Source organism: Salmo salar, chromosome ssa27, assembly GCF_905237065.1.
Source record: "Salmo salar chromosome ssa27, Ssal_v3.1, whole genome shotgun sequence".
Lineage (NCBI taxonomy): Eukaryota > Metazoa > Chordata > Actinopteri > Salmoniformes > Salmonidae > Salmo > Salmo salar.
The window spans coordinates 32,863,283-33,007,461 of NC_059468.1; the positions used below are offsets into that span (position 1 = coordinate 32,863,283).

Below are 144,179 nucleotides of genomic sequence, written 5' to 3' on the forward strand. Positions count from 1 at the left end.
ATCTTATCATTGTGAACTTTTGATGCCTCAAAAGCTGTGCTTGCAAGCTCTCTGAGTTGTAAGATAGGCAAGCCAACGTGGGCGGCAGGGCCCAAGTAGGTAATGAAGGTGGGATACATGTTCGACAGAAACATTTGTTTGAATGGTAACAGCTCTTCCATTCCTGTTTCTGTGAGTAGGCCAAAGTAAGCTGAATGAAGCCTATGATAGAAAGCTTGTGGGTGTTCCTTCCGAGCTTGTTTGACGGTGTTAGCCAGTGAGCTATCGTGTTTGCGAGTCGCAGAACCACTGAATTCTAATTTCAAAGCTGTGGCAAGTTTAGCGTAGTCATTTAGCACGTGTTGCTGTTGTAGACGAATGAACCTCGTCACATGTCTATTCGACGTTCGCTTCAACAGGTAAACCCTGTCAGAACCCGTAGCGTTCGGGTAGCCATCCAACGCGTCCTCTATGTCAGCTAGGAACGTCTCAGTATCGTTTGGCTGACCTGGAACGGGGTCAAAGGTGGGGAAATTCTTGACGAGTTTGTCAAGGTATTCCGCGCCAAGCGGGCGGAGAGGGTTGGCTTCATCCTGTGGAGAGGTTGGGGCCGAAAGGCCAAGAGAGGAAGCCAAGCCTTGTTATTGTTGGCCAAGAGGCGTCATATTACTCAGTGCCGAAGGGCCAAGAGGAGAAGACTGAGGGACACATGAGGGAGGCAAGGTCTGAAACCTATTGTCTTCACTCCTGTGAGTACAGGGCTCCGGTTGCTTGGATGGGTAGTCGCGCTGTAGAGTGTGACCATTCTGGATTTCCTCCAGATGGTACCTAAGGGTGGAATTCTGCTGCATTGCAGAGTCCACTTGAGCGCTTAGAGTACCGATTTTGGACACGTGAGTGTCACACCTGCTCCTTTCGGTCTCAAACTTATCTGTCATGGTTTGCAGATAGAGGTCTTGAGTACGGAGCGAGAGATTCAGTGATGAAATTTCCTCTGCTTGCTTAGAAATCAATATTTCCATCCTCATCACCTGAGTTCTCTCATCATTCATTTGGTCAGCGACTTCAATAAGTTCTGCTGATTTATCATCCAACTTTGTCATTGTGTTCATTAAATGATCGTCTTTGGTCTGCAGCGCTTTGAGGAGAACCGTGTTATTTTGAGTAACATTCAACAAAACAGCATGCATGTTGTCAAGTTGAGCGCTCCTGTTTGTAGATAACTCTTCAGATTTATCTAGTTTGGCGTGGACATCATCGTATTTAGTTTTGGCTAAATCGTGTTGTTCCTGTAGCATATATTTACATTTACATTTACATTTAAGTCATTTAGCAGACGCTCTTATCCAGAGCGACTTACAAATTGGTGCATTCACCTTATGATATCCAGTGGAACAACCACTTTACAATAGTGCATCTAAATCTTTTAAGGGGGAGGGGGGGGTTAGAAGGATTACTTTATCCTATCCTAGGTATTCATATGATTTTGTTCCTGTAGAAAACGATTTTGTTGAAGAGCTTGTGCTTGTTCATCGTCATACGGATTTGCAATTACATTTAATTGTTTAGTTTTTGAACGCAGTTCCATAGCTAGCAGAATTTTTCCCTTGTCTGCATTGGTCATTGGTTTCCCGGTTCTCTCCACCTGTCCCTTTATGTCTACCGTTACCTGCTCGTGCTTCAGCTGTGCACTGCGGTATTGGACAGATGGCAATCTCGGATGGCAAGACATCAGAGCTAGACTGGAGAGAATCTTTACGAGGCCTGCGCCCGATGGTTGATTTTGGAAAACATTGTTGTCTGCTTTTCCACTAATGGCATAATTAGGGTTGTTATCGCTGCTGAGGTCAGAGATCAATCCATTTACGGGTGGAGGTTCACTAATTAGCGGGCGAGTGGGGACCACCCCCTCTGATAGCTTGCACATTATTAGAACATTTGAAAGGAAAAAATGTTTTTCCTAATTTTCCAAAATTTGGTTTTGGAATGTGGGGAGCTGCAAAGACGATTTTAATCTATTTATAGACGTTAATGAACCATCAGTACTGTACAGTACTGTGGAAGTTGGACGTGAATGAATTTGCAAAAGCAAATTGAATTAATCAATGCCAATGATTAGTCCTACCTGGGTAGGCTATCTGGGTATTAAACTTGAATTACCTGAGAGGTTGCTTCATCCAGGTTAATATGCAAAGTTTAAGTTGTCTCATTTAATTGGAAGAACCTAGAAAGGTATGTTCGACAATTTAACTTATTAAATTGAATGAGACGATAATCCATACAATCTCCATTGATTGGATATCATAAGTGTAAACCGTAGGTCAAATGTTGGGACCCTTCACCACTAGGATACGCTCCTCCCTGGGGCTGAAGCCACATGGGATTCACTCCCGTGAGTAATGGGTTTTACTGAATGTGCTTTGCTAAAGCAGATTTTACTGATTAATCTATTTATGATAAATCAATCAATCTGGGAATTAACTTTCAATTAACCTGAGAGCATTGCTTCATCTAAGTTAAGTTTGGAAAAAGTTAATCATGTCTCATTATAGACGCCCAATCAATTTTGGATATTATTTAAAAGATCCACTTGAAAAGGTAAATCTGGCAATTTCACTTGTTAGTTAAATTGAATGAGACGTCATATCCAGTCAATTGCGATTGTCTGGATATTTTACCGTGATCCACGTTTGGATTTCCCCTAGAGATGTACTGGCAATTCTTCACCACCAGGGTATAGAATGCTGGAATTAAACGTAAGTACAAAGGTCGGGACTTCCGTCGCGCTAGCGGAGGAATTTTAAACGTGGTACGGAGAGGGTAAAATGTTCCCTCTGTTAGCTTGCAGTAATGCTAAGCTCTTCCTAACTTTGTTCAGGAGTATCACTTCCAAGCACCAAAATAGGGTCCTTTCACTATGGAAAGGGTGGGTTTTCTAGTGATGTCTCACATTAACCCCATTCAGCATATTCTGCTAGCGTTTATGTTGACCGGAGCGACACGGTACTTAAATACAGATACGCATACGGTCTGCCCACACTGTCTTAGTGCAGTAGGCAAATTATTCGGCTCGGCCACCTGACAGTTAACTTCTAATTTCTAACCTTACTCTAGGAGTTAATATTGACCGACAGAAATAGTACCGTTTGGCCTAACGGACTAAATCTGGAATTTATCCCTCACTGCTATCGACATAAGACCGGAGCCACTCTAAATAGCTTCTCCCAATGGAAAATACACAATCACTTTGTTTAGATAGCAGGCTATTTGTACAATTCTGTTCGCACAATTGATATATAGAATTTCACAGCAAAGTCCAATTCTATCTTAGATTCCTCGCACGGGGGCTCCATAAATGTATTATCAAAATGGCCCAACGTGCGTTTTAGTTTTAGAGTCCTCACACGGGGGCACCATAAATGTCGTGTCTTTGGGGTACCATTAAACTGAAGACATGTTTTATCAATTAACTCCCTGTAATTATTATCACGCGATCAAACTGATTAATCGTTTAATTGTAATTAACTAGGAGATCGGGGCACCAAGGAAAATATTCAGATTACAAAGTTATAATTTTCCTAATATAACTTTCCTATATTATAACATTATATATTATATTCTATTATAGTATAGGCCGATTATCTTCTGGTTAAAATGGTGTATTTTACCTCGCGTCCAGTCTCATTCCAAACGTCGTAAATTGTTGTATCTGCACGAACCCAGTCTTTACTAAAATCATCCATACATCAATTGTCTTAAAATCATTTATTTACTAAACTAAGTAATTCACATAAAGTATACAAACAGTAATTAACATCACAAAGAATTGGTAGAGTAATGTGCCCTAGTGGCTAACAGGCATGGCTGGTGTCTTGTAGAACAACGGGTCATAAAATGTTCAGCTGAGGAGGTACAGTTCATTAATAGTAACAATTGACATGCTAATCCTTTGCACATGAACGCTCACTCATTTGAGAACAATTGCAATCAATATATATTTACGCTCAGTGTGTCGTCGGGATCCTTGTTGGAGCGTCGTTCTGTTGGAGAGTTCTCTCTCTCTCTCTCTCTCTCTCTCTCTCGGTTAGAATGGATATTTCAAAGCGACATTCATTAATGTCGTCATAGAATGGATGTTTCGTTGGTCTTCGCGTTCAATGATATAATTTACTTAGCTGCAGACTAATAATTAATATCAAAGACTTGTTCTTATTCTGTCGGTATCAATAGTCTAAAAGTTAACCACGTGGTATAGTTCACTTTCAGGAGAGTACTTGGATGGTCAAACCTATTGGCCAACTCGCAATGGAGTGGAGGCCGGGTCTATTAGACTAGTAAGTCAGGGGGGGGTTTTATAGTGAACATAGAACAGCTTTGTCAAATGACGCCTGGTCCTGTCTGTGTCCCTGGGGGCGTGCTGATGACTGAGTTAAGCTTGGTACAGAAATACAATTCTATCACATTAACATCAGTACATAGCATCTCAATGTATTACAAATAGCTTTATCCTTATTAATACATTCTATACAATCATGTGGATGCAAGTCTCATCGCTGAGGCTATTATATAAACCGTTTTATGGTAATATGGCTATATTGTCTCTTCTGAGTATCACAAAATTGTACCAAGCGGACCAGTTCGTAGCTGGATTCTTCACCAATCTTTCATACCTTCTCCAGAACACAAATGTCGCTTGGCTCCCCAATTCTGTGAGTTGGAAGAATTTCCTGTGTCTCTCTATGGGCCATGTGGCAAGAGATTCTCCTCTTAGAGTTTTTACAACCCTTTCACACAGGGCCTGGGTGGGGGAAGGTAGGTTGGGGGATGGTGTAAGGGGGGAGGGGGTCAACTGTCCTCCCTGTACTCAAAGAGGCCAACGTCATGACACTTACAACGTCATGCTAATTACATTAATACACGTTATCTCATGGAATGTTTGGAATTCACAGCTTGGCCTAACCCAACCAGATTAATTACAGGTTTTTCTTTAGTATTTAGGGACAATTATCGAAATAAGACGTTTGATCATACTACAAAATAAATGGAGGCTATAATATCTTAACAGCCTAATTGAATGACAACAGGTCGTTACGCACTTGGGCCGGGTGTATAGGCCTTATTGTAATTTTGTTTTATTTTGCACATGATTATCACACGCAGACATTCTGTATCACTGAGGTCAGTATCCTCATAAGAAATTTGAGTTCATAAATTCAATCAGACAAAATGTCCCCATTGCGCTGGGAAATGTCTGTTGCAACTGTACATTTTCAGAGGCAAGTACTGATTACTAAACAACATGGAAACTCATTCTCACATGACGTGCCTAGTGAAAGACATTACAGCTGTGAATCATTGTGAATAAGATTACCAACTTTGCACATCTATTATAGGGAAAAATGTATCCATTGCTTTTATCAGAATTGCTCAAGTTCAGCACATTTGGTTGGAAATCATTGATGGACAGCAATATTCAAACCATGCATCTGATTTTCAAGCAGATTTCAGTCAGAACTGAGAGTGGACTGCCCAGGAACACTCAAAACCTCTTGGAACACTATCCATAACATGATGCTGCCACCACAATACTTGAAAATATAGTGTTTCACTCTGTGTTGTGTTGTATTGGATTTGAACCAAGCCTGTAGTTTTTAATAAAAAATATATCAGTCTTCTGAATACCTAACCCTAGGATAGAGAACCCAGCAGGACAAGTACACAAATGTGAATGCCAAAGACATACCAGAATGGCTTTCCAATAGGTGTTGAGTGATCCCGAATGTTCCAGTCTCAGGCCTACCCAAATTAGACTAAATGTGGGGTGGGCAGACTATAAACGACCCCATACACTATATTTTCATATTTGAATATGTGAATTACACTGTTATACATTCTAATATTTTTTGGGGTGGGGGGTGGTATTAAATCTCTATAGCTATGTATGTATCACCAGGGTAAGAAAAAAAGCATTGGGATACAAAATGTTTGATAGACTTTATATATCTTGGACAGGCTTAGGAAAAGTGCATACAAAACGTAAGAACCAAGTACTTAACCTTATTTTTCGCCTAAAATGACATACTCAAATCTAACTGCCTGTAGCTCAGGCCCTGAAGCAAGGATATGCATTTTCTTGGTACCATTTGAAAGGAAACACTTTGAAGTTTATGGAAACCTGAAAGGAATGTAGTAGAATATAACACAATAGATCTGGTAAAAGATAATACAAAGAAAGAAAAAATGTTCTTTTGTATTTTTTTGGTACCATCATCTTTGAAATGCAAGAGAAAGGCCATAATGTATTATTCCAGTCCAGGTGCAATTTAGATTTTGGCCGCTAGATGGCATCAGTGTCCGTGCAAAGTTTTAGACTGATCCAATGAACCATTGCATTTCTGTTCAAAATGTTGTATCAAGACTGCCCAAATGTACCTAATTTGTTTATTAATAACTTTTCAAAATTGTGCGCTCTCCTCAAACAATAGCATGGTATTCATTCACTGTAATAGCTACAGCAAATTGGACAGTGCAGTTAGATTAACACGAATTTAAGCTTTCTGCCAATATCAGATATGTCTATGTCCTGGGAATATTTCTTGTTCTCTTGTTACTTACAACCTCATACTAATTGCATTAGCCTACGTTAGCTCAACCGTCCCGTGGAAGGGACATTGATCCTGAAGAAGTCTACCAATGCGTATAATGGGAAACAAATCAACCATACTAAACGCATTAACTAGTTCTGGACAATATCAGCTATTAACATTTTGAGTTTTTAGTTAACAGGCTTGCACATTTGTCATATAATAATGTATTTATTTAATAATGAAAATTATAGTCTAACACTGATAAACTAAAAATAAGAAGATCCTAAAGAGAAGGACAAACTGGACATGTACCCCTCAGAGCCCTGTCCTGTTGAACACCTTCTCCCTGGTATTATTCCAGCAGGATATATATTGAGAGGTTTGGGACTGCATCATTCTAGATCCACAGTTCCACTGAGGAAGGTTCTGATATCAGTGCTCCGTGTGTGAAGTAGAACTCAACGAACAAGATGGAGAACATGACACAGGACATCATAGGAACTCACCTACCTTTCCAGGCTCCATCCAAGTGTTCAGCATCGGTAGAACCAACGTTAGGGCAAGAAGAAGCACACTACCTATCTGGGACTGATTGCTTATGTCATTCAGGACTCTCAAGACAAGATGCTGACATTTAGTCAGGTAAAACCAATATATTTTTGCAACCACTGTATAATTTCAGTGTTGATGTAAAAATGAATATTGGTGGGTATTGATGAGTGCTAATATGGTATGTTATCATTTCCAGTTGATGGACAAGTTGGGAACATTCCTTGTAGGAGACAGAAAAGGCATCAAGAGCAACATCAGGGTCTGCTTATCATCCAACGACTGTTTTGTCAAGGTACTGTATGTCCACAACAATTATTAGGCCTATATCAGACATTATTTCTAGTCTCTTTCATTAAATCACCCTGAGGTCAACAGACATTACAAATGTTTATCTATTTCAGGTTCTAGTCAGTCCATAAATGCCACACTCAAAGAATAACTTCTGGAAAGTAGACGAGAGTCGAATTAAAGCAAACATTTTGCGACGCCACTTCAAGGGCATTACTGGACAAGTTCCGCAAGTTGTCCACCATTCTCCATCGAATCCATCCTGAACAGAGACATTACTTCTCTTTTGTGTCCAAAGCCCACCCCGTTGTCGTTTGTGTCCAACGTGCCACCGGATCAACTGCCATTGCGTGTGGAGAGAGGCCTTGGAACCAAGAAGAGGATGAGCTGGGACTCTCCACCGGTGGAGATACACCTTTTTCTATGTAAAGGTGTCGGTTTCCCCAGCTACGCCACAGGGGGAGCCACAGTCCATGGACTCATTGGTGATGATGGTGGAAGACCCATCAAGACGATGCGCATGTGTGCTCAGCCCTCCTACCTGATCTACTCCAGACCCAGCATCGCTCCTCGTTTTGCCGATCCTCCACGTATCTGTTATGTGAAGTACCCTGTGCCTACCTACATATGCTTATGATGATCACCATTTTAGATTGTAAAAAGTACCTTTCACTTTTAGATTGTAAAAAGTACCTTTCACTTATTATTCTGCACTTTTAACATGTTAATATGTTTTCAATAAGGTTTACATAAATAATAATATAGCCTAGGCCTACGGTTTTATAAGAACACAAGAAGTATTTATAAATCAAATCAATTATTATTCACATTCACATATTTAGCAGATGTTATTGCCAGTGTAGCGAAATACTTGTAATATGTATTCATCCTCTCAAAATGTGTTTATTTTCTTCCATTCTAGAAAAATAACTGGAAATGTTTATCAAATGGATGATTTCATTTGGTTCATCTGCTAATTTCCACAAAGTAAAAAAATAAAATATAAAGAAGTGGTGCAAAGGTCCTACCCACATTCTAACCATTTTCACCTCACTCATCTCTGCCATTGTCCCAGGTAATTTGTTCTTTAGCTACAACAAGGGCTTCTTTGGCATTTGCATCCACTAAATATGTATTAGAGATTCACAGGATTATAACATTGAAATGTTGTGAAGTGCTGCCTCACCCTGGCTGGACACTCATTCATACTTGAATCCCATAGTAGAAGGTCTTATAAATGCTTGGTTTCCTGCCTGGATAGTTTAGACAATCCTGAACCATATAGTTTTCTCCGGTTTGACTTTTCTATTGGGTGTGACACTAGATATAAATGTAGGAAAGGACAGGAGGTGAACTAATCAGCCAAAATGAACCTAAATTCTAGACCTATACTGAGATGTTTTATAGGCTGATTGAAAGGCCAACTCTGCAGTGACATCCAGTCTATAACTCATTAACATTATTTATTGATTCATTTTTCAAGACTATGAAGATTGTGTTTTGGAAAGCTCTAGGAAATATTCTACATAGTTTTGTCACGTCCAGACCAGTAAAAGGGGTTGTTTGTTATTGTAGTATGGTTAGGGCGTGGCAGGGGGTGTTTTTTTTGTGTGTTTCGGGGTTTTTGGTGTATGTTCTATATTTTCTATTTCTATGTGTTTATCTGGGTTTTCTATTTCTATGTTGGGGTTTTGGAACAACCTCCAATTAGAGGAAGCTGGTTGTCATTGCCTCTAATTGGAGGCCATATTTAAGTGGGTTAATTTTCTCTTGTGTTTGTGGGTGGTTGTTTCCGTGTATAGTCTGAGCACATTACAGGACTGGTTTTCGTCGTTTGTGTTGTATGAGTATTTTTCCTTTCTTTAATAAATAAGAAGATGAGCAATTTAACCGCTGCATATTGGTCCGATGATTTCTCCTCCTCAGACGACGAAGTTTATGACAGAACCACCCACCAAAGTAGGACCAAGCAGTGGAGGAAGGAGCAGCAGGAAAGTTATTTGGAGTCGTGGACATGGGAGGAGGTATTAGATGGGAAAGGACCAAGGCACCAGGCTGGGGAGTACAAGTGCCCAAAGGAGGAGCTGGAGGCAGCAAAGGCTGAGCGACGGAGGTACGAGGCACTATATCCTCCATTTCAGGAGGTGAGGAGGCAGCTCCCAAAAACATTTTGGGGGGGGGCACACGGGGCGTTGGAGTAAGTCAGGCAATAGGCCTGAACCAACTCCTCACGCTTATTATAGGGAGCGTTTGGCGGTGAGAGCACCGTGCTATGTGGAAGTGCGCACGGTCTCGCCCATCCGCACGCACAGTCCGGGACGAGCGATACCAGCCCCCCGCAAGTGCCGTGCTAGAGTGGGCATCCAGCCAGGGAGAGGTATGCCTGCTCAATACATCTGGCCACCAGTGCGTCTCCTAGGCCCAGGCTACCCTGCGCCTGCTTTACACACGGCAGCCATCATGCATCAGCACAGCGCAGTTCGCCCTGTGCCAGCACTCCGCCCGTACCGGGCTACAGTAACAATCCAGCCAGGACAGGTTGTGCAGGCTGTGCACTCCCGACCTCCAGTGCGTAGTCAAGGCCCAGTGTATCCAGTTCCTGCTCCTCGCACTAGCCCTGTGGTGCGTTACTGTTCTGGCGCCTCCAAAGCCAGCCCCACGCACCAGGCCTTTAGTGCGCCTGCCCAGTCCAGTACGTCCTGCTCCTCGCACTAGCCCTGTGGTGCGTTACTGTTCTGGCGCCTCCAAAGCCAGCCCCACGCATCAGGCCTTCAGTGCGCAGTCCCCGTCCAGAGCTTCCGGCGACAGTTCCCCGTCCAGAGCTTCCGGCGACAGTTCCCCATTCAGAGCTTCCGGCGACAGTTCCCCGTCCAGAGCTTCCGGCGACAGTTCCCCGTCCAGAGCTTCCGGCGACAGTTCCCCGTCCGGAGCCTGCCGAGACGTCCCACAGTCCGGAGCCTGCCGAGACGTCCCACAGTCCGGAGCCTGCCGAGACGGCCCACAGTCCGGAGCCTGCCCACAGTCCGGAGCCTGCCGAGACGGCCCACAGTCCGGAGCCTGCCGAGACGGCCCTCAGCCCGGAGCCTGCCGAGACGGCCCTCAGCCCGAGGTCTCCAGCGACGCGCCTCAGCCCGAGGTCTCCAGCGACGTGCCTCAGCCCAGAGCCTTTAGCAGTGGTCTACAGCCATGAGCCTTCAAGGGGGGTGGGCAGGTTAGGATGGGGACTAAAGCCAGAGCCTGAACCACCTCCGTAGTTGGAGGATTGGGGAGGGGGGGGGTGTAGCACGGGAGCCGTCGGTGACAGTAGCCACCCTCCCTTCCCTCCCTTTAGTTTGGGGTTATTTATTTGTGAGGTTTTGTGTTTCGGTGCGTCTGGGGTCTGCACCTTTGGGGGGGGGGGTACTGTCACATCCTGACCAGTAAAAGGGGTTGTTTGTTATTGTAGTGTGGTCAGGGCGTGGCAGAGGGTGTTTGTTTTGTGTGTTTCGGGGGTTTTGGTGTATGTTCTATATTTTCTATTTCTATGTGTTTTCTATTTCTATGTTTGGGTTTTGGAACGACCTCCAATTAGAGGCAGCTGGTTGTCTCTAATTTGCCTTCGGAAAATATTCAGATCCCTTGACTTTCCACATTTTGTTAGATTACAGCCTTGTTATAAACTTTATTAAATAGTTTTTCCCCTCATCAAGCTACACACAATATCCCATAATGACAAAGAAAAAACAGGTTAGGATATTTTTGCAAACTTAGTCAAAATAAAACTTAAATATTACATTTGCATAAGTATTCAGACCCTTACTCAGTACTTTGTTGAAGCACCTTTGGCAGTGATTACAGCCTCAAGTCGTCTTGGGTATGACGCTACAAGCTTGGCACACCTGTATTTGGGGAGTTTCTCCCATTTCTCTCTGCAGATCCCCTCAAGCTTTGACAGGTTGGATGGGGATCATTGCTGCACAGCCATTTTCAGGTCTCTCCAGAGATGTTCGATCAGGTTCAAGTCTGGGCTCTGGCTGGGCAACTCAAGGACATTCAGAGTCTTCTCCCGAAGCCATTCGTGCATTGTCTTGGCTGTGTGCTTAGGGTCATTGTCCTGTTGGAAGGTGAACCTTCGCCCCAGTCTGAGGTCCTGAGCGCTCTGGAGCAGGTTTTGATCAAGGATCTCTCTGTTCTTTGCTCCGTTCATCTTTGTCTCGATCCTGACTAGTCTCCTAGTCCCTACCGCTGAAAAACATCCCCACAGCATGATGCTGCCACCACCATGCTTCACCATAGGGATGGTGCCATGTTTCTTCCAGACGTGACGCTTGGCATTCAGGCGAAAGAGTTTAATCTTGGTTTCATCAGACCAGAGAATCTTGTTTCTCATGGTCTGAGTCTTTAGTTGCCTTTTGGCAAACTCCAAGCGGGCTGTCATGTGCCTTTAACTGGCTTCCGTTTGGTCACTCTACCATAAAGGCCTGATTGATGGAATACTGCAGAGATGAAAAGGTCTGAATACTTATGTAAATACGGTATTTCTGTTTTTTAACATATTTGCTAACGTTTTAAAAAAAAATGGTTTTCACTTTGTCATTATGGGGCATTGTGTGTAGATTGCTGAGGATTTGTATTTATTTAATACATTTTAGAATAAGGCTGTAACGTAACAAAATGTGGAAAAAGTCAATTGGTCTGAATACTTTCTGAAGGCACTGTATAGAGCAGCTGTTGCTTTGTGAGGTATGTCTACCTGAAAATACATTATCTTAGTGGTTGATAGGTGGTATTCAGTAGTCATAAAAGTATGCCTTATTTACTTTGAAGAACTACAAAATAGTGAATTTGTCAGACAGCATAGGCAGCAGCTCTATAGAGATGAGTTGATGACGTGGAATTACATTTTTTAAAAGTAATCAAATAATAACCACATCTCGCCCATGGCCCTCAAAAATAGGGCCGGCCCTACCCATTTGTCCCGACATCACGCTTTCAGAGTCCTGCCTGATGCACGTAGCCGGTGGGAGGAACTTCAGTGCACATGAACACACTTCTCCGTCCGCCTTGGTATTGCTAACCAATACCGGTAGTTTCAGCCCAGATTTGATCGGCAGGAAAACGACTGGTAAGTAGACTACTAATCATAAACCTTCAGCAGTACGCTAATAACTTGTTTAGACACTACTGTGAATAAAGAGTCTAATGCAGGTCAAACTGGTGCATTTACCTCGAAATATAACGGTATGATAACAATTTCATGCAGCCATGCACTAAAGACATCGCCATGCGATATGCACAGGGTGTGTCTTCCTGCTGCTTGGACAGGCAGGGTAGCCTGGCAACAGCTGTAGCCCAGTAAGTTATTGTTGGCAAGCAAGTCTGAAATGATAAAGATAAATAAGATGGCTACTGAACTTGAGATTGTATAGCCTACTCGCACGAGCTCTAAATCACGACTATTCGAATGCGGCTGATGCCGGACAACACCGGCGGTCTAGTTCTGCCATCTCGTTTGTCGAAGTAACTATAGCAGCAGTGCTATAATGTAACATTGGGAAGGGTAGTGGAATGAACGGCTAGCTACTTTATAACCATGTATAGTCTGTGTTTGATTAGGCTATGTATGGACATTGATTGTTACAATGTCAGTCAAGGCAAAAGCAGGGCAGTTGTTGCAGGTTATTCAGCAACAAGACTAGTAGATCCTAACCAGCGGTGGCCCGTCCATTAAGGGGGGGGGGTGATTATTTTTCACCAAACACTTATGATTGCTAAAATATATATGTAATTCATGGATTAATGCTTTAAATGCTCAGTAAAGTGTGGTAACTGTGTACATTTTCCTGTTTCACATTTTTATTGTTCAAAACAAGCTGTTCTAGAATTTTTTTTTTTTATTTATTTCACCTTTATTTAACCAGGTAGGCTAGTTGAGAAGAAGTTTTCATTTATAACTGCGACCTGGCCAAGATAAAGCAAAGCAGTGCGACACAACAACAACAAACACAGAGTTGCACATGGAATAAACAAACGTACAGTCAATAACACAATAGAAGAAGTCTATATACAATGTGTGCAAATGAGGTAGGATAAGGGAGGTACGGCAATAAATAGGCCATAGTGGCAAAATAATTACAATATAGCAATTAAACACTGGAGTGATAGATGTGCAGAAGATGAGTGTGCAAGTAGAGCTACTGGGGTGCAAAGAAGCAAAATTAATAACAGTATGGGGATGAGGTAGTTGGATGGGCTATTTACAGATGAGCAATGTACAGGTGCAGTGATCTGTGAGCTGCTCTGACAGCTGGTGCTTAAAGCTAGTGAGGGAGATATGAGTCTCCAGCTTTGGTGACAACGCCGAAGTCAAGGATCGGTAGGATAGTCAGTTTTACGAGGGTATGTTTGACAGCATGTTTGAGGGATGCTTTGTTGCGAAATAGGAAGCTGATTCTAGATTTAATTTTGGATTGGAGATACTTAATGTGAGTCTGGAAGGAGAGTTTACAGTCTAACCAGACACCCAGGTATTTGTAGTTGTCCACATATTCTAAGTCAGAACCATCCAGAGTAGTGATGCTGGACGGCGGGCAGGTGTGGGCAGGGATCGGTTGAAAAGCATGCATTTAGTTTTACTTGCATTTAAGGGCAGTTGGAGGCCACGGAAGGAGAGTTGTATGGCATTGAAGCTCGTCTGGAGGTTAGTTAACACAGTGTCCAAAGAAGGGCCAGAAGTATACAGAATGGTGTCGTCTGCGTAGAGGTGGATCAGAGAATCACCAGCAGCAAGAGTGACATCATTGATGTAAACAGAGAAAAGAGTCGGTCCGAGATTGTCTAGCCCAGCTAATTTGTAGGGGTCCAGATTTTGCAGTTCTTTCAGAACATCAGCTATTTGGGTGAAGGAGAAATGGGGGAGGCTTGGGCAAGTTGCTGTGGGGGGCGCAGGGCTGTTGACCGGGGTAGGGGTAGCCAGGTGGAAAGCATGGCCAGCCGTAGAAAAATGCTTATTGAAATTCTCAATTATCGCGGATTTATCTGGTGACAGTGTTTCCTAGCCTCAGTGCAGTGGGCAGCTGGGAGGAGGTGCTCTTATTCTCCATGGACTTTACAGTGTCCCAGAACTTTTTGGAGTTTGTGCTACAGGATGCACATTTCTGTTAGGAAAGCAAATGCTAGCCTTTTCAAACTGCCTGTGTATATTGGTTCCAAACTTCCCTGAAAAGTTGAATATCGCGGGGGCTATTCGATGCTAATGCAGTATGCCACAGGATGTTTTTGTGCTGGTCAAGGGCAGTCAGGTCTGGAGTAGAGGTCGACCGATTATGATTTTTCAACACCGATACCGATTATTGGAGGACCCAAAAAGTCGCTACCGATTTAATCGGCCAATTTAAATAAATAAAATAAAATAAACTGTATTTGTAATAATGACAATTACAACAATACTGAATTAACTCTTATTTTAACTTAATATAATACATCAATAAAATCAATTTAGCCTCAAATAAATAATGAAACCTGTTCAATTTGGTTTAAATAATGCAAAAACAAAGTGTTGGAGAAGAAAGTAATGTTAGCTAGCTATCCCCAGTTAGATAAAGCTTTGTGACATTATGTTAGCTAGCGATCCCCAGTTAGATAAAGCTTTGTGACATTATGTTAGCTAGCGATCCCCAGTTAGATAAAGCTTTGTGACATTATGTTAGCTAGCGATCCCCAGTTAGATAAAGCTTTGTGACATTATGTTAGCTAGCGATCCCCAGTTAGATAAAGCTTTGTGACATTATGTTAGCTAGCTATCCCCAGTTAGATAATGTGTTTTCAATTATTGCGTCTTTGTGCTTCTTGGTTCTCCCTGGTGCACTCGTTCTAATTAGTATAATCTAATCTGTTCAAAACAGTGGCAACGTGCAGTAGTGGTCATTCGTTTTTTTGACATGCAAAAGTGAAATATGTGTATTTATGCTGTTCAAATGCACAGAACTTTATACAGTGCCTTCAGAAAGTATTCATACCCTTTGAATTATTTCCCATTTACAGCCTGAATTTCCCCCCCCCCCCAAAAAAAAAATCCCCCATCTACATACAATATCCCATAATGACAAAGTGAAAACATGATATTAGAAATCTTTGCTAATTTATTGAAAATTAAAAACAGAAATATCTCATTTAAATAAGTATTCACACCCCTGAGTCAATACATGTTAGAATCACATTTGGTAGCGATTACATATGTGAGCCTTCCTGAGTAAGTCTTTATGAGCTTTGCACAGCTGGATTGTACAATATTTGCACATTACTCTTTTAAAAATTCTTTAGCTCTGTCAAGTTGGTTGTTGAATGATGCTAGACAGCCATTTTCAAGTCTTGCCATAGATTTCCAAGCCAATTTAAGTCAAAACAGTTACTAAGCCACTCAGGAACATTCAATGTTGTCTTGGTAAACAACTCCAGTGTATATTTGGCCTTGTTTTAGGTTATTGTCTGCTGAAAGGTGAATTTGTCTCCCAGTGTTTGTTGGAAATCAGACTGAACCAGGTTTTCCTCTAGGATTTTGCCTATGCTTAGCTCCATTCCGTTTCTTTTTATCCTTGCCGATGACAGGCATACCCATAACATGATGCAGCCACCACCATGCTTGAAAATATGAAGAGTTGTACTCAGTGATGTGTTGTGTTGGATTTGACCCAAATATAACACTTTGTGTTCAGGACATAACATTCATTTCTTTGCCACGTTTTTTGCAGTTTTACTTTAGTGCCTTATTGCAAACAGGATGAATGTTTTTGGAATATTTACTAGTCTGTACAGGCTTTCTTCTTTTCACTCTGTCATTTAGGTTAGTATTGTGGAGTAACTACAATGTTGTTGATCCATCCTCAGTTTTCTCCTATCACAGCCATTAAACTATGTAACTGTTTTAAAGTCACCATTGGCCTCGAAGTGAAATTCCTGAGTGGTTTCCTTCCTCTCCGTCAATTGAGTTAGGAAGGACGCCTGTATCTTAGTAGTGACTTGGTGTATTGATACACCATCCAAAGTGTAATTAATAACTTCACCATGCTCAAAGGGATATTCAATGTCTGCCTTTTTTTACCCATCTACCACCTACCTATCTGCCTTCTTTGTGAGGCATTAGAAAACCTCCCTGGTCTTTGTGGTTGAATATGTGTTTTGAAATTCAATGCTTGACTGCGGGACCTTACAATTATCTGTATGTGTGGGGTGCAGAGATGGGGTAGTCATTTTAAAATCATGTCAAACACTATTATTACACACAGAGTGAGTTAGACTTTATTTAGACTTGCCATATCAAAGGGGTTAAATACTTATTGACTCAAGACATTTCAGCTATTCATTTGTAATGAATTTGTAAAAAATTCTAAAAACATAATTCCACTTTGACATTATGGGGAATTGTGTGTAGGCCACTACCATAAAATTTGAATTTAATTAATACATTTTAAATTCAGGCTCTAACACTTCCAAATGTGGAAAAAGTCAAGGGGTGTGAATACTTTCTGAAAGCACTGTATATCTTCTCAAAGAAACTAACAGTAGTTCGATAACTTGGCCTCATATTTCTGTCTTACTGCTTTGTTGACAACTCCAACCACCTAGCGCCCCAGGTATTCAGCCAATCAGCAACCCAGATAGCAAAACATTTCCTCTCGCTTGCTATTTGCCACTTTCCCTATGCCCAAAGCTATAACTTTATACCGCCAGCGGGCAAATGGATTTGCCATTCAAGACGTGATTTGCATATTTGGCGTTTAGCCTCCACTCAGAGAACAGCTATAAGCCCTAGACAAGCCATCTAGCCATGAGTTTATTTTAAAGAAAATAGCAAGGAATTTCTCTAATCTCAAATTCGGCTAACCACAGCCAGCCAGAGGATGCAAGCTGTTTTTGTTGTTTCTATAAATACCTTACATTTGTTGTGATTTTAATTTGATTTATTTGCCAGTCTAAAAACACAATACAACCACATGTAGACATTATGCATTTACAATCATTGAGGATGACACAAAAAAGTGATACCCCAATTTTTTGGATGTTTAAGTAGAATAATGATGTGTTGATTATGCCCCGATATAGCCTGCAATTTTGCCACTGGTAGAAACAAATCAAACTTTATTTGTCACGTGCGCCGAATACAACAAGTGTAGACCTTACTGTGAAATACTTACTTATAAGCCCTGAACCAACAGTGCAGTTCAAGAAGGGTTAAGAAAATATTTACCAAAGTAAAAAAATAATAAAAAGTAACACAATAAAATAGAAATAACGAGGCTATATTGACTCGGTACTGAGTCAATGTGCGGGGGTACAGGTTAGTCGAGGTAATTTGTACATGTAGGTAGGGGTGAAGTGACTATGCAAAGATAATAACAGAGTATCAGCAGTGTATAAAACAAATGGAGGGGGGGTCAATTTAAATTGTCCAGTGGCCATTTGATTAATTGTTCAGCAGTCTTATGGCTTGGGGGTAGAAGCTGTTAAGGAGCCTTTTGGTCCTAGACTTGGCACTCTGGTACCGCTTTCCGTGCAGTAGCAGAGAAAACAGTCTATGGACTGGAGTCTCTGACAATTTTTGGACCTTTCCTCTGACGCAGCCTATTCTATAGGTCCTGGATGGCAGAAAGCTTGGCCCGTAGTGCGTACTGGGCCTGTTAGGATGCTCTCAATGGTGTAGCTGTAGAACCTTTTGAGGATCTGGGGACCCATGCCAAATCTTTTCAGCCTCCTGATGGGGAAAAGGTGTTGTCGTGCCCTCTTCACGACTGTCTTGGTATGTTTGGACCATTTTATAGTTTGTTGGTGATCTGGACACCAAGGAACGTGAAACTTTCGAACTGCTCCACTACAGCCCTGTCGATGTTAATGGGGGACTGTTCGGCCCGCCCTTTTCCTGTAGTCCACGATCAGCTCCTTTGTCTTGCTCACATTGAGGGAGAGGTTGTTGTCCTGGCACCACACTGTCAGGTCTCTGACCTCCTCCCTTTAGGCTGTCTCATCATTGTCGGTGCTCAGGCCTACCACTGTTGTGTCGCCAGAAAACTTAATGATGGTATTGGAGTCGCATTTGGCCATGCAGTCATGGGTCAACAGGGAGTACAGGAGGGGACTAAGCACGCACCCCTGAGGGGCCCCAGTGTTGAAGATCAGCGTGGCAGACGTGTTGTTGCCTACCCTTACCACCTGGGGGCAGCCCATCAGGAAGTACAGTGATTGAGATTGTGTGTGATTGAGATTGCATCATCTGTTGGGGCGGTATGCAAATTGGAGTGGGTCTAGGGTTTCCGGCCTGATGGTGTTGATGTGAGCCATGACCAGCCTTTTAAAACAGTTCATGGCTAACGACGTGAGGGCTACAGGGCGGTAATCATTTAGGCAGGTTACCTTTGCTTCCTTGGGCACAGGGACTATGGTGGTCTGTTTGAAACGTGTAGGTATCACAGACTCGGTCAGGGAGATGTTGAAAATGTCAGTGAAGACACTTGCCAGTTGGTCCGCGCATAATATAGGCTACTGTACAGTATACTTGAGGCAATACTAAAGCTTCCTTTCTAAATGCCACTGTAACAGAGTTGTTCCGTCCCTCTCCTCACCCCAACCTGGGCTCGAACTATCGCTCCACAAAAGCGGCGGCCCTTGCAGAGCAAGGGAAACAACTACTTCAAGGTTTCAGCGCGAGTGACATCACCAATTGAATTGCTACTAGCGCACACTGATAACTAGCTAGCCATTTCACACGTAACCAAGTGTTGAGCGCTACCTACAGTAGGTGGTGGCACTGGTTAAACACCACAGAAGAAGCATCAACAGGAAGTTATCGTTGCTCCCATCCTCCATCGTGTTTTCAAACCTGTCTTTGATGCTTGACAGCTAACTTATAGGGCTACAGATGACAATTGTCATAGCAATGCCACTAGATGAAGATGCTCTTCTGAATGTAGTAGTGTGTGGCAGGGTTCCCCCTTGGTGCACATTTTGGTTTTTGCCATAGCACTACACCGGTGATTCAAATGACCAACTCGTCATTGACATATTAGTAATTTTAGAAGACACTCATTTTCATATTTGTTTATATTGGTCTCCCGTGGGAGTTGAACCCACAACCCTGGCGTTGTAAGTGTCATGCTCTACCAACTGAGCCACACGCTTTGATTATTTGAATTAGCTGTGTAGTGCTAGGCCAAAAACCAAAACGTGCACCCAGAGGGGGTGCCCCAGAACTGAGTTTGTGAAACCCTGGTGTATGGAATGATTGTTAATTCTGTTAGTCTAAAGCAATAATGTGATATTAAATTGTGACCAACATCATTGTGTTTACTTGATAGCTACCTACACAAATAGCTAGCTAGAACAAAGTGTTAATAAGATAAAAATTCATTATAAAGATTTAAAAGCAATACAAATAAGTACACGTCTCTGAGGTGACAACACTTCTAAAGGTTTCTACTGTAATGATCCAAAATGCATCAGTGCATCAGCTTATGGAAAAGGAGGAGTGTGATTTCTCAATACACAGTCGGATGATTCAAGAGCCTGGCTGTGTCCTTGTCAGTGGCCATATTAGCATGTAAATCTTGGTGGGGCAACCCCCCCCCCCACACACAACACTAAACAATACATTAATTGCACTATAAGGGCCTACATAAAGCTGTCCCAACAGCAGAGCTTTCTTTACCGCACCATGGAGTGAATCCTTACCACAGCTACACCTGGCTATCAGTGAAGCCTTGTCTGGCAGCGAAACAATTCATTCAGCCTCGTTTACTGCCTTTTAAAAAACATAGCTGATGTGGCTGACCACATCTCCCTGGCATGTTACATAATTTATGCAGCACCATATAATACATTTTTGGACTCACCTTGTTGTGCGCGGCGGTCCTTCATTGGCAAATTTTGTCATCAAAGAAAAAAAGATTTACAATTCCGAGTTGGACGACCATTCAAAACTTATTTTCACAGTCTGACTTCCAAGTTGCAATGCTTGCGGTTAGCCACTGTCACCGATTCCTTCCAAACAACTCATTATTGAAGTTGCGATTTCTAACTTGTGTAATGTTTATGGCCGATGAGCACCGATACCTTTTATCTATATTTTCTGTTCATTATTTCTCTTCATATGACAAGGATTAAAAATAATTTGCCAGCAGACTTGATTCACGAGGATGACTGCTAGCTAAGATTGTTAGAGTAAGATGTTGACATGATCAGTCCAATCAAAGCTACTGTACATATCATGTGATTTGATGTCATTTCTGTGGCCAATGACCTTGAACCTTCTTGGAAGGGCACTTGTAATATAACTCTATGGTAGGACCCAAAGGGCTGAAATTTTGGGTGTCTACCATTACTAAAGGACTGAAGCTAGGCAATTGTGCAAGGTCCCCATGAGTGACAGAATACTGAGCCAATCACGGCTCAATGCTCCTATTTTTTGCTGGCCTGCCCCACCACATAAAGCACTGATCTAGGCTGAAACACCTGCATTTTGGAGCTGCCTTACTCAAGAAAACAAAAAAGAGACTATGTTTGTATGCGGCTTTATTAACTCCATTATAAATATATTTTTTTACATTGTTTGAGAACTGATATGTGACACGTATTAATGCCAAAATAACATTGTAGCCCCCCCCCAAACCCCAAAAAAAAGTAGGGCCTCTAACAGGCTCTGCCACACCTGCCCTGAATGACGGGCCGCCACTGGTCCTTGTGCTCTTAGATAGTTAACACTTGGAGACTGGAGAGAGTAAGAAAATTATATTTGGATATGGAAATGTGATCTCTACAAATATAGACGAATGCATATTTTGACATTCCAGTGAGAACAACTTGACTACTATAATATATACTACACTTCCACCACGAGAGGGACCTCATGAGTCTCACAAGGAACTATACCAAGTGCTTTGATCCTATCTGTAGAGCCAATGAGAATTCAGCTGCTTCTCGCCCCCTGCACCGCCACCCTATCCACCCCGCAGCCCCACATCGCTCTCCTCTGAAAAGGTCCCTAAATAAATACTTCCACATGACCCTCTGTCCCAATGCCAGAGGAAGGAGCGGTGGTTTTGTGTGGGTGATGTTGTTGGAGATTCCTCCAGCCGTCTGCTGGTGGTTGTGTTCGAGGTCTTGGCTTGACCAGGTGCCTGCTGCTGCAGTTGTAGTTTAGGCCTAGGGTCATATTCAGTTGGCACAAAACAGTATAGAATAGTGAGACACAGTATAGAATAGTGAGACACAGTATAGAATAGTGAGACGCAGTATAGAATAGAGACACCTTTCCAAAACACTGGTTTTCATTTTCTCTTATGCCCTAATGAACACAGCCCTGTATTTTAGCCTGGTTGTGGAGTTGCTGCTCTACATTCAGCTCCTTGAGGAAATATAGGGACTCCCAGTCCACACACAACCAGGAGGCTGCATATAGAATCCAAAGATGAAGATAGGCTCTTCTTCTGAATATCAAACTGTCAAATGAATCCACTGTTTTTACAGCAGTCCTGGATTTAATGGACTTTGGATTTAAAAATAAAACAGCCCTAGAGCTGTTTGTTAGTTTGTGTTTTTCTATAGTGAAGGGCATTCTATCGTGTAGGGCAGAGCCTTCAATTTAAATAAAAGGCTTGTGTGACAGACCACAATCTTTTGCAACCACATTTTTTTTTATGTGCCATGCGGTTGCTCACATACTTTTATGGTCACACAATGTGCCACCTGTGGAAAATGAGAATCATAACAACTATTTACATGGCCCCAGTTGCGTTTGCATCCAAATAATCTTTCTGTGTCAATTCAACATGAATGGTTGCACGCACATGGGATGACGTTTGACGTAAGCAGTGAGCAAAATTAACCACAACATTTCAAATAGATGGGAAGTGGGATTTCCAAGAGAAAGCGAAGACCCATGGGAACTTTGGGGCAGAGATTTTCATGCTCCAGAGTTTATAATATTATCAGCATCCCCAGACCAAGAGAATGGGGGGTTTGTTGAGTTTGTGTGGTGGTTGCTTCACTGTTGGTCATCAAAGATGAAATTGTATCAAATCAAATGAATAATTTCCGATTTACCGCCCATAATATCTGACTTTTTAAATTGAAATTATACAACAGTCTCATACTTCTCCCTGGAAATGCTGCTTACATGATCTAGATATGAATATGAATCATTATATGAATCATTCAAGGGTGTTCATTTCAAGGAGGTAGCTACTGAATGAAAACAAAAGCGTCTTCTTTTCTGTGCAGCTGTTGTCTTTTATCTAAAAGTGAGCCATGCTGCTGCTGTAAAGATCAAGGTGAAGTGATACAGGCAGGACTCCCTTTCACACCAGTATTTTTGTTGTCCTGCCTCTAATTCATTTGTATTTTATCCAAGAAAAACTAATGCTACTGTTATGAACCAGTTTGGCCTCACTGCTTTGCTTTCTGACCAGAGCCTTCCACGGTAGCCTGGGGCCATCATCTGCTTGTGCTGTCTTGCCAACTCCTCCTATAGTCATTGTCACGCCAAACATCTGGGACCAGCTTATGCCACAGTGGACCCTGAAGGGGAGTCCGTTGTGCCCACAATGTCAGAAGTGGTGCCAGTGGTGCTGGCATTGGGTCAATACCTTTCTCTTTAGGAAAGACGTGGCATAGCAAAATAAGATGTTGAATCTGTTTAGAAAGTCCCCCCTCTTTCTTCCTTGTGGACTCGATCCCTATCGGTCTCCACAGAAAGAGAAGTAAATAAACATTTTTCCTTCACTGGCTTTGAACCGTCGGCCAGATCTGATTAGCATCCGAAAGCACTTGACCCCGGGAACGTTTGAGGTCACGTGATACGGTGTTGATAAGAGGTGATTAGCCACACGCAGAGCTGAGTGGAGAAGGAAGCCATTGGACTGGAGGACTAGTGATGGGGGTGGAAAGTCCATACAGTTACATATTGCAATATTATGTTGGACATTATTATATCGATACTTTGACTCCAAGTATCGATCTGTAAATGTTTTATTGTTGTTTATTATATTTATTTATTTTGCTAGGTAGCGTTAGCTAGCGCTAGTCGGCTGTACCTGCGCCAAAACTCTGGTATTTTTCATCCTAAAACATCTTTTTAAATATTGAACCAAGCATGTTTTTTTTAGCACTTGTACTTCCATGACTGATCAAAGCAATTTTTCTCATGTTCCCTCTGTAGCAGACATATAGCAATATGTTTGGAACATCAAATCTCAATAAAATAACAGTATCTAATCGCAATACATATATAATAGTGAGAATCACAATACATATCATATCGACACCTAAGTATCATGATAATATCTTATCGTGAGGTCCCTGGCAATTCCCAGCCCTATGGAGGACTTGAGGCAAAACGTTGCACCTTTTTGTGTTGTTAACTCTGTAGGGCGGCAGGTAGCCTAGTGGTTATGAGCGTTGGGCCAGTAATCAAAGGGTTACTGTTCCAAATCTCAGAGCTGACTAGGTGGAAAATCTGTTGACGTGCCAATGAGCAAGGCACTTAACCCTAGTTGCTCTAGATAAGAGCATCTTCTAAAATGTAAAACAATTTTGTATTGGAGGTGAGCCCTGGGGTAGGGAAAAACGTATGCGACCCTAGAGTCGATCTTCTACCCTGGTTTTAATGTAGCCTATGTTACTGTTAGCCCTACAGGGACTCTTGACCAGGTTGGACAACACTCTTATGTCCCATGATGTCTCTGAGTATCATCATGAGGTGTCGCTCTATGGTTTCCCTGGAAACGTGTCCCTCGGGACTTGTTGCCGTCCAACCAAGAACGATTTCGGTCAGACCTCCATTCCCTGAAACTGTAATTGACTCGCCCCTCCACCAGGCGGGAAAGAGTTGATGATGATAACAAATAAACCAGTTGAGAGATCAAATCCAAACACGACCTTTGACACTAAGTGTTAGGTGAATTTCAAAAAGGGGAGGGCACTCAAAGATTTTGGTTATCATAAAGGAAAAGCTTTCAAAAAGGTGAATTTTCAAATGTGTCCAAAGCAAACACATCAAGTAGCCCAACTTTTTCCTATTTATTTATTTATTTATTTATTTATTTATTATTATTTATTTTTTTTCAGAGCATTGGTGTCCAAGTAACGTTTGTTGTCCCCAGCGTAGTTAATGGTACCCTCCATGTTGTCCCCAGCGGAGTTAATGGTATCCTCCGTGTTGTCCCCAGCAGAGTTAATGGTATCCTCCGTGTTGTCCCCAGCAGAGTTAATGGTACCCTCCGTGTTGTCCCCAGCAGAGTTAATGGTACCCTCCGTGCATAACAAGGCCTAACAGGACACTAGGGAGGATGTCCTTTAGGGCTGCGTGGTGCTGGTGTGTGTATATGGCAGGCTGTTAGGGTGATGATGATGATGATGATGATGAAGCAATGTCTTAACTAGGCTCTCATTAGGTGGCCTGATTTATAAAACTACATTTCTGTGTATGATCATTTAGTAAAATATTGGTTTATATAATGTCTACATCCATTAAAATAGTTTGTATTGGTCACAAATAAACATGTTTCATTTATAAATTACATATTCAATGCAAAATCTATGTAAATTACATATTTTCATATCATGTTCAGGATGTATTTCGTCGTCCCTGGTGCATCTTGCTCCTTACCATCAACGGCTGAGGATGGGTGGCTGGCATCACTATTGAACCACCACTGTGTTGGCTGCATGTTTATTGGAAGTATGTGAACCTTTTGATCTGATCTTCAGGTCACAACAGTAGACACAGTCTGCTTAAACTAATAACACAAACAATGATACATTTTCATGTCTTTATTGAACACACCATGTAAACATTCACAGTGCAGGGTGGAAAATGTATGTGAACCCTTGGATTTAATAACTGGTTGACCCTCCTTTGGCAGCAATAACCTCAACCAAACGTTGTCTGTAGTTGGGGATCAGACCTGTACAACGGTCAGGAGGAATTTTGGACCATTCCTCTTTACAAAACTGTTTCAGTTCAGCAATATTCTTGGAATGTCTGGTGTGAACTGCTCTCTTGAGGTCATGCCACAGCATCTCAATCGGGTTGAGGTCAGGACTCTGACTGGGCCACTCCAGAAGGCGTATTTTCTTCTGTTGAAGCCATTCTGTTGTTGATTTACTTCTGTGTTTTGAGTTGTTGTCCTATTACATCACCCAACTTCTGTTGAGCTTCAATTGGTGGACAGGTAGCCTAACATTCTCCTGCAAAATGTCTTGATAAACATGGGAATTCATTTTTTTATCGATGATAGCAAGCTATCCAGGCCCTGAGGCAGCAAAGCAGCCCCAAACCATGATGCTCCCTCCACGATTATTTACAGTTGGGATGAGGTTTTGATGTTGGTGTGCTGTGCCTTTTTTTCTCCACGCATAGTGTTGTGTGTTCCTTCCAAACAACTCAACTGTAGTTTCATCTGTCCACAGAATATTTTACCAGGAGCGCTGTGGAACATCCAGGTGCACTTTTGCAAACTTCAGACATGCAACAATGTATTTTTTGGACAGCAGTGGCTTCTTCTGTGGTGTCCTCCCATGAACACCATTCTTGTTTAGTGTTTTATGTATCGTAGACTCGTCAACAGAGATGTTAGCATGTTAGCTGACACTCTAGGATTCTTCTTAACCTCATTGAGCATTCTGTGCCATCTTTGCAGGACGGTCACTCCTAGGGAGAGTAGCAACAGTGCTGAACTTTCTCCATTTATAGACAATTTGTTTTACCGTGTACTGATGAACATCAAAGCTTTTAGAGCTATACTTTTGTAACCTTTTCCAGCTTTATGCAAGCCAGCAATTTTTAATCTTAGGTCTTCTGAGATCTCTTTTGTTCAAGGCAATGCTTCTTGTGAATAGCAAACTCAAATTTTGTGAGTGTTTTTTATAGGGCAAGGCAGCTCTAACCAACATCTCCAATCTTGTCTCATTGATTGGACTCCAGGTTAGCGGACTCCTGACTCCAATTAGCTTTTGGAGAACTCATTAGCCTAGGGGTTCACATACTTTTTCCAACTTACACTGTGAATGTTTAAATGATGTTTTCAATATAGACAAGAAAAATACAATTTGTGTGTTATTAGTTTAAGCACACTGTGTCTATTGTTGTGACTTAGATAATGATCAGATCAAATTTGATGGCCAATTTATGCATAAATCCAGGTAATTCCAAAGAGTTCAAACGTTTTATTTTTTAATTATCTCTCCTACCTCCCAAAGTGTGCACTGTTTCACTTCCATTTGCTGATTTGAAAAGAAATGACTGGTAGATAAAACATGGTAGAAACTCCCCCTAGACTATCCCATGCCTCCACCAAGACAATGCTTTAGATTTGTTGAAATAAGTGAATAAGTCAGTGCAACACTTCAGGCGGAAGAAGATATTATTGGAAGATAACTTAATGCTCGGAGGAAAGGATGTGGAAGTTGAAAAGTCTGGATGTAGATTACAAGCTGTTACCATAGTGGAACGTTCCATGGTGAGCTCAGCCTTTCCTTCTGTCTTCTCTCCAGGATTCAGTCACTTTGGCCAGATGGCTGTCATCCCTTGTATCACATTCAGACCTGGGTTCAAAGTCTAATTCTATGTGAAATCTTTTTAAATACTTTGAGTGGTAATGAACATGAGTTTGGAGGGTTAAAACTGTTAAATATTAAGGCATTAAACCTCTCTCTAAAAGCCTCCTTTGTACCAAAATTGTATCAAAATCCAAACTGGTTTTCCAGTATTGTACTAAGAGAGGCCCATCCTATGTTTAAGAATGGGCTCTTTGCCTTTTTGAAGATTAAAACCATACATTTACGGTGGATTGACAATGGATCACTGTTTAAAGTATCCTCCTTTTTAAATGAAGTCATACAGAGTTGGCTACAATTTAAATGTCATCTTCCAGAAAAAGCAGATCTAATATTACTGCAAATAATATGTACTGATAGAGGAAAAAAATACATATTGGAAAAAATGTACAAGAAGGGTAAAATATTTATGAAGGACATTTTAAACAACAATGGTAAAATGATGTCACACAAGCAACTAACAGTGTATGGAGGTGTGTGGGGGTGTGTGGAGGTGGGTGTGTGTGGAGGTGTATGGGGGTGTGTGGAGGTGTATGGGGGTGTGTGGAGGTGTGTGGGGGTGTATGGAGGTGTATGGGGGTGTATGGAGGTGTATGCTCAATACAAAATTGTAACGAACTCATCGCGGCTCTGCTACAAAATTGGAAGAAAGAGATAATTACTTAGACTAATTATTTAATTTATTTATTGTCTGCCACCCATACAAAATCATAAAAGGCTTAAAGTGATTAGTATAAATCAAAACATTTCTCAATTGTACTTAAAGTCAAAAGGTTTGTCAGCCATGCCATATATAATTTAAGTCAGTATGGAACAGGTCTTTAATGTCTCAATACTTTGGCATCAGGTCTATAAACTGACATATAAAACAACAACTGACACATCAATCCATTTGTTTCAATTTATGCTATTATATAAAATACTTGCAACAAAAAGAATGCTCTATATATGGGGCATTGAAAAGTCAGCCTTGTGCAGACTCTGCCACGAGGAAACAGAATCATTAGAACATCTTTTCTGGTACTGTCCATCGGTGGCTCGCTTTTAGAGTCAGGTCCAGGAACTGTTGTTATGCCATAATATCAGGGTTCAGATGACCCTGCAAACTGTATTGTTAGGGGATCTGAAAAACCAACCAGTCAATGGAACTATCATTATACTCTTGGATAAATTATTTATTTTTAGGGCAATATCGGTTGAAATGTTACAAATAAGGAGGTTCAGGATCCTCATAAGACATCATAGTAAAATGTATTGCAAAAGGAAATAGCAAAATGGCATTATACTGGGAAAGATGGGTTTATCTGTGTACATCAGACCGTTGGAGTTCAGATCAGAATGAATGGTGGATTGGCCACTGTGGGTGAAAATCCAGCACTTGCACAAAGAGGAAATAAATCTTTGTGTAAATATTTAACTACACGTACCGTACATGTGAGCGAAAATAGCTGTAAGTAGCAGTAGAAGTATTGTTGTCTGTTAGTTTACTCCAATCAGAGGAGGGGTGGTAGGGTTTGAAACACACCATCTGGCTAGTGCCAGACAGCCCAATGTTTTAGCCCATCACCAAAGTTCTGTTACAGTAAGATGTCAGATTTTGGGGGTTAAAAGTTGTGCAGTGAAACGTGGGGGTTTGTGTGGCACAGAGGATGTGTTGTGCTAGAGTGAGATCTCAGATTGGAGATTTAAACAGCTCTGGTAGGATTCCCCTAGGAGTTGGCCTCTCCCCTTCTCCCTCGCCCTCCAAGCGTTGTAGGTCACTAATTCAACTCTCAGACTTTGGGGCACAATGAAGTAGACTGCGCACACACACATGTATAGACGCATACATACACTCAAGATAGTTTCCAGGAAAATGAATACATTCCTAAACTCACTTTGAGGAATGAGAGTTGGCCTTAAACCTTAAACCAATTTTGAGGAAGCAGAATAAATGCAGATTTGAGGTGACTCTCCCCTCCAACAAGGCAGTATTGGGGTGAGGCTGTGGGGAGAGACTGGAGAGTATGTCTGAGTATGTTTCTCTGAAGTTCAAACAGAGAGGGGGCTGAGGAGGGGGTAGTTTCCCCGCTGCCTGGTCCTGGTCTTCTCCCCTCTCTCATGATGTGTATCCCAAATGGCAGCCATAGTGTTTTCTCTGCAGATTGGGGCTCCAGTGGCTCCAGCTGTGACTCTCTGAGACCGGAAGCTCTGTGACATTAGCCTAGCTTTGTGTGTGTCATTTGAAATCTTCCAGCTGCAGATGCAGGGAATGGGAATATCCCCTTGAAAACACAGCAGGAATGTGAGCCGCTTCCTTCGGTTTCTGAAGCAAAGCTATAGTGTAGCCCAAAGCCGGTGCAAGTGGGAGGTATTGGTGAGGTTGAGTTATCCTCATGTCCACTGAGAGGAATAGGACTATTTTAATTCTCAGTAATGATGTTTGGTAATTGTAAACATTCAAAGTATGTCCAGTCCTTTGGTAATGTAAATATTTATAGTTATTCATACCAAATTAAAGCATTCTAACTTCTATCCATGTTTATTTTCAAATAAACATTAATTCCCATCTGATGGCCTTTCTGTGATGGTGTGTGACAAGGCTATCCCTCTGTGTTGGTGTGTGACAAGGCTATCCCTCTGTGTTGGTGTGTGACAAGGCTATCCCTCTGTGTTGGTGTGTGACAAGGCTATCCCTCTGTGTTGGTGTGTGACAAGGCTACCCCTCTGTGTTGGTGTGTGACAGGGCTACCCCTCTGTGATGGTGTGTGACAGGGCTATCCCTCTGTGATGGTGTGTGACAGGGCTATCCCTCTGTGATGGTGTGTGACAGGGCTATCCCTCTGTGATGGTGTGTGACAGGGCTATCCCTCTGTGATGGTGTGTGACAGGGCTATCCCTCTGTGATGGTGTGTGACAGGGCTATCCCTCTGTGATGGTGTGTGACAGGGCTATCCCTCTGTGATGGTGTGTGACAGGGCTATCCCTCTGTGATGGTGTGTGACAAGGCTATCCCTCTGTGATGGTGTGTGACAAGGCTATCCCTCTGTGATGGTGTGTGACAAGGCTATCCCTCTGTGATGGTGTGTGACAGGGCTATCCCTCTGTGATGGTGCGTGACAAGGCTATCCCTTGGTACAATTCCAGGGAAGCCTGAGCAGCTCTGTGTAGGGAGACTTAGGCCTAGTAGTCCTGTTGTGAGTTCAGCTCCTCCTATCGACCAGTATTTCTGTAGCTCTCAGGGGATGCTGGCCATGATGACTCGGGACGCACTGTTGACCCCTTACTGACAGCACGAGGGGGGCGAGGGAAGGGTCTGAAAGTGGACTGAGCGGGAACTCAGGGGGGTCTCTCTGCGGTGTGTCTGTGAGTGTTGCTGATGTTTCCCCTAGGACAGGCAGAGGGGCTTCCTGTGGTGTGGTTATCCTTCCCTAGACCTCCCTAACCCCTCCACCCACCAAAACCACGATGGGACAATCACGACCTACTGATTACTGTGGGAATTCCGAATCTGAGAGCAACAAGGAAAAACATTCATTAAATAGAAAAAAGCTTTTGATTTTATAATACAGATTGATAAAAATCTCTCATTGTCAAATCCCCGGCCTTCTCCTTCTAGCCTACATAACTCCTCTCCATCTCTCTTTCACTTTCTTTCCTCTCTCCCATCACTCTTTCTCTCTCGACCCCCTCTTACTCCCTCTTCCTGTATTTCTATTCTCCTTCCTCCATCCTCCTTGCCTTCACCCTTTGCTCCGTACCCCTTCCTCTTTCTCTCTCTCTCTCTCTCTCTCTCTCTCTCTCTAGGGGAAGCGGTGCTCTGCTGTTGTCTGGTATATAGTTTGTATGCCTGCCAGTAGCTGTGGACCTGTTCTTCTGCACCAATGGCCTTGACTTTGAAGTCAGGTGAGCACGAGGTTAAAAACAATCTTGATTCAAAACAATGACTGGAATCGGCATCAGATTTGGCTGTCAAAAACAAACAAAAAAAGGATGTGCTAGGTAGGCTTGAGTGGTATACCTTAAATACTGGGTATTTGGAAAAAGCTACAGAAAGGTTTTTCAATACTGTCAATACAAAAAAATAATGATTTATTTGAAGTTTTTCAATAAATTTGAATATTTGTAACTACTTTCTATGTTAGTACCTGCAGTCAACTTGTGTAATACATTAGGAGATGAAGCAGATTGTGTTCTTCATTTCACCTGTCACATTATTTTACATTATGAAGCTTACCGTAGTTCCCCAGAACAGTTGAGCCAGTCACTTGTTTGTTTGTAAATAGCATGATGGCGGGAGCTGGTCAGTCTATAGCGTTGTATATCTATCAGTGAGTCTCTGTTGAGCTGTGCACATGAGGTGATGAAGTTACACTTGTATGCAATTCACTACTAAATGTTCGCCATCAGATATCGTATAAGAGCTCTGGATGGGTTGTCTGTACAGCTGCCATTTTCCCCTCTGCTTCATACTAGTGTTTTTTTTTCTTCTCCCCTCTGCTCCGTGTACACATGCTGCTCTTCCTTCAGAAAAGCATGCATCACAACTTTGTTCATTTGCACACAAAAAAATGGTTCACTTTTGCTTGAAGATGTCCACACTCACTGAAAATGACATTTGGTAGCTACTAGCTATGCTTGTATAACTCGAGCTGGATTTGCCTGTCTTTGCAATTTAGTTTATGTTCGTTTTCACTTGTTAGCATTTAGCTAACAGTGTCTATGTGATTTCGCTATTAGTTTATGCATTTTTCTTTTAGCGTTCCCCCAACCATCTTCTAATTTTAGTGTGATTTGATTTCCCCTGGTACCTCTGCTGCTGCGAGCGTTGTCGTGTCAGAGATCTGTTTGCCGTTCTGCTCGCACATGGAGAGCCAGTTCCGTAATAGCTGACTGAATTGACATTCAGAGAGGGAGAGGGAAAGAAAGCAAGGGAGAGGGAAACAAGAGAGAGAGAGTGGTGGGAGTGGGGAGGGAAGGATAGAGGGTGAGAGAAAGATGTCTGTCAGTGAATCATGTTTTTTTGTGTTCAGTCACGACTCCGCCTGACTGACCTGTTTTTCCTCAGACTCTATGTAACGTAGTGATACACACAGAGAATGAATCACACACACACACACACACACACACACACACCACACACTGAATAAGTCAATGCCACTTAGATGCACAAAGCCCCTCTGTTTAACACACACCCAGTCATTGTGAGGTGTTTTGTCTGAAAACGCCCTCCTGGCCTGGGGACGAAGGCCAACTTGCCAAGGAGAGCTTTTAATATGGTCCTGTGGCGTGTCTGAGGCACTTGGCTATAAACAGAAATTAGCCACTAGGCTATAGCTGTTAAGCCAGTGTTTTTAGCCTCATAAAAATATGAAGACTTAGCCTGGTGTAATGTCAGGTACATCCTAACTGGGTCAGTTAATCACCTTAGGATGTTTTGGTTTTGGGTGGAAGGAGTAGATTAACCTTGATTGTGCTATAAGATTGAATTGTCACCTTATCTGCTAGGTTGCAGGGTCAGGAGTGAACATTTTTAAGATTTAAGGAGAAATTATATTTTAAGTGGATCCCTGCTGGTTTCTAAAAACTCACTCCGGTCTGCAGAAGCTACTAACACCCTCACAGCAGTGATGTGTTCCGAATATCTCTCCTTTCTCCGCTAAGTGTGCACTTGTTCACTTCCGTTAATGAATTTAAAAGGAAACTCCCGCTAGCCCCATGTAAACACCAATCCAATTAGTTTAATAGTGCGGGGATTAGTGAATGAGTGCAGACTTCAGGAGGTAGGAGAGATGATTTGGGTGCAACCACTGTCTGCCTCACAACAGGTTACAGACAATCTCCATAATGGGCCTATGAAGGCAACACTATTCAGATCAGTATTTATGGCCTCCCTATCCCCATCATTATTCTGGTCATTTAATCAGCAACGATGACTAATGTGTTTCACTGTGGGTTGCTTGCCATCTTGGCCTACTCAGTTTACTATGGAGGACATGTTGTGTTCATCTGTTTAGGACATGGACATACCATGGCTGGTCTTTTGCGCCAGTTCTGTATGTTGTTGATCGATGGCGGGCGTCTCTTTTGTTGCCCTCGTGATGACAGTCAGTGGAGGACCAGCCTCAGTTGGGAAAGGTTACATCCAAAGGTCAAGGGTCAAGTTATGTAAATGTCAGATGAGGGAATTCAGGAGCCATGTTGAGGGGATGAAAGCCAAAACCATTTTCGCCTGACCCCCGAGCCCCGACTGGTAAAAACGACTAAAAATACTAACCCTCACCATGTGACAGGTTACATAAGGCATTTAGGTGGCCTAGTTCAGTTCAGGGCCATGTTCAGCAGGGCACACCATAGTGAAACATTTTGCAATAGAATCTGTGTTGATTCATAATGGATAAGTTCAGGTAGTCCTAGTCTAAGTCCAGTTTCAAAATGTTCTCTCCCAACTGAACACGACCCAGCCATATTGTATATTTCAGATCTTCTGTCATTGCTCGAGACAGGTGGGTGCTCACCCCAAAAATGAGTGCGACTTAGAAATCTAACGTCACTTTGAATGAAACTCACCTGTTTCGTATCAGTGAGAGAAGATAGGAAACAAGACAATATGGTGGCGTACACATTGTTGGTTTACCTCATGGAGTAAAAATGTATTACATTTAATAGCAGAGCATTTTGTAAATTCTTCCGTTCCACCTGCAATTGGAGATGAGAAGACCCTTGTCACTTCCCAGTTGAGAGGAAGTAACGTTATCGTCGTGTTCATTTTAGTCGAAAGATTCCTTCCGAGGTGTTACTCTAGCTAAGCTGTAACGAGTAAGGGAGCATTACATATCCCGTTACAATTCTGTAGCTAGTCCTGAACATGTTAGGTATTTGATGAAAATTAGGATTTGACACTACTAATTTAATTTAACCCTCCATATGAGTCTCCATTTCCATGCCAACAATATTCATTTCCTAATTTCCAAGTTTAGCTTATGCCATCTTAATTTTCACTTTTTCAAAAGGCAGTGGTCAGTGGATTGCTTCATGGTGCGCATCTTTGATTTCAAAACAAGTGCACACCCCCTCCCCTCCCCACTCTCCCCTCCCCACTCTCCCATGCTATCTCATACTGTGCAGCCCTCAGCTTTCTGTACCCGCAGGCCTAAATGCATCAGAAAGCAGCTGCCAGGTTTATTTTTAGTTCAGTTTCAGTCGAGAGAGCATCAGGTCCCTGTTCTTCAAAATCGCCTCACTGAAGTGTCAAAACAACCCTGTTGAACATGGAGGTTACACACACACACACACACACACTGGCACCCAAACCACTTACAATCAGTACAAATGTCACCCCACCGCATGATGCTACACTCACTTGTCCTTACACCTCTGATATCGTGTGTCTCCACAACGATAAAACCGTCACACTTTGAAGAGGTCACTCTCATAATAAGAAACGGCAGCATTTTAAGGAGGACACCATGTTGGCACGGTCATATGACTTGGCATTTCAAAATAGCAAATCGACCTATCGGACCAACCACGTGCCAAGTCTGAGTGTCCTCCAAATTTAGAAAACAGATTCTGAGCTGAGGCCTCCAGGCAGGCCTCTCTGTGGCCATCAACCCCGTCAAGGTGCAGAAATATAGATCTCCAGATTCCATAGGGACACGTTGCAGCAATGTGACATGGGTGCACGAGCACTAGGGATGCATCTGTACTTGCAACCCCCAATGCTGATCCGTGGTGGGGGTTTGGGGTTGAAAGGTTTGCAGTTGACCCAGCCAACCAGCCTTGGATGCTGCTAACAGGGGCCTCCTCCTCCTTCTCATCCTCCTCCTCTTCCACCACCTCCTCTTCATCCTCCTCCTCCACCAATCCCCCATCTCCTTGCCGTTAATTAAACTTTACTGCAACGCTGCTCGCTCCTCTCCTCTCCCTGTTTTGAGGTTTATTTAAGTGCTGTCATACCCGGGTCCCAGATACAAACAGCTGCTCTTAAAATGGTCACTGTAAATATTTATTCATGTTACCCTTGTGGGAAACAGCTGGGTAATTGTCTTGAAGGAAGTGTAGACTGCCAGTCCGTTTTATTAAGGGCGTAGGAGCTCAATGGAGGATAATGCATGTGTGAGTAGGTGTCTCTACAATAGTAATAGAATGAAAAAGAACTCATTCTAGTTCTGTGGGTTTAACACCCCTAGATACTAAAAGCTGGAATCCTTAATAGTGAAACACCCCCCTCCCTCGGACATCATTGCACATGCGATAGAACAGCAGAATATATACTGCAATTTGTTTACCACGTTGGACGAAGCTCCTCACATCCGCTTCGTCAACATAAACAGTAACAACGGCCTTGTGGCGGACAGTGGCACTATTTCCTCTACCGCAGATTCCATCTATTCATTTAGCCAGTCAGTCCACCTGTTGTGTGTGTGTGTGCACCCATCGCCCTTGTACCTTCTAAGGATGTTTACTGGTCTCTCTCTCTCTCTCCTGTTGATTGCATGTGACCCTTGAGTCTAACCGGCACAAACACACATCACAGGAACACACAATTAAGCTCCATCATAGTTCCCGCTGTACTGCACTGACTTCTGGGAACTGGGCCCTACTCGGGGACCTCAGCCTGTAATTGTGTGCTTCTGTTTGTTTAATTTTGCCTGTTCTGCTCATCTACCCACCTAGAATCCCAGTTTGTCACTTCACTTTAAGATTATAGGGCTGGGGCTTCACTGTTTTCTCAAGCATCAAGCGTGATTGTCAGGGTGGTATAGAATAGGTTTGCTGTTTACTTGTGGTTCAGCTGCCTGGGCATGCAAGACGGGTAGAGGCCAGGCCGTAGAACTGTATGGCTAATGTTTAGACGGGTATCTCAGGGGAAAAAAAGAGAACTGCTGGACAGACGAGGCATCGAAAATCACAGATGTGAAAGTTAGATCACTTTACTCTCATTGTTTATTTGGAGTGCAAATGACCAGCCAAACATGTAATGGATTTTTTTGGTGGAGGACCTGACCTCTTTATTGGCTGTTTTACTGCTCTTTTTAAGGGCTCAGGGTGTTTTCCCCTGGGTCCTCATGAAATGTCGGGTCAGCATCTTTCGTCAAGCAACCCAATTCCTTATTTTGCTTAATCTAACATGGGCTGTCATATCTCCCTTCTTCAAATTTACTTTACTGGATGTTTATTCATTTATTGGGTCCAAAGAGGCACTTGTAATGTTTAAAATGTGACCTCTTTCAATAATATCTCATTCACAAAATGTCTGGAATTGATGTGACATTGTCACAGATATTAACCATGCTTGGGAATGTAGAGTCATTCTCCATTCAGAACTTCACTCTCTTATAGGGTTGCAAAGGGTAGTAAACTTTCTGGTAAATTTCCGGTATTTTGCTGTAAATTTTCCATGGGAAGTTAAGCCCTGGAATTTGGTGAATTTTTCTTAAATTCATCAAAGAAAGTTAGCTTATAACAGTGAACCTTTTTTGTTGGATACACATAAGGCAATTATAGGTCTTGTGGCATATTGTGGTTAAACTATCCCCAATTCAATGGAATTGCAACCCTCTGCATGCACAGTGCATTCTTCCATCACATGTACAGCTGATTCTCAAGATCTTTCACACTAATGAGATGCTATTGATCCCAGGACTACATGCTTTCTGGTAAGTTTTGATTACAATACTGGGTGGGGTGAATATATGTTATATGACAAACATGATTTTTTTGTTAACTAGTAAATAGTAGCTTACGGCAAAGTGTGTTTAAATCATTTCTAACATGTTAACAATTTCTGCTAGTTAGTTTTTGCTACCATGTGGGTTTTAGCTTGCTTGAGCCTGCTAACTGAGGAGTGTTAATTCACCTGTTTCCATACATGTTTCGTTTTAAAACATTTATCTTACAAATTAGTTGTTTAATCTAACTGCTTAACAATTTAGCTGTACATGGAATTGTATTTGGGGCTTTTTTACTCATTTTTTTCTAATCTTTATAGGAAAATGCCAAGGGCACTATGTGGAGACATTTCACTGCAGCTAATGTAGAAGGAAACGCTGTGTACATTTACAAATACTGTGCCAAGTCATATATGAAGAATGCAACAAAGATGCAGAATCATCTGGCCAAGTGCATAAAGTTCCCTCAGCGCTCACAACAAGCAACCTCTGACAAAAGTCCCTCTACTTCTATTTGAGGTGAAAATGATGAATCAGACACCGTATCGATAGCAACAGCTCATGGTCCTCCTGGAATCAGAAGTTATTTTGACTGAATGGAGGAACGTCATCAGAGAAATGCTGATGAATGTCTTGCTCGAGCTGTGTATTGGAAGAGATTTCTGAATGTTCTTCACCCAGCATACACCCCTCCAACCAGACATGCTTTATCTACTCATTTGCTGGATGCAGAGTTCAAGTGAAGGTCAAGCAAATCATAGAGAAAGCAGACTGTATTGCAATCATCTCTGATGGGTGGTCTAATATTTGTGGGCAAGGAATAATTAACAACATCATCTCCACCCCTCAACCAGTATTTTACAAGAGCACAGACACAAGGGACAACAGACACACCGTTCTCTACATTGCAGATGAGCTGAAGGCAGTCATCAATGACGGAGGACCACAGAAGGTATTTGCACTGGTGACAGACAATGCTGCGAACATAAAGTCTGCTTGGTCTAAAGTGGAGGAGTCCTACCCTCACATCACACCCATTGGCTGTGCTGCTCATGCATTGAATCTGCTCCTCAAGGACATCATGGCACTGAAAACAATGGATACACTCTACAAGAGAGCCAAGGAAATGGTTATGGATGTGAAGGGTCATCAAATTATAGTAGCAATCTACCTCACTAAGCAAAGTGAGAAGAATAAGAGCACCACATTGAAGCTGCCCAGCAACACCCGTTGGGGTGGTGTTGTCATCATGTTTGACAGTCTCCTGGAGGGGCAGGAGTCTCTTCAAGAAATGGCCATATCACAGTCTGTCGATATGGACAACCCCATCAAGAGGATCCTCCTGGATTATGTATTTTGGGAGAGAGTGGTAAGCAGCCTAAAACACCTGAAACCTATAGCAGTAGCCATTGCATGAATTGAGGGAGACAATGCCATCCTGTCTGATGTTTAGACTGCTTGCAGATGTAAGAGAAGAAATCCGTACTGCCCTGCCCACTTAGTTGTTGCTCCAAGCAGAGGAAACTGCAGTTCTGAAATGCATCAAAAAGCGTGAAGACTTCTGCCATCTCCAAGATGGCGTAGCAGTCGGACGTCTGTTTTGTCTTGTCCCATCCCATGTATATATTGTTTTCTTTGTATATATACAAAATATATACATTTTCAATCTCAATTTCAATCTACGGACTGAACATACTCTCCTGCAACCCGCCTCGCCCAATGTGGTACGGATCTGCTATTTTTTTACACTTTAGAACCAGAACCCCCATCAGCAGCTAACTAGCTACTAGCTAGTAGTCAGTTAGCCACTGCTAGCGGTCATCACTGTTAACTCGGACATCAGCCAGCCTCAGCCCGGTCAATTCCTACCAGTCTGCACAGCGCGATATCAACCCAGAGCATATCGGACTGCTTTTTCTCTACCACATCTCCGGATTCCTACCACAAGCTCTGAACCTTTACACCAGATCATCGCAGCTAGCTAGCTGCTATCAGAGTGGCTACTCCTGGCTAACGTCTCTGTCCCAAAGCAAGCGCCAGTTAGCCTGGAGCTAGCCTCGAGCTAGGCCCATCTCCCGGCTAGCCGAAGAGGTCCATCAGCCAATTCTTGGGTTACAATACCTATTTTGCCAATTGGCCTGGACCCCTTTACTGCCGACACAGAGCCCCGCCGATCAATCACGACTGGTCTGCCGACGTAACCGTCCGAGTGGGTTTCAACAGGCTCTTCCATTCCGACGTCCCCCGGAGGCCCATCTGCTAGCCCCAGCCCGCTAGCTGTCTGAATCGCCGTGTCTCCAGCTCGCCTAGCTACTCACAGGACCCTATGATCACTCGGCTACACATGCCTCTCCCTAATGTCAATATGCCTTGTCTATTGCTGTTTTTGTTAGTGATTTATTGTCTTATTTCACTGTAGAGCCTCCAGCCTTGCTCAATATGCCATTGCTAGCCCTTTTGTTCCACCCCCCACACATGCAGTGACCTCACCTGGCTTAAATGGTGCCTCTAGAGACAAAACCTCTCATCGTCACTCAATGCCTAGGTTTACCACCACTGTACTCGCATCCATCCATACCCTTGTCTGTACATTATGCCTTGAATCTATTCTTCAGTGCCCAGAAATCTGCTACTTTTACTCTGTTCCGAACGCACTAGACGACCAGTTCTTATAGCCTTTAGCCGTACCCTTATCCTAGTCCTCCTCTGTTCCTCTGCTGATGTAGAGGTTAACCCAGGCCCTGCAGCCCACAGCACCACTCCCATTCCCCAGGCGCTCTCATTTGTTAACTTCTGTAACCGTAAAAGCCTTGATTTCATGCATGTTAATATTAGAAGCCTCCTCCCTAAGTTTGGTTTATTCACTGCTTTAGCACACTCCGCCAACCTAGATGTCCTAGCCGTGTCTGAATCCTGGCTTAGGAAGGCCACCAAAAATCCTGAAATTTCCATCCCTAACTATAACATTTTCTGACAAAATAGAACTGCCAAAGGGGGCAGAGTTAGCCTGCAGAGGTCTGTCATGCTATCCAAGTCTGTGCCCAAACAATTCGAGCTTCTACTTTTAAAAATCCACCTTTCCAGAAACAAGTCTCTCACCGTTGTCACTTGTTATAGACCCCCTTCAGCCCCCAGCTGTGCCCTGGACACCATATGTGAATTGATTGCCCCCCCATCTATCTTCAGAGTTCGTACTGTTATATGACCTAAACTGGGACATGCTTAACACCCCGGCCGTCCTACAATCTAAGATAGATGCCCTCAATCTCACACAAATTATCAAGGAACCTACCAGGTACAACCCTAAATCTGTAACCATGGGCACCCTCTTAGATATCATCCTGACCAACTTGCCCTCTAAATACACATCTGCTGTCTTCAACCAGGATCTCAGCAATCACTGCCTCATTGCCTGCGTGCGTAATGGGTCCGCGGTCAAACGACCACCCCTCATCACTGTCAACCACTCCCTAAAACACTTCAGCGAGCAGGCTTTTCTAATCAACCTGGCCCGGGTATCCTGGAAAGATATTGACCTCATCCCGTCAGTAGAGGATATTGACCTCATCCCGTCAGTAGAGGATGCCTGGTTGCTCTTTAACCTCTATGGGCTAGGTGGGACGCTTGCGATATTCAAATACCTTAGAAATGCTATTACTTCAATTTCTCAAACATATGACTATTTTACACCATTTTAAAGACAAGACTCTCGTTAATCTAACTACACTGTCCGATTTCAAAAAGGCTTTACAACGAAAGCAAAACATTAGATTATGTCAGCAGAGTACCCAGCCAGAAATAATCAGACACCCATTTTTCAAGCTAGCATATAATGTCACATAAACCCAAACCACAGCTAAATGTAGCACTAACCTTTGATCTTCATCAGATGACAACCCTAGGACATTATGTTATACAATACATGCATGTTTTGTTCAATCAAGTTCATATTTATATCAAAAACCAGCTTTTTACATTAGCATGTGACTAGCATGTGACTAGCATTCCCACCCGAACACTGCCGGTGAATTTACTAAATTACTCACGATAAACGTTCACAAAAAGCATAACAATTATTTTAAGAATTATAGATACAGAACTCCTCTATGCACTCGATATGTCCGATTTTAAAATAGCTTTTCGGTGAAAGCACATTTTGCAATATTCTCAGTAGATAGCCCGGCATCACAGGGCTAGCTATTTAGACACCCAGCAAGTTTAGCACTCACCAAAGTCAGATTTACTATAAGAAAAATGTTATTACCTTTGCTGTCTTCGTCAGAATGCACTCCCAGGACTTCTACTTCAATAACAAATGTTGGTTTGGTTCAAAATAATCCATTGTTATATCCAAATAGCGGCGTTTTGTTCGTGCGTTCAAGACACTATCCAAAAGGGTAAATAAGGGTGACGAGCATGGCGCAATTCGTGACAAAAGATTTCTAAATATTCCATTACCGTACTTCGAAGCATGTCAACCGCTGTTTAAAATCAATTTTTATGCATTTTTTCTCATAAAAAAGCGATAATATTCCGACCGGGAATCTGCGTTTAGGTAAACAGACGAAAGAAAATAAAGCATGGGGTCGACTCGGGCACGCGCCTAAGCCCATAGTACTCTGATCGGCCACTTGCCAAACGCGATAAAGTGTTTCAGCCGGAGGCTGCCTCGATATCGTTCAGCTTTTTCCCGGGCTCTGAGAGCCTATGGGAGCCGTAGGAAGTGTCACGTTATAGCAAAGATCCTCAGTCTTCAATAAAAAGAGCCAAGATGAAACACAACTTGTCAGACAGGCCACTTCCTGGATGGAATCTTCTCAGGTTTTGGCCTGCCATATGAGTTCTGTTATACACAGACACCATTCAAACAGTTTTAGAAACTTTAGGGTGTTTTCTATCCAAAGCCAATAATTATATGCATATTCTAGTTACTGGGCAGGAGTAGTAACCAGATTAAATCGGGTACGTTTTTTTAATCCGGCCGTGTCAATACTGCCCCCTAGCCCTAACAGGTTAAAAGTGCTTTCCTCACCATTTTAAATGAGCATGCACCATTCAAAATTGTAGAACTAAGAGATATAGCCCTTGGTTTACCCCAGTCTTGACTGCCCTTGACCAGCACAAACATATCCTGTGGCGTTCTGCATTATTTTTATTTTATTTTTATTTCACCTTTATTTAACCAGGTAAGCTAGTTGAGAACAAGTTCTCATTTACAACTGCGACCTGGCCAAGATAAAGCAAAGCAGTCCAACAAACAACAGCACAGAGTTACACATGGAATAAACAAGCGTACAGTCAATAACACAATAGAAAAAATAACGTCTATATACAGTGTGTGCAAATGGCTTGAGGAGGTAAGGCAATAAATAGGCCATAGTAGCAAAGTAATTACAATTTATCAGATTAACACTGGAGTGATAGATGAGCAGATGATGATGTGCAAGTAGTGAAACTGGTGTGCAAAAGAGCAGAAAAGTAAATAAAAACAATATGGGGATGAGGTAGGTAGATTGGGTGGGCTATTTACAGATGGACAATGTACAGCTGCAGCGATCGGTTAGCTGCTCAAATAGCTGATGTTTAAAGTTAGTGAGGGAAATGTAATTAGCATCGAATGTCCCCCGCGATATGCAACTTTTCAGGGAAGTCAGAAACCAATATACTCAGTCAGTTAGGAAAGCTAAGGCTAGCTTTTTCAAACAGAAATTTGCATCCTGTAGCACTAATTCCAAAAAGTTTTGGGACACCGTAAAGTCCATGAAGAATAAGAGCACCTCCTACCAGCTGCCGACTGCACTGAGGATAGGAAACACTGTCACCACCCATAAATCTACAATAATCGATCATTTTCAAGAGGCATTTTTCTTCGGCTGGCCATGCTTCCCACCTGGCTACCCATACCGCGGCCAACACCTTAGCACCCTCTGCAGTAACTGGCCCAAGCCCCCCCCCCCACTTCTCCTTCACCCAAATCCAGACAGCTGGTGTTCTGATAGAGCTGCAAAATCTGGATCCCTACAAATCAGCTGGGCTAAACACTCTGGACCCTCTCTTTCTAAAATGATCTGCCGAAATTGTTGCAACCCCTATTACTAGCCTATTCAACCTCTTTCGTATCGTCTGAGATCCTCAAAGATTGGAAAGCTGCCGCGGTCATCCCCCTCTTCAAAGGGGGAGACACTCCAGACCCAAACTGTTATAGAACTATATCCATCCTGCCCTGCCTTTCTAAAATCTTTGAAAGCCAAGTTAACAAACAAACAACCAACCATTTCAAATTCCACCGTACCTTCTCCACTATGCAATCTGGTTTCCAAGCTGGTCATGGGTGCACCTCAGCCACGCTCAAGGTCCTAAACGATGTCGTAACCGCCATCGATAAAAGACAGTACTGTGCAGCCGTCTTCATCGATCTGGCCAAGGCTTTCGACTCTGTCAATCACCACATTCTTATTGGCAGACTCGATAGCCTTGGCTTCTCAAATGACTGCCTCGCCTGCTTCACCAACTACTTCTCAGATAGAGTTCAGTGTGTCAAATCGGAGGGCCTGTTGTCTGGACCTCTGGCAGTCTCTATGGGGGTGCCACAGGATTCAATTCTCAGGCCGACTCTTTTCTCTGTATATATCAATGATGTCGTTCTTGCTGCTGGTGATTCTCTGATCCACCTCTACGCAGACGACACCATTCTGTATACATCTGGCCCTTCTTTGGACACTGTGCTAACAAACCTCCAAACGAGCTTCAATGCCGTACAACACTCCTTCTGTGGCCTCCAGCTGCTTTTAAATGCTAGTAAAACAAAGTACATGCTCTTCAATCGATTGCTGCACGTACCCTCCTGCCCGACTTGCATCACTACTCTGGACGGTTCTGACTTAGAATATGTGGACAACTACAAATACCCAGGTGTCTGGCTAGACTCACATTAAGCATCTCCAATCCAAAATTAAATCTAGAATCGGCTTCCTATTTCGCAACAAAGCCTCCTTCACTCATGCTGCCAAACATACCCTCGTAAAACTGACTATCCTACCGATCCTTGACTTCGGCAATGTCATTTACGAAATAGCCTCCAACACTCTACTCAGCAAACTGGATGTAGTCTATCACAGTGCCATCCGTTTTGTCACCAAAGCCCCATATACTACCCACCACTGCGACCTGTATGCTCTCGTTGGCTGGCCCTCACTACATATTCGTCGCCAAACCCACTGGCTCCAGGTCATCTATAAGTATATGCTAGGTAAAGCCCCGCATTATCTAAGCTCAATGGTCACCATAGCAACACCCACACGTAGCAGGCAGCAGGTATATTTCACTGGTCATCCCCAAAGCCAACACTTCCTTTGGCCGCCTTTCCTTCCAGTTCTCTGCTGCCAATGACTGGAACGTATTGCAAAAATTGCTGAAGCTGGAGTCTTATATCTCCCTCTCTAACTTTAAGCATCAGCTGTCAGAGCTGGTTACCAATCACTGTACCTGTACACAGCCAATCTGTAAATAGCACACCCAGCTACCTCATCCCCATATTGTTACTTGTCCTCTTGCTCTTTTGCATCCCATTATTTTCTACTTGCACATCATCATCTGCACATCTATCACTCCAGTGTTAATGCTGAATTGTAATTATCTCGCCTCTGCGTACATGTTGGACCCCAAGTATGCAGGCAAGAGCATCCTGTCTGGTGCAGAGTTCAACAAGGCCTATGGTGTCATCACTACCGTGTCTCGCCACCTTGGCCTGGATGAGGGCAAGAAGGTTCTTGGCAGTCTGGCAAAGTACACTTCCAAGCAAGGGCTTTGGGATGGAGATGTAATATGGCAGTCGTGCAAACATATCTCATCAGCCACCTAGTGGAAGGGACTTTGTGAATCTGAGGCTCTTCCCCCTGTTGCCTCCATCAACCTCCAAATCTCACCAACATCAGCCGGCTCAGAGCACAAGTGGTCCTTGTTTGGGAACACACACAACAAAGCACGCAACAGGCTGACCAATACAAGGGTTGAAAAATTGGCGGCCATTCGGGCAAATTTGAGGCTTTTTGAGCCTGACAATGAGCCATCCTCAACAAGGTTGGAAAGTGACAGTGAAGATGAGGCCTCAGAGTCTGATGTTCAAGAGGTGGACATTGAGGAGGTCCAGGGAGAAGGCATGGAAGCCTGAGAGGAAGACAACCAAAGCTTTAGTTTCTAGACTATCATTTTACAGACGTATGTTGAAAAAGTTTTTGGGAGATGCGATGGATCATTCAATATTCCCTTTCTTTTGTTGTTCAGTGAAATCATCCTGTGTGAAGTCAACTCATTTAATTAATGTTCAATTCATAACTAAAAATAATTCCATTTTGTTTTCTTCAATTGGAAAGATTTAATCATTTGCAATTATGTATACTTATAAGGTAAAATAATTGTTTCTGTCCTCATTTGATATGGTAAATATATCCACTGCAAAAAAATATAAATTTCAATTGTATTAATATTCATTTGCATATATTCCCTTTAATTCCCACGGAGAGTTTCCACCTCTGAATATTCCCCAAAATGTGCAACCCTACTCTCTCATAACCTCAACGAACTCGGGCGACATGAATGCGTCAAGTAGCATAATAAATACAAGATTTAGTCGTGGCAGAAAGTTTAACACATTCCTCACAATGTTGATTTCGTGCTGCAAGTAAGCAACTTTTGGCGGTTTCAGCGAAATACTGAGATGAGAACTGAATAATGAAAATGGGGTGGAAAATATATATAGTTGGGGTGGCTCTCCCTCCCTCTCGTATATGAGTAGAGGAGGCTGTGTCTGCTTTGCTGTGATATGAGTTGCAGACCGACGGAGTGTAGCGGAGTAGGCTACAGTGTGCTACGTGCCATAAATCAAGTCTGAACTGTCTCAGCCGTCTCAACCGAGTCTGAGAAAAAGGCATTTTGCTGTCGGCTGTAGAGACTGTTTACCTCCTCTTATTCTCGTGGGAACAACAGGCTGAATTCCGATCAGGGAGCTGCGTAAGGTAAGCGCCACCGGGAGGGGATAGAGCAACGAGAGAGAGGTAGAGACTTGTTTGGCCACATAGATCTCTTCTCTCATTATAATCAGCGTGCGCTTGTTCTTCGAGGGTTATGTAGGGTTTATTATCGACCCTGTACAAACTGAAAGCTGTTCTGCAAGATAACTGTTTGGTCTGTCTGTGTCGTATTCATTATTCGAGGAGCAGTTGGAAGATTCGGTGGATGTGGACCAGAGCCATATTCTAAATATATGGCTATGATGTGGACTAGTATTATGTTTTGTTCACACCGGGAGTTTTAACTCGCCAGAGTGAACAAAGGTGCGCCTTTTTTTGGGGGGGGGGTCGTCTTTTTTTGATTGCACAGATTAATTTTATAACCTCAAAATATAATTCAATCTGTATAAGTGTGTGTGTCATCAATGCAATAATAATGTTATTATTGAATCAGGATGAATGTGGGCAATTGTAAAGAATGTTTTTCAAATGTTTAGTTTTTTTGCACACAAAAAAATATTGTAGTTGGTAGAGCAGATGATAAAGTCAGTTTTATGTGATATTTTTTTTAAATAATTGCCATGCTTGTTATTGTGTTTATTTACAGCATATCTAATGTAGCAAATGAGTTGGGGAAATGAAAACAGTGACTGGAGGTGAAATGAATGCCTTTGTTGCTCATTGAAACATTAGACCATTATTTGATGTTGCACATCATCAATCAGTTTATTTACATAGTGCTAGTTGGGGGAAGGAGAGAAAGCGAGGGAAACAACATCATTGTGTAATCAGTTCTATAGTCAGCCCTTCATCAGGAGGCAGCCAATGTCTTGTTTGTCTCAGATTTTATCAGGGGTAACTCTTTTCTGTCTTTCTTTGCCCCTTCCCCTTTGGCTCCACACAGTTTTACACCCTTGGCGCTGTGCTTTTGATGGCGTTCTTGCAGAAGACTGGAGACTACTGCCACGCTCAACATCCCAGAGCATAGGCTGATCCAGGGGAGGATGCCCACTGCTTTGCCTTCTCAGCCTACTACCCTGCACTGAAGGGCTCCCTGCCTCCCAGGACTCTCCACCCCCTTAGATCTCTCACCGTAAGACCCTCTCTCAGGAACTCTAATGGGGTGATTGGACTAACTATTCCACTACTCTTCAGTGAAAGCCCCAAGACCGTGGCTACGCTCTTCCTCATCTCAACCAACCATATTGACCCCAGAGGATTGACCAACCCGAGGACGGATCTTTTCAAAGGAGGGGAAAGGACTGAGAAGAGCTTTGAAGAGGAGTTTTCGGAGGAGTTTAGCCCACCAGCTACCGTGGCGTCCGTGGTCCACCAGTTTGTGTCCCCTGTGCGTCCCTGTCCGTGTTGCATTCGCCCCCCCAGCTGGGTAACGGTTGTCAACATGGCCCGTATGAACCGTCCTGCGCCGGCCGAGGTGTGCTACAAGAACATGCGGCTACTCATCACGCACAACCCCACCAACTCCACCCTGAACAGCTTCATCGAGGTGAGGAGTGCTCTATCCAACCCTCTCTTTCTCCCTTGTTCTTTTCACTCCTTTATCTCTCTCTCATCCTCCCTCCTATTTGTTCTCTCTCTCTCCCCGTGTTCTCTCTCTCTCTCCCCGTGTTCTCTCTCTCTCCCCGTGTTCTCTCTCTCTCCCCGTGTTCTCTCTCGCTCTCTCTCTCTCCCCGTGTTCTCTCTCGCTCTCTCTCTCTCCCCGTGTTCTCTCTCGCTCTCTCTCTCTCCCCGTGTTCTCTCTCTCTCTCCCGTGTTCTCTCTCTCTCTCCCCGTGTTCTCTCTCTCTCTCTCCCGTGTTCTCTCTCTCTCTCCCCGTGTTCTCTCTCTCTCTCCCCGTGTTCTCTCTCTCTCTGCGCTTTGGTTGCACTATTACATTATGTCGATACTGCTCCAAGCCCCTCCTCCCCACACTGTTTCTACACTGATAAAACTGCACCGTACAGAGGCAGGATAACAACAGTGCGCTCGCGGCTCCTGATTTCACAAAGCCTCCGTTTCTATGGCGACATGTCCTGGTGCCACCTTCGGACACCTGGCGGTGAGAGGAGTGTGCCGCACGGTCAGACAATAGCAGAACTACCGCTACCCTTCTCAGAACAACATGTGGGCCACAAGTGCGCTTTCAAAGTGTACCACGGACAGGCGGACAGACAGACGGACGCGGACAGACGGACAGACACAGACAAAACCGTTAAAAATAACTCAATCAGACTCCTGTTTATTTGTTTACTCCTGTTCTACCATATGAACATGTGCATGCAGACATATCGGCTATATTTGTATACCCTCCCCACACACACACAGTGTGAGTTACTTTTAACCTAACTTGCCCCCCTCCCTGTAGGACCTTAAGAAGTACGGAGCCACGACGGTGGTGAGAGTGTGTGAGGTCACCTATGACAAGGCTCCGTTGGAGAAGGACGGCATCACCGTGGTGGTGAGTACAGACCACAGTGTCACATGTCCCTCACATTTCCCTGTGAAGAGTAGAGGGGAGTGTCTCAGACAGGACTTCCCTTACTGATTCCCCCGAAAGACACGACGAGGGAGGGAAGGAGGGGGCAGAGTGTTATCAAACAAACTGCGCTGTGTTCAGTGGGGGCGGAGGTAGATGATGGGGGGGGCAAATTCCTGGAGCACACCCGGTCCTTATATGCACATAAAAACAGACATGCATGCATAAATACTGATATACACCCAACATCCTGATAACAGCCAATACCCCTTCGAAGACTCATCAGGGTCACCCCTAAACACACAACTCTGACCAGTATCTGTATCTGAACTCGAAGACACACTGTTTCTGATTACCCATACGTCAACGTTCCATCGTTGCCATGGCAGCTGCAGAGCCCGGTTACTCCGCACGGCCTCCACATCTCCATTTTTTTCTCTCTCTCGTTACGTAAGCACTAATCTTGTTGCCAGACACTTCCACCCAAATGGGAGAAGAGTCTGGTGGACCAATGTGTCAAACTTGGCCTTTGTTAGCCGAATACAGAAAGATATTGGCTTTATCTCCCACAACAGACAATGATGACAAATACTTTACTCAGTAGGTCACCCCATTGAATTCTATGGTCACTCCCACTAAGGCCAACTTTTAATCGTTGATATCCCAGTCTTATATGCGCCGTGGGCAATAGCTTGGGGACGAGGTTAAGTAAACACAAGACCCTGGATTTTTGTTTATGTGAAGGACATACTTGGCTTTCTGCCAGAGCCCTGGAAAACATTGAGGATCATTGCAATTGGCAATAGCTCTCCAGCATCCAGAAAAACAGAAGTGAATGCCTGGGAGGGGGTAGCCTTTGTCTCGGGGGCGTTATACACCTCAAATATCTGAGGGGGTACAAAGTACGTGAGGACGGCTGGGGGGGATGTCCGGAGTGGGGCTAGGCCCCCTGTCCGGAAGTTGGAGAATTTAGAATTTTTCAAACACCTAAAACCGCTTTTTCCCTGCAGCTCTGCAGAGTGGTCACTAGCTGGCACAGCCACAAAGTCATACAATCTGATTCTAACCTTAACCACACTGCTAACCCTAATGCCTAACCTTAACCACACTGCTAACCTTAACCACACTGCTAACCCTAATGCCTAACCTTAACCACACTGCTAACCTTAACCACACTGCTAACCTTAACCACACTGCTAACCCTAATGCCTAACCTTAACCACACTGCTAACCCTAATGCCTAACCTTAACCACACTGCTAACCCTAATACCTAACCTTAACCACACTGCTAACCCTAATGCCTAACCCTAACCACACTGCTAACCCTAATACCTAACCTTAACCACACTGCTAACCCTAATGCCTAACCCTAACCACACTGCTAACCCTAATGCCTAACCTTAACCACACTGCTAACCCTAATGCCTAACCCTAACCACACTGCTAACCCTAATGCCTAACCTTAACCACACTGCTAACCCTAATGCCTAACCCTAACCACACTGCTAACCCTAATGCCTAACCCTAACCACACTGCTAACCCTAATGCCTAACCTTAACCACACTGCTAACCCTAATGCCTAACCTTAACCACACTGCTAACCCTAATGCCTAACCTTAACCACACTGCTAACCCTAATGCCTAACCTTAACCACACTGCTAACCCTAATGCCTAACCTTAACCACACTGCTAAACCTAATGCCTAACCTTAACCACACTGCTAACCTTAACCACACTGCTAACCTTAACCACACTGCTAACCCTAATGCCTAACCTTAACCACACTGCTAACCCTAATGCCTAACCTTAACCACACTGATAACCCTAATACCTAACCTTAACCACACTGCTAACCCTAATGCCTAACCTTAACCACACTGCTAACCCTAATGCCTAACCTTAACCACACTGCTAACCCTAATGCCTAACCTTAACCACACTGCTAACCCTAATGCCTAACCCTAACCACACTGCTAACCCTAATGCCTAACCCTAACCACACTGCTAACCCTAATGCCTAACCTTAACCACACTGATAACCCTAATACCTAACCTTAACCACACTGATAACCCTAATGCCTAACCTTAACCACACTGCTAACCCTAATGCCTAACCCTAACCACACTGCTAACCCTAATGCCTAACCTTAACCACACTGCTAACCCTAATGCCTAACCCTAACCACACTGCTAACCCTAATGCCTAACCCTAACCACACTGCTAACCCTAATGCCTAACCTTAACCACACTGCTAACCCTAATGCCTAACCTTAACCACACTGCTAACCCTAATGCCTAACCTTAACCACACTGCTAACCCTAATGCCTAACCTTAACCACACTGCTAACCCTAATGCCTAACCTTAACCACACTGCTAACCCTAATGCCTAACCTTAACCACACTGCTAACCCTAATGCCTAACCCTAACCACACTGCTAACCTTAACCACACTGCTAACCTTAACCACACTGCTAACCTTAACCACACTGCTAACCTTAACCACACTGCTAACCTTAACCACACTGCTAACCCTAATGCCTAACCCTAACCACACTGCTAACCCTAATGCCTAACCTTAACCACACTGCTAACCCTAATGCCTAACCTTAACCACACTGCTAACCCTAATGCCTAACCTTAACCACACTGCTAACCCTAATGCCTAACCCTAACCACACTGCTAACCCTAATGCCTAACCCTAACCACACTGCTAACCCTAATGCCTAACCTTAACCACACTGATAACCCTAATACCTAACCTTAACCACACTGATAACCCTAATGCCTAACCTTAACCACACTGCTAACCCTAATGCCTAACCCTAACCACACTGCTAACCCTAATGCCTAACCTTAACCACACTGCTAACCCTAATGCCTAACCCTAACCACACTGCTAACCCTAATGCCTAACCCTAACCACACTGCTAACCCTAATGCCTAACCTTAACCACACTGCTAACCCTAATGCCTAACCTTAACCACACTGCTAACCCTAATGCCTAACCTTAACCACACTGCTAACCCTAATGCCTAACCTTAACCACACTGCTAACCCTAATGCCTAACCTTAACCACACTGCTAACCCTAATGCCTAACCTTAACCACACTGCTAACCCTAATGCCTAACCCTAACCACACTGCTAACCTTAACCACACTGCTAACCTTAACCACACTGCTAACCTTAACCACACTGCTAACCCTAATGCCTAACCCTAACCACACTGCTAACCCTAATGCCTAACCCTAACCACACTGCTAACCCTAATGCCTAACCTTAACCACACTGCTAACCCTAATGCCTAACCTTAACCACACTGCTAACCCTAATGCCTAACCTTAACCACACTGCTAACCCTAATGCCTAACCTTAACCACACTGCTAACCCTAATGCCTAACCTTAACCACACTGCTAACCCTAATGCCTAACCTTAACCACACTGCTAACCTTAACCACACTGCTAACCTTAACCACACTGCTAACCTTAACCACACTGCTAACCCTAATGCCTAACCCTAACCACACTGATAACCCTAATACCTAACCTTAACCACACTGCTAACCCTAATGCCTAACCCTAACCACACTGCTAACCCTAATGCCTAACCCTAACCACACTGCTAACCCTAATGCCTAACCTTAACCACACTGCTAACCCTAACCACACTGCTAACCCTAATGCCTAACCCTAACCACACTGCTAACCCTAATGCCTAACCCTAACCACACTGCTAACCCTAATGCCTAACCCTAAACTTAAATTAAGATTTTTAAAAAAGCACAATTTTGTCATAAAGTTTTATGATAGAGCCAATCTTGACTTTGCAGCTGGCCCATCTAACGCCCAGTTCTGCCTCCAGGGCAAGATTCACATTTTATTTGTCACGTGCCGAATACAACAGTGAAATGCTTACTTACAAGCCCTTAACCTACAATGCTTTAAGAAGTTAAGAAAAAAAATACAAATAAGTGTACATTTTTTTTAGTAAAGTAACAAATAACTAAACGGCAGACGTAAAATAACAAGCGAGGCTATATACAGGGGGTTACCAGTGTGGGGGTACCGGTTAGTCGAGGTAGTATGTACATGAAGAGTTTAAGTGACTATGCATAGATTATAAACAGAGAGTAGCAGCAGTGTAAAAGAAGGCTCTGGGTAGCCCTTTGATTAGCTGTTCAGGAGTCTTATGGCTTGGGGGTAGAAGCTGTTAAGAAGCCTTTTGGACCTCGACATGGCGCTCCGGTACCGCTTGCCGTACGGTAGCAGAGAGAACAGTCTATGACTACGGTGGCTGGAGTCTTTGACAATTTTTAGGCCTTTCTCTGACACCGCCTGATATAGAGGTCCTGGTTGGTAGGAAGCTTGGCCCCAGTGATGTACTGGGCCGTATGTTCTAGCCTCTGTAGTGCCTTGCGGTCGAAGGCCGAGCAGTTGCCATACAAGGCAGTGCTGGAACCAGTCAGGGTGCTCTCGATGGTGCAGCTGTAGAACCTTTTGAGGATCTGAGGAACCATACCAAATCTTTTCAATCTCCTGAGGGGGAATAGGTTTTGTCGTGCCCTCTTCACAACTGTTTTAGTGTGTTTGGACCATGATAGTTTGTTGGTGATGTGGACACCAAGGAACTTGAAGCTCTCAACCTATTCCACTACAGCCCTGTCGATGAGAATGGGGGTGTGCTCGGTCTTCCTTTTCCTGTAGTCCACAATCATCTCCTTTGCCTTGATCACATTGAGGGAGAGGTTATTGTCCTGGCACCACACGACCAGGTCTCTGAACTCCTCCCTATAGGCTGTCTCATCGGTGATCAGGCCTACCACTGTTGTGTCATCGGCAAACTTGATGTTGGAGTCGTGCCTGGCCATGCAGTCATGAGTGAACAGGGAGTGCAGGAGGGGACTGAGCACGCACCCCTGAGGGGCCCCCATGTTGAGGATCAGCGTTGCGGATGTGTTGTTCCCTACCCTGCTAGAAAAACAATCCTGTAGCTTAGCATATGCTTCATCTGGCCACTTTCTTATTGACCAAGTCACTGGTGCTTCCTGCTTTAGTTTTTGCTTGTAAGCAGGAATCAGGAGGATAGAATTATGTTCAGATTTACCAAATGGAGGGCGAGGGAGAGCTTTGTACGCGTCTCTGTGTGGAGGAAAGGTGGTCTAGAGTTTATTTTATTTTTTCCCCCCCTCTGATTGCACATTTAACATGCTCATAGAAATGAGGTGAAACTGATTTGAGTTTTCCTGCATTAAAGTCCCCAGCCACTAGGCGTGCCGCCTCTGGATGAGCGTTCTCCTGTTTGCTTATGGCCATATACAGCACATTGAGTGCGGTCTTAGTGCCAGCATCGGTCTGTGGTGGTATATACACAGCTATGAAAAATATAGATGTAAATAGACCGCTCCTGCTGTCTCTAGAGAGTTGAAAACAGCAGGTCTGGGACAGGTGGCACGTCCGGTGAACAGGTCAGGGTTCCATAGCCACAGGCAGAACAGTTGAAACTGGAGCAGCAGCACGGCCAGGTGGACTGGGGACAGCAAGGAGTCATCAGGCCAGGTAGTCCTGAGGCATGGTCCTAGGGCTCAGGTCCTCCGAGAGAGAGAAGGAAAGAGAGAATTAGAGAGAGCATACATAAATTCAAACAGGACACCGGATAAGACAGGAGAAATACTCCAGATATAACAGACTGACCCTAGCCCTCCGACACATAAACTACTGCAGCATAAATACTGGAGGCTGAGACAGGAGGGGTCGGGAGACACTGCGGCCCCATCTGACGATACCCCGGACAGGGCCAAACAGGCAGGACATAATCCCACCCACTTTGCCAAAGCACAGCGCCCACACCACTAGAGGGATATCTTCAACCACCAACTTACCATCCTGAGACGAGGCCGAGTATAGCCCACAAAGATCTCCGCCACGGCACAACCCAAGGGACGGGCGCCAACCCAGACAGGAAGATCACGTCAGTGACTCAACACACTCAAGTGACGCACCCCTCCTAGGGACGGCATGGAAGAGCACCAGTAAGCCAGTGACTCAGCCCCTGTAATAGGGTTAGAGGCAGAGAATCCCAGTGGAGAGAGGGGAACCGGCCAGGCAGAGACAGCAAGGGTGGTTCGTTGCTCCAGTGCCTTTCCGTTCACCTTCACACTCCTGGGCCAGACTACACTCAATCATAGGACCTACTGAAGAGATGAGTCTTCAATAAAGACTTAAAGGTTGAGACCAAGTCTGCGTCTCTCACATGGATAGGCAGACCATTCCATAAAAATGGAGCTCTATAGGAGAAAGCCCTGCCTCCAGCTGTTTGCTTAGAAATTCTAGGGACAGTAAGGAGGCCTGCGTCTTGTGACCGTAGCGTACGTGTAGGTTTGTACGGCAGGACCAAGTCGGAAAGATCGGTAGGAGCAAGCCCATGTAATGCTTTGTAGGTTAGCAGTAAAACCTTGAAATCAGCCCTTGCCTTAACAGGAAGCCAGTGTAGAGAGGCTAGCACTGGAGTAATATGATCACATTTTTTGGTTCTATTCAAGATTTTAGCAGCCGTGTTTAGCACCAACTGAAGTTTATTTAGTGCTTTATCTGGGTAGCCGGAAAGTAGAGCATTGCAGTAGTCTAACCTAGAAGTGACAAAAGCATGGATACATTTTTCTGCATCATTTTTGGACAGAAAGTTTCAGATTTTTGCAATGTTACATAGATGGAAAAAAGCTGTCCTTGAAACAGTCTTGATATGTTCGTCAAAAGAGAGCTCAAGGTCCAGAGTAACACCGAGATCCTTCAGTTTTGAGACGACTGTACAACTATCAAGATTAATTGTCAGATTCAACAGAAGATCTCTTTGTTTCTTGGGACCTAGAACAAGCATCTCTGTTTTGTCCGAGTTTAAAAGTAGAACATTTGAAGCCATCCACTTCCTTATGTCTGAAACACATGCTTCCAGCGAGGGCAATTTTCAGGCTTCACCATGTTTCATCGAAATGTACAGCTGTGTGTCATCCGCATAGCAGTGAAAGTTAACATTATGTTTCCGAATTACATCACCAAGAGGTGAAATATATAGTGAAAACAATAGTGGTCCTGAAACAGAACCTTGAGGAACACCAAAATGTACAGTTGATTTGTCGGAGGACAAACCATCCACAGAGACAAACTGATATCTTTCTGACAGATAAGATCTAAACCAGGCCAGAACTTGTCCGTGTAGACCAATTTGGGTTTCCAACCTCTCCAAAAGAATGTGGTGATCGATGGTATCAAAAGCAGCACTAAGGTCTAGGAGCACGAGGACAGATGCAGAGCCTCGGTCTGACGCCATTAAAAGGTAATTTGCCACCTTCACAAGTGCAGTCTTAGTGCTTTGATGCGGTCTACATTGTTTATCTTCAGGAAGGCAGTGAGTTGCTGCGCAACAGCTTTTTCAATTTTCTTTGAGAAGAATGGGAGATTCGATATAGGCCTATAGTTTAAAAAAAAATATTTTCTGGGTCAAGGTTTGGCTTTTTCGAGAGAGGCTTCATTACTGCCACTTTTAGTGAGTTTGGTACACATCCGGTGGATAGAGAGCTGTTTATTATGTTCAACATAGGAGGGCCAAGCACAGGAAGCAGCTCTTTCAGTAGTTTAGTTGGAATAGGGTCCAGTATGCAGCTTGAAGGTTTAGAGGCCATGCTTATTTTCATCATTGTGTCAAGAGATCTAGTACTAAAACACTAGCCTGTGTTTTAGTAGCCTGAAATGGTTTCTTGGTAGCTAGTTGGCTGGGCTAGCTAAAGCCAACTTCATACATTTGCTAGGTGGCTAGTAGTATTACAGATACATTTATTTTATTTTAAACAGGACAAATCTGAGGGAGCACGTGTCCCTGTGCCCCCTATGGGAATGACACCTCCGCTACCTCCCACCCTCTCCTTTATCTCTGTTGGGGAAATCTGGAGAGATCTAGTCAAAGGGCTTGTACTCTATTAAGCAATCAGCTGTCCAGTGCCCCAAAATATCGACAACAACAATGAAGCTAGGGCCAGACAGATGGATAGAGCTGTACTCTGTTATCATAGCTCTATCTGTCTGGCCTGCAGGGTGTTTTGCCTAGAACTCCACTCACATGGACAGAGACCTGGGAGGATGGCTGTTCTTCATAAAGGCTGCTTCAACTGTTGAATAACTGTTGTAATAGTGAAGAAACAGGTGATGTAACGTTTTTCAGTTGAAGTGTAAACTCAGTTGGGATATCACTGTTAACTAGGAATTGATTATAGTGAATTGTATGTTTATTTAATGTCTCCACTGCGATTTGATGTTCTGGAGGCTGTGAGTTGCCTTGGCTACAGGATTTCACAGCTAGGGTCTCATAATTGGATAGTTAATGTGAACGGTGTGTTCTGTGTTGAGAGCATGGTATTGGAGCAGGTCATCTTGTATCTATGACATTCTAAAAAGCATTCCGAGGTCACGTTGACCGGAACGGAACCCTGGGGCTGTGTGTGTGTGTGTGTGTGTGTGTGTGTGTGTGTGTGTGTGTGTGTGTGTGTGTGTGTGTGTGTGTGTGTGTGTGTCGTGCCAGCATGCGACGTGCGCGCGCACGTGTGATCATACCTCGTTTCCGAAGTAGGCCAGTGCTGCTGTTCCTGCCCTGTTGAGCCCATATTACCTCAGCCAACATCATGCAGCAGCTTACAACATGTACTACACTGCAGATATTTAGGCTTCAGGAGCTGATGCTAGAAAGCCTAGGAAAACAGTAAGACACAGCCCAAGGCAAATAAACAGCCTAACCCCCAAATGAGAGATGGTCTGTTTTGGTGGTGGCTGCCGCCCCAGCTGCCTGGTAGGGATTATGTGTGTGTGCGTGCGTGCGTACGTGTGTGTGGGGGTAAGAGGCTCTTGGTCTCTTCTTCCTCATCAAAGGCCAACTCCCTCCTCTCTTAGGTGTTACTATGGTAATTCCACACTGTTTACTATAAATTACACACCTACAGCTAAACTACCAGTCAAAAGTTTGGACACACCTACTCATTCCAGGGTTTTTCTTTATTTTTACTATTTTCTACATTGTAGAATAATAGTGAAGAAATACAAATTATGACATAACACATGGAATCATGTAGTAAGCAAAAAAGTTTTTAAAGAAATCAAAATATATTTGAGATTCTTCAAAGTAGCCACCCTTTGCCTAGATGACAGCTTTGCACACTCTTGGCATTCTCTCAACCAGCTTCATGAGGTATTCATCTGGAATGCATTTCAATAATTCCGAAGATTATTCCTATTGGTAAAATACCATGTCCATATTATGGCAAGAACAGCTCAAATAAGCAAAGAGAAACGACAGTCCATCATTACTTTAAGACATGAAGGTCAGTCAATCCGGAAAATTTCAAGAACTTGAACGTTTCTTCAAGTGCAGTCGCAAAAACCATCAAGCGCTATGATGAAACTGGCTCTCATGAGGAACGCCACAGGAAAGGAAGACTGAGTTTCCTCTGCTGCAGAGGATAAGTTCATTAGAGTTACCAGCCTCAGAAATTGCAGCCCCAGTAAATGCTTCACAGAGTGTGACAGACACATCTGTCAGATGATCTCCGCATGTGTGGTTCCCACCGTAAAGCATGGAGGAGGAGGTGTGATGGTGTGGGGGTGCTTTGCTGGTGACACTGTCAGTGATTTATTTAGAATTCAAGGCACACTTAACCAGCATGGCTACCGCAGCATTCAGCAGCGATACGCCATCCCATCTAGTTTGCGCTTAGTGGGACTATCATTTGTTTTTCAACAGTACAAAGACCCAAAACACCTCCAAGCTGTGTAAGGGCTATTTGACAGAGAAGGAGAGGGATGGAGTGCTGCATCAGATGACCTGGCCTCCACAATCACCCGACCTCAACCCAATTGAGATGGTTTGGGATGAGTTGGACTGCAGAGGGAAGAAAAAGCAGCCAACAAGTGTTCAGCGTATGTGGGAACTCCTTAAAGACTGTTGGAAAAGCATTCCAGGTGAAGCTGGTTGGGAGAATGCCAAGAGTGTGCAATGTTGTCAAGGCAAAGGGTGGCTACTTTGAAGAATGTAAAATCTAAAATATATTTTGATTTGTTTAACACTTTTTTGGTTACTACATGATTCCATATGTGTTATTTCATAGTTGTGATGTCTTCACTATTATTCTACAATGTAGAAAATAGTAAACATTAAAAAAAACCTGGAATGAGTAGGTGTGTCCAAACTTTTGACTGGTACTGTATGTGGGACTATTGTTGAGAGGTATGCGTTAGTGATGCATTTTAAACGCTCCCCAGACAGCCAGCCAGGTTTGTCCCTCCCTCCCTGGAGATCAACAGGGCCTGGGTCCAGACCACTGTAGCTGATACTGTAGATCAACAGGCCCTGGGTCCAGACCACTGTAGCTGATACTGTAGATCAACAGGGCCTGGGTCCAGACCACTGTAGCTGATACTGTAGATCAACAGGCCCTGGGTCCAGACCACTGTAGCTGATACTGCAGATCAACAGGGCCTGAGTCCAGACCACTGTGGCTGATACTGTAGATCAACAGGGCCTGAGTCCAGACCACTGTAGCTGATACTGTAGATCAACAGGCCCTGGGTCCAGACCACTGTAGCTGATACTGTAGATCAACAGGGTCTGGGTCGAGACCACTGTGGCTGATACTGTAGATCAACAGGGTCTGGGTCGAGACCACTGTGGCTGATACTGTGACTAGATCAACAGGGCCTGGGTCCAGACCACTGTGGCTGATACTGTGACTAGATCAACAGGGCCTGGGTCCAGACCACTGTGGCTGATACTCATTCCAAAATCATGGGAGTTGCCCCCCCCCCTCTTGCTGCTACAACAGCCTCCACTCTTCTGGGAAGGGTTTCCGCTAGATGTTGGAACATTGCTGCTGGGTCATGCTTCCATTCAGCCACGATCATTAGTGAGGTCGTGCACTTATGTTGGGCGATTAGGCCTGGCTCATAGTCGGTGTTCCAATTCATCCTAAAGGTGTTGAAGTCCGGGCTCTGTGCAGGCCATTCAAGTTCTTCCACACCGAACTTGCCAATCATTTCTGTATGGACCTCATTTGTGCATGGGGGCATTGTCATGCGGAGATAGGAAAGGGCCTTTCCCAAACTGTTGCTACAAAGTTGGAAGCACAGAATCATCTAGAATGTCATTGTATGCTGTAGCATTAAGATTTCCCTTCACTGGAATTATGGGGCCTAGCCCGAACCATGAAGAAAAGCCCCAGACCATTACTCCTCGTCCACCAAACTTTACAGTTCGCACTATACATTCGGGCAGGTAGTGTTCTCCTGGCGTCCGCCAAACCCAGATTTGTCCGTCGTAAGCTTGACTCATCACTCCAGAGAACGCTCTTCCACTGCTCCAGAGTCCAATGGCGGGGACCTTTACACCGCTCCAGCCGACGCTTGGCATTGCGCATGGTGATCTTAGGCTTGTGTGCGGCTGCTCGGCCGTGGAAACCAATTTCATGAAGCTCCAGACAAACAGTTCTTGTGCTGACGTTGCTTCCAGAGGCAGTTTGGAACTCTGTAGTAAGTGTTGCAACTGAGGACTGATGATTTTTAAGCGCTTCAGCACTTGGCGGTCCTGTTCTGTGAGCTGGTGTGGCCACTTTGCGGCTGAGCTGTTGCTCCACTTCAAAATACCAGCACTTACAGTTGATCGGTTCAGCTCTAGCAGGGCAGAAATTTGACGAACTGACTTGTTGGAAAGGTGGCATCCTATGACTGTGCCATGTCAAAAGTCACTGAGCTCTTCAGTAAGGCCATTCTACTGCCAATGTTTGTCTATTGAGATTTCATAGCTGTGTGCTTGATTTTATACACCTGTCAGCAACGGGCGTGACTGAAATAGCCGAATCCACTAATTTGAAGGGGTGTCCACATACTTTTATTCAGTGCCTTCGGAAAGTATTCAGACCCCTTCTAAAATGTATTAAATACTTTTTCCCCTCATCAATCTCCACAAAATACCCTAAAATGACAAAAAAAAACTTTTTATGTATATATATTTTTTAAACATACAGTTGAAGTTTACCTACACCTTAGCCAAATACATTTAAACCTAGTAAAAATTCCCTGTCTTAGGTCAGTTAGGATCACCACTTTATTTTAAGAATGTGAAATGTCAGAATAATAGTAGAGAATGATTTATTTCAGATTTTATTTTCTTTCATCACATTCCCTGTGGGTAAGAAGTTTACATGCACTCAATTAGTATTTGGTAGCATTGCCTTTAAAATTGTTTAACTTGGGTCAAATGTTTCGTGTAGCCTTCCACAAGCTTCCCAGAATAAGTTGGGTGCATTTTTGGCCCATTCCTCCTGACAGAGCTGGTGTAACTGAGTCAGGTTTGTAGGCATCCTTGCTCGCACACGCTTTTTCAGTTCTGCCCACAAATTTTCTATAGGATTGAGGTCAGGGCTTTGTGATGGCCACTCCAATACCTTGACTTTGTTGTCCTTAAGCCATTTTGCCACAACTTTGGAAGTATGCTTGGGGTCACTGTCCATTTGGAAGACCCATTTGTGACCAAGCTTTAACTTCCTGACTGATGTCTTGAAATGTTGCTTCAATATATCTACATAATTTTCCTGCTTCATGATGCCATCTATTTTGTGAATTGCACAAGTCCCTCCTGCAGCAAAGCACCCCCACAACATGATGCTGCCACCCCGTGCTTCACGGTTGGGATGGTGTTCTTCGGCTTGCAAGCTTCCCCCTTTTTCCTCCAAACATAACGATGGTCATTATGGCCGAACAGTTCTATTTTTGTTTCATCAGACCAGAGGACATTTCTCCAAAAAAGTACGATCTTTGTCCCCATGTGGAGTTGCAAACCGTAGTCTGGCTTTTTTATGGCGGTTTTGGAGCAGTGGCTTCTTCCTTGCTGGGCGGCCTTTCAAGTTATGTCGATATAGGACTCGTTTTACTGTGGATATAGATACTTTTGTACCTGTTTCCTCCAGCATCTTCACAAGATCCTTTGCTGCTGTTCTGGGATTGATTTGCACTTTTCGCAGCAAAGTACGTTCATCTCTAGGAGACAGAATGCATCTCCTTCCTGAGCGGTATGACGACTGCGTGATTCCATGGTGTTTATACTTGCATACTATTGTTTGTACAGGTTAACGTGGTACCTTCAGGCATTTGGAAATTGCTCCCATGGATGAACCAGACTTGAGGTCTTAGCTGATTTCTATTGATTTTCCCATGATGTCAAGCAAAGAGGCACTGAGTTTGAAGGTAGGCACTGAAATGCATCCACAGGTACACCTCCAATAGGCTAACTTACATCATTTGAGTCAATCAGAAGATTATAAAGCCATGACATAAAGCCATGACAAGCTATTTAAAGGCACAGTCAACTTAGTGTATGTGAACTTCTGACCCACTGGAATTGTGATACAGTGAATTCTAATAGAAATAATCTATCTGTAAACAATTGTTGGAAAAAGTGCTTGTGTCAGGCACAAAGTAGATGTCCTAACCGACTTGCCAAAACTATAGTTTGTTAACAAGACATTTGTGGAGTGGTTGAACAACTTGTTTTTATGACTCCAACCTAAGTGTATGTAAACTTCCGACTTCAACTGTACCTTATTTACATAAGTATTCAGACCTTCTTTTGCTATGAGATTTGAAATTGAGCTCAGGGGCATCCTGTTTAAATTGATCATCCTTGATGTTTCTACTACTTGATTGGAGTCCACCTGTGATAAATTAAATTGATTGGACATGATTAAGAAAGGCAAACAATTGTCTTTATAAGGTCTCACAGTTGACAGTGCATGTCAGAGCAAAAACCAAGCCATGAGGTCGAAGGAATTGTCCGTAGAACTCCGAGACAGGATTGTGTCGAGGCACAAATCTAGGGGAAGGTACCAAAACATTTCTGCAGCATTGAATGTCCCCAAGGACAAGGTCGCTTCCATCATTCTTAAATGGAAGAAGTTTGGCCAAACTCAGCAATCGGGGGAGAAGGGTCAGGGAGGTGTCCAAGAACCCGATGGTCACTCTGACAGAGCTCCAGAGTTCCTCCGTGGAGATGGGAGAACCTTCCAGAAGGACAACCATCTCTGCAGCTTTCTACCAATCAGGCCTTTATGGTAGAGTGGTCAAAACGAAGCCACTACTCCATAAAAAGCACATGACAGCCTGTCTGGAGTTTGCCAAAAGGCAACTAAAGACTCTCAGACCATGAGAAACAACATTGAAATCTTGGGCCTGAAGCCAAGCATCACGTCTGGAGGAAACATGGCACCATCCCTACGGTGAAGCATGGTGGTGGCAGCATCATGCTGTGGGGATGTTTTTCCGCAGGAGTATTGTGTTAAAAAAATTCATCCATTTTAGAATAAGGCTGTAACTGTGGAAAATGTGAAGGGGTCTGAATACTTTCCGATTGCACTGTGTGTGTGTATGTATGTGTGTATATATGTATGTGTGTGTATATATGTATGTGTGTGTATATATATATATATATATATGTGTGTGTGTGTGTGTGTGTGTGTGTGTATATATGTATATATATATATGTGTGTGTGTGTGTGTGTGTGTGTGTGTGTATATATATATAAAATCTCTTGCTGCGCTTTGTAAACACAGATCTAAAATGAGAATTCACAAACGCATTCTATCAGCAGACTGCGCTCTAACTGATTTGTACTGTAGCTACTGTTCTCCGGTGCTTTTCTCTTTGTAGCCAGCCTATTTCTCAGGTAAAATGCAAGATTAACTTTTTAAGCAAAAAATGTGAAATATAGCTGGCTACATTATTTTTATGATAGGCCTACACATTAGACATATGGACATGCATAGTGTTAGCTTTTTCATTGTAAGCTCATTTACTTGTGGCTGCCAGCCAAATAGCATTGCACTTCTGTTTATTTTCTGCTGAATGTGTTGCACTAATGTATTTTCTGTTAAGGAAAACTATAGTTGCACGTCCCTGATCACTCTGTTGAGGAAACAAAACACTTTCAATATAAAACGCGACTCAGCTGGACTCACCTGCTCCCACTTTCTTCCGCTGTGCTATTTACTAACAAACACGTGACTGGATAAACTGTTCTGGGGAACTAAGTAAGCTTCATAATGTAAAATAATGTGACAGATGGAATGAAGAACACAATCTGCTTCATCTCCTAATGTATTACACAAGTTAACTGCAGATATTTACTTATAAAAAAAATCTACAAATATTAAAATGTATTGAAAAACGTCAAATAAATAGTTTCAATGGTATTGAGAAACCCTCCCAAATACCCTGGTATACTGTATATACGGTATACCGCCCAATCCTAGTATGCATGTCATTGCAGTGGCATGCAAACCAATGCTTTCACCACTGTGGTCACCTGAACTTTCATTTGAAACAACTTTGTGAAGCTTAGAAAATGACAACAGAGAACACTTCCAGTACAGTCAACACAACATTCCAAAGTGCTATGGATGAGATTCCAAACCTTACTATTTCCCAGGAGCATCGTGTCGTTAATGCTCCAACACATCGCAACGAAAGTAGATCTAGTGTTAATCTGCCAATCGTTTTCACAAGATTCTACATGTAAAATTGGTGCGCTAATTATGTTCAGAGGTGCTAAGTACTCTCAGCCAGCAAATGCTATTGGTGTGTCTGAGCCCTAAGGCCGCAGTCTATCTCTCTCTCCCCAGGACTGGCAGTTTGATGACGGCGCACCCCCTCCCTCTAAGGTGGTGGAGGACTGGCTGAGTCTGCTACGGTCCCGTTTCCTAGAGGATCCAGGCTGCTGCGTAGCTGTGCACTGTGTGGCTGGACTGGGCAGGTGAGGGGACCAGTTCAGTTGGTAGAGCATGGTGCTTGCAACACCAGGATAGTGGGTTTGATTCCCGGGACCACCTATATTTAAACTGTATGCACACATGACTGTAAGTCACTTTGGGTATATGCATCTGCTAAATGGCTATTATTATTATTGATACTCTGTATTAGGGGACCAGTAGGATGCTCTGTAATGAATAGACAACAGTGTTTGAGTATTCATGCATATCATTGCCTATAATCAGATCAAGGGGACATTTTTGATTTAAGGTTAACAAGGTATCACAGGGAAGAGGATCCAAAGAGGTTGTGTTGCCTGTCACTGAGCTTTGCACAGTGCTTACCAAGTTTATCTTCCAGTTGGTTAAACCTGGGTCAAGGGAGGCTCATTCTCACTGTACCCTCACCTCTCCAAGTTCAAGGATAGGATATGCACCTCTGGTTGCGTCCCGAGTGGCACCATTCCCTGTACACTATATATGGTGCCGTTTGGGACATACCCATTGTTAATCTCTAGGGAAAGGAAAAGGGTAAGACAGATAATGGCGGCGAGTGTCCTTCTAGCTCAGCGCTTCAGCGTGAGTTTTCCCAGTACCCACTCTTCCTCTACACAGCCACAATGAGGTAGCCTGGTAACCAAAGGAGTCGGCAAGAAATCACAAAAACATCTGGGACCAGACTAATGCGTAGCTGCCCACCCCATCAAACTGAACAACCTCTTCTAGACCTGTGTCTGTAGACTCAGACCCCCTCCCTGTCTCCCCTTCTCTCTGAGGGCTAGCTAGCTAGCCTAGCACTGGGCCAAAGTCAACACAAACAGTCCCCTTGGTGCCCCCGTGCTGCAGCAATTCAGTAATCCCACAGTATTATTAGAGGCACCGGGGGGTGAAGTCTGAAGACGAAACAGGAAGGAGGCATTTGTTTTTGCGGTCCCCTTTTCACTGTACGTACGCTGGGCTCTTTCCATGACCTTTTAGCTGGGATCAGGCCCGGCCCCAGTCGGAGCGGAGCAGGGGCCAATACCCTATAATTGAATCTGCTGTTCCATCCCATTCCATCTAGTGTTTATATCAGGCCCCAGACCAGCAGCCCAGTAACTAGAGATGACCCTGGATCCACCCCTCTGTCTGCAGCAGGGATAGGCTAACTTTCCCTCCTGTCGTTTTGAAGCTGTGAAGGGAGAAAGTGAGCCATTCTAGCTAGCAACCGCCCCACTGGGACAGTTGGTGTCGCTCCCCACTGGGACATGTTTTTGAACAATAGGACAGTATTATACTGATCAGACTTTGTGTAAACACAGTGTGGCTGCTGCTCTTCTTATTAGAGAGTGTGGCGCGCACGCACACACACACAAACAAACAGTACAACAGAATGTATTGGGGTAGAGTCATAAACCAAGTGACATGGGGGGAGGGGGCCCCCGCCCCTGGCAGTCTGGATTTGGGGGCAGTATAACCCTGGCAGTCTGGGTTTGGGGGCAGTATAACCCTGGCAGTCTGGGTTTGGGGGCAGTATAACCCTGGCAGTCTGGGTTTGGGGGCAGTATAACCCTGGCAGTTTGGGTTTGGGGGCAGTATAACCCTGGCAGTCTGGGTTTGGGGGCAGTATAACCCTGGCAGTCTGGGTTTGGGGGCAGTATAACCCTGGCAGTCTGGGTTTGGGGGCAGTATAACCCTGGCAGTCTGGGTTTGGGGGCAGTATAACCCTGGTAGTCTGGGTTTGGGGGCAGTATAACCCTGGCGGTCTGGGTTTGGGGGCAGTATAACCCTGGCGGTCTGGGGGCAGTATAACCCTGGCGGTCTGGGGGCAGTATAACCCTGGCGGTCTGGGGGCAGTATAACCCTGGCGGTCTGGGGGCAGTATAACCCTGGCGGTCTGGGGGCAGTATAACCCTGGCAGTCTGGGTTTGGGGGCAGAACAACCCCATCTCTGACGCACGTCTCCCTTCTCCCCAAGGAGCGAGGCTCAGCTTTTGAAAGGGTGCCAATGTTTTCTTGGCCAAACTTATTTATTTTCATACGTTTCAAATGGGAAAGACTATTTCAGCACCCTTTTTCTCTGAGCGAAGGCTCACTAAGAGGGGGTTGCAGGCTTAAGTTTAGGTTAAGTGTTTTGGATTTGTGTGTCTAACAGTAAAAATCTTAATGGCCCATGATTGATTTGTTTTGAAACGTTCACAGACTATTATGTTCCTGGTTATTCTGAGAATTGCCATGTTTTTGTGGCGACTTACACATCTTTATCCCCGCTCCTCATTAAAAAGACCCAAAACTCTGAGGTTATGGCGGAACGAGCCCCCTTCCCTTAACCCTATTAGTAAGCAGTGTTGCGCTAAAGCTTTTGTGGATTAAACAGGTTAGTGGAAGTTTGTCTGGCTGAAAGCACATAGCTCTGTCTGTACCTTGTAAGGGATGCTCTGTTTGAGAAGGTTGTGTATGGGAGTGCACACACACACAGCCATTGTCTCACACTTTGCCTTTCTATGTCCCACACACTGGGGGGAAGTTTTCATCTGGGTACACATCTAGCTTTTCCTTCCCCAATCCTAACCATAACCATTAGTGGTGGAAATGCTAAACTGATCCCAGATCAGCATCTAGCAGCAACTTCACCCTCCATGTCCCAAGCTTTCACTGTTTCTTGTAAAGGGCACCACTAACCAGCTGTACTTTGGCCCTAGTATTCTGGAGGAGTCACTGTCCTATCCAGCCACAGGTTGTTCTGTTCTGTACAGTAAGGTATAGCAGGGTGTCCCCTACCATTTGTATAGTTGGCCTTAGCCCCCTATCTATCCTCTCCTCTATTGTACCCTGCCTAAAATAATTTGGTTTAAATTTTGGTGCCGGAGGGCCTGAATGAAGCTTAGGGACCCTTTGCATTCCATCTGGAAAGGAATCTAAGAAAGAAAATCATCTTTCTATATCAGTTAGTGAAGTGATTGTTTCTGACTGGCCTGCTGTGGATGTTCTGTCTTGGCAGAGCCCCGGTACTGGTGGCGTTGGCACTGATCGAGAGTGGTATGAAATATGAGGACGCCATCCAGTTTATCAGACAGTGAGTATCTCTCACTATCTTTCCGTCTCTGTTCTTCTCTTCTGTATTCTGCCAAACTCTCTTGATCTACTGCGGTCATGTTATGAAACGTGTTGCTCTTGGGTAATATTGCGTTCATTGTCATGGCTGTCAGACACACCTTTTTTGGCTGATTTAAAAGCGTGTTATGAACAAGTGGCCCTGTTATTAGAGAGGATATGAACCTCTTCAGATGAGGTCTGTTGAGCTCAGTTCTCTTACTGTAGTTACTTCTTGAATATCCATGTTTTTTTTGTTTTCCAGGAAGCGCCGAGGGGCGATCAACAGCAAGCAGCTGACCTACCTGGAGAAGTACCGACCCAAACAGAGACTGCGCTACAAAGACCCACACATCTTCAAGAACAAGTGCTGCGTCATGTGACCCCCCCCAACCCCTCTCCTGCTCAGCCAATCAACTGCCTGCCACCGACTGATCTGACCCCGACAGACGAGTCCACAGCCAATGCACTTTGACTGAACTTTTGAGAACTATTGGATTTATAAATCATGAACTGACCTGAGCAGCTCCACCAAAGGGTGTGATGTCTCCCTGGTGCCTAACGACAGCGCTTACTGAGGGGGTCGATGGATCCAGCCAAGACCTCCTTGAATCTGACTTTTTATCCAAGAGCCAGGTGAAGGTAGCTTGGAATGGATGGTGGACGTGGCATAGGACGTTGACTCTCGCCACATTGAACTCCATCATAACCATTGGGTGGTGCCTCGCCGCAAATGACTTGACTTGGTAATTGTACCTCCAACACCCCTTGCTACCAAACGGTGGTAGCGCCTCAACTCATGGTCTGAAAGACAGCCAGCTTTAGCTGTATGAATATAAAACCAATGTGAATCATGGGATTTTTTGTTTTTTGTGCCTGGTTGCCCCTTTTCCTCCCTGCCTAGAGTAGGTACTGGCCTGTTCAGTCCTTGTTCCAATGACCTGATGTTTACTGTAATATATTTTTGTCATGATGCCCTTTTCTAGCTTGAATATTCAGTGGGCTTGCAGATGAGAACAGAGGGGTTAGGATGGTTACAGGAAAAGGGTGGGGTGCACTTGGATGATAACCAACAGGTTTAGTTGTACTGTACCTCCATTTTGTGACTGATGTTAGGCTAGGTAGGATGGTTATTCACTTACACTGGCTCACAGGTGTATGGGAGGAAGTAGGGTCAAATTGCCCCTAGACTCTGATCTTGGGTCAGTTTTGCAGTTTCCCCACTAATGTTTAAAGGTTAGGATTTGAGGGGAAGCTGATCCTAGATCTGTACCTAAGGGACATAGACTGAGTAGAGCACTTTATGGCTCTATGGTCATATCCTGTACTGAATATGTGTCCCTCTCTCTACCATACTCTTTGTTACAGGGAGTTAAAAGCTGTTGCTGAATTCAAGGGTCACGTCGAAGCACTTTGATTTGGTTTACCCCACCCGCCCCCATTGGCATAGTTGGTTAGGCCAACCAGAATGAATGCAAGTTCTGCGTTGTTTTCTAGCCCAGGTTCTCTATCAGGTCAACTCTTGTACAGGTGTAGTCAGTTTACACCTCACCAGACACACAGCCTTGTCTCTGTTCTCCGCATTGAAGTCGCCTTCTGTCTGCCTTTTGAAGAAACCACCTTCAGCTGTATAGAAATAAAGTGTTTCAGTCATGGAACTGCTCATTCCTGGTGCTGTCTGGTATGATGAGCTGAGTGGGAGTAGTGTAAGACATTGGATTATGTAAGAGGAGTGTGAAAATATGACACAGCAGTAGCAGTCATCCACTTTTTGATTGACTCACTACTTTAATTACTTTCCCAAGAAATGCTTCCACCTGCTGGACGTAATGAGTAACTACAGGGTGTGGATTTAACTTCGATGGATTCGATCCAAAAGATGGTATAATTAGCCTTATTAATAATATACAATGTAATCAGAGTATTTCAAATGTTATGGAATAGTAATATTTGGCTCTCTGAACAGTAAAAATACCTGTTTTGCCAAGTAGATGGTGCCTTTGAGTTATGGGTAGACCTCCATAGATTTACAGAGGTGGATTGACCTGTTCATACGTGGTGATGATCTTGGCCACATGTTAAGGTGTAGACGAGTAAAATAACTGATTGTGGACATACTCACCACCTCCAGAGGTAGACTGGACAAAAGAATACCTTTTATTTTACTAGGCGAGTCAGTTAAGAACAAATTCTTATTTTCAATGACGGCCTAGGAACAGTGGGTTAACTGCCTTGTTCAGGGGCAGAACAACAGATTTTTACCTTGTCAGCTCGGGGATTCGATCTTGCACCTTTCGGTTACTAATCCAACGCTGTAACCACTAGGCTACGCTGCCGCCCCAAATTTGGTAGTCTTTACTGTGTGTAGGGGCCCACGCTCATATTCCATTCTTCCACTTCAGCAGGACCAGAACCCTGGGCCATGTTTCCCTTCCTAACCTTCCCCAGATGGAAGAGACTCTGGGCTAGCCTGGGAATCCAAACTGTTTGGTTTCGATTCCCAGGCTGTATCCCAAATGGCACCCTGTCAAAAGTAGGACACTATATAGGGAATAGGGTGCTATTTGGGGTGGGCCCAGAACTGACCCAGGACTCAGTGAGATCTATGTGGGTGCTCTCATCCAGCATCAAATGAACCAGAACACCATCGTCCTTGTGACTCCCATCACAGCATGGAAATCCCCGCTGATGTTGAATGCCGCCAAGTCTCGACTTGACAGTTCATGCAGCGTTTGTATTCTGATCATGGAAATCTGAACACATCATGAATCCAGTGTCTAGATGCCCTTTTCCCACGCTATAGTCAAATGGAATAGGCTAAATCTGACAACTTGATGGCTGTAGCCAGCTAACCGCTAAACAAAACGTTTTTCTAAATAAGCTTGCTGGGTAGCATTTATGAAGCCTCAAAACCAAGGCATGAAAAAAGGTCACTCTTGCTCCGACAACACAGCTTTACTGCAGACTTGTGGGTGGAGTGCTGATGTTGCCACTATGTGGTTTCGGTAGCCTGATCGCATCAGCAATGTGTCCCTGACCACCATCCAACTTTTGTGCATCTAGACCGGTCTTTTCAATGTGATATTCGAGTGCGGGCCAGGGCTTTTCCACTTAAAGCTGCAATATGTCACTTTTTGGGCTACCTGACCAAATTCATATAGAAATGTGAGTTATAGATCTGTTAAGTGACACTTTTGCTTTGTACACCAGGTTCAAAACAGCTGAAAATATTTCACAGCGGTTGAAATGCGACTATTTTTCTCTACAGTATACTTGTTTTATCGCAGACTATTCGAATTTCTGCATAGTGCATAACCAAATCTACAGGTTGTCATACTGGCCCTCCTGGGTAATGATTCAGTAGGGTACACCAAAGCAAGAGGTTTTGCTAAAAAATAAAAAAATTTAAAAGTTATTGTTGTAGCTCCCAGTAAAAAATAAATCCCTTCTGAACAACCCTCAATTTCCCCACCCGACAGATACTGAGCCCTAGTCCTACCTTACCGTTGAGTCATTTAGCAGAGACTTAAAGTAGTGAGTGCAAACTCTGCTGCAGCCTTTCATCTCAGAATTGGAACTCGTGATAACCCTTCAGCTACGGAGTGAAAGATTCCATTCCTGGGCTCATTCATATATACTTACATGGTTGTTTACAACAACAAAAAAAGGAGATTCAATAATTAATCTGGGTGCTTTTCCGGAAGGTAAGAAACTAGCAGACTTAGGTTTCTCAAAGTGTATGATCATTTATCCAACTGGACTGCTTCCATTTTCCATCTCAGCTTCAAACAAGTCATTTAGTATAACTGGGGCAGTGAGGTCTTAAACTAAAGTACACACTGCATGTAGTAAAAAAAAAAAAAACATGTGCTTATTGAATACATTTTATAAACACAATGTCAGATATGTCACCTTAACTCTTGTACAAAATGGTTGTTCAATGAGCCTTGAATAGCCACAACTAAATAACACGCATTATCATTGTGAAAATGCCTCATGATAAAAACATTATGGATAACATTGAAAATAACTACCAGGGGGTGCTGTTCTATAGAGAAATTCATTGTTGAAACTATATGACCAACAGAAGAAATGGATTTAACAAACAAAGTGTTACATGCAGCCACTAACGGTTGATTAAAACAACCTCTGGTCCATAGAAAACCACCTCAAACAAAAGTACTTTAGGGACATATAAAATACATTTTATTATCCATTTTGCTTCATTGTAGTTGCATTTCTAGACACTCATTATGAAAGAACGCAGCTACTGTTTTTATCCGGACACAGACGCAAGTAATGTTTGTTTTATCTTCTTTTTTCTGTCTCTCGTTGTGCGCCCGGATCTCAATATATAATTATTGTATGGAAAAAGAAAAAAGGGAACCTAATATCTTTTCTCTTTGTTATACTCAACATAAAAATGATTGTTCCCGGGCCCCAGGCTGAGAGCACCGTTCAGGGCTGGGCCCCGGCAGCTGGCACCTGCGTGGCCAGAGCACTGGGGGAAGAGATCACAGGAGAGCCTGCCACGTTAGCCAGGGGCTGCGACGAGGACATGGAAGTGATGCCTGGAGAAGAGAAAAACGGGGTCAGAGGAAGAGTGGGGTCTTACCTAAGAAGAAAATGATGACATAAGAACTGATAGTATTTTCTAGAATGAACAGTTCTCCTTAGCCAGCTGTAGAATCTCTTCAGAACAGCAACATAGTGTTAGGACCCCTGCAGACAGCATGTGTGTTACCTGTCATCATACTGGAGGAGCTGACTGGGGTTGAACCAGTCGACAGCCCTGATATAGAGCCCATCCTCGCCTGGTCTTTCACAATGGGGTCTGACAGACAGAGAATGACAGAAAAGCCCATGAATGATAAGCAAAACAAGCTAAGGCCGCAGATATTTCAGACACAAACGCAGCTATGCATCACAACCGTGACCTCAGAGTTCAATACATTCCTGTGAACAATGGGAAGAAATGTGTATGTAGGAATGCCTTGCAGCTCACAGAAGTAGGAGAAATCAATGGCCTCCACTCTGACCATGCATGTTAAGTATGTATGTATGTATGCTATTTAAGAGGTGGAGCTCACAGAAGTAGGGGTGTTCCATGGCCTCCCGGGCGGTGAGGCGGGCGTGGTGGTCGTAACGCAGCAGCTTGTCCAGGAAGTCCAGTGCCTCAGTGCTGACCAGGTGCTGGTTCTCACTGTGGACAAACCTCTCCCACCGCTTACGGGAATGCCTGGGAAACAGAGACTAAACAGTCATAGACAGAACACATCATGGACACAGCCTCTCCTCTCAGTCATAGACAGAACACAGCCTCTCCTCTCAGTCATAGACAGAACACATCATGGACACAGCCTCTCCTCTCAGTCATAGACAGAACACAGCCTCTCCTCTCAGTCATAGACAGAACACAGCCTCTCCTCTCAGTCATAGACAGAACACATCATGGACACAGCCTCTCCTCTCAGTCATAGACAGAACACAGCCTCTCCTCTCAGTCATAGACTGGACACAGCCTCTCCTCTCAGTCATAGACAGAACACAGCCTCTCCTCTCAGTCATAGACAGAACACATCATGGACACAGCCTCTCCTCTCAGTCATAGACAGAACACATCATGGACACAGCCTCTCCTCTCAGTCATAGACTGGACACAGCCTCTCCTCTCAGTCATAGACTGGACACAGCCTCTCCTCTCAGTCATAGACTGGACACATCATGGACACAGCCTCTTCAGACAGAATGCGCAGAATCTCTGAACTAGATTGACTATCGCAGTTGGAATGCGCAGAATCGCGAATCTACAAATCACACTGCATCAAAAATAACTAGTCATTGTGATTCTACGCCTTGTCATGCTGAAACTGACAGACAGACGCAACACTAACTTCTGTGATTTGAGACCTACCTGCCCAGAATGTCATTGAACCTTGGGTCTAGCTCGATGTTGTATTTGTCGATGTAGTCGTACAGGTCTTCTGTGCCCAGGACTTTTGCGATCCGTACAAGCTGCAAAACAAACGAGACATGACATGCATTCAACAATGGAGGGCAGCCCCGGCTGTCTGAACATCACTAGAACCACTACAACTAGTTGTCTATCAGAGGGGATAAAGCAGCAGACATGCCATTGGACAATAAAGTAATGTTATAATCAAATCATATTTTGTCACATGCGCCGAATACAACAGGTATACCTTACCGTGAAATACTTACAAGCCCTTAACAACAATGCAGAGTTAAGAAAATATTTACTAAATAAACTAAAGTATCTATAAACAAATACAATACAATTGATTGATTTGATGGGATGGCTGAGCTCTCACTTGGTCGTAATTATCGTGTCCGTGGAAGAAAGGCTCCTTCCTGAAGATCATACTGGCCAGCATGCAGCCCAAGCTCCACATGTCTAAACTGTAGTCGTACATCTATACAGGGACAATACAGGGAATGGTATCAAAACATCGGACCACAGAATAAGTCAAGGAAAAGGAGACAGAATTAAATTAGATGTAGGTTATTGAGGTGAATTTTTAATAGAACAACAAACAAAAAAGATCCCTTTTATATTTTGAGTGGGTTTTTTTCTGGGACCGTGTTCTGGGCAGATGTGAAATGACATCTGCTCTGAATGCATGATTTATTTCCTGGATAAAATGTGGCATAAACCTACGTTGTACAGAACAGATGCATCTAATTCAATCTTCTGAGGACGAAAGTAAACCAAGAAGAACCATAGCTCTACGACTGAGTGGATTGTTCCCCAGATCATGCAGTAGGAATACAGTACATCATCTTTAGTAGAAAGCTGAGAAAACAGGGCCGTGTTCAATGGGGCAGGACGCCTGACTGACCTGGTAGTCGACCAGCAGCTCTGGACCCTTGAAGTATCGGGAAGCCACTCGTACGTTGTACTCCTGAGCAGGGTGGTAGAACTCTGCCAAACCCCAGTCTATAAGGCGAAGCTAGGAGACAGAAGATGAAATCCAGTTAGTTTGAAAACATTACTAGAATCCCACGGCCAGGACTAATATTCATATAGATGGATTAAATCAACACACTCAGGACTTTGTCAAAAATTTTGCAGACGTGTGTGGGGAGTGCACAAATTGTCATTTGTGTATACAGAATCAGATAAATGATCAATTCATTTACGAGATTTCTATGTTTACTAGTCACAATGGGGGACCGAACCTTAGTAAATAAATATGATTAATGTTTTATATCAGAAAAATAAACCAAAGACTATCTCTTAAATTTGTCTTACCTCAGGAGGCAGTATGAATTACCCTACCAAGTGAATGAAAAGGTCCCATTAGACCCCTCAGAGGGGTTGTGCTGAGTAGTTCTCTATTGGGGAAAGATTCATGTTGAGCTTTCTACTGTGGTGGTTAAACACTCACACGCTAGTCAACGATTGGCTACATTTCTTGTTTGCCACAATTGGACCAATCACAGATGAGAGTGCTTTGTGAACCAACTAAATCCAACAGCAGCAAACTGTCAGGCAATACTCCGCCCATAAGTTGGTCTCTGTGACCACACGTACATTAGCCAATCAAAGCAGAGAAAGGAGGGAGGGAAAAGGGAGAGATAGGCCAGTACCTTTCTGTGTTCGTGGTCGATCATGACGTTGTGTGGCTTGACGTCTCTGTGCATGATTCCCATACTGTGACAGTAGTCCAGAGCCTGAGTGTGGGAGCAGAGAGGACAAACAGCTGACAACTGGCTCACGTTCACTACGGCACACCGTGGAAAAACATTTTGCAACGAAAAAAGAAAAAAAACAAGCATTTCTCATCAGCCAAGTTCAGATAGTACCTCCCAGTTTGTGAGCATTTCCATCCGTTGTGTGCGTACTGAATACAGCCCAGAACATAGCCACGGTGCTCACAGGTCCCTCTAACGTATTCCACACAATTAAGTGGGGAGAAAAACCTTGCCAGTCATCTTTATGGCTGCATTAAGTCCTAGTGACCAAAACATCATGGAAAACACTTGGCTAACACACCTATTGGGTATTATCATCAGTGGTGTAATGATTGATTTGCTTTCCCACCAGCAGCATGTGACCCTACACACACTATAAATGACTAAAAAAGACTTATTAATAAAGTATTATAGTTTTACATACAATAATCCTACTGAAAAGCAGATGAAGCGTGAACATTATAGGCCAGTAATTCTCACCAACCCTGCTCCTGGAGATCTGCAGGCAGCAGTACTGCAGCTTTCTGTACAATGATTGGCAGTAGGAATCAACAAGGCTACTACCACTGTCTGAGTCAGAGCTGTTGTAGAGCAGCAAACCTAAGTGAACCCTGTCCATAGTACTGCCATTTTTAGAGCCTTTTTTTTTTAACATCAGGTGTCTTCACGAGAAAAATGCTGAGGACAAACAAAAGTCCAGTATATTCCCATTGTCCTCAGAGATCAAGTCAACGGGTAAATGCTTAAAAATGCTATTAAAATAATGATAAAAGCCACAGGTTTTTATCCATCCATACAGGCTACAGTGTAAAGTGAATAATAATAAACTGATGAAGTCTCAGGCATAGTGGTTTTCCTGTAGCTAGTTGAAAAGCAGCCACGTGAGGAGCAGCTGTGGTACGGGCCGGAGACGGGCTGTGCCGAGCACGGGCCGGAGACGGGTTGTGCCGAGCACGGGCCGGAGACGGGTTGTGCCGAGCACGGGCCGGAGACGGGTTGTGCCGAGCACGGGCCGGAGACGGGTTGTGCCGAGCACGGGCCGGAGACGGGTTGTGCCGAGCACGGGCCGGAGACGGGTTGTGCCGAGCACGGGCCGGAGACGGGTTGTGCCGAGCACGGGCCGGAGATGGGTTGTGCTGAGCACGGGCCGGAGATGGGTTGTGGCTGGCAGCACAGAGAGAGGCGCGACGTGTCAGGCCTGTCCACTTAGATAAATCCTCTCGTCTTTAACACGTCTCCTCCATATGGGTCGCCTGCCCTGATCGCCACGGTGAGGACTGAGGCCCTCAGCAACAGCAGGGGTGGGGAGGGATTAGGCTTTAGCCAAAATTCAGCTTTTAAAAATAGACACCGGAGTGACCACTATAAAAAAAGATCTTAGCTCCGTTTACATTGTTCTCTTGCATTCTGTAAATGACTAAACATCGTCTGTCACATCACGATGACGTCACCATCGACAATTGCCGTCAATCATCTTCAGTATCCGATACTATCCTAATAAATCGCCCAACTCTAGAGTGCTGCGACTTAAAGCTGAAGTCCTGAACAACACAACGCTATTTTAATCAGGGGGATTGGAGAAGCTTCAGTCTCAATCACCCAGACGGTGTCCCTAATTGCACCATATTCCATTATAGTTCACTATATAGAGAACAGGGTGCCATTTGGGAGGCACAACCAGTTACAGGTTACAACAATGGGGTCTTACCTTCAAGATCTCATACATGTAGAACCGTATGTCGTAGTCGGATAGCGTTTGATACAATTGCTGCAGAAAGAGAAGAAAAACTGAAGACATTTCAGCAGAATGCCACCATGAGGGAAGTAATAGAGGCATATGGTCAAAGCTTCAGCTTCCATTTTGACTGGATAAAAATTAACTGTGATTCTTCTTACCTTGAAGTCTGTGTTGTTGACGTGTTCAAAGACCAGAGCTGGAGTCCGAGACTGCAATAAAAATGTAAAAATAAAAGACAATTTCTTTTGAAAAAGAGACCAAATATGATCAGTATAAACTACCATTAAATAGCGGATTCATACCAGATTCAGCTGGATTTTCAGCGAGAGTGGTAGCCAAAATGTCATATGATATGTACGGAGCAGCATGATGGCATGTATTATTGGTAGGTTGATGAAACTGACCACTGGATCCTTGACGATGTCTAGAAGTGAGATGATGTTGGGGCCGCCTCGCAGGTTTTCTAGAATCTTGATTTCTCGCTTGATTTTCTTCTTTTTTACTGGCTGTTGAGCACGAGAGAAGAACAGACCGAGAGATTGGTGCAAAGAGAATGTTTAACAGAGCTTCTGTGAAATACTATGCTGTGAGCGGTACAGGGAAAGCCTACAGGGCTGGGGTCCCAGATTATATTCAGCCTTGGGCAAAATAAATTATTGAGTCGGGAGGCCGGAACACTACAAATTGACCATACAGATATAGTAGGCCTATTTGACAAAAACAATCATTTCAAACCTGGATTACATTGGGATACGATCACATACGCCTGTATTTATGCGTGGGAATACTTGGGATCACTTTGAGCTGATTTCCTGGAGAATTTACAGTCGTTAATGTCCAACAATTAAAATAGGCCGCCTATTGGGGAGCCCTGCTATATGGCCCATACATAATCATCAGTCATAGGCCAAATAACAGGTAAAAGACTAGCTGCCAATCTCTTAGTGAAGCCCATCCACAGCTTCAGTAACTTTGGGTCTGAGTTGCAGAGCCTGTGGCCTAGAGGATGTACGTCTCTTCCCAACAGAGACATGCTTCCCCCCTGACTCCAGCCTTCCCACTGTTACTCCCACAAGCCCGTCTCCCCCTCCCCCAACGGTCTTTAATAAAGGGTCAAAAAAACATTCAAAACATATATTTCAAAGAAACACACTGGGTCTCAACAGGGTGAAGTCCAGCGCCAGTACCTTGAGTATTTTGACGACTACTTTCTCGTTGTTTGTGATGTTGATAGCTTCAAACACTTCGCTGTATTTGCCCCGGCCGAGCTTTCTCACCAGCTGGTAGTCATCTTGATTCCTGAGGGACAGACAGACAAAGATAACAATGAGTAATATTCACAACAATGTTAAAACAGATAAGCCTTGATTCCCCCAACTGATAGTTAACACTGATACCTGATGATAAAGCTGGCACATTCCACATTTTAGATTAGACCTGCAACGCACCAGGGCCATGTTCAGTAGGCAAACGTTGTGGAATGTTGCAGATCGAAATGTCACCAATAAAGCCCACATGACACCTTGTTCTACATTTCAGAGATTGTTTGTTCTACTTCATATATTTCTATCTGAACATTCCAATTCCACACAGTTGTGCCCTGCTCTGCTCTGCTGAACTTGATCCTGATAAGTCTCTGTTGTAGTGATTCCTCACAAATGATGGTCAATTATGCTTTTATATACACATGACAAATATATGTCAACAACCCTTCCTCCAAAGGACCATTCTATGCATTACATTTTGTGAACCCCCCCCCAAAAAAAAAAATCATGGTATTTTTTTGGTCCTGCTGCTGTGTCTAACACCGAATGGGGTAAGGGTGTAGTGCTGCCGCCACCGACCAATCAGATGGCTTGACGACTAGCTCAGCTCACCCCCACTCCACAACGTGTGACTCGTAGTCCCAGTACTCCCGGGGTCTCTGTGTGTTCACATCGGGGTAAACCCGGGATCGGCTGGTGACCGGGCCAGACATCTTCAGGTGGATAGAAAGGCTCTCTCCTCAGGACCTGTGGGTTGGGCGGGAGAGAAAAGAAGCCCATAGAAATTCAATAGACAGAGAGAGAAGCACACACACGCTCTAACATGGATGGACCAGTGTGGCGAAGTCGCCAAACTCCCACGATGCACTTCATTGGCTGCATCGACATGGCTAAAGGCATAATGAATCATATGACCTACTTTGAGTCCAGACTCCAGATAATATCAACTATAGGTTGAGCGATATGAAACCAGGGTGTTTTTGTCATCACGGCCTATCCTAGAGCCTCAGCCTCTCATTCCAAATGGTCACCATGTGGGCGGTTACTCTGGAAACATTTTTATTTTGCAGGAAATTTGACTGGGCCTACTCTCAGAGCCAATTGGATTTCAGCTCCTGATTCAATAAACCGGAAAAACATGGCCTCTAGCCTAAATATAGGCCAAATAAAAAAAACATACAAGTTTTGTTAACGCAACATTTAACCTAGCAACAGAATGAATGTATTGTGTTCCCCAGGCAACTAGACACAATAGCTGTTTACGAGGTGTTGACACTATGGTAACTGGGAGGCTACCAATGTCATTTTAAAAAGGTGGGAGGAGGGGAGTAGCACAGTCTTGAGCTTAGCTTCCCAGTCAAAACATTTTGTGAAATTTCTTTTCATTTTGGTCTATGGCAGATTTCTTCCAGCTGTTCATACACAATTTTTTTTTTTTTTTAAGATGAAGTTCATTAGCCGAAGTCTACACCCCTTCGTCAGTGATTTCTCAATAGTACTACTCCCAGGAGTGGGAACTATGGACGGGATTCTTCAATTAAGTGTTTGTTGTCATTCAATGAGAGACGACTAGATTTCATGCTATTATTTTCACTTCAGAAATACTGCACCGAACATCTTAGATGTAAAATTGCACGACTAAGATCTCCTTGGCAAAATATATATATATATTTTTTTTTACAGATTTCTTGATTAATTCTGCCCATTTTGAGGAAGAGTTACTGGGTATGTTGTTGCTACGGTGGCTCAAGAGGGACAAACTGCGCTTTTTTCAAATTTTTCAAGCTAAGGTCTTTAAGGAGTAGGCTATGCGAGGACATACATTTGTTTCGTCTGGCTGAGTTCTGCTAGAAGCAAACCGAACTGATGTATGCTGCAAGGTTTCCGTTAGGAAAATGTGGCACCGGACAACGTGACCGTGAAGATTTTAATTTACTGGACCCATATGTATTGGGTGCAGAATCCTTGAGGTCGTATGCTCCAAAATCACATTTACATTATGGTAATGCATCTTAACAGAACAATTAGTGTAATGAAGCAGCCAGTTAAAAATACATTTTCAAACATTTGCCAAAATGCCATTCTAAAACAAAGCACCTGGGAAAATTCCATTCTAAACCGTGTACATTATAGCGGTTCCATGTGTGACAGATGAAAATCTCTTTTAGAAACTTTGAAAAAGGGGGAATCTAAAGATGAATGGGTTGCTAACATGACTAGGACTGTGACTTTGGCTTCAGGACAACGAAAGAAAGTTGATATGAAAACCAATAGAACAGGAGAGAGAAATGGCATAGCGGTGGGTCCAATAGGAATATTATATAGTTACTCCAGACTAAAATATGTGAAGATAATGTCTTGAGTATAATTTAAAATGTTGAGACAAGGGGAGGGGTGTGTTGAAGATATAGGCGAGTCTCTCTCCAGAATGTCTCAGCTGTCTCCCGCCAATTCTTGAACATTCATCATTTCATTGTGTGAATTAATTCTCCCCTTCGATAATCACCAATCCTCGGTGTGAAAGAGCAATGGGCCTACTGCTGCATTTGCCTGCATATAGGCTATGAGTTCCATGCGCTCATTTCTTTAGCCACCAATGGATCACAGTGTGTCCATATGGCAGAGGTTGGTGAACTCGCATTAGTTGACTTTATTTTTTTATTTAAATTCAGCTCTTTATTATTAACCACGTGACAATGATTTTGAGAAACAAAATCGTTACTGAAATGAAACTGTTCCACGGAAACGCGCATATGAAAATCACCGGCACGCAGAATGGTAGAAATGGTAGGATAAATTGTAAGCTTCCCCAAGGCCTCATAATATGAAATAAAACATTCAGGTTTCAAACAATTAAGCATGTTTTCATGCATACTGCCTCCAGCTCACATTGTAAAGTGGTGGGTGACTTGCTAATAGCCTGTTGCCTGCACTTGAATGGTGAATGGAAGGTGCGCTTCAATTACCAGTTGAGAAATAAAAATAGCTCTTTTTAAGCGTGCACCAAGTTTCTAACCCTCGATTGCATTTAGAATTGGTGTGCAATGAAAGCACGTTTTTACTTCAGCAGCAACCAGCTGAGGTTTTGCAGGAGAAATCCCACTCAAAATAGGCTCTGTATGCTGTGTGCGTGTGATAGTTGTGTTGGATAAATAAGATACATGATGACCAATGTTCCCTCAACAACAACAACAAAAAAATGGCCACTGGGAAAATTTCAGGTCTGCTGAGCACAAACTTGAATGTTGTGAAAATTCTGTGCAACTTCCGGACCGCTTTAAGTTACAGTTTTAACAGTGGTCAAGTAGGCTACAGTGGCTATTTAATCATAATGTAGGCCTACCAGAGTGGCCTACCATCAAAAACAATGGAGAAAAACACATCCCATATCCAGGGATGCAAACTGGTGAGGGCCCAAATTGGTGACTCCCCTTTTTTTTTTGCACTGAAACATGCAAAACAAAATCCCTATTAGGAGGAAATGCAGATTTTAACTAATTAACCTGTTAGGGCTAGGGGGCAGTATTTACACCGCCGGATAAAAAAAACGTACCCGATTTAATCTGGTTACCACTCCTACCCAGTAACTAGAATATGCATATACTTATTACATATGGATAGAAAACACCCTAAAGTTTCTAAAACTGTTTGAATGGTGTCTGTGAGTATAACAGAACTCATTTGGCAGGCAAAAATCTGAGAAGGTTTCATTCAGGAAGTGGCCTGTCTGACAAGGTGTCGTTCTTCTTGTCTCTGTTTATTGAAGAGTGAGGATCTTAGCTGTCCCTTGACACTTCCTACGGCTCCAATGGGCTCTCAGAAGGCGGCAAAAAGCTGAATCGTGGCTTTGCAGGTTCTGGTTGAAACAAAGTAGCGCGTTTGGGTAGTGGCTGGTTACAGTACTGCGAGACTCAGGCGCGTGCCCGCGTCGACCGAATGCTTTGTTTTCTTTCCTCTGTTTACCTAAACGGAGATTCCCGGTCGGAATATTATCGCTTTTTTACGAGAAAAATGGCATAAAAATGGATTTTAAACAGCGGTTGACATGCTTTGAAGTACGGTAATGGAATATTTAGAATTCTTTTGTCACGAATTGCACCATGCTCGTGACCCTGATTTACCATTTCGGATAGTGTCTGGAACACACGAACAAAACGCCGCTATTAGGATATAACGATGGATTATTTTGGACCAAACCAACATTTGTTATTGAAGTAGCAGTCCTGGGAGTGCATTCTGACGAAGACAACAAAGGTAATCAAACTTTTGTAATAGTAAATCTGACTTTGGTCAGGGCTAAACTTGGTGGGTGTCTAAATGGCTAGCCGTGATGGCTGGGCTATCTACTGAGAATATTGCAAAATGTGCTTTCACAGAAAAGCTATTTTAAAATCGGACACCTCGATTGCACAAAGGAGTTCTGTATCTATAATTCTTAAAATAATTGTTATGTTTTTTGTGAACGTTTATCGTGAGTAATTTAGTAAATTGTTAGTAAATTCCCCGGAAGTTTGCGGGGGGTATGCTAGTTCTGAATGTCACATGCTAATGTAAAAAGCTGGTTTTTGATATAAATATGAACTTGATTGAACAAAACATGCATGTATTGTATAACATAATGTCCTAGGTGTGTCATCTGATGAAGATCATCAAAGGTTAGTGCTGCATTTAGCTGTCTTCTGGGTTTTTGTGACATTATATGCTAGCTTGAAAAATGGGTGTCTGATTATTTCTGGCTGGGTAAAAATAGAACTGTTTGGCCATAATGACCATTGTTATGTTTGGAGGTAAAAGGGGGAAGCTTGCAAGCCGAAGAACACCATCCCAACCATGAAGCACGGGGGTGGCAGCATCATGTTGTGGGGGTGCTTTGCTGCAGGAGGGACTGGTGCACTTCACAAAATAGATGGCATCATGAGGAAAGGAAAAGTATGTGGATATATTGAAGCAACATCTCAAGACATCAGTCAGGATGTTAAAGCTTGGTCACAAATGGGTCTTCCAAATGGACAATGACCCCAAGCATACTTCACAATTGTTCCCATTTGAAAGCTGCAACTTTAGGACATTAAACATTTGACTAGAATAACCTATTTAGAATAAACTCTTCATAACTTTAACTTGTCTTAATGCTCTTGATACACTATTTTAATTAGTAGGATTTGGCTTTTGGCCAATTGGGTCGCAACAGCAAGTAGGAGGGATGCATGTATCATTTATTTTATAATACACTAATCTTTGCTCAATTGTAAGGCTTGTTCAAACTACTCATTAGATTTATCTATCTTGCTATTGTTTTTTCTACTGCTCATTATTACCTTGGTCCTTTATGTTTCTAGGTCATTCAAAAACAACTGAACTTTGAGAACACAGTTAGATAAATGCATTGTTTGATCATGAAGTAGCGAGTGGGATGAGGTGGGAGAAAGCCAACATGTATAAAAACTGAAGTCATATTCATATCAAATGTAGAGAAAATTCTATTTTTTTAATAATTAGACACCGGAGTGTCTGCTATTATAAAATAGGCTTTCGCTATACGGCCTAGAACATCCGACATTGAGAGAAAAAATAAATGACTGGACATTTTGCACCACTTTAGTGAAAATCTTAGCTCCGCTAACATTCTTCTCTTGCATTCTGTAAATTGTTTGTACCATATTTTTTTTAATAGGTTATGCATGCTATAGCAAAGGAATAGGCCACTTGGCATGGCCCCGCTGTGGGCTGCCCAGTCAGCTCTTTACTGCGTGGTGCCAGTCAAGTTGAAATAAGCTAAACATCGTCCGTCACATCACGATGATGTCACTATCGACAATGGCCGCCAATAATCTTCGATATCCGAAACTATCCTAATAAACATGATCAAACCCTAACTGACATTCAACCTGTCGTTACTGCAACAAAGGGAAACACTAACACAACCCCATATTGACTCACAATATGACAATGGCACACAATCTCACAATGGCTTCAAATACAAAACTTGAAACAAGTAGACACATTCCAATCAAACCAAAACGCCAAAGCCACCTCAAAATAGAAACATTTAACAGAGACTTGTGCATTGTAACTGCTCGGCTTACAGAGGTAGTGTGTGCAGCCCAGTACATCACTGGGGCCAAGCTTCCTGCCATCCAGGACCTCCATACCAGGCGGTGTCAGGGAAAGGCCCTAAAAATTGTCAAAGACTTCAGCCACCCTAGTCATAGGCTGTTCTCTGCTACCGCACGGCAAGCAGTAACGGTAGTTGTTGGGAATTGTTAGATATTACTGCACTGTTGGAACTAGAAGCACAAGCATTTCGCTACACTTGCATTAACATCTGCTAACCATGTGTACGTGACCAATAAAATTTGATCAAATGGCTACCCAGACTATTTGCATTGCCCCCTCCCTCTTCTATACTGCTGCTACTCTCTTACTACATTGAAGGAAATAAAGTATTTGATCCCCTGCTGATTTTGTACATTTGCCCACTGACAAAGAAATGATCAGTCTATAATTTTAATGGTAGGTTTATTTGAACAGTGAGAGACAGAATAACAAACAAATCCAGAAAAACGCATGTCAAAAATGTTATAAATTGATTTGCATTTTAATGAGGGAAATAAGTATTTGACCCCTCTGCAAAACATGACTTAGTACTTGGTGGCAAAACCCTTGTGGGCAATCACAGAGGTCAGACGTTTCTTGTAGTTGGCCACCAGGTTTGCACACATCTCAGGAGGGATTTTGTCCCACTCCTCTTTGCAGATCTTCTCCAAGTCATTAAGGTTTCGAGGCTGACGTTTGGCAAATCGAACCTTCAGCTCCCTCCACAGATTTTCTATGGGATTAAGGTATGGAGACTGGCTAGGCCACTCCAGAACCTTAATGTGCTTCTTCTTGAGCCACTCCTTTGTTGCCTTGGCTGTGTGTTTTGGGTCATTGTCATGCTGGAATACCCACCCACAACCCATTTTCAATGCCCTGGCTGAGGGAAGGAGGTTCTCACCCAAGATTTGACGGTACATGGCCCCGTCCATCGTCCCTTTGATGCGGTGAAGTTGTCCTGTCCCCTTAGCAAACTTCAGACGGGCATGTATATGTGCTTTCTTGAGCAGGGGGACCTTGCGGGCGCTGCAAGATTTCAGTCCTTCTCCGCGTAGTGTGTTACCAATTGTTTTCTTGGTGACTTTTGTCCCAGCTGCCTTGAGATCATTGACAAGATCCTCCCGTGTAGTTCTGGGCTGATTCCTCACCGTTCTCATGATCATTGCAACTCCACGAGGTGAGATCTTGCATGGAGCCCCAGGCCGAGGGAGATTGACAGTTATTTTGTGTTTCTTCCATTTGCGAAAAATCGCACCAACTGTTGTCACCTTCTCACCAAGCTGCTTGGCGATGGTCTTGTAGCCCATTCCAGCCTTGTGTAGGTCTACAATCTTGTCCCTGACATCCTTGGAGAGCTCTTTGGTTTTGGCCATGGTGGAGAGTTTGGAATCTGATTGATTGATTGCTTCTGTGGACAGGTGTCTTTTATACAGGTAACAAATTGAGATTAGGAGCACTCACTTTAAGAGTGTGCTCCTAATCTCAGCTCGTTACCTGTATAAAAGACACCTGTGAGCCAGAAATCTTTCTGATTGAGAGGGGGTCAAATACTTATTTCCCTCATTAAAATGCATTTTTGTCATGCGTTTTTCTGGATTATTTTGTTGTTATTCTGTCTCTTACTGTTCAAATAAACCTACCATTAAAACGATAGACTGATAATTTCTTTGTCAGTGGGCAAACGTACAAAATCAGCAGGGGATCAAATACTTTTTTCCCCCCTCACTGTATCTATGCATAGTCACTTTAGTAACTCTACCTACATGTACATATTACCTTAATTACCTCGACTAACCGGTGCCCCCGCACATTGACTCTGTACCGGTTCCCCCTGTATATTGCCTCACTATTGTTATTTTACTGCTGCTCTTTAATTATTTGTTTCTTTTATATCTTACTTTTTTTTTGTATTTTCTTAAAACTGCATTGTTGGTTAACTTGTTATGGATAGGGGGCAGTATTTTCACGGCCGGATAAAAAAACGTACCCGATTTAATCTGGTTATTACTCCTGCCCAGAAACTAGAATATGCATATAATTAGTAGCTTTGGATAGAAAACACTCCAAAGTTTCTAAAACTGTTTGAATGGTGTCTGTGAGTATAACAGAACTCAAATGGCAGGCCAAAACCTGAGAAGATTCTGTACAGGAAGTACCCTGTCTGACCATTTCTTGGCCTTCTTTGTCATCTCTATCCAAAACAGAGGATCTCTGCTGTAATGTGACACTTTCTAAGGCTCCCATAGGCTCTCAGAAGGCGCCAGAACGTTGAATGATGACTTTGCAGTCCATGGCCGAAAAACAGTAGCGCATTTGGATAGTGGTCGATCTGAGAACAATGAGACGGGTGCGTGCGAAGAGTCCATTTTGCATTTTCAGTCTTTGAACGAAAACAACGACTCCCGGTCGGAATATTATCGCTTTTTTATGAGAAAAATTGAATAAAAATTGATTTTAAACAGCGTTTGACATGCTTCGAAGTACTGTAATGGAATATTTTGAAATTTTTTGTCACGAAACGCACCGGCGCGTCACCCTTCGGATAGTGTCTTGAACGCACAAACAAAACGCCGCTATTTGGATATAACTATGGATTATTTGGAACCAAACCAACATTTGTTGTTGACGTAGAAGTCCTGGGAGTGCATTCTGACAAAGAACAGCAAAGGTAATCCAATTTTTCTTATAGTAAATCTGAGTTTGGTGAGTACCAAACTTGGTGGGTGTCAAAATAGCTAGCCTGTGATGGCCAGGCTATCTACTCAGAATATTGCAAAATGTGCTTTCACCGAAAAGCTATTTTAAAAATCGGACACCGCGGTTGCATAAAGGAGTTCTGTATCTATAATTCTTAAAATAATTATGTTTTTTGTGAACGTTTATCGTGAGTAATTTAGTAAATTCACCGGAAGTGTTCGGTGGGAATGCTAGTTCTGAACGTCACATGCTAATGTAAAAAGCTGTTTTTTGATATAAATATGAGCTTGATTGAACAAAACATGCATGTATTGTATAACATAATGTCCTAGGATTGTCATCTGATGAAGATCATCAAAGGTTAGTGCTGCATTTAGCTGTGGTTTTGGTTTTTGTGACATTATATGCTAGCTTGAAAAATGGGTGTGTGATTATTTCTGGCTGGGTACTCTCCTGACATAATCTAATGATTTGCTTTCGTTGTAAAGCCTTTTTGAAATCGGACAGTGTGGTTAGATAAAGGAGAGTCTTGTCTTTAAAATGGTGTAAAATAGTCATATGTTTGAAAAATTGAAGTTTTCGGATTTTCGAGGAGTTTGTATTTCGCGCCACACCCTATCATTGGATATTGGAGCGGTGTTCCGCTAGCGGAACGTCTAGATGTAAGAGGTTTTAAGGGCTTGTAAGTAAGCATTTCACTGTAAGGTCTACACCTGTTGTATTCAGCACGTGACAAAAAAAATATTTGTACGAGGTGAACCAGAAACAACAGCTACTGTGTTTTGCAGCATAACTTTTTGGAATGAATATCATTCCAGAGATTCCAAAGCCCCCCTTCCAACAATCACCCATGCCTCCACATTACCTTAAAGTCAGCAGTCTTGCTCAACAGTAAGTACCATGGCTAAACTAACTTCAGGTCACATGCCTATCAAAATGAGAGCCAGTCACAAGACATGTGCCAACCCCTCAACTGCAGATCTTTGTTGACCTCGTTGATTAAAAAGGGAAAATATAAAGCTAGGGAGTCAAATCTAAAATACCCAAGAAATTCAAAGGAAAAACCAATGCAAAGGGATCTGGATCTCAGTATTTTAGACTAGAGTATGAGACCTAGGCAAGATCAAAACAGGCTACATTCAATTTTCTTTCAAAGTTTGAAACCGACTGTCTCAATTAAATATCAAATTATTGAATAGGCATAGTCCTAGATAGCATGGTAAAACAACTGGGTTTCATCAATAGAAAGACAGAGGAGCATTAGCCTAATGATCATGGCAGACATGATCCGTGAGAGAACATGGTTTCACCTTGAATGGTAGTTAGAGGAGCTACTCAGGGCGAGAAAGGTATATTGGCAGGATGGGTCTGGTATCAAATCAAATGGCTTTTCAGTTGAAGGTTGAACTGTAAGGGCCGTCTGGATTCATAGAAGCTGGTTTTGGTGGGGGCGATACAGAAAATGGAGGCTAGTCCTAGCTACCATTGGAAACCAAGAAGTGAAGCCCAAAAATGTGATTGAGTCTGGAACATAGCCCAATTCAAGAAGGTCAACATGAGTAATAACTAACATATTAGCTACATTTGTGGACCTTGGTTCCATTTCCTTAATTTTCCTATCAGAAGTTACTCTGTCTGTATGAACACTGAAAGAGATCAATTGCAAGAGATGGGGCGGCAGGTAGCCCAGCGATTAAGAGCGTTGGGCAAGTAACGAAAAGGTGCTGGTTCAAATCCCAGAACCGACTAGGTGAAATCTGTCGATGTGCCCTTGAGCATGGCACTTAACCCTAATTGCTCCTGTAATTCGCTCTGTGTAAGAGCGTCTGCTAAACGACCAAAAAAATGCATGTTAAAATGTGATATCTAACTTTAGCTAGTTACCTTGCTATAATTCCCCTGTAATACAATTAGCTACAAGATGTAGCCAGAGCTTGCGCCAAGTTTGTGGTCGTTCAATAACTTAATGAGTTGTTACTCATATGATTTAATGGCTTCTAGAAGCAAACATTTGTTTTATTGTAATTGAACAGTAATAAGTAGTAAGACAAGAGACATTGCATAAATTAGCTAGCTACAGTAGCTATCGAACAAAATGTCCTCTTTACTTTAGCTTCAGACTGACTCAACATTTATCAGAATGTCAGCTGTGAAAATATAAACCCAACTAGCTAGCTAGATGAGATGGTCATTCACCTGTACAAGGCACTAAATGATTACAACATTACACAAAGTTAATCAATAGATCCCTAAATATATATTTATATTCAATATTAGTTGGTACTAGTAGCTAGCTACCTACTTGATAGCAGCAGCATCAACTGGTTAGCCGGATAGCTAGATATTCACCAATACTTTGTTAGTTCCTGGTAGTAGCTATAGCTTAAAAATTGTAACAGCTTTAAAAGGCACATTTAAGGCCATCATTGCCCATCACAGTGGTCTTCTTGTTGCCGTTACCAAAAAGCACATTTCATTGATTGATAACCGCACGGTCACAAGGCCGCAGAGGCCTGAGGTTTTCCTAGCTCAAGTCTGGGTCTGGGATTAGTCGATGAGCCTAGCATAGCCAGCATAGCTCGAACTGGTGCTTCCCTACAGTAAAATGTCCACATTTAGTGATTTTAAAATTAGTGTGTGTTATATTCTTAGCTACGTGAGTAGGATATTTCATAGCCATTTCTATCCTGATGCCTTAGTTTACGCCTTGCCACAACGATAAGAAATAGCTTGTTAACTAGCTAAAGTTAGCCGCTCACTAGCAAGCCGTGGCCGGGGAAAAACTCACTTCACAGTAAGTTAACTAGCAAGCTATCACATCCATCCCACGAGACGATAATGACTCTAACCATTCATATGTTTTCTAGGTGAAAATGGACAATTAAACGCTGGTAAAATCGATTAAAATATACAGTATATTACCTCTCAGAGGTTCGGGATGACAATATGGCGACACCGGACTCCAGCAACCAGTTTTTCGATAAAGGAGGGCAGTTACTCAAGACCTCCACTCCTCGGGGTGGCGCATGTCAGCACTCATTTGATGGGTACTACATAGACAAGAAGGCTGGTAGTAGCGAAGCAGGTCAGAGCCAGGGGCAATGCAACAACATAACAAGATGTTAGTAAACCCCACACTGAAATTGGAGGCAGTGAACAAAATGTAACTATATTACCACAAGACTGTGTTAGCTCGCCAAGCTAAAGCATTCACTCACAGAGCTAATGCAAATCTTCAGATATCAGGCAAGGACATACTGTATCACATCATTCAAGCATGGTTCACTGAACCACCTGCAACTTCACCCTCCGTTGACCCCCCTCTTCTTTGCTTAGAACAATCCAAGTCAAGTTACCAACCAACAGGGAATCGAACCTGCATCTTCTGCACCACAAGACCAAACCAAACACCACCATTACATATAGTAGTTTATACGATTAAATCCTGAAATGAATGAAGTTTTTTCCTATTTAAACCTAAATTCAACAGTTAGAAGTGTTCAGTCTGTCCATTGGGCAGGACAATGGAGGACTTTATCTGATGAGACAGTTGGCAGACTGTAGTAGTCTGGAATGTGATTGCATTGCACGATGTTCTTGTTACACTGACCTTGATATATATAAAAAATTTAATCCAGGGCTGTTGTGCAACACAATTTCCCCCAAAAAGTGGTCTCTGTCTGTACCATAAAGGCAACATGAGTACTTTTTAGATAATCTATAGGCCTATTGATATAAAATCTTGACTTGTCTGCATATATCATAGGTTATAGGTGTTCCCTTCATAAACAGTGTTGAACATGTCACTCAGCACAACCCAAAAGATAGGTAGGCCTAAGTATCTATACTGTTCATTATAGTTGGTGAGTCCATAAATGATACAGTCCATAGATATTCCTCTGCACAATAAAGACAATACATCATGATTCAGGTTCATTCTAGGCCTATGTGGGACACTATATATTAAAAAGACATTCAATACCCTCCCCACTTGAATAAATCCTGTCTGGTATGTGCTAGTCATAGGGTCTGATTCTTCATGGTGATGGAGAACCTGGAAATTGCAGCTAATAGGCAATTTACAATGTGGGCATGAAACGATCATATTCAATAATATCTGAGAGAACACTGGAGACCTGAGAGTGTTTGCTCTTATGTCATCACATCGTATTCAAAACAGATTATTACAGTGAAAGTCCAGATGTATCAGGAGTAAATCACTATGTCTTGTCTTGAAAAATAAAACTGTGATTTTTAATTCGTATCAAGAATAACTCAAGGATTTGTATGTTGTTTAATAAACAGTAAATAAAAAATAGTGACGTCAATGAGTTCGGTATAATGTGTTTACATTCTCATGAACTTTCCCCAAGAGGGTTCACTGCCACTGTCATTGATATACAGCGCGGTAATCTTCCTTTTTTTTTTTTTACTGTACGAGGTTCACTACTGTACAGTGAAGTGAGGACACAGTCCTTTCAGTCCTTGGGTTGGAACCCTAGTAGTCCAGTGCACCCAATGGGCTTCCTCCCTATGCACATGTAAATCAGACATTACCAGCTTTCAAAGGCTTTCCAGGCCAATGTTTGCCTTGAAAAGATCTCTCCAAACGGCCTGATCAGCCGCTCCATAATGTAAGAGAGAGAGAAACATCTAATTATCTTTTAACATTTAAAGAGAGAAATCCTTTTAGTGAGAGCTGTCAGAGGACTCCTTTGATACCTGGGCTGGAGAAGGCTTAAATACCAAAGCAAGAGGACGTGTGAGATGTAACTGTACTACAGGGGGACTACTTTCTCCCTTTATCAGCACTCTAACCTCTGTTCTGCTCTGGAGAGGAGCCTTCCTTTTTGCGTCGGCTCCCCATAGAAAGCCAGGAAAGGTAAACCCAGATGGTTAGACTTCGTGTCTTGTCTAAGGAAGGTCAATTCATTTCCATTAGCATTTGTTCCTTCTGATAAAAAGCAAATAACCTGGCAGATCGGATGACGACGGTGGACGAGATGAGAATGGGAGGGGGGATTTACAAGGGCATTAGTCTTAGCGGCATGAGCTTGTGAAATCGACCATGTCTGGTAGTGCGGGTGTTCTTTCTCCTCTTTTCCAGGTTATTTTGGATGCACATGAGACAAACTTTACCGCAGTCTGGGGCTCAAAGTTGCTTTTCATTCTCCAGAGAGCAATGCTCGTGTTGCCATTGTATTCAGACTGGGGCAATGAGTTCAAATAGCTACTGCACTCTAATGACTATTAGTCTATACTTGACTTATTCACTGAAATTGAATCTGTATTGTGCTGGAGAAGGTTTTCATTCATTAAAAGCTGGTTTTGTTGAAAAAGTGCAACATCAGACATGCAATTGGATTTATTAGTAATTTATAATGCTAACTGTACTTTACAATTGTATCTGCTGCTGAAAATGGAACATGTTATTTTATTTTGTGTGTAATGTATTTTGTGTGTGACTCTCTTTATAATTGTTATAAAAAAAGAAAAGAAAAAAAACAGACTTGCAATTGGATTTGGCATCTGTGAATCAAAAGCCTGCATATACTATCCTTAGGTCAGTAAGGGCCTGGGGCCCTTCTCCATAACTCTCGTGACTATATAAGCTACCCTGAGGCTACAAAGTCTGCATTGCAAGGCAAGATCCTACTTACATGTTCACTGCACTTAAAAACTAGTATAAGCTATATAGAGAGTTTGAAGAGGAATACCAAATGATGAATACAATCTGCCTGTGCCAAGCTAAGCCTGTTGTCAAGTTTGATAGAATCATGGGTTCAGCCTATCAAGCCCATCTACGGAAACTAGCTCCTCAGGATTATGTTAGAATGAAACAGACCCTTCTCTTCTTATTTCACCAACTGTTTGGACCAAAATCAGACCATTTATCCTGACCTTCCCCTAGTCTGGGTTTGCCTTACTTGTTAAATTGGGTTAACATTTCAGTCCAGGATCTCTATTTGGGACCAGGGAATTCCCCCTACCAAGATGCTGCCGTCCACTAGCCTCAAGTGCAGGAAAGTACACACATTTCTCAGGAGAAGTAGTGAGTGTAATCCTGGCCAGGTGGTCTGGTCTGGACAGAGACTGTTCAAAGCTTCCCATCATCAGGGCTGCTCCCAAATGGTACTCTATTCCTTATTTAGTTCACTACTTTATTGGCTCTGGTCAAAAGTAGCGCACTAAATAGGGAATAGAGTGCTATTTGGGATGCAGGTCTAGCAATCATTCCACTATGCTTTCCACTAAGACCTCACTACTTACCACAGGTTCCCAACACCCCCTCAGAGAGTAACTGTAGCGTAGAGGCTGAACTTTAAAGGGACTGTAGTGTAATGTCTACTTCAGATTAAAAAAAACACACATAGAAAAGAGAGGGGAATAGGAAGTTTGAGATACTCCCATGTAACAATAGGGTTTCTGTGATATTTAGTTGTGCCCTTTGGGGGAATGAGAGATTCCTTTGAGAGAATGTATGTAGGTAGGAGACATACAAATTCTTACATTAAACCACGCAATGAAATCCAATAGGTATGTCACCGTTTTTTTCCTCTTTCACCGGTTGTCCACAATAAGCAGGCCACTCCTCCTTCCATCCCCAATGGGCTTTGGGATAGGTATAAAAACACCACCACCCCCTTCTGCATCAGGACCAGTTGAAGTGCAATATCGACACCTTTACGGTACAATTCAGGATCCAGACTCTAACCTCAAGGCATGTTGACCAGGTAAGTCTATTATCATTACTATGAGCATGTTTGAGGGTTATTAAAAGTATGATGCAGAATGTGCCATGTCTTAGTGGACGCTACATGGTTTTAATGAGGTTTACATCTTTAATATGAATGTTTTTTTTACGCATTTTACTTCTTTTTGATGCCACTATACCTTTGCAATGAAACATAAAATAAATGTTAAAATGTAGGTGGTGGTGGCGCCAGGAGTGTGCAGAGCTGTCATCAAGACAAAGGGTGGCTATTTGAAGAATCTCAAATATAAAATATATTTAGATTTGTTTAACATTTTTTGTGTTTCTACATGATTCCATATGTGTTATTTCATAGTTCTGATGTCTTCACTATTATTCTACAATGTAGAAAATAGTAAAAATAAAGAAAAATCCTTGAATGAGTACGTGTTGTAAAACCTTTGACCGGAAGTGTAGGGTTTTTCAATAGAACGTTCATTTAAAATGCACCATTAAGATGCTACATTGATTAAAGAACTGGGTCTGCTCTCAGGTCAATGGGAAAAGGTTGTGGACAATTTCAGAAGTCCTTCGGCTGACACTTCAACTGAAATATTCCTCAAACAGCCAGTTGATTAGAAGGATTTGGTGTCTGATTGGAAATTGGAATTCAGAATTATAATAACAGAGACAGGCATGCAGTACCAAAGTGAAAGAGTCTGAAATAGAGAAGGTGTCAAGGCCAGTGATCAGCACTTAGCACCCTAATCTGCTCCAGGGGCGCTGTACTACTATGGCTGACCCTGTAAAACAACACATTTCACTGCACCTATTGGGTGTGTGTAATAATACAAAATATAAATAAATACTATCTAGTCTGCAATTTGCAGAGCACATTGGTTTTAAATTCCTCTTTTGAATTTCTGTTTCCAGGAATTTTCTCATCCTCTGCTCTCTGGCAGCTGTGCTAGTACAAGCTGACCTTGATACTAATAGCAGTAAGTGTTGGCACTATGACTGAATACAGTACCACAGCTGCTCAATCAAACAGTATGTACAGTAACATTAGCAGAAAGTATTTCATTGTTATTAATTAGTACATTACAGTATCTTGTGTGTCTTGTGTGATATTTTCAGATCGTGCTTCCCAAGCCATTTCCACAGGTAACCACAGAAGTCTGAGCGACGTTCTTCTTTTGCTGAACTTCTATGCTAATCTTTGTGCAACTTTAAAATCATTCCAATTAATAGGAAGAACCATTGCTGTCTTTTTCTGAACAATACTGCCTTTTCTTACAAACAGATAAGGACTCAACCTCGGATGAAGCACCAACTGGTAAGAGCATCATCACCTCATTGGCTGACTCTTTACAACCAATGCTCAGTAAGCCTAGTCTTATCTATAATCCGTGGTCAATATACCCATTCATAACGGTAATCTCTGCTTCTTCCACAGAGAGCATGAATGCCATCTCCTCGGACCAGTCTAACCGTGAGCACAGTAGAGAGGGGAGGGGTGTGTTGTCCGACCTATGGGAGAGGGGAAGCTCTGGCCTGGTTCTGACTCTGGCAGGGAGTGTGCAAGTGCACACTTTGGGAAGAGAGTGGATGATTGGGATGCAACCTATCGTCCTCAGTAAATATGGGTGGGTCTTGTAGTCTTGACTAGCCCAGGTCAGATGGTTGTTTGTCAGCTGAGTCACGTACCAGGTAAGCATTTCACTGTAAGGTCTACCTACACCTGTTGTATTCGGCGCATGTGACAAATAACATTTCAAATCCCCCCCCCCAAAAAAATATATATATAGCCCTTCTTACATCAGCTGATATCTCAAAGTGCTGTACAGAAACCCAGCCTAAAACCCCTAACAGCAAGCAATGCAGGTGTAGAAGCACGGTGGCTAGGAAAAACTCCCTAGAAAGGCCAAAACCTAGGAAGAAACCTAGAGAGGAACCAGGCTATGAGGGGTGGCCAGTCCTCTTCTGGCTGTGTCGGGTGGAGATTATAACAGAACATGGCCAAGGTGTTCAAATGTTCATAAATGGCCAGCATGGTCAAATAATAATAATCACAGTTGTCGAGGGTGTAACAAGTCAGCACCTCAAGAGTAAATGTCAGTTGGCTTTTCATAGCCGATCATTGAGAGTATCTCTACCGCTCCTAATGTCTCTAGAGAGTTGAAAACAGCAGGTCTGGGACAGGTAGCACGTCCGGTGAACAGGTCAGGGTTCCATAGCCGCAGGCAGAACAGTTGAAACTGGAGCAGCAGCACGGCCAGGTGGACTGGGGACAGCAAGGAGTCATGTCAGGTAGTCCTGAGGCATGGTCCTAGGGCTCAGGTCCTCCGAGAGAGAGAAAGAAAAAAAGAGAGAAAGAGAGAATTAGAGAGGGCATACTTAAATTCACACAGGACACTGGATAAGAGAGGAGAAATACTCCAGATATAACAGACTGACCCTAGCCCCCCGACACATAAACTACTGCAGCATAAATACTGGAGGCTGAGACAGGAGGGGTCAGGAGACACTGTGGCCCCATCCGACGATACCCCCGGACAAGGTCAAACAGGAAGGATATAACCCCACCCACTTTGCCAAAGCACAGCCGCCACACCACTAGAGGGATATCTTCAACCACCAACTTACCATCCTGAGACAAGACCGAGTATAGCCCACAAAGATCTCGGCCACGGCACAACCCAAGGGGGGGCGCCAACCCAGACAGGAAGACCACGTCAGTGACTCAACCCACTCAAGTGCCGCACCCCTCCTAGGGACGGCATGGAAGAACACCAATAAGCCAGTGACTCAGCCCCTGTAATAGGGTTAGAGGCAGAGAATCCGGCAAGGCCGGTTCGTTGCTCCAGAGCCTTTCCGTTCACCTTCACACTCCCGGGCCAGACTAAACTCAATCATAGGACCCACTGAAGAGATGAGTCTTCAGTAAAGACATAAAGGTTGAGACCGAGTCTGCATCTCTCACATGGGTAGGCAGACCATTCCATAAAAATGGAGCTCTATAGGAGAAAGCACTGCCTCCAGCTGTTTGCTTAGAAATTCTAGGGACAATTAGGAGGCCTGCGTCTTGTGACCGTAGCGTACATGTAGGTATGTACGGCAGGACCAAAACGGAAAGATAGGTAGGAGCAAGCCCATGTAATGCTTTGTAGGTTAGCAGTAAAACCTTGAAATCAACCCTTGCCTTAACAGGAAGCCAGTGTAGGGAGGCTAGCACTGGAGTAATATGATCACATTTTTTGGTTCTAGTCAGGATTCTAGCAGCCGTATTTAGTACTAACTGAAGTTTATTTAGTGCTTTATCCGGGTAGCCGGAAAGTAGAGCATTGCAGTAGTCCAACCTAGAAGTAACAAAAGCATGGATACATTTTTCTGCATCATTTGTGGACAGAAAGTTTCTGATTTTTGCAATGTTACGTAGATGAAAAAAAGCTGCCCTTGAAACAGTCTTGATATGTTCTTCAGAAGAGAGATCAGGGTCCAGAGTAACACCGAGGTTCTTCACAGTTTTATTTGAGACGACTGTACAACCATCAAGATTAATTGTCAGATTTAACAGAAGATCTCTTTGTTTCTTGGGACCTAGAACAGCATCTCTTTTTTTGTCCGAGTTTAAAAGTAGAAAGTTTGCAGCCATCCACTTCCTTATGTCTGAAACACAGGCTTCTAGCGAGGGCAATTTTGAGGCTTCACCATGTTTCATTGAAATGTACAGCTGTGTGTCATCCGCATAGCAGTGAAATTTAACATTATGTTTTCGAATGACATCCCCAAGAAGTAAAATATATAGTGAAAACAATAGTGGTCCTAAAACGGAACCTTGAGGAACACCGACATTTACAGTTGATTTGTCAGAGGACAAACCATTCACAGAGACAAACTGATATCTTTCCGACAGATAAGATCTAAACCAGGCCAGAACTTGTCCGTGTAGACCAATTTGGGTTTCCAATCTCTCCAAAAGAATGTTGGGATCGATGGTATCAAAAGCAGCACTAAGATCTAGGAGCACGAGGACAGATGCAGAGCCTCGGTCTGACATCATTTAAAGGTAATTTCCCACCTTCACAAGTGCAGTCTCAGTGCTATGATGGGGTCTAAAGCCAGACTGAAGCGTTTCGTAGACATTTTTCGTCTTCAGGAAGGCAGTGATTTGCTGCGCAACAGCTTTTTCATTTTTTTTTGAGAGGAATGGAAGATTCGATATAGGTCGATAGTTTTTTATATTTTCTGGGTCAATGTTTGGCTTTTTCAAGAGAGGCTTTATTCCTGCCACTTTTAGTGAGTTTGGTACACATCCGGTGGATAGAGAGCCGTTTATTATGTTCAACATAGGAGGGCCAAGCACAGGAAGCAGCTCTTTCAGTAGTTTAGTTAGAATAGGGTCCAGTATGCAGCTTGAAGGTTTAGAGGCCATGATTATTTTCATCATTGTGTCAAGAGATATAGTACTAAAACACTTTAGTGTCTCCCTTGATCCTAGTTCCTGGCAGAGTTGTGCAGACTCAGGACAATGGAGCTTTGGAGGAATACGCAGATTTAAAGAGGAGTCCGTAATTTGCTTTCTAATGATCATGATCTTTTCCTCAAAGCAGTTCATGAATTTATTACTGCGGAAGTGAAAGCCATCCTCTCTTGGGGAATGCTGCTTTTTAGTTAGCTTTGCGACAGTAACAAAAATAAATTTCGGATTGTTCTTATTTTCCTCAATTAAGTTGGAAAAATAGGATGATCGAGCAGCAGTGAGGGCTCTTCGATACTGCACGGTACTGTCTTTCCAAGCTAGTCGGAAGACTTCCAGTTTGGTGTGGCGCCATTTCCATTCAAATTTTCTGGACGCTTGCTTCAGAGCTCGTGTATTTTCTGTATACCAGGGAGCTAGTTTCTTATGACAAATGTTTTTAGTTTTTAGGGGTGCAACTGCATCTAGGGTATTGCGCAAAGTTAAATTGAGTTCCTCAGTTAGGTGGTTAACTGATTTTTGTCCTCTGATGTCCTTGGGTAGGCAGAGGGAGTCTGGAAGGGCATCAAGGAATCTTTGGGTTGTCTGAGAATTTATAGCGACTTTTGATGCTCCTTAGTTGGGGTCTGAGCAGATTATTTGTTGCGATTGCAAACGTAATAAAATGGTGGTCCGATAGTCCAGGATTATGAGGAAAAACATTAAGATCCACAACATTTATTCCACGGGACAAAACTAGGTCCAGAGTATGACTGTGGCAGTGAGTAGGTCCAGAGACATGTTGGACAAAACCCACTGAGTCGATGATGGCTCCGAAAGCCTTTTGGAGTGGGTCTGTGGACTTTTCCATGTGAATATTAAAGTCACCAAAAATTTGAATATTATCTGCTGTGACTACAATGTCCGATAGGAATTCAGGGAACTCAGTGAGGAACGCTGTATATGGCCCAGGAGGCCTGTAAACAGTAGCTATAAAAAGTGATTGAGTAGGCTGCATAGATTTCATGACTAGAAGCTCAAAAGACGAAAACGTCGTTTATTTTTTTTTTGTAAATTGAAATTTGCTATCGTAAATGTTAGCAACACCTCCGCCTTTGCGGGATGCACGGGGGATATGGTCACTAGTGTAACCAGGAGGTGAGGCCTCATTTAACACAGTAAATTCATCAGGCTTAAGCCATGTTTCAGTCAGGCCAATCACATCAAGATTATGATCAGTGATTAGTTAATTGACTATAACTGCCTTTGAAGTGAGGGATCTAACATTAAGTAGCCCTATTTTGAGATGTGAGGTATCACGATCTCTTTCAATAATGGCAGGAATGGAGGTCTTTATTCTAGTGAGATTGCTAAGGCAAACACCGCCATGTTAAGTTTTGCCCAACCTAGATCGAGGCACAGACACGGTCTCAATGGGGATAGCTGAGCTGACTACACTGACTGTGCTAGTGGCAGACTCCACTAAGCTGGCAGGCTGGCTAACAGCCTGCTGCCTGGCCTGCACCCTATTTCATTGTGGAGCTAGAGGTGTTATGGCCCTGTCTATGTTCGTAGATAAGATGAGAGCACCCCTCCAGCTAGGATGGAGTCCGTCACTCCTCAACAGGCCAGGCTTGGTCCTGTTTGTGGGTGAGTCCCAGAAAGAGGGCCAATTATCTACAAATTCTATATTTTGGGAGGGGCAGAAAACAGTTTTCAACCAGCGATTGAGTTGTGAGACTCTGCTGTAGAGCTCATCACTCCCCCTAACTGGGAGGGGGCCAGAGATAATTACTCGATGCCGACACATCTTTCTAGCTGATTTACACACATTTGATTTGATTTGAGTCACAGATCCCACCCCTTGTGACACGAGACTGGGCACACTTGCTTGTAAACTCAGGCAGGTTGAGACTGGTTACTCGAAAGTCAAATAAATCCGTTTTCTCAAGAGAGTGGAAGTACAACAGTGGTGTAACTATGGCGACTGTGTGTAAGGCATAAACAGGTAAACCATGCACTCTGAAAGTTACGTTTTTCATTATTTGTTGTTGGAATGAGCTGAATTAACATGTTTTATCAACAAATCTCTGCCAAAGAAGTGATGTTAAATGACTAGTTCTAGAACATGCTGCCTGTCACCTTTGTGGTAGCCTGCTCTTGGGATAAAGTGAGGTTTTGTTCTGTGCATGGATGTTCCGGAGTGTTCCTGAGAAGACCAGAGAGATATCACTGCCTCTCAGTGTAGATTGGAGTCAAAATCACAGATACAAATACAAGTGACCTATGGGAAGGGCTATACAGACCGACTAGCCAAAATCAAAAACTCATCCTTAACCCCTAATCAACCCCTTAACCCTGTCCCTAACCCTAAACCAATTGTAACAAATTCTGAAATTACATATCGGTTTGCATGTCAGAAAAGTCTGTATATCCCTTTCAATGACTCAGAACCAACCAAAACAGAGAAATGCTGAAACTTTGTCCTACACCTCCATCTAGTGGTAATTATTATATCTTGCAACATTTCCTCAGTATAGGGAAGCTTGCTAGCAGACAGTAACATTTGTTACATAAATGTTGAAGCAAGGCAATATAGTGATACTGTTTTTTAATTTTGATTATGCCATTTTTGTGCAATTTGTTTATAGTATTCGAATGGAGGGACTGCTGCTAGGGACTTTTTAATTCTCTGGTGTAGTATAATGGCAGATTAGCAAATACCACAACATTAAACACAATGAAATGTGATGTCTTTGAAATGAACTAAACATTATTTAGACAAAAAATGTGTGCCTCGCTCTGTAACATGTCAACATGTCTCATCTTAGATGTAAGCCGCACAAGTGTAGAAGTTGGACAAGATGGTGAGTTTACCTCGTTCTGTATTCACAATACAACTACTGAATGAATATTGGTAAACAAAAATGAAGAATGAAGGAATAAACCTAATTGTGTGGATATCTAAAGTATCTGTTTATAATATGTTTCCCGACAGCTTCTAAACCGAACGGGGTGACTGGACCTGGTAGGTGTCTTTTTGATATGTGTAGGTATATAACACGTATATCGGATTCATTTAATCACACATGTATTGCTATGAGAAGAAACAAATAAAATATGAATGTGATTCAATTCCTTAATGTGATTGCTTCTTCTTCCAATAGGTGGCACGGCAAACAGTGTTGAGGACCGTGAAGGTAAAAGACTATAATCAAACACAAACGCACACATGCACACACCTTGTCAACACAAAGCACAAATATCTCAGTCGTATCATTCTAGATATTGAAAGTGGATTAAAAAAAAACAGTCCATGACAAACCAGTCAAATGTGTGTAAAGTTACACAATTAAGTTTCACATGAACCTATTTTTCAGAGAATGAGAGCTCCGATGAAGGTGTGAGAAAAAGAATCGTTCCTCCACCTCCTCCTCCTGCTGCTCCACAACAAAGGTCACGGAAGTTAGTTGGGCCAGCAGGTGGTAACCGAAGAAAGGCAGCAGCACCAAAACAGAAGAGGAGATCACGGCCCTCTCGTCATCAATCCTGAAACGCCACAAAGACACACAAAGGCAAACATTTAATTTTAGTGATTACGTAGAAAAAACCCATGTTGTATCTTATTACTGTCTATGCCATAACATGGACGTGTACAGAACCGTACGCACATGATGAAACTGTTTTGCTGTATCTTGGGCTGTAAAACAAAGTCAGCATGACATGGCATATTGTTTACTTTAACACCTGTGGAACAACTCAGTGGTAGGTTCAACACAAACTCATGGGCCTTTCTCTGTGAATAAAATATACCATTGCATTTACCATTTAATGTGATGACATGACAACAGGCCCAAAAACACCAGTCTGAGACCAGTTCACGCATCCATTAAAATCCAGGATGAGGCATGCTTTTTGCAGCATCATGACTTGACACTGACCTTAAGAGCCAATGAAACTGCTCTAAATTCACCAACCTGTTTCAAAATGGAAAGGATTTCACTCCCATGAAAATAAACTAAGCAACAACAAAAACATCCTCTCACTGTCAACTGCGTTTATTTTCAGCAAACTTAACATGTGTAAATATTTGTATGAACATAACAAGATTCAACAACTGAGACATAAACTGAACAAGTTCCACAGACATGTGACTAACAGAAATGGAATAATGTGTCCTTGAACAAACGGGGGTCAAAATCAAAAGTAACAGTCAGTATCTGGTGTGGCCACCAGCTGCATTAAGTACTGCGGTGCATCTCCTCATGGACTGCACCAGATTTGCCCGTTCTTGCTGTGAGATGTTACCCCACTCTTCCACCAAGGCACCTGCAAGTTCCCAGACATTTCTGGGGGGGAAGGGCCCTAGCCCTCACCCTCTGATCCAACAGGTCCCAGACGTGCTCAATGGGGTTGAGATCCGGGCTCTTCGTTGGCCATGGCAGAACACTGACATTCCTGTCTTGCAGGAAATCACTCACAGAACAAGCAGTATGGCTGGTGGCTTTGTCATGCTGAGGGTCATGTCAGGATGAGCCTGCAGGAAGGGTACCACATGAGGGAGGAGGATGTCTTCCCTGTAACACACAGTGTGGAGATTGCCTGCAATGAAAACAAGCTCAGTCCGATGATGCTGTGACACACCGTCCCAGACCATGATGGACCCTCCACCTCCAAATCGATCCTGCTCCAGAGTACTGGCCTCGGTGTAACACTCATTCCTTCGACGATAAACGCGAATCCGACCATCACCCCTGGTGAGACAAAACCGCAGCTCGTCAGTGAAGAGCACTTTTTGCCAGTCCTGTCTGGTCCAGCAACGGTGGGTTTGTGCCCATAGGCGACGTTGTTGCCGGTCTGGTGAGGACCTGCCTTACAACAGGCCTACAAGCCCTCAGTCCAGCCTCTCTCAGCCTATTGCGGACAGTCTGAGCACTGATGGAGGGATTGTGCGTTCCTGGTGTAACTCGGGCAATTGTTGTTGCCATCCTGTACCTGTCCCGCAGGTGTGATGTTCGGATGTATCGATCCTGTGCAGGTGTTGTTACACGTGGTCTGTCACTGCGAGGACGATCAGCTGTCCGTCCTGTCTCCCTGTAGCGCTGTCTTAGGCGTCTCACAGTACGGACATTGAAATTTATTGCCCTGGCCACATCTGCAGTCCTTCTCCTCCAGGCCTCCTTGCAGCATGCCTAAGGCACGTTCACACAGATGTGCAGGGACCCTGGGCATCTTTCTTTTGGTGTTTTTCAGAGTCAGTAGAAAGGCCTCTTTAGTGTTCTAAGTTTTCATAACTGTGACCTTAATTGCCTACTATGTCTTAACGACCGTTCCACAGGTGCATGTTCATTAATTTTTCATGGTTCATTGAACAAGCATGGGAAACAGTGTTTAAACCCTTTACAATGAAGATCTGTGAAGTTATTTGGATTTTTACGAATTATCTTTGAAAGACAGGGTCCTGAAAAAGGGACGTTTCTTTTTTTGTTGAGTTTACCTCAGTTTCTAAGGGAGCGCACACACGGCACTGAATGTCAATCTGCCGTTCATCTGCTGTTCGTTTACCGCTCGTTCACCGCACGTTTGACTGCCAACATTTCTACATGTAGAATCGGTTTGCACTCGGTTAGCAAATTACGGCTGGTGTTCAGAGGTGCTAAGTACTCTCTGCAGTCAAACGCTACCGGTCTGTTCATACAAGACTCTTGCTATTTTGATTATTAGCCAGTTGGTGGCAATATGGAGTTATGAACTAAGACAAATAACTGTCATTAGCTAAGGTGAAAAGACTAGATATACTTTATCAACTATATTTTTCATGATCCTTTACAGAAAATTGTTAAAGAAATCACAGAATCTTTCTCAGAGTTGAGGACAATACAGTACATTTGACTGATGCTGCCTACCAGAAGGCTGTTAAACTGTACTCAGTCTTGGCATAGATTTAGTTGATAGCCTAAAAATAACCCTGCTCTCGAACACAAAGCCAGTGTTTCAATCCAAAGTGTTTCTTAGATTTTTCTAATCCGAGCTTTTATACACACAGTATTTAACACATTATGTATGAAACATGTTTGATGAATATACATATCAAAACATGTTTAAGTGTAAACCTCTGTCACTTACATCTCTATATAAACTTCTTTGAGCAAAGTGATATTTCTACCTGACTGATTTCCATAATTGAACCATGTCTGATTGTTAAAAATGAATCAAATTGAGATTGTATTCCTACATAACAAACAGGATTCAAAATAGTTTTTTTTTTTTTTTTTACAGTAAATGGCCTTGATTAGCTGGAGTTTCAGAATGCTATTCTTATTCTGGTTAACATGTAAAATCTTGATAGAACACCCCCATGTTCTACTTTAAATCATTTCTAACTGTTTCAAGGCAGGGTATCTGGAAATGGAAATTACACATGCAAATATGAGGATGAAAGAAGACCCAAGTAAAATGCTAATAATATTTAATACATTTTACTACCATTTTCCATCTTATTACATACTGTAAGTGGTATTTTTTGTACAGTCCATACAATTAAGTGCAACCATATTTTGTGTTTACAATGGGGGTGTGCACACTGCTCTGTTTCTGACCTGAAGCTTCCTGTGTTCTGAATACCAATCCTGGAGTCACTGCTCTGTTTCTGACCTGAAGCTTCCTGTGTGGTCTGAATACCAATCCTGGAGTCACTGCTCTGTTTCTGACCTGAAGCTTCCTGTGTTCTGAATACCAATCCTGGAGTTACTGCTCTGTTTCTGACCTGAAGCTTCCTGTGTCCTGAATACCAATCCTGGAGTTACTGCTCTGTTTCTGACCTGACGCTTCCTGTGTTCTGAATACCAATCCTGGAGTCACTGCTCTGTTTCTGACCTGAAGCTTCCTGTGTTCTGAATACCAATCCTGGAGTTACTGCTCTGTTTCTGACCTGAAGCTTCCTGTGTTCTGAATACCAATCCTGGAGTCACTGCTCTGTTTCTGACCTGACGCTTCCTGTGTTCTGAATACCAATCCTGGAGTCACTGCTCTGTTTCTGACCTGAAGCTTCCTGTGTTCTGAATACCAATCCTGGAGTCACTGCTCTGTTTCTGACCTGACGCTTCCTGTGTTCTGAATACCAATCCTGGAGTCACTGCTCTGTTTCTGACCTGACGCTTCCTGTGTTCTGAATACCAATCCTGGAGTCACTGCTCTGTTTCTGACCTGAAGCTTCCTGTGTTCTGAATACCAGTCCTGGAGTTACTGCTCTGTTTCTGACCTGAAGCTTCCTGTGTTCTGAATACCAATCCTGGAGTCACTGCTCTCTGTTTCTGACCTGAAGCTTCCTGTGTTCTGAATACCAATCCTGGAGTCACTGCTCTGTTTCTGACCTGAAGCTTCCTGTGTTCTGAATACCAATCCTGGAGTCACTGCTCTGTTTCTGACCTGAAGCTTCCTGTGTTCTGAATACCAATCCTGGAGTCTGCCAATATGAGTCATGTGCTTTTCTCCAGCGTAGTATTACTCTGGCATGCACTGTTTTAACATTTCCAAACTACCTAGTGTATATATTTGACATTAGTGACCCCATTACCTGTGTGACTGCACAGAAAGTGGGTAACCCTACTCGAGGTTGCTTCTAGTGTAATGGGATTTTTCAGCAACCTGAAATATAGTCCGACTTTTAATCCCCACACTGAGCCATCAGAGTTATGAACCACCAATACAACAACAGCATTACCTGTTCTATTCCCTCCATAAAGGTCAAGCCATTCTCAGTCACACACTGAAGCTGATACTCACCCGCTACTGGACACCCCTGACTGTTTCCCTGTGACGTCTGCAGTCCGATACGTTCAACTTCTGGGGCCGGCATGAGCCCTTTTCGGATGGATAAGCCCCTGGATCCGGCCCCCGGCAGCACTCCTCAGAGAGCGGCAACCAGGGTCTACTTTCTCTCTCAGCCGAATCCCACACCACCATGCAAGAAGGTTTAAGAGGTCAAGCCTCCAAGCCTATCTTATGAGGCATTAAGACTACCTCCACTCCCCATCCTTCACTCCATCCTCCCAGATCTTATATTTTCTTTGAGGGGTTTGACTTCTAAAGTGACACACAAACATACACTGGCAGGACAAAACAACACTCAGCCCGGTTCCTCCAGATTCTGTCGACCTTTTATGGGTCACTGGTCTCCGGTGTCACCTTCCTTTGCTGGGTTTCCCCTCGCTTCGCTGCGACTACAAAACAGCCTGTGTTGCAGGTAGAACTCAGTGAGGAGAAGGCTCTATGTTTATCTTTCTGTACCACCTCAGTGTGTTTCTTGGTTGACTTAGAATGTTTCATGAAAAGGTTTGCAATATTCGAAAGATGTTAACGACAAACCTATCCTGCCTTATACAGTGCATTTGGAAATATTCAGACCCCTTGATTTTTTCCGCATTTTGTTATGTTACAGCCTTATTCTAAAATGGATTAAAATGTTGTTTTTCCTCGTCAATATACACACAATACCCCATAATGGCACAGGAAAGCCTTGAGTGGCCCAGCCGGAGCCTGGACTTGAACCCGATCGAACATCTCTGGAGAGACCTGAAAATAGCTGTGCAGCGACGCTCCCCATCCAACCTGACAGAGCTTGATAGGATCTGCAGACAAGAATAGGAGAAACTCCCCAAATACAGGTGTGCCAAGCTTGTAGCGTCATACCAAAGAAGACTCGAGGCTGTAATTTCTGCCAAAGGTACTTCAACAAAGTAATTCATTCGCAAAATTTTTTAAAAAGAAAACAGATTTAGCTTTATCATTATGGGGTATTGTGTGTATATTGACGAGGAAAAACAACATTTTAATCCTTATTAGAATAAGGCTGTAAAGTAAGAAAATGTGGAAAAAGTCAAGGGGTCTGAATACTTTCAGAATGCACTGTACACTCCCTTAGAGATGAGTAGAGTTGTGCAAAGGAGCTCTAGCCCAACAGCAGCCTGTGTGGAATGGTGTACTGGTAAAAAAAAATGGTGAGTAAACTCTAATCACCGGTCTCTGTGAAAAAAGTAGCGCTTCTTCTACTTTCAATGCATTTTTCCGCAAAAGGTGGGTAAGCTGTTGGGCAAAACAAAAAGTGGGTAAACTGTGTTTACTTGCATTTACCCTCCACTACACCACTGCCTGTGTTCCCTTTGTTGCCCATTGACAAACTCCTCACATCGACTGTTTAGATTGGCGGTCCTTCAAAGAATTTCTTCCTCTGTATACAGTATATGTGACAAAGGAAATCTGAGAACAGCTCCCAAGTCAATATAGGAAACAATCCAACTTTCTATCTTTGCTATGACTTGGATTAATAGGTTACATCCTGAAATGGCTTTAAAGGTGAACAGACTAGCTAAAGTTACAGCAGCATCAATTAAACTAAGCACAGACTCTGAACACAACAACTTTAAAGCGGTTGAAAGCTCCATCTCTCCTCTCTCTGATGTGCTGTCATTCAAAAACCTTCCTAACATGCACTAGGTGGCAGAAAGACAAAAGATGCTCTGTTGCTCTAAGCAACAGTCTTTCACTTCATTCACATGAAAAAGGATCAAGTGAAAAAGTATATGTTAAACATGAACATGCTCCCTGATGTATCACATGTCAAACTGACACAGGATCATAGAAATATCTCCTGCATGTTTGTGTTTTGTCCAGGTTTTTGTAGGGACCCAATTCTGAACTGAATTCAGAAAAGGATGTAGCTACTATAAAGTTCAGCTAGTTATGTCCCATATGAAGTTTGAGTAAGCCCATCCGTGCACAGTTCATCTGGTGGTGGCATCACTGCTGCCCCCTGCTGCTCCTGGGAAGTATTGCTGACAAGTAAGATAATGTATTACCATTGATTCTTTCCTCTGAATTTAGTAAGACGGTATTTGTTGTCCTAACTTTTCACAAGACAAACCACAGTGAATACAAATTAAACAAGGATGAAGAACTAATATCATAATAACACACATAAATCAAATGAAGAACTATTGTTTTTATATTTGTATTAGGCCTTCTTAGAGACCAGGCCAAACAAACTTCAGAAAAGTCTATTGCTCACTGAGGGCTGTAAAATATAAAAAGGCAAACCAGTTGCTCTCTGCGTGACTTCACCATCATTAAACACAGACACTGAGGTAGTTACGATTAGTGCCTGGGAGGGGGGCATTAGTCAGAAGTAACTGGTAACTTATTTCCTCTCAGGCTGGAGGCATACTTCAACCACCCAACACGGTTGCTATGGACACCCAACAACAAGGACAGGGGTAAGGTGTAGTATCGTAGTGGGATTTCGACCATGTCCCAGTCAGTTAGGCCTATGGAGAAAGAGGTGGGACTCTTGTTAAGCAATACCATATATTATGTTAACTCTTCTGCGGGATCTGGGGTTTCCAAGTCCTGAGTAATCTCTCTTTCTCTCATTAAGAGCAGTTTGCATGCATACAACTGGCTTCCAACTGTGAAGAAAACAGTTGAGGAAATAGAGCAATGAAAAGAGCTGGCTAGCTTGTGCTTTCACTGAATGCCCTCCATCTTCTAACAGAGGTATCTGTCTTCAAGATTTACCGTTCTTTTTTTTAGTGGATCCCTCATTTAACCTCACTTTGTTGTTGTCTATTTTCAGGGTTTTCTGTCCAGGCCTGTGACTGTAGCTTTATAGGGCATGGGTACTGAAAGGCATGGCGTGCAAGCAGTCAGCTAAAGGAACAAGCCTTTCCTTATGACGCTGCACATTCACAGGCAAGGAGTCTGTTTCCAAAGAAGGATTAGCTATACAGGACTGGTTTTCAAAAGAGGGATTTCTACAGCTCACATATATGCACATTTATCATTTGTTCCTGGTCTCAGCCACGATCACAGAGAGAACCATGACAATACATAATGAATTTGATAAAAACAACCACCCTCCATAGGCCACAATGTTATTTTTAAATGTGATAAAATATTTGGTATGGCCCTTCCAAATAGGCACAAACAATGTTCTTTCCACGTCTTTTCAACAAAGAAAAAATGTCTTTCATTCTTAGGACATTGAATCAACATGGAAAACTAATTGGATTTGCAAAAAAAAATCATAATTATCGTAAAGGATGTTTTTGCATTTTTGTTTTTTATTCACCCAACTTTGAACCGAAATCCAATGACATGGTTCACATGTTGGTCGATTTCACTTTGAATTTACTTTAGTTGACAACTCAATCAAATTGACGTCTGTCAATACATTATTAATACAAAGTAAATATATTGAATTCAATGCAAAAAGGTATGCGTCAACAGTATTGATGCATAAGTAAATACACTGCATTCATTGCAAAGAGCTATACTTCAAGAGTGCTGACTCATAAGTCAATACTTTGCATTCATTGCAAAATAGGTGGTGATAAAGCTGCAATGAGTAAATTAGTTTCCTTTTTGATGACATTACAACAATCTATTTGAAAATGTCACAAAAGCTCCCCTTTGAAAATAATAGATAAAGTCTGTAATGTTCCCCTCTATTTCCATTCAACATTTGCCTAACCAGGAAGTCCCTTGACATAGTAAATTATTGTCTGAAAGAGATGTGGCAAACACAGCCGCTAACATTACAATGGCTTGTGAAAGTATTCACCCCCCTTGGCATTTTTCCTATTTTGTTGCCTCACAACCAACCTGGAATTAAAATCGATTTTTGGGGGGTTTGTATCATTTGATTTACACAACATGCCTACCACTTTGAAGATGCAAAATATTTTTTATTGTGAAACAAACAAGAAATAAGACAAAAAAACAGAAAACTTGAGCATGCATAACTATACACCCCTCAAAGTCAATACTTTGTAGAGCCACCTTTCTCAGCAATTACAGCTGCAAATCTCTTGGAGTATGTCTCTATAAGCTTGGCACATCTAACCACTGGGATTTTTGCCCATTCTTCAAGGCAAAACTGCTCCAGCTCCTTCATGTTGGATGGGTTCCGCTGGTGTACATTAATCTTTAATTCATACCACAGATTCTCAATTGGATTGAGGTCTGGGCTTTGACTAGGCCATTCCAAGACATTTAAATGTTTCCCCTTATACCACTCGAGTGTTTCTTTAGCAGTATGCTTAGGGTCATTGTCCTGCTGGAAGGTGAACCTCCGTCCCAGTCTCAAATCTCTTGAAGACTGAAATAGGTTTCCCTCAAGAATTTCCCTGTATTTAGCGCCATCCATCACTCCTTCAATTCTGACCAGTTTTCCAGTCCCTGCCGATGAAAAACATACCCACAGCATGATGCTGCCACCACGCTTCACTGTGGGATGGTTTTCTCGGGGTGATGAGAGGTGTTGGGTTTGTGCCAGACATAGAGTTTTACTTGATGGCCAAAAAACAAAATGTTTGCCTCATCTAACCAGAGTACCTTCTTCCATATGTTTGGGGAGTCTCCCACAGGCTTTCTGGCGAACACCAAACGTGTTTCTTATTTTTTTCTTTAAGCAATGGCTTTTTTCTGGCCACTCTTCTGTGAAGCCCAACTCTGTGGAGTGTACGGCTGAAAATGGTCCTATGGACAGATACTCTAATCTCCGTTGTGGAGCTTTGCAGCTCCTTCAGGGTTATCTTTGGTCTCTTTGTTGCCTATCTGATTAATGCCCTCCTTGCCTGGTCTGTGAGTTTTGGTGGGCGGCCCTTTCTTGGCAGGTTTGTTGTGGTGCCATATTCTTTCAATTTTTTTATAATGGATTTAATGGTGCTCTGTGGGATGTTCAAAGTTTCTGATATTTTTTTATAACCCAACCCTGATCTGTACATCTCCACAACTTTGTCCCTGACCTGTTTGGAGAGCTCCTTGGTCTTTATGGTGCCGCTTGCTTGGTGGTGCCCCTTGCTTAGTGGTGTTGCAGACTCTGGGGCCTTTCAGAACAGGTGTGTATATACTGAGAGCATGTGACAGATCATGTGACACTTAAATAAAGTCCACCTGTGTGCAATCTAACTAATTATGTGACTTCTGAAGGTAGTTGGTTGCACCAGATCTTATTTAGGGTCTTCATAGCAAAGGGGGTGAATACATATGCACGCACAGCTTTTCTTTTCCGTTTTTATTTTTATGAATTTTTAGAAACAAGTTATTTTTTTCAGTTCACTTCACTAATTAGTACTAATTTGTGTATGTCCATTACATGAAATCCAAATAAAAATCCATTTACATTGCAGGTTGTAATGCAACACAATAGGAAAAATGCCAAGGGGGGTGAATGCTTTTGCAAGGCACTGTAAATGCATTTCCTTAGCATGGTCTTTTGAAAGATGGCACAGTTGAGCAATTAAGTCTATCGCATTTCACAATGTACATTACAGTGTAGGGTGGGTTGGGATCGACTTAGAAAATATGTGCTTGCTTCTAAATAAGGATGAGGCCAAAAGGAGGCCTCTCATTTCGTCTTACGGAGCTAATATCAAGGTAAAATGGGAAGATAACAGACACCCTAGCAGAATCTCTCGTCAGAGCGATGAGGGAGTGTTATGTGGCATCCCTGTCAATGCTGAGTGGGTTTAGAAGCGGGTATATGTCATTAATTAGAATCCACATAATAATTCAAACTTCCTGTTGATGCAGGTTTATTTTCCTGATGTAGCAAATTGGCTCAAATGAAGATCCTACATCTGTACCCAACCCAACTCTGAATAAAGGTAGACAAAGACTGCTAATTCCATCATAATTTCAGGCAATTCCGTAATAACACTGAACAGATAGAATTGGAATCTTCTCAAATGGCTGTATTTAAGTAAAAATACTTTAAAGTATTTAAAGTCATTTTTTTGGGAAGTACCTGTACTTCACTTTACTATTTATATTTTTGACAACTTTTACTTTTACTTCACTACATTCCTAAAGAAAATTATGTACTTTTTAGTCTATACATTTTCCCTGACACCCAAAAATACTAGTAACATTTTGAGTGCTTAGCAGGACAGATAAATGGTCTAATTCACACACCTATCTAGAGAACATCCTTGGTCATCCCTACTGCCTCTGATCTGGTGGACTCACTAAACAGAGAACATCCTTGGTCATCCCTACTGCCTATGATCTGGTGGACTCACTAAACAGAGAACATCCCTGGTCATCTACTGCCTCTGATCGGGCTGACTCACTAAGCACATGCTTCATTTGTAAATGATGTCTGAGTGTTGGAGCGTGCCCCTGGCTATCTGTAAATAAATAAAAAACAAGAAAATGGTGCCGTCTGGTTTGCTTAATATAAGGAATTTGAAAGGATTTATACTCTTACTTTTGATATTTAAGCATATTTGAGCAATTACATTTACTTTTAGTTTTTTATTCAAGTAGGATTTTGAGTGGGTGACTTTCACTTTTACTTTAGTCATTTTCTATTAAGGTATCTTTACTTTCACTGAAGTATGACAATTGGGGACTTTTTCCACCACTGGTGTTTAGCATACCCAGGACCAGAAGCAGTGATCTAGAGAAGGCAATGAGAGTGATATGGTTGGTGTGGAGAGAGCTAGATACACATACACATGGTTAGCAGATATTAACGCGAGTGTAGCGAAATGCTTGTGCTTCTAGTTCCGACCATGCAGTAATCTCTAACAAGTAATCTAACAATTTCACAACAACTACCTTATACACACAAGTGTAAAGGAATGAATAAGAATATGTACATTAAGATATATGAATGAGCGATGGCTGAACAGCATAGGCAAGACGCAGTAGATGGTATAGAGTACAGTATATACATATGAGATGAGAAATGTAGGGTATGTAAACATTATATAAAGTGGCATTGTTTAAAGTGGCTAGTGATACATTTATTACATACATTTTTCATTATTAAAGTGGCTAGAGATGAGTCAGTATGTTGGCAGCAGCCACTCAATGTTAGTGATGGCTGTTTAACAGTCTGATGGCCTTGAGATAGAAGCTGTTTTTCAGTCTCTCGGTTCCAGCTTTGATGCACCTGTACTGACCTCACCTTCTGGATGATAGCGGGGTGAACAGGCAGTGGCTCGGGTGGTTGTTGTCCTTGATGATCTTTTTGGCCTTCCTGTGACATCGGGTGGTGTAGGTGTCCTGGAGGGCAGGTAGTTTGCCCCCGGTGATGCGTTGTGCAGACCACACCACCCTCTGGAGAGCCTTACGGTTGTGGGCGGAGCAGTTGCCGTACCAGGCGGTGATACAGCCCGACAGGATGCTCTCGATTGTGCATCTGTAAAAGTTTGTGAGTGTTTTTGGTAACAAGCCGAATTTCTTCAGCCTCCTTCAGCTGCACCTTCTTCACCATGCTGTCTGTGTGGGTGGACCATTTCAGTTTGTCCGTGATGTGTACGCCGAGGAACTTAAACCTTTCCACCTTCTCCACTACTGTCCCGTCGATGTGGATGAGGGGCTGCTCCCTCTACTGTTTCCTGAAGTCCACGATCATCTCCTTTGTTTTTTTTACATTGAGTGTGAGGTTATTTTCCTGACACCACACTCCGAGGGCCCTCACCTCCTCCCTGTAGGCTGTCTCGTTGTTGTTGTTAATCAAGCCTACCACTGTAGTGTCGTCTGCAAACTTGATGATTGAGTTGGAGGCGTGCATGGCCACGCAGTCATGGGTGAACAGGGAGTACAGGAGAGGGCTGAGAATGCACCCTTGTGGGGCCCCAGTGTTGAGGATCAGCGGGGTTGAGACGTTGTTTCCTACCCTCACCACCTGGGTGCGGCCTGTCAGGAAGTCCAGGACCCAGTTTCACAGGGCGGGGTCGAGACCCAGGGTCTCGAGCTTAATGACGAGTTTGGAGGGTACTATGGTGTTAAATGCTGAGCTGTAGTCGATGAACAGCATTCTTACATAGGTATTCCTCTTGTCCAGATGGATTAGGGCAGTGTGCAGTGTGAATAACATTTTGTCGTCTGTGGACCTATAGGGGCCGTAGGCAAATTGGAGTGGGTCTAGGGTGTCAGGTAGGGTGGAGGTGATGTGGTCCTTAACTAGTCTCTCAAAGCACTTCATGATGATGGAAGTGAGTGCTACGGGGCGATAGTCATTTAGCTCAGTTACCTTAGCTTTCTTGGGAACAGGAACAATGGTGGACATTTTGAAGCATGTGGGAACAGCAAACTGGGATAAGGATTGATTGAATATGTCCGTAAACACACCAGCCAGCTGGTCTGCGCATGCTCTGAGGACGCGGCTAGGGATGACATCTGGGCCAGCAGCCTTGCGAGGGTTAACGCGTTTAAATGTTTTACTCACATTGGCTGTGGTGAAGGAGAGCCCACAGGTTTTGGTGGCAGGCCGTGTCAGTGGCACTGTATTGTCCTCAAAGTGAGCAAAGAAGTTGTTTAGTTTGTCTGGGAGCAAGACATCGTGGTCCGCGACGGGGCTGGTTTTCCTTTTGTAGTCTGTGATTGACTGTAGACCCTGCCACATACCTCTCGTGTCTGAGCCGTTGAATTGTGACTCTACTTTGTCTCTATACTGATGCTTAGCTTGTTTGATTGCCTTGCGGAGGGAATAGCTACACTGTTTGTATTCGGTCATGTTTCCGGTCACCTTGCCCTGATTAAAAGCAGTGGTTTGCGCTTCCAGTTTTGTGCGAATGCTGCCATCAATCCACAGTTTCTGGTGGGGGAAGGTTTTAATAGACGCTGTGGGTACAACATCACCAATGCACTTGCTAATAAACTCGCTCACCGAATCAGCGTATTCATCAATGTTATTGTCCGACGCTATGCGGAACATATCCCAGTCCACGTGATTGAAGCAATCTTGAAGCGTGGAATCCGATTGGTCGGACCAGTGTTGAACAGACCTGAGCATGGGCGCTTCCTGTTTTAGTTTCTGTCTATAGGCTGGGAGCAACAAAATGGAGTCGTGGTCAGATTTTCCGAAAGGAGGGCGGGGAAGGGCTTTGTATTCATCACAGAAGTTAGAATAACAATGATCCAGGGTTTTGCCAGTCCGGGTCGCGCATTTGATATGCTGATAAAATTTAGGGAGCCTTGTTTTCAGATTAGCCTTGTTAAAATCCCCAGCTACAATAAATGCAGCCTCAGGATATGTGGTTTCCAGTTTACATAGAGTCCAGTGAAGTTCTTTCAGGGCCGTCGAGGTGTCTGCTTGGGGGGGGGGGGATGTACACGACTGTGATTATGATTGAAGAGAATTCTCTTGGTAGATAATTCGGTCGGCATTTGATTGTAAGGAATTCTAGGTCAGGTGAACAAAAGGACTTGAGTTCCTGTATGTTGTTATGATCACACCACGTCTCGTTAATCATAAGGCATACACCCCCATAACTATAGGACTGACTATAGCAGGGTCAAAGATGATCTCTATCTCTAGCCAAGTTGAAAACCTTGGATCTTGAATCTGCATTAACAAATTTGTCAGTATGTTTAAACTGGCAGGTTGTTGAAAAGGTCATACCTCACACTTGATAACTTCCCAACATGGGTGTGAACTAACTGTTATTTAAAATGGTATTGTCGAGGACTTTTCAAAAGCCAACTAGTGAAACACTGAATATAGAAAAATATGTCATCTGACACCATTGATATTGAAACCCAATTTAATCCATTCTACCACAATCTCTTCATTGCTCTGTTTTGTCCAATCACAAGATTCCAACAGACTCTATGGCATCATTAGACAACAGCATCCCTCCTCAACAGATCAGCTTTCAGGAACTTGTGTCATTGGGTCTGATACCTCCCTTATTTACAGTTAAGCCTTTTTCCGAGAGATTTCAATAGATTGAATTGTAATACGATGCAATTCGTTTGAAATGCCAAGCAAGCAACCTGGTAAGCAAAAACCTGAGTTCACTCCCATGTTCATTCACTGAAATGTTGTGTGACTGAAAATAACACGGAATGAGGACTATTGAGGTGTCCTGAGAAATCTCCCGGGGGTTTCCAGACATCTAGAATCAAGAAGAAGCAAAGGAGAAAGAGAAAGATATCAAATGCTTATTTGTTACACAGGCTAACTAATTGACTGTGTCGAAAAGCTTAGTCCTACCAGCCATTATAGGGTGGAAAAACCCTTCTGAATGATAGCATCTGTACCAAACTTATTAATGGTACTGAGTCATTTAAATGAGCCTCTACGACCTGACTATAGCTCTTTTGACTTGTCTGCAGCTTAGGCCCACTAGTATAGGATGGAAAGCCAGTTCTAAGTCAGATATGGAGGACTCATTGTGGGCCGTTGCCAACACAATGCAAAACTGAAGACCCAATGAAGCTAACAGCAGGGGGTTAATATCAGTGGAAGCTAGCTAATAATCTATTATTCTGTTACACCAGTAATCTATTATCTTTACCTCAGTGATCACCTATTCACACATTTACCATACAAACTATTAGCATTAGCATCAGATTAGCATCTGAAACAGTCAATCCCCAATCCTCAAAAGAGTTTAATCTGACCAGACAAGACCCATTCTAATCCTGCCAGTGTGGTCTATTGCATGTGAAAATGTCTTATTGAATGTTTTCATCAGGTTAGTAGAAGAGTTCTTTAGTTGTAACAAAGAAACATTCTGACAAGCATGCGAGAACAGTTTTGGTTGGAACTATGAAATTAATTATTCGTTCTCTTCAAATTTGGCTTTAAAAGTTGCCTCAGAGTGTGAGTGTAAGTCTCGATGCAACTTGTTTGGTGTGAAATGATAAGGTTGATCATGTAACAATAGGGATAGGATAGGGATAGGGATAATACTAAAGTTATCCATGTTTATCTTTACATCAGTCTTAAAACGTAGCATGCTGAATCATAATCATCACTAATGAAGTCAGTGAGAGTTGAGTGGGTGGAATAAAGTCACAGAATATCAGAGGGGCCTAACGACTGTTAGAAGTCTTCATTAAAACGTTACAAAGCTTTAAACATGTTACAAAGCTCGTAAACATGCTGACATCAAGGCACACTATATGCCTTGATGTCTGTGTCATGTTCTCCGTTTCAACCATTATAAACCTCATGAACAGATTCTCTCTACTGCTTCAGGAAAACGAAGAAAGACTGAAGGTTTCTCAACAATATCATTTTCCCAACAAAGGATTTGAGGTCTTTTAAGTTGTTGTTGACACAACCCGTTCAACACAAACACTGAGTATACAAAACATTAAGAACACCTGCTCTTTCCATGACACAGACTAACCAGGTGAATCCAGGTGAAAGCTATGATCCCTTTTTGATGTCACTTATTAAATCCACTTCAATCAGTGTAGATGAAGGGGAGGAGACAAGTTAAAGAAGGATTTTTAATCCTTGAAACAATTGAGACATGGATTGTGTATGTGCGCCATTCAGAGGGTGAATTGGCAAGACAAAAAATGTAAGTGCATTTGAATGGGGTATTGTAGTAGGTGCCAGGCACACCGGCTTGTATCAAGAACTTCACGCTCAACAGTTTCCCATGTGTATCAAGAATGGTCCACTACCCAATGGACATCCAGCCAACTTGACACAACTGTGGGAAGCATTGGAGTCAACATGGGACAGTATCCCAGTGGAACACTTTCGACACCTTGTAGAGTCCATGCCCCAACGAATTGAGGCTGTTCTGAGAGCAAAAGGGGGTGCAACTAAATATTAGGAAGGTGTTCCTAATGTTTGGTTTACTCAGTGTATATTAGGTTAAAGTGATGAATCCTGTGTCGTTGTTCGTTCCATAAACTTCATAAATAGCCTGTTCCTCTACTGCTATGAACTCTGTTCACGCCATCAAATCACTTCAACATCCCTACTTTATATCTGGCTACATCATACCATTACCACTGGATAACTTCCAATCAGGTAGTCTATTAGTAGCCTACTATGTGGAGAAACCAGCGCAGAGAAATCACTTGGTTTAAATCAAAGACAATTTCCTGCCTGACCACATACAGTATCTGTGTGCTGTTCCGCCGAAAAACACACCAATCACAGCTCAGTTGACAAACACAAATAAATCCATTTACATTTACATTACATTTAAGTCATTTAGCAGACGCTCTTATCCAGAGCGACTTACAAAATGGTGCATTCACCTTATGATATCAATCAAATCAAATCAAATCCCATGGACAAACAATAGAAATAAAACAACAAAACGATCTACAGACTAAAGTGTTAACTGTGGGTACTTGGAGAGGGGGCACGGGGTAAATGTGTAAGCTATGAGTGTGTGTGAGTGGCTGAGGGTTTTTAAGGGGAGATATGGGGGTAGATTCAGATCAGAGGGGACTTTAGAACATGAGCTGTTTGAAAACACAAAGGTGTGAGAGCCTCACGCTCAACCCTGTTTTAAAGGAGTTTAATGCTAGCTGTTCCTCTGCAACGCCTCTGTCTCTCTGTCAATTCAATTCAAAGGGCTTTATTGGCACGGGAAACATATGTTTACATTGCCAAAGCAAGTGAAATTGACAATAAACAAAAAGGGAAATAAACAATCAGAAATTAACAGTAAACGTTACTCACAAAAGTTTTAAAAGAATATAAACGTTATAAATGTCATATTCTCGCTATGTACAGTGTTATAACGATGTGCAAATAGTTTGAAAGATAAAATAAATAAACATAAATATGGGTTGTATTTACAACGGTGTTTGTTCTTCACTTGTTGCTCTTTTCTTGTGGCAACAGGTCACAAATCTTGCTGCTGTGATGGCACACTGGTATTTCACCCAGTAGATATGAGAGTTTATCAAGATTTTTTATTTGTATTATTATTCTTTGTGGGTCTGTGTAATCTGGGTGAAATATGTGTCTCTAATATGGCCAAACATTTGCCAGGAGGTTAGAAAATGCAGCTTGGTTTCCATCTCATTTTGTGGGCAGTGTGCACATAGCCTGTCTTCTCTGGAGAGCCAAGTCTGCCTACGGCGACCTCTCTCAATAGCAAGGCCACGCTCACTGAGTCTATACATAGTCAAAGTTTTTCTTAATTTTGGGTCAGTCACAGTGGTCAGGTATTCTGCTACTGTGTACTCTCTGTTTAGGGCCAAATAGCATTCCAGTGTGTTCTCTGTCTGTCAGTGTGTCTCTGTGGCTCACAGGCTCTGCCCCCTAGGAGCAGAGGGGGTGGTGAAAGTATAAAACCTCTTGGGCTCCCTCCAGCCAGACTGTAGACCTACTAGAAACTATAAAGACACCTGAGTGTCGCCCCACTGGCTAAACTCTCCCGTCACAATGCTGTCACGGTAAGTGAACACTAACACAACGGTAGCTTGCATTGGGTATTTGGTTTTGACTTACGTGTGTGTACTGGAACTTTTAAAATGACACAATCTATTTGACATATTTGGACAGCTGTATTCTTGGGGGAAGTGTATTTGTTAGTCTACCTGTAGAAGGAAACTTGAGACGTTTAGACCTGCTGGGGGTATTTCAATGATAGAGAGAGGGGAACAGTTGAATTCATTGTTTTTGTGGGAGTTTTTTGTGGGATCGCAATAGCTTGGCAATGTGTGTGTCATTTCTGTTGTTGTTCCAGATGTCCTTTTTTGTTGTTCAATCCTAAACTCCAATAACAATAGCATTACCACTGATATCAATGATGATACTGGTACAAGATGAAGTGACGGGACTCTAAATAGTCTTTAAAAAGATTTTGAGAATTTACCTTTAAAGTCAAAATAGTTCACAATAATCCTTTATTTGACTTTTCATTATATTAAAAGATGAAAAGTATATAATGTAGCAACATATCATTGATTAATTTTTTATGAACTTTTCATTGATAATTCATTATCCATAATATATATTGAACATAAGAACATCCATAAGATACTTTGCATTGCTGCAAGTTACATATATTCTTATTATAATGCAATGAGCAGGGGAAACACAGTTCCTCCTACCTGCTTCCATTCAAATACTATGTTTAGCCTTTTCCACTGCCACTATGACCCTAAGATGGCTTCTAGAAGTCTTTACATCTGTTTGACTAAAGTATTGTTTTAAAAGTGTACTGATCAGTTCTATCTCTGTGTTCTTCATTCTAACAGAACGTTGATTGTTCCTTTGATCTTTGCTTTGGCTGGTCTTGCTCTCTCAGCCCCCATTACTGGTAAGAAAACATGCAATTAAACCTTCTGTTAAATCTTATAAATGTGCGGGAATTTAGAATATTTCCATCAGTAACTACAGCTTAATAATAATATACATATTTAATAATAGGTCAACAAGATGTCTAGAGACGACGGTTTCCACTTTAGTTTAATAACAGTTTTAACACAATGACAAAACATGCTTCACCTTTCCAGTTATCCAGTCTGTAAGCTACTCTAAGCTACTCTAAACTACACTGCAAACATCAAGTGAGCAAAAATATCAACCAAAATGACCATTCCATTATGTTTAAGGAGGCATTTGCAATGTATACATCGACCTCCATCCATCCCATTGAATCACAATGGGAGTCCTCTGCTTCTCCACAACGGTAGTGTAATCAGAACCCAGGTCACTCTGTGGAGACACAAAAGAGGTCTGTTCTCTTGTGCCTGATGTGGGATAGAGAGAGAAGTAGGGTGGGCCTCACATATGGTCTATTCAAATGGAGATAATTCTCCAAACCACTAATCATGCTCCCCTATGCATCTTTCCTTTGCAGATGGAACAGAGGGAGATAATGATGGTAATGTGTAATTTGTGTTTTATCATGACGTTCATAATTACCACAACAGTTAGAAAATTACAGGCTAATAAGCTTTGTTAATTATAAGTAGTGTATACACATGAATGTATTTGTATTTAGTCAGAAGTACTGTTTATGAGGGAACAATGACAGCATTCATTGTGCTGTGTTTCAGAGAGAGCTGCTGCCTTGCTAGAGCACCTTAATGTTAAGCACACTGACAAGCCCTCCAGTCAAAGCTTACACACATAGGTTACATACGGATCGCTTCCGATATGTGCTTTGTCTTCTGATTTCATTTACATTCATTTTCAAAACACTGGACTGAATCTTCAACACTGCTAAAATCGATTCATTAGAGTGTTGCATGATTGGATACATTAAGATATTGCGTTTTATAGTTTGGTATTGGCTTAGCTGGGTGATCATTGGCACCTGACAAAATGGATGCTATGATACTTTTCTGGTCTCAGGTGCCAAAGATGGCGGAGGCCCCACTGGCAGCCCGGTAGTTACAGCAGCAGCTGGAGACTCTGTAGGTTTGTATTGACTCCAATGTATCTCCTACCCAATACTTAGTTAAACACACCAGGTATGTACCATTTCATACCGACGGAAACTAAACAGAAAACCTCTGTTGTTCTCAGGGACCACGGCTGGGACTGACTCCAGTAAAGAGCTGGCTGGAGGTATGAGTGGCTGGGTTTGGGGACTGGGACTGGGACTGACTCTAGTAAAGAGCTGGCTGGAGGTATGAGTGGCTGGGTTTGGGGACTGGGACTGACTCCAGTAAAGAGCTGGCTGGAGGTATGAGTGGCTGGGTTTGGGGACTGGGACTGGGACTGACTCTAGTAAAGAGCTGGCTGGAGGTATGAGTGGCTGGGTTTGGGGACTGGGACTGGGACTGACTCTAGTAAAGAACTGGCTGGAGGTATGAGTGGCTGGTTTTGGGGACTGGGGGAATCTGTCTTTCTATCAAGGAAGAAGTGTATGACAAGAGTATGACGTAGAATCAACTCAACTCTCAAGGAAACCAACTCTGTAGATTTGAACAATAATTAGGATGGTGATTCCCCCTGAAAGTAAAAACTTTAACTGCACAGTATCAGTGAAGGACGTTCAACATGAGAGAGTTAAAAACTGAGCTGTTGATCGTGACGCAAATTTGTTTTTAGGTGCAGTGGATCCACAGATGCACCAGATCAGTGTGTGTGTGTGTGTGTGTGTGTGTGTGTGTGTGTGTGTGTGTGTGTGTGTGTGTGTGTGTGTGTGTGTGTGTGTGTGTGTGTGTGTGTGTGTGTGTGTGTGTGTTGACTTCAAAAAGACAACCCATGTTGAGCAACTCAGAGTATAATGTGAAAAACGATTTGTTTGCTGTGTGCGTTGTCTCCTGAGTACTTATCGAGTCTTAGTGTTTGTTGTTTTCCCAGTTTTACATTGTACCTACTATTGAACGTTTTCCCAGTAAAGTATTTACATTTATTCTAAACCAAGGGTTCCTTGATTGGTTCTCTTCTCTGCTCCTTGGTCCTACCTCATCATGCCCCATAAATGTGACTATTTCCTGTGGGGCCATGCTAGAGGTTTAGACAGTTGACAGAATAAACCAAAGGGTTCTCAAATCCAAGCCAAAGTCATATCAATTCCCCAAACCTTTTCATGCCAAAGAACATTGTTTACTTACTGCCTTCTTCAAACACACATTCTATAACATCCACTTCAAACAGTATTTGAAAGACACTAAGCCCAATCAAAACCATTTACCAATTAAAAAATATAATAGTAATATTGATCTTGTCCAGACCAATTTTATTACTGAAGAGTCCTAAAACAAGTTCAATGGCCAGACGTCTAACTCCAACTCACCCAATGTTTCGTTCTTCATTTATCAGATGTGAGTAACAGTGATACATCCACAAGCAGTGAGTCACCAATTCATTTCAATGGAAATGAACACACTGACTACTGGGGATTTCCTGATAATTACAGTAGTTGGGATCAAAGTCACCCGTCCTTGTCTTCCAGATGGAGATACCAGCGTGGAAACCACAGGCACTCCTGATGCCCCTGATGCCCCAGGTGAGGCCTAGGAGTAAAATAAACAAAGGTCAAATGTCAAAGATAAGGGTTATGGCCAAAGGTCGAAATCATTCGATAAGAATGAGCCGGTTGACGTTTATTGTCATGAGTCTTGTCCTGGAGGCAAAACTGAGAAATTCCCCCTTAGATTGGCAAGCTGCAAAGTCAAAATTGGCTATATTGTAAAAAAATGAATGAAAACTAAAATGTTGGTCTTAATTTCAGGTTAGGGTTATGCATCAGGTTTTTCATTGTGGTTAAGGTTAGGGTTAGATTTAAAATCAGATGTTATGACTTTGTTGCTGTGCCAGCTAGTGACTATTCTGCAGAGCTGCCTCCAGAACAAGATTCATCACGAAAAATGCTAACCAGCTGGTCAAAATCTGTGAAAGTCCCTGTTGATGATGAGGATTTGTTATTTCAATTCATGCAGTCAAATATTTTTTGCCCAGGCGAGTGCGGCATGCTGTGATGTGCTGTGCCTTGAAGTGCACATAAAATATATACACTACCGTTCAAAAGTTTGGGGCCACTTAGAAATGTCGTTGTTTTTGAAAGAAAAGCACATTTTTTTGTCCATTAAAATAACATCGAACAAGGACATTTCTAAGTGACCCCAAACTTTTGAACGGTAGTGTATATGTACTTCATCTGCATGTCTACTTTAAAGTCACTCTGAATTGGACAAAGCTGTGAGGAGAGACAAACTTTAGCCTCATATCTATTGTCCCAAAAAAAAATGAGCAGAAAAAATGGCCAGAATGCTGTATAATTGTATAATCAATAACAAGGTAAGAAATTACACAGTATTTTCAAGCCTTCCAATAACACTAATGTCATTATGTTAAGATGCAGCTGAAGCAGCAGGCAGCCAAGATACAGCTGATGCAGCTGGTGAGTGAAACGATAATGTCATTATGTTAAGATGCAGCTGGTGAGGGAAGCGATAATGTCATTATGTTAAGATGCAGCTGGTGAGGGAAGCGATAATGTCATTATGTTAAGATGCAGCTGGTGAGGGAAGCGATACGTTTTGAGAGATGTTCTTGCCACCCAAGGCCACACCTTCCTCGTTCTTTTGTGTACAACAGCTACTTTTAGCCTCAGAAAGACTAAGCACAGCTGGGTACAACAGCTACTTTAGTCAAAACAAAGATACAAAGTGAAACACAAATTCTTCTAGAGTTATTATACATTGTACAAAATGGTAGTTAGAGGTGACACTTGGATCCCCAATTCCCCCTTCCCTGATACATGTGTAAATATTGTACTATAAATTGTGCCTTTCAGTATTATACTTACAGTGCCATCAGAAAGTATTCATACTGCTTGACTTATTCCAAATGTTGTTGTGTTACAGCCTGAATTCAAAATTGATTTAAATTTTTTTTTCTCACCCATCTACACACCCCATAATGATAAAAGTGAAAACATGTTTTTAGAAAAGTTTGTAAATTTATTGAAAATGAAATACAGAAATATCTAACTTACATAAGTATTCATACCCTGAGTCAATACTTTGTAGAAGCTCGCCGATTACACCTGTGAGTCTTTTTGGATAAGTCTTTAACCTCTACGGGACGGTTGAGCTAACATAGGCTAATGTGATTACCGTAAATTCCGGACTATAAGCCGCAACTTTTTTCCCAGGCTTTGAACCTCGCGGCTTAAACAATGACGCGGCTAATATATGGATTTTTCCCGCTTTCAATTTTTTTTTCTCCAAAAATACATTCTGTGACGTGCTCAGTTTTTTGGCGGCATGAAGCTTTCATTAGACCAATGAAATTGCCGAACGGGTTAAGGTCAAACAACTTTTTTGTTTACTGTTTAGATTAAATCGAGCGCTCTCAAACTTCCCATCATTCTGATTACGGTAGTCATTTTGTCACCCTCATCATGGCAAAGACACAGAGAAATGCATATGATGCAGCTTTCAAGTTGAAGGCGATTGATCTGGCTGTTGGAAAAGGAAATAGAGCTGCTGCACGGGAGCTTGGTCTTAATGAGTTGATGATAAGACGTTGGAAACAGCAGCGTGAGGAATTGACTCAGTGCAAAAAGACAACTAAAGCTTACTGCAAATGTTTTATTTTTTGTTACAAGCCGTGTTTCGTTAAAGCCTGTGTAAAGTTCATTTGTTTCAATGTACCGGTAGGCACCTGCAGCTTATAGACATGTGCGGCTTATTTATGTTCAAAATAATATATTTTTTAAAATTCAGTGGGTGCGGCTTATATTCAGGTGCGCTTAATAGTCCGGAAATTACGGTAGCATGAGGTTGTAAGAAACAAAACAAAATCCCAGGACATAGACATGATGACAGTGAGAAGGTGTCAGCAGAGGTTTTGGGTAAGAACTTTTCTCTCTGAATTCCTTGTACAATAACCAAGCTCTGACTTCACTGATCATCAGAACATACTATCATTATAACTGTAACAAACATCATCAGTGTAATAAACATTGCTATAAACATCACCAGGCAGACATAAAATATATAATAAATCTATGTTGCTTTAAATTATGATTTCAGAATCAGCAGATGTGGATAAGTCTCCAGAAGATAACTCCACAGAGTCTCCTGAAAGTGACTCCACAGACTCTCCTGACAGTGACTCCACAGAGTCTCCTGACAGTAACTCCACAGAGTCTCCTGACAGTAACTCCACAGAGTCTCCTGACAGTAACTCCACAGAGTCTCCTGACAGTGACTCCACAGAGTCTCCTGACAGTGACTCCACAGGTAAGTGTTAAAAACAGACTGATTCAAAAACAAAATACGTAAGTTAAAGTACATTGCTGCTGGTGAAGATAAAGACAGATGAAAGATATGCCAAAAATATGAGAACAGTATGACGTGGAAAAGTGCACTGCACACAACATTAACGTTGGAGATACACGTCGAAGAGTATTTTTCTTTGTCCATCAGATCAGTGTTTCCCAACTCCAGTCCTCAAGTACCCCTAACAGTACACGTTGATTAAACTCATTGAGGTCTTGATGATTAGTTGACATGTTGAATCAGGTGTGCTTATCTGGGGCTACACCAAAATTGTGTGCTTTTGGGTTACTAGAGGACTGGAGTTGGGAAACTTCATTAGATGACAATAAAGATGAAACAGAGTCAGATGATGCCTCTGAGGGTAAGGGACTAAAGACTTGGATTATGTATCTACAAAAATAAATACTTGGATTCTGACATTAACTAATCATAACATGAGGCAGGTGAACTCCTTGCAGAGAAAGACAAAACATAGTTATCTTCACAGTATTTTCAATAGGAAGTGCTGCCAGTAAAAAAAGTTCCTTTGTTTTGGTAGTGAAGAACTAGAACGGTCACAGTGCAATAGGTTATCCTCTGTCATTCCACAGACAAGGACAATAGGGACGATGCTGTAAATACCGCCCTTAATACTGTACGTCCTCCCACCCTCAAAGCATTGATAAATAGACAATACATGACCCTGTCTAACGAAAACATGATTAGGTACTCATAATAAAACACACAGTGAACTTTGTGTTTCTTTTCAAGATCAAGCGCTGACAGACGTGCAAGCTGACTCTGGTAAGTATGAAGAACAACGTCAAGGTTTTCATCATATTGTTGTACTAGACAGGTTCATTGGCAATACAACGACATCAAATAATAGGTTGCGACAGTTTGATGACATAAATCATGTGTGATTGTAGACGTGACCAGTGATGACACGGAGGAGGCCACGGAGACAGACAAAGATGATGACAAGAGTGACGACAAGAGTGACTCAGGTGTGTTAAATTGACATTTCTGAACTGGATATTCATTGTCTGGGAAACTGTCATTTTGAACCATTCAACCCATCAGTTGGTCATAAATCTGTTATTTTCTTCACCTCAAGAGGATGCAGATGGGAAGGCTACTGCAGGTGAAGAAGAAATATTAGATAATGACTCTGCAGGTGAGTCTACTCATTGAAGTTTGTGTATCTCTCACCCACAAAGGGTCAATATAGGGAAGGTATCTCTACTAGTGTCCCCCAGGGCTCAGTACTATGACCTCTTTTGTTCTCACTACTGGTGTCCCCCATGACCTTTCTTGTTCTCACTTGGTTCAGAACTACATATTCTACGTCATATACCATAATAATTAATTACCAGAATGTCTAAACACTGTCACTTTTCTGCAGATGCTGCCACAGACAAAGACGATAGTGATGAGGATAAGGACATTGAACTAGATGGTAAGGCCCCTGCAGAAGAGAAGGACAGCGCAGAAGACACAGAGACAGAGGAAGCGGAGGACAGCGACAGCAAACAAGACGACGCAGACTCTGACACTAAGGATGACAAGCCAGACAAAGATGACAAGAAAGACAGCACAGATGACAGCAAAGACAGCGACAGCTCAGATGACCACAAAGACAGCAGCGAAGAAGAGGCCCGGGTTCCAGAGGAGGAACCAGAGCACCAGGAAATAGAAGAAAAGGACAGCGAGAGCCAACAGGACACCTCAGAAGAAAACGACAAGCCAGACAAAGAAGATGAGAAAGACAGCGACAGCTCAGACGAGAGCAAAGACAGCAGCGAAGCGGATGTCCAGTTCTCGGAGGAGGAACCAAAGCAGCAGGAAACGGACATGAAGGAGAGAGGTGACGTGGGGGAACAGCAGGCCAGCCCTGAAGACAACATCGAGGAGGGAAGCCCTATAGGGAGCCAAGACTTTGAGCCTCTACAGGATTCGGAGGAGGAGGCGGAGCTGGAGTCAAAGGAGGAGGGGAAGCTGGAGGAGGCGGAGAAGGAGGAGGAGGAGCTGGATGCGGAGATGAACCTAGACACAACAGAGTCCGACAGTAAGGAGGACAGTAAGGATGACAGTAAGAATGAGATTAAGGATGAGAGTGAGGATAAGACTGAGGCTGACGCAGACTCCAACAGCAAGGAGGACATTGGGACCAGCGATGCCCCTAAACCACAAGAGGATGACAGTGAAGAGGACACTGAAGTCCAGCCAGAGGACACTGATGATAGCATGATGAAAGAGCCCAAAGGTGCAGTTACCACTACTAAACCATAGAAATGTAGCTAAAAATTAGGCCATAATGAAATGTACATATGTGATTCCCTGTAAAATGGGCTCCCGAGTGGCCCAGCGGTCTAACGCACTGCATCTCAGTGCTAGAGGCTTCACTACAGACCCTGGTTCGATTCCAGGCTGTATCACAACCGGCCGCGATTGGGAGTCCCATAGGACGGTGCACAATTGGCTCAGCGTCATCCGGGTTAGGGTTTGGCCGGGGTAGGCCGTCATTGTAAATAACAATTTGTTCTTAACTGACTTGCCTAGTTAAATAAAGGTTAAATATAAATATCAAAGCACTAAGTATTACATTGTGAGTGGTAATGGTACCATATTGTGATAACTGAAACACTGCTTTCTGATACAGATTCTGATGCTGACAAAGATGATATGGATAAGGATGCCTCTGGTATGTCTTCTATCTTGCATGTCCCTTGATCCCCTTGCTTCTTTAATCAGCTGATCCATGCAGCACTGAATCAAAGAGACTGGGGTAATTTGTATCAAATGTTCCATCATTTCATGCTATTTCTCGAAGTTATGCACATTTTCTTTTCATAGACTCAGAGGATGACAAATCTGAATCTGATGCAGAGCCAGGCGCAGATTCACACAAAGGTTTGTTTCCTCTGATCCAGAATCATATCACCTGTGCTTTCAAATGGCTTGTTCTTTAGCTGTTGGAACGTTCTAATGAATTATTGTGGCTCAACATCATATATATTAATCTGGTCTTTAGATGAGGATGAGACCGACGAGGATTCCGATGATGTGTCAGAGTCCATGGCGAAAGGTTAGTCAAAGCCATACAAACAAACGTTCACATTTGAGTAATTGAAATAGTAAAATAAAGTCTGTTTCGTGTTTTTTTCCTCAGATGACGATATGGATGATGATGATGATGACATGGATGGGGCAGAAACAATGGCTCCAGATTCAGAAGGTAAGGACCAAAACTGACTTACATCTTTGGGTAGTTACCAATGAAAGGCCCAATCATGATAAGGATTCCTCGACCAGGGGAAAAAACAGTGCATGTGTGTGCACCAGTCAACTCAGTCAATGTGCCATGAAGTAAACATATATTTTGTCCCTGTGACTTTTCTGATCAGATGTCTGTTTGAACAGAGATAGTGAAGTCTGATGAGATGTCTGTTCGTTTGAACAGAGATAACATCTCACAACATTATGCAGACACAAACACACACACACACACACACACACACACACACACACACACACACACACACACACACACACACACACACACACTTAGCACTGTGCAGGGAGTTATCTGACTCATTTATCTAAACACATGAGGTACAATGACAAGTATGAGGAAGAGAACAACACAACGATGACAGAAAGTTAAAAAAATATATATATATAAACCTGCATACTGGGAGCACATAACAGAGCTTTACTGGGAACAGTGTGGATTGGAATAAACATCCCTTTCTCCCTCAGCTGTTCCAGCTGACATGCTGGACCAACCAGACCAACAGGATTACATGACACAGGGTGCCTCTCACAGTAATGTCAGCAGAACACTATGACACACTAAGCCACATCAGCACATTAACATATCATATATGCAATTTAGCAGACACTTATTTTCCTCAAATAACCTATACCCACGCACATTGACTCAGTACCGGTACCTGCTGTATTTTTTATTTAACTAGGCAAGTCAGATAAGAACAGATTCTTATTTACAATGACGGCCTACCGGGGAACAGTGGGTTAACTGCCTTGTTCAGGGGCAGAACGACAGATTTTTACCTTGTCAGCTCGGGGATTCAATCTAGCAACGTTTTGGATACTGGCCCAGCGCTCTAACCTCTAGGCTACCTGCCACCCCGTATATAGCCTCATTATTGTTATTTTATTAGTGTTCTATTCATTTTTACTTTAGTTCATTTGGTAAATATTTTTCTGAACTCTTATTTTTCTTCAAACTGCATTGTTAGTTAAGGGCTTGTAAGTCAGCGTTTCACAGAAAGGTCTACACCTGTTTTTTTCGGCGCAAATACAATTTGATTTGATTTGACTTACTGTCATGTGTGCAAACATTTTACTTGTGTACATCTTACATCCGTTTCAGACGTATTTAACCCGTCTGTTACTCTCTGACATAGAGAGAGATGGAGGTGATCCATTGTACTGTATGATGCTGTCAGATTGTATTAATTTCTATGTACTGTATATCTCATTTTGTTTACAGGCGCTGATGCACCGGCAGCCCTGTCTTAGCCCTGTGGGTTGAGCCCACAGGACGCTGTGAATGGAATCAGACAGTTTGATAGGTAGCTAAAGCCATATCCATTGATTTGTACTTACTATAAGAGGAGAGGTACATTGTACATTGAATAATCTTTTCACTTCATTCCATCTCTTTTCAGTCCCATCATGGTGAATCCCACATAAACCAACAAGTCCTCCCGCAGTCATGACAACAAACGGCGTAAAAAAACTTACGTTCCTTAACCCTCTCTTGCCACTCAAAATGGTGAAGGTGTCTACGGGGATACAATTAAATTATTCTACTGTTTTGGTGTATATTACATTTTTACCCACTTTTTGACTGCATTGTTGTTTTTTGGCATCTCAAGGGTAGTTTAATATTTGATCATGGAGAATATATATTTTTTCAACTTTGTTTTTGTTAAAGACAGTTTATTTAAGTTGTGACATCATCATTATACAAGTTACACCCCTGTCTTATCAACTAGCGTGTTGATAAAATGGTCACCATGTTCCCTTACAATGCCCTTGAAAAAAACAGAAGTCTGTTTTTTTTAAAGATAGCACTCAGTCATTGTAGGTTTGCTAGGTTTCTGCAGGTTGTGGGTTACTACAGTTTTCCTCTCGCTTTCATATGATGCATTGCTGTCTCAGTCCTTGACAGAAAGCTCAATTGACACTTTTTCCTTAACCGATAACGGCTGCTACATTTGAAAAATAACTCTACTGGCTCAGTTCAACATTCATTTTAAAGTTATGAGTAACTTATATATACAAAATGAAGTGTACATACAATGTCTTAGATTAGGTATAATCTACATTGGTTGGACAAATGGAAAAATAACAATTGCATAGACATAATGATAATTTAATTTCATAACTGTATGCACACAGGGGGAAAGTCTAATAAAGATTGAGTTGTCAGATAATTTTGGGGGGGCAAGTTTGTTGGGATAAAAAGCAGTATGTGTGTGTTTTTGTGAATGTGTAAAGGATGTGCTGATGAAACGACAAGAAAATAAGAAGCCTACTCACCGACTACCAAGACATTACAATAATATCAACTATAAATAATATGATAATATAATGAACAAACAAAATATCATGTCATAAAAATAATCAATGGAGTTACTAGAATGTGATACATTGACAATTGAAATACAGACACACATGTCAAGTTGAATAGTAGCGTACTAAGTCGTACATCCAGGGTCTGGGATAATATATCACATTAGTAACCAACACAGCAGATAACCTCATCAGACATTGTAACACTACAACACTAAATAACACAGTAATAAAAGGGATTATGTCAATGATGACATGAAGAAGAGGTGTGAAGTGCACTGGCCTGGTAGCAATCACTGTATAGCTAGCTACAGGTAAGTCAGGGCCAGGGGCCACACATTTCTCCTAAACGGTATCTTGAGATACCACATTCCATCAATTGTTTTTCATGTCTTCCAGTATGTGCTGTTCAACACTCCTATTTCTGACAAACCTTTCATTGTGGATGGATGAGTATTTCCCGGTAATGATATTCCCTTGGCCTTCTTTTCTTTCAATCCAACAGTGTCACTGTGGCTTTTGTCTTATAATAAAGCATCATGGCATTGCTTATTTCCTCGTTCCTTGGCCTTGTTGACAAAGAGTGGTGGTCTCTGAAAGTGGCGCAACTGTCCCAGCGTCCCAGTAAGAGGACGGAAATGACCAGTAAGAGACAGATGTACAGAACACACATTTATTGCCACACTCAAGACAGACACACACACACACAGCAAACAGGAAGTGGACTAGGTGGAAGTGAAAGTGTTGTAGTGTAAGAGATTTACAGTCAAAGATGCCCTAAATACCAGTCAGGGAATCCAGAAAATGCATTGTCCATGTGGATGTGAGTTGATGTGGAGGACAGGAATTTCTTGAGGTTATTTCAACCTGCCCTCCTTGAGACAACTAAAGAGTTCAGGGGCTTACCAGGTCAGCTGACTCTGTTCTCTGGCAACCTGGTCCCTAACACATACTGTAGGTGTGAAGTGGCCTTCCGCAGCAGGACACTAGACTCAAGGCGTCTGCATGCTTCCCAGCCGAAACAATTCATAGGAGTTTGTGCATATATTATGATGACGTTGTTTGATATTTTTATTAGTACCCCTTTTTCTGCCCAATTTCATGGTATCCAATTGGTAGTTAAAGTCTTCTCCCATCACTGCAACTCCCGTGGGGACTCGGGAGAGGAGAAGGTCGAGAGCCATGCGTCCTCTGAAACACGACCCTGCCAAGCCGCTCTGCTTCTTGACACACTGCTCGCTTAACCCGGAAGCCAACCGCACCAACGTGTTAGAGGAAACACCGTACAACTGGTGACCGTGTCAGCATGCATGCGCCCAGCCCGCCACAGGAGTCGCTAGAGCGCGATGGGACAAGGACATCCAAACCCTTCCCTAACCCGGATGACGCTGGGCCACTTGTGCGCCGCCTCATGGGTCTCCTGGGTTGCGGCCGGCTGCGACACAGCCCGGGATCAAACTTGGATCTGTAGTGAAGCCTCAAGCATGGCGATGCAGTGCCTTAGACCGCTGCGCCACTCGGGAGGCCCCTATTTTGTGACGTTTTTGTCAGTGTTGATCTTCGGTGAGGCTTTTTTCAGACGTTTGGGCCCCTGAAACCTGGGGGTCTTCTCACATTACAAATAAACCAAACATGGTGGTCCAGACAGGACCCAGCCTGCATGGAGACGGAGAAAGAGGAGGAGAAAGAGGAAGTGTCACACCCTGATCTGTTTCACCTGTCTTTGTGATTGTCTCCACCCCCCTCCAGGTGTCGCCCATCTTCCCCATTATCCCCTGTGTATTTATACCTGTGTTCTCTGTTTGTCTGTTGCAAGTTCATCTTGTTTGTCAAGCCAACCAGAATGTTTGTGTCAGTGCCTGCTTTTCCCCAATCTCTCTTTTCTCATCCTCCTGGTTTTTTACCCTTGCCTGTCCTGACCCTGTACCCACCCGCCTGACCACTCTGCCTGTCCCTGACCCTGCCTGCCATCCTGTACCTTTGCCCCCACCTCTGGATTACCAACCTCTGCCTGACCTAACCCTGAGCCTGCCTGCTGTCCTGTACCTTTACCCCTGTTGCTGTAATAAATATTGTTACTTCGACACGGTCTGCACCTGGGTCTTACCTTGATACCTGATAGGAGGAGAAGGAAGAGGAAATGAGGGGAAGTGAACCAAAGACAAAAGCCTCCAAACAGCTCAGAACAAAGGGTCTGTGCCCTGCCAGAAGACGAAGTAGGCTACTCATTTTCATCTGTGTGATTGGCTGGTCACCTCTAACCTGAGTGGAGGTCTGGTTGATGAAACAGAGAGTGGTGTTACTGGAGTGTGCAATGGGGACTACACCTGTAAAGACAGACTACATCTCCACTGGTTAACCTTTGAGGGCGATGCTGGATCAATCCACCAGCCCGTCAGGCCTCTAATCTCGGCCGTTACCCAAGCTTGGCTCCAAGGCCACTTTCAGCCCACAACAGGAACCCACTGTCCCAGCCCAAGGAGCCTAGCAGTCACATGATGTGGGGAGGTGGGACATGGATCTAGCTAAGAGGAATCTTGGCAAAAGGCTGACAGGGTCCATAACATGCTGACCACACCACCTGCGTCGCGTGCGTGAACATGGCGAAATAAATGTACACATAGATGTTATTCAATCATTAGATCCACACTCCTTGTGCACGTCAATGAGCGTCTGCGTAGCCAGGCGCTAAAATATAACTTGTTTCTGTTTGTGACGCATGATGCACTGCAAGTCCCACCTCTCCCATCTCCTCATTGGTTTTTAGGAGCATATACCCACATGGGTGATTGAAAGATGAACTGAGGACCACACTCCAGTCCAGTTGGTGGTGGTAATGCACCTTAAAGTTGGTTGCCAACCGCCATATAAAGTCAAAAGAAGAAGAAGAAGCCTGAAGGAGGAGAGATTACTAGAAACTAACTGGGTTAACAATTTTATCTGTGTATTAATTGTCGGATTAGATGACCTTGTGCATTTCAGGTAAAATAACAACCTAATGTTTATATCCCAGGACAAATTAGCTGGCAACAGCAAGCTAGCAAGCTAAATTGCCATAAATGTTTAATGCTTTTTGACCTGTCCACAAATGAATATAGTTGGTTCAGGGTTCGTTTTGATATTTCAACCTGCATGTCCTGATGGTGCCTGGTGTGGGTGGACAAAAATCAACATGCACGCGATGGCGCACACCCGGTGTAGTCAGCATGTAACACTATAATACAGCAGCCTTTCTACATGCCCCCCACCATCAACCCTGTTATTTGGATACCCAAAGGGAGGAAGGGTCGAATCTCCTGAGACACACTTCCTCTGAGTACCAGTCAGTCCCAAACGTTCTAAAGAGAATTAGGCCATAGTGCTGGTTCTGTTCAGTTGGCTACTGAACAACTAGAACATAAGAACTGGCTATTAGAACTACATGTGTACTACATTGAAAATGTCCCAAATTGACTTCAATTAGAAAAAGTCAAGTCACGGTTGTGCTAAATCAACAATTCAAGTAACAGGGTGATTATATATATAAAAAAAGAGATAAATCAATGCAAAAATGTACCTATATGTGTATACAGTTGAACAAAGTTATTGGGTTGATCAAAGGAACAGTTGGTTTTATATTTCAGTGGACAACAACGGGGGTCTGTTTTAATGGCAGAGGTAATTACTTTTGTTATGAAAGATATATTTATCCAGTTTATCAGGAAGAATTTATTAAACCAATAAGTCTTTGAGCCTCGAGATATTAATGACAGTGTAAAACAGTCCATCGGTGTAACGGTCTTCGTCGTCCTCAGATGAAGGGGAAGAGAAATCAGACCAAAATGCAGCATGGTAAGTGTTCGTCATTTTAATGTACAACTGAACACTAAAGCAACAAGCAAAACAAAAGAACAACCGAACAGTTCCGTCAGGTGCAAAACACTAAACAGAAAATATCTACCCACAAAACCCAAAGCAAAAACAGGCTGCCTAAGTATGACTCCCAATCAGCGACAATGATGTACAGCTGTCCCTGATTGAGAGTCATACCAGGCCAAAACAAAGAAATACAAAAACATAGAAAAAAGGACATAGAATGCCCACCCAAATCACATCCTGACCAAACCTAAATAGAGACATAAAAAGGCTCTCTCCGGTCAGGGCGTGACAGTCGGCTGGCGTTGACCTGGGCTGGGACTGATTTGAATTAGCAAGCTCAGCAGGAATGCAATCACCCAATACTGATGAAGAGGGCTGAATTACACCATTGGGTGTAATGTACTATTCTAGTTGGCAGACAGAGACACTAAACAATGTAATAAGTCATATTCTGTAGGTAGTTTAATAGGAAGAAAGTTTATTATAAAATAAATATTTTTAAGTCATGACTATCCACTGACCATGGCAAACCTGGGAGAATTGGATCAAAGGCTTTGAGTTCTCTTTATGTGGCTTGGAGGTAGGCTATATTTTCTGGGCCTTGAAACATAGCACAACTAATGGGAACGGAGCATAAAGTATTACCAACATCAACTAGCTTAACCCATGATCCCAGATGGGAGGGGAGAGGAGGATAGGTGTGGAGGAGAGGAGAGGTGGGGAGGGGAGAGGAGAAGAGGAGAGGTGGGGAGGGGAAGGGAGAGGTGGGGAGTGGAAGAGAAGAGGCCACAGAAAACCCCTTCTGAGTGTCTGTGTCTCTCAGTGGCTCAGGAGAACCCGTCTCTACAGATCAGTATCACCAGCTCAGGCACATTTTCAGCAGGGGAGACACAAGTTCTAACTGCAAACAATCCACAATCCCGTCCTCAGAAACACCACTGCTGCACTTTTCACCTCTCCTGTCTGTCAACGAACAGGAAATGAGAACAGAATGCAGAAGGCCACCCTTTTTAATTCCACTGTCAGAAGGGTGGCCTCCACTGTCAGAAGGGTGGCTGTGGCCTCCACTGTCAGAAGGGTGGCTGTGGCCTCCACTGTCAGAGCAGTTTAACTGTTGATCTCAGAGCTGAGAGGTTAGACTAGAGGTATAGAGGTTACAGCTCATGTCAGGAGGATTAAAGGAAGACAAGATGGTTGAGCAACCTGGCTTGTTCTCTTCCCTAACTAAGCTTACTCTTCACCACTGTCCAGATCTGTCCACATCAGGTCTCACTCTCAGCAAGATCCATCAGGTAGAGACTGCCTGACTCAGGGTTTGTTTGAATAAATTGAATGCTCATATTGGAATTAACTATTTTTCTCTCTAATGTTAATGTGTTTTAGTAGCATGTTCACCTGTAAGGAAAGAAACCTACTGTTAAGCGGAGCGACACAGGGGAACCTAAGAGCATACTCAGATGAGGAAACAGGGATGAATGAACCAAAATATTTATTGTTACACAGAGAGATATGGAGTGCAGATCCGGGGAAGCTTGGATGAGTTGCAGAAAAACCAAGTGTGGAGACTGATGTTGGAGTTGGCTGAGGAGAACAGGGTAAACAGGTCCTGAGGGGAATCCAAGGTAGGGATGGTGAGTAAAATCCAGAGCAAGGTAGTTGGGTGGTGAGATGTGGAACAGGAGCCAGAGAGATCAATAACGGCAATGAGAGGATAAACGGTGTCAGGCAGGGAAACATGCACAGCAGAGTAACAGGCTCTTGCGTAATCATAAATGGCTAGAATCATGAACTGACCGAGCAGAGATTATGATCTGGCAGAGTGGAATTGACAGGACTGAGTATTTGTAGAGGTCTTGATTATGGAACGAGTTGCAGCTGGTAGGGATCTGCTCTGAATCCAGCACACCTGTCTCCATCCACACAATCACACAGAGAGGGAGAGGGAGAGAGAGAGAGTGTACAGGGGGAGTAACTGCAGGTCAAGAAGACACAGGATGAACACCAGAGGGTGTAGCAGGAGCAGATGTGACACCTAGCTAGAGAGTAGCTGAGCTCAATTGGTAGGGGCTGGGCTTATCCCACAAGTCCTGCCCCTTCCCAAGATGGGGGGATGAGATAAAACATATAGCGGTGCCCAGTCAAGCTTAACCTGATATGGATAGGGGCAGTATTTTCACGGCCGGATGAAAGAACGTACCCGATTTAAACTGGTTACTACTCTTGCCCAGAAATGAGAATATGCATATGATTAGTAGATTTGGATAGAAAACACTATGAAGTTTCTAAAACTGTTTGAATGGTGTCTGTGAGTATAACAGAACTCATATAGCAGGCAAAAACCTGAGAAAATTCCAAGCAGGAAGTGGAAAGTCTGAGAATTGTAGTTCTTCTTTTGATTCTCTATCGAAACTACAGTATGTGTGCTGTTATGTTGCACTTTCTAAGGCTTCCATTTGCTGTCTAAAGCCTTCAGAAAGTGGATTGAGCCTTCTCCTGTCTCTGGGCAGAGTATAGGAGCTCAGTCACTGAGTGGTCTGCCTGATGACAAAGAGATTGGATATGCGCGTTCCCGCGAGCACGGTGTTTTTTCTTTTCCTCCTTTGAATGAATACACTATTGTCCAGTTGGAATATTATCGCAATTTCACATAAAAAATACCATAAAAATTTATTTTAAACAGCATTTGACATGCTTCTATGTACGGTAATGGAACATTTTGACTTTTTGTGTCTCGAATTGCGCTCGCGCGTTACCCTTTTGATAGTGACCTGAACGCACGAACAAAACTGAGGTATTTGGACATAACTATGGATTATTTCGAACAAAAACAACATTTCTTGTGGCCGTGATGGCGAGCTATGTACTCAGAATATTGAAAAATGTGCTTTCGCCAAAAAGCTATTTTAAAATCTCACACAGCGATTGCATAAAGGAGTTCTGTATCTATAATTCTTAAAATAATTGTTATATATTTTGTCAACATTTATGATGAGTACTTTTGTAAATTCACCGGGAGTTTTTGGTGGGAATACATTTTCTGAACATCATGCGCCAATGTAAAAAGCTGTTCTCGTAAAAAAGCGATAATATTCCGACCGGGAATCTGTGTTTAGGTAAAAAGACGAAAGAAAATAAAGCATGGGGTCGACTCGTGCACGCGCCTAAGCCCATTGTCCTCTGATCGGCCACTTGCCAAAGGCGCTAATGTGTTTCAGCCAGGGGCTGCCTCGATATCATTCAGCTTTTTCACGGGTTCTGAGAGCCTATGGGAGCCGTAGGAAGTGTCACGTTACAGCAAAGATCCTCAGTCTTCAATAAAAAGAGCCAAGATGAACAAGAACTTGTCAGACAGGCCACTTCCTGTTCAGAATCTTCTCAGGTTTTTGCCTGCCATATGAGTTCTGTTATACTCACAGACACCATTCAAACAGTTTTAGAAACTTTAGGGTGTTTTCTATCCAAAGCCAATAATTATATGCATATTCTAGTTTCTGGGCAGTAGTAATAACCAGATTAAATCGGGTACGTTTTTTATCCGGCCGTGTAAATACGATTGAATATGATTATTGTTCTGTAATGCTGATGTAATTGATCAATTTATGATTTCTCTACGTGGCTTGGTATCCATCCACACAATGAACAATTTACTAGTAATGCATTGACATTTCATATGATTGAGGTAGTCGGTTTTCAAGCGCGTGAGAAATAATTTATATAACCTAAATACATTTTTGCTGTTGGTATTGTTGTTGAAGAATACATAATATCTGATAAAATAGATTACTCTGATTCTCAGTTCTGGTCTTGGCTTTATTGGCTTGATTTGGCACTCTTTCTGGATTCTTCCTCTTAATGTAACACAATTGATATGATTGCTTTGGAATACTGCACCCTAGTGACATCTCATATGTATGCACTGAGGAAATAAATATGACATGGATTTATGGTTTATGGCAAATTTATCAATCCACAAAGAAACTTCACTTCCATCTGCAAAACTGTATTTAAATTTAAAACATACACTTCAGATTAGAGAGGGAATATAATTGATCCTTGATATTAAACGGTTGATATACACTTATGCATCCCTCCATATTTTGATATACATCTTCTTTATCTGCAGAAATATTTTAATTACTTCTGTGGTTGTCTTTTTGGCAACAACAATTTCAACTGCTCCCGTGGAAGGTATGGAAGTAGCTCATTGAATTAACGTTGTATCAGTATTCATTGTGATATTTGAACAGATAATCAACTAAATACCTTCTTTCTTTAGAGAAAAAGCCGGAGGAGAGATTGAGGTAGAGGAGGGTGAAGTGGAACTCTCAGAAGAAGGGGTATGAGATGGGAAGGGAGGGAGGGAGAAGGAGGGGAAGGCAGAGTCATGTGTCAGGATACCATAGGACCAGCCAGTGCTGGTGAGACGAGGACAATGCTATGCTAAATGTGACATTTTAATGCTATTAACAAACTAAAATGGTGCCCTCAATAATCCCAACTACAAACAAAAGATAAAAGTGAAAATCTGAATATGATAAAGTTACAAAACAGGACATAAGAGTACATTTAAAGTAAATTATCACATATTGTTGGTTAAAAAAAACTATCATTAATCACATTCCTCTCCAAAAGAGTATTATACCAGAATGTTTATATTTTTTTTATTGATAAAGACGTAATCATATGAGTCCCTATGTGGTGAAGGGCTAGCTATGAGCATCTGACCAATTAGAGAATGCGTGATCGGTGCATGGACAGAGAGTGGGGTGCATGGAGAGAGTCTGATTGGCTGAAACCACGAGCTGTGGGTGATCGATATCGCTCATGTGAGGAGCAGTGATGCCAATTTAGCAATTTTGTTGCTAGATTTAGCAACTTTTCAGACTACCCTGGCAACTTCTTTTTTCAAACAGCACCTAGCAACAAATTTAGCTACTTTTAAAAATGTATTTGGAACTTTTAGCAACTTTTGAAAAGTGACTCAAACTCTAAAATACACTCATTTTCCCTCTAAATGACACAGAACGATTTTCTCTGTCACACACTCAGTCACAACACACGCGCCTGGCTGCAAAAGTGCGTTGTGAGTGACGTCAGCAGCAGGCGCTCAGCACGTGCACAGCCAGCAGCAATTTCAGCAAATTGCAAATCATTGTTGGCTGACTGCAGCAGCGGTAGTACGGCTTCGACGAGCCAAACCCAATCAATATAGTTGGTCACGAATGTTTGATCTTGAACAGAATGTAATGACCCGGCTGGGTCATAAAGGAAAAAGAGACGGACTCTAGGTGTGCAGGTCAGAACACAGGTTTATTCCTAAACTGGGCTATTGTTCAGGCCACAGCCCACGCCGCTAAATGCCGAATGTACACAACTATACCAAGTCTAATTAATGTTTACTCCCATAGGAACAGATCAAGGCCCCGAACAGAAAGAGAGAGAAGATGAGACAGTAATCCCTATTTATCATTTCCAAATCCCGCGGGATTACCCATCATACCCCCCCAACCTTTCCCTCTGTCCTGACATATTTAACCCCTGCTAGTAGCCATGAGAACCATAACACACCCACAAACACAGAACACAATACCGGGTCGTTACAAGAACTTACAACATCAATCAACATGTCTCAATCCAAAATGTACAGCCAGAAGTACAGAAAAAAGTGGGAGTCTGTACCTGAACAAATGTCAAATCATATTTTTTGCCGAGATGGCCAGTCAATTTGAGTAACGTTATTGTGTATTCTACGTAATGACATCACAACGTCATTTAGCAACTTTTAGCAACAAATCAACCTGCCTCTAGCAACTTACCCTGAAAATTAGTTGACAACACTGGTGAGGAGGGAGGATATGTCCCTGCCCAGTCTCAGCGGTGCCCGACAAGGGTGCAGAGGCTGGAGTATGGACCGCCGTTTGAGTCTTTGACGTGCTATTTGATGCTCATCGCTATTTGACTAGTCAAATAAGCTCGTTGACCAATCAGAACCTAAATATGACTGTAGTCACATAACATTTTAACACGTTCATAAATATTTTACGTAGTTATTACACATTGATTACACTATCACTCGTATGTCACAACGATTAATCGATTGGTACGCTATGATGCTGGTAAAGTTTTGTCTCGCGCACCTGCCCTTCTCCAAAATCTGGACAGTGCTGGTCATAAAAAATGCTAGCTAGCTCATGGATGCAAACAATGTTCTTCCCCAAAAACATAGCAAAACGACATAATCTGTATCAGTAGCTATAGTTATTAGCTAGCTAACTATCTAGCTAGCTGTCATCATCTAAAACAGTTCTTATTTGATTAATGGTGGTCGGACCCATCTATGTGAAGCTAGCTACAATAAGGATTAGCCACAATAGTGGAATTTACGGTTAGCCTTAAGAAAAAAAGTCTGTAGTTGACCGTGATTCAAATTAATACATATAGTGAAATTATGCCATAATTTAATAGATCATGCTAAATGAGGTTGGAATGTTATATAAAATTAACAAAAGACTATAATTTGTTAATTTGACAATAATCGGTTGAAATCACACTGGATGGATAACACTTAAGAATTGCGTTGGTGGCATACTTATTTCACTATACAGCCTTACCTATGGATTTTGGATCAATGACATGGGGTATCAGTCTACTCAGTGATACCCAGAGAACATTAGCATCGTAGGTCTTATTGCGGGACTCTGAAACCACTGTGAATTGAGCCACATTTATTGTACCAGTCAACCTACTGTGTGTATTGAACACTATTCCAGAGGAAAAACAATACAACATGGATGTTTTGGTGTCTGATAACTCTGAGGAGGACTTTGGGAAAAAAGTACTTGGGTACTGAGTAGATTGAAACCCCATTTCATTGATCCCAAATCCTTAGGTAAAGCTGTAAGTTGCAATATGAATGTCAATACGCACAATAGGCTGACTGGGAAGGTGTTTTCACGTAGTCACAGTCCTGCAATAAGAGCTACAAAGCTAACTCTTCACAGTTGTGTTCTGTGGGTGTCACCGAGTAGACAGATAAACCATTTCATTACTCCACATTCCAACCTTGTTGAACATTATCTAGTCTAAATATGGCATGATTACACCAATTGTAACCTTCTGCGTCACTTTCAAAGAGGGTCTTTTATTTTGAATGCGAACCGAAAATTCCACCATTGTGGCTAATCCTTATTGTGGCTAGCTTCACAACACATAACCTGGTCCGGTTGATCCTCACCAGCCAGATGATGTTAGCTGGTTGTTTTTAACGTTAGTTTTGGGCAACAGGGTTGAGTAGCTGGTTGGGTAGTTATTTTCATGAATTGAAGTTCAATTTCAATAGGCGAACAGCAAGTGGCTACCTAGCGAATACTTACTCACATTGATTCCTAAATCATTGCTAAGAATATTCAAAATGACTGCAGTCATTGACTGGTCATTGTTTTCAGTGTGGTTGCATTGGTGATAGCTAGGTACCAAGCTAAAGCTAGCTAGCTACCCCAGAAATTGCTAATAACGTCTGTATGAAAGATATTTGCATTTAAAAAAAAAAAAATCCTGCTTGCTTGATCCTGATCTTATATCAAAGCTTACACCGACGTTTTCCCATTCGGTCGAACAAATAATGGCTTATTACCAACGTGGTATTGTAAACGCATCGTTCGTGGTCGGTGTATGCTTATTTGCAGACTTTTTTAAAAGATTTGACAGATAGTAATGGTGGCGCTTGGCTTGCACGTGCAAATTCAGGACAAACAACATTCTATAATATAATTATGTTATTTGAAGTGCAAATTAAAAGCTTATTTGACGTGTATCTTTTTTGACACGCAAAGACCCAAAAGGCGTTCCATACTGGAGAGGCAATGTAGTCACACCCGATGGTCACAGTCACACCTGGCAACGGTGCCAGGCCAAAGACAATACCACTCTCCCATGTTCTCCACAGCAACCTGTTGGAGAGGGCTCCCCAGACAGTAGGAAGCCCGGGATGTGATCTTCTGTTGCATAAGTCCAAGAAGACTATATTCTGCTCAATATAGGCAACATGAGCTTCCTGTACTCCATGTGACATCTGTGGCGATGTCCACTTCGCTGCAACTCCCTGGTATCCAAACGTAGAAGAATAATCCACATGCTGGGTTGTTGGGGATGCAGCCCCACCTGGTGCTGAGCAGTATCCCACAGATGCAGGAGAGGGGCCACAGGGTCCATGCTACATCGTAGGCAGGCGTGGCTCCCGTAGGCTCCAGAGAGGGGGTGTAATCCACATCGTAGTAGTTCACTGGATACCCCGGAGCCATACTCCACTGCACTGCAGGGGGCAGTATGGAAAAGACCCTGTGTGGTCTCTGTGGGCCTCCATATTGAAGTGGTGTCAGAAAAGTCACAAATTTGTCTCGAAGGACCATGAAAGAGAGCGACCCGACGTATTTTTTTACTGGTTTGTGACTCACTGACACCTAATAATTCCCACCTCAAAGTTGTATCTCAAGCAGACCGTTTCCTCATTGAACATGTTGTCATGTTGGCTCATTGGCTGAGCTGGCCGATCAGCAGTCTACTCACATGAATATTTTTACTGACCGGAATACACCCACACCATTCTATTGTAGGGGTGTGCTCGCCCATACTGTTCCAGCACATACCAGCTGCTTTGTAACATACTTAATTAAAACTATTTGGAAGGAAAACTATTTCACTTTGAGACATTTTATTTGAGGCTTTCTTCCATCAAAAACAGATCTTACATTGTGAGTTAAACTCACTGCAGAAGTCTAATGTTTCAGTCTTACAATACAGGATATATATTTGTAAGTGAATGTATTGAAAGGTTTTTAATGGACTGTTAAATAAGGTTGTCTAGACTTAAAGGCTGGTTTCCTGTAGGTATAAGCACTCAGCCTGACACCTCGTCAAGGTGCTAAGCGAGGATTTCCTTTATAACAGTCAATCCAAATACAATTTGTACATTTGAAAAATATTTTCTAGGAACTCATTCACTTCCTTTACTGGTTTGGTAATAGTATTGGCTGTAAATTGGTAGTGTATCAGGTTACATATGGACATTATGTGTAGGCTGAATCTTTATTTTGATTTATTTCACCTTTATTTAACCAGGTAGGCTAGTTGAGAACAAGTTCTCATTTGCAACTGCGACCTGGCCAAGATAAAGCAAAGCAGTGCGACACAAACGACAACACAGAGCTACACATGGAATAAACAAACATACAGTCAATAATACAATAAAAAAAGTATATATACAGTGTGTGCAAATGAGGTAGGATAAGGGGGGTGAGGCAATAAATAGGCCATAGTGGCAAAATTATTACAGTATGGCAAATTAAACACGGCGATAGATGTGCAGAAGATGAGTGTGCAAGTAGAGATACTGGGGTGCAAAGGAGCAAAATAAATAACAATATGGTGATGAGGTAGTTGGATGGGCTATTTACAGATTGGCTATGTACAGGTGCAGTGATCTGTGAGCTGCTCTGACAGCTGGTGCTTAAAGCTAGTGAGGGCGATATGAGTTTCCAGCTTTAGTGATTTTTGCAGTTCGTTCC

At 42.8% G+C, this 144,179-nt stretch overlaps 3 protein-coding genes across 9 annotated transcripts; 2 read left to right on the plus strand and 1 right to left on the minus strand.

Annotated features, from left to right (window-relative positions):
• Positions 1–12,375: 12,375 nt before the first annotated feature.
• Positions 12,376–68,701, plus strand: LOC106588968 (protein tyrosine phosphatase type IVA 3). Of its 5 annotated transcripts, XM_014178561.2 has the most exons (7): positions 12,376–12,510; positions 30,774–30,872; positions 46,553–47,155; positions 48,014–48,106; positions 63,839–63,969; positions 66,945–67,019; positions 67,302–68,701. In XM_014178561.2, exons 3-7 carry the CDS (start codon positions 47,051–47,053, stop codon positions 67,417–67,419), a joined length of 522 nt encoding a protein of 173 aa, XP_014034036.1. In that variant the 5' UTR covers positions 12,376–12,510; positions 30,774–30,872; positions 46,553–47,050; the 3' UTR covers positions 67,420–68,701. The 5 variants fall into 5 exon arrangements, with proteins under 5 accessions (XP_014034036.1, XP_014034035.1, XP_014034038.1 ...); XM_014178560.2 differs by lacking the exon at positions 30,774–30,872 and having other exon boundaries at positions 12,377–12,510; XM_014178559.2 differs by lacking the exons at positions 12,376–12,510; positions 30,774–30,872 and adding an exon at positions 45,368–45,654.
• Positions 68,702–70,907: 2,206 nt separating this feature from the next.
• Positions 70,908–89,627, minus strand: LOC106588967 (casein kinase II subunit alpha). The gene is made up of 13 exons (XM_014178557.2): positions 89,471–89,627; positions 78,368–78,502; positions 77,678–77,789; positions 76,895–76,996; positions 76,649–76,699; positions 76,461–76,520; positions 74,648–74,731; positions 73,897–74,007; positions 73,369–73,470; positions 72,951–73,051; positions 72,127–72,275; positions 71,781–71,870; positions 70,908–71,607 (listed from the first exon to the last, which is right to left on the minus strand). Exons 2-13 carry the CDS (start codon positions 78,466–78,468, stop codon positions 71,495–71,497), a joined length of 1,176 nt encoding a protein of 391 aa, XP_014034032.1. The 5' UTR covers positions 78,469–78,502; positions 89,471–89,627; the 3' UTR covers positions 70,908–71,494.
• A 29,015-nt stretch (positions 89,628–118,642) lies between these two features.
• Positions 118,643–131,310, plus strand: LOC106588966 (otolith matrix protein OMM-64). Of its 3 annotated transcripts, none has more exons than XM_045709588.1 (18): positions 118,643–118,875; positions 119,683–119,744; positions 120,288–120,311; positions 120,785–120,850; positions 120,959–121,000; positions 122,337–122,390; positions 123,240–123,284; positions 124,924–125,133; positions 125,923–125,955; positions 126,081–126,158; positions 126,269–126,328; positions 126,557–127,417; positions 127,814–127,855; positions 128,008–128,064; positions 128,186–128,239; positions 128,324–128,389; positions 129,671–129,752; positions 129,849–131,310. In XM_045709588.1, the coding sequence occupies exons 1-17, from the start codon at positions 118,865–118,867 to the stop codon at positions 129,697–129,699; spliced, it is 1,794 nt and encodes a 597-aa protein (XP_045565544.1). In that variant the 5' UTR covers positions 118,643–118,864; the 3' UTR covers positions 129,700–129,752; positions 129,849–131,310. The 3 variants fall into 3 exon arrangements, with proteins under 3 accessions (XP_045565544.1, XP_045565546.1, XP_045565545.1); XM_045709590.1 differs by having other exon boundaries at positions 124,924–125,107; positions 125,921–125,955; XM_045709589.1 differs by having other exon boundaries at positions 123,246–123,284.
• Positions 131,311–144,179: the final 12,869 nt, after the last annotated feature.

Coding starts and splice junctions, on each gene's coding strand:
- LOC106588968 (XM_014178561.2), top strand. CDS start 47,051: ATGGCCCGTATGAACCGTCCTGCGCCGGCCGAGGTGTGCTACAAGAAC. Junction 63,970..66,944: donor TGTGTGGCTGGACTGGGCAG/GTGAGGGGACCA, acceptor CTGTCTTGGCAG/AGCCCCGGTACTGGTGGCGT. Junction 67,020..67,301: donor GCCATCCAGTTTATCAGACA/GTGAGTATCTCT, acceptor TTTGTTTTCCAG/GAAGCGCCGAGGGGCGATCA.
- LOC106588967 (XM_014178557.2), bottom strand. CDS start 78,468: ATGTCTGGCCCGGTCACCAGCCGATCCCGGGTTTACCCCGATGTGAAC. Junction 74,008..74,647: donor TCGACCACGAACACAGAAAG/GTACTGGCCTAT, acceptor TCTGTCTCCTAG/CTTCGCCTTATAGACTGGGG. Junction 71,871..72,126: donor CATGGAACACCCCTACTTCT/GTGAGCTCCACC, acceptor TCTGTCTGTCAG/ACCCCATTGTGAAAGACCAG.
- LOC106588966 (XM_045709588.1), top strand. Junction 125,956..126,080: donor AGACGTGCAAGCTGACTCTG/GTAAGTATGAAG, acceptor GTGTGATTGTAG/ACGTGACCAGTGATGACACG. Junction 128,390..129,670: donor AATGGCTCCAGATTCAGAAG/GTAAGGACCAAA, acceptor TTTTGTTTACAG/GCGCTGATGCACCGGCAGCC.